We start from the raw sequence: 144179 nt of genomic DNA on the forward strand, positions 1-144179 counted from the left end.
GCCCCCACGTGCCCACACTGTAGGCAAGCCCACTTTTTACGGCAGTGCCCCAATCTCCAGTCCCCCCCTTCCTGCAATACCTGTAACCTCCCTCACCCTACCTACTCCCAGAAGTGTAAGGCCCGACCCCCTCCTACCACTCCCGAACTCACTGTTCCCGTCCGCCCTCTGGACGCCCCCACCCCTCCCAGCAACTCCCTTCGCCCACCCCCTACCGCTGAGGACATCATCAGATTCCTCACCATCGTCCTTCAGAATGTTCATCCTTTTCAGCGCCTGCACACCCTCCAACAGATCTCCCTCGCCGCCCGTTCCGTTTTCCAACTCAAAATGTACGCCACCTACTCCAACAACCAGGCCCATTTCACCTTCTCCCATCTTGACACCCTCGTTTAAATCCCTGTCATGGCGCGACAGCACCGTATCCTTTTCAACAACATCCGCTCCCTTCCCGCAAACAAGAACCTCTTCCTCCACACCCTTGCCACCCACCGCGTGGATGCCTTCCTCCTCAATGAAACCTTCCTCCAACCCCACCACACCGTCCACACTTTGCCCTACCTCCTTCACCACTCCGGTAATCCCCTCCTGATTGCGCATGGTGGAGTTGCCATTGGGCACCACCGCCAGATCCCCATTCAGCTCCAACCTCTCCTACCTGACCCCACCGAACACCTGATCCTTAGTCTCTTCTTCCCCGGCCTTACCGTTACCTGCGCCACCATCTATGTCCGCTCTAACGCCCCTATTCCCTTCGACTTCCTCTCCCACATTGACCGTACCTTCTCCTCCTACGTGATTGCCGCCGACCTCAATATCCATAGTCGTTCCGCCGCCCAGTTATGGCGGTGGCATCGGTTCCTCTCCTCCCTTCAAGGCGACCTCATCCCCATCCCCCAGCACACCTGTCCCGAATCCGACTCCACTCCCGATGTTATCCTTTCCTCCCCCAACCTCCTTGGCCGCATAACGGTGGATGTCCTGGAACCTATTGGTAGCGACCACCTCCCTGTCCTCCTTACTGTTTCAGACGGTCGTCGCCCCCGCCCTGACCCTCGTAATGACCCTCCCCCTAAGTACATCCATGACTATTCCCGTGCCAATTGGAATGCCTACCGGGATACCCTTTCCACCCAGGTCGATAGCCACCCCTTCCCCTACCACCACCCTGACGATGTCACTCAAGTCGCCTCCTTTCTCCAGCAGACCTTGTCTGAGGCCATGGAGGCCCACGTCCCTACTGTCGCCGTCCACCCCCACCGTCCTACCTTACCCCCACAGGCCGTCCTCCTCCTCCGTGAATCCCATCGTCTCTACCGTGCCTTCCTCCGCACGCATGACCCGGACACACTACGACGCCAACGGCAACTCCAGCGTCACATTCGTAATTTGCTCGCGGCTAAGAAACGCCGGGACTGGCGACAGACATGCACCCGTTTAAATGCTACCCTACCTATCACCTCGTCCAAGTTCCGGTCAGCCTTCCATCGCCTTACCGGAACTAAACCCTCCCCCTCCTATCCTCTTCTCCATGATGATCACCCTTTCCCTGACTCCCTTAGTAAGGCCAATCACTTTGCCTCTTACCATTCCCGATGATCCCCAGTTCGATTACTCCCTCTTCCCTGATGTCCGCGACCGAACTGACACCTCTGTCCCTCCCCTCGCTCCTGGTTTCCAGTACTTGGACAACATTGCACACACGGAACCCCATGCCCCTATCACTACACAGGATCTCATTGCAACACTCCGCACAAAACACAACACCGCTCCTCGTCATGATCGTGTCACCTACCATCACCTTCGTGAAGCTCCTGTCTCTTTCCTCTCCACCCTGGCCAGACTCTACAATGTAGTCATGTCCACCAGTTACTACCCTGACCTGTGGAAAACCTCCTGTATCCTGATGTCCTTAAACCTGGCAAACCGCCATCCGCTGTCTCCTCCTACCGTCCCATCAGCCTTACCTCGGTCTTCAGCAAGGTCCTGGAATCTATCCTCACCCGCCGCATCCATCAGCATCTCCGCCAGCACCGCCTCCTTCCCGTTACCCAGTGTGGCTTTCGGCCGTCCTTCTCTTCCGACGATCTTCTCCTTCACCTCACTCATCTCCTTTCTGACCAGCTTAATTCCTGTCGCTCCACAATCTTCCTCTCCCTGGACCTCGAACGCGCTTATGACCGCGTATGGCATTCCGGTCTCCTCTTCAAGCTCCAAACCTTCGCCCTTCCCATTAACTACGTCCGTCTGATCGGCTCCTTTCTCTCCCGCCGACTTCCTATGTCACCATCCATAACACAGATTCCTACACATTTTTCCCCTCCGCCGGTGTGCCCCAAGGCTCTGTCCTCTCCCCCTTCTGTACCTTTTGTACACGGCGGACATGCCGTCGCCGTCACCCCCCGTCCACCTTCTCCAGTTTGACAATGACACCGCCTTCCTTGCCCTTGCCCCCACCCTGCAGCGCTCCCAACACCTTCTCCAATCCCATCTTGACAGGTTCACCACTTGGTGCAACCAGTGGTTGCTCAAGGTCAATCCCTCCAAAACCCAGGCGATCACTGTAGGCAAAACCACCCCTTCCTTCCGCCTCCTTGATTTCTATCTCACCATCTATGGCCGTCCTATCGCCCTCACTCCCACCCTTAAGTACCTTGGCGTCACCCTCGACCGTCGCCCCTCCTGGACTCCCCATCTCCAGACAATCCAAGCCAAGGCACATTCCTGCCTCCATCTCCTCCAGCTCCTTTCTGGTCATACATGGGGTTTGGACCCCTCCACAATCCTCCACACCTATAAATCCCTCATCCGCCCTATCCTTTGTTACGCCCCCCCTACCTTTTATAAATCCCTCCAAATCCTTGAACGCCATGCTCTCTGCCTTGCCTATCGCATCTGTCTCCCCTCCCTCACGCGGATCCTGTATGATCTCATCCCCTTCCCTCACCTCCTCCTTTTCCTTGAAAGGATACGGATCCTGTACACCTTCCGCAAACTCGATCCTCCTCATCCACTTGTCTCACCCATCCTCTCCCACCCCCGCCTGCTGCCGCGCCTGCATTCCCACGTCCCACCTGGTCTCCATCTCTCCACCCTCCTCACCCTCTCCCAAGGTGGCTTCCGCCAGCTCCCCCTCCCTGATGATGTCCTCCTCCCCTCCATCTACCCCTCCTATCAATTTTGATCCTCCCCCCCCACATCCTGTGTCCTTTCCATTAGGCACCCTCCCTCCCTTCTCTTTCCTTTTTCCCCATCCCCTCCCTCCTTCCCTCTTCCCCTGGGCTTCCCCTCCCCCTTCCTCCCTCCCCCCTATCTCCCCTGCCTATGGCATCTGCTCTCCCCTCTCCTTCTCCCACCCCCCCTCCTCCTCTCTTGGCAGGTCCTCGGACTCGTACACGGATAGTGAACATTCGCGCGACAGAGATCGACGCCTCGTGTTCTGTGTGTGCTGTCGTTTTGTGCTTCAGTGATTCAGTGTTATTCGTTTTGTGCCCCTACGTTCACGTGTGACAATTTTCGTCTCTGTCTGTGTCGAAGTGTCTGAACAATTTTATCTTGGACTATATGCCCATGCACGGCACCTTGTATTTTAAACAGTGTTTGTCTCCGTTTATATGTCCACCATGTTTTTTCTTTAAATGTCTTCATTTGTATATTTGTGTTCTCTGCGGCTAAAGAGTGGCGTCGTCTGCTGCTGCATGGCCTGCCTGTAATACAGGTTTCAAAATAACAATAAAGAAAAAAAAAGTCCTGCCTTTTCGAGGGTTGGATTCCCTCACTTCCTCGTCGAGGACTCGCACTGCCTGGGCTACTCTCAGGATGTATCTTCGACGTGGAAGAGCCCCACCCGTGCCTGTTGCGTTGTTGCCCGTCTGCACGCCGTCACTGCTGCCCGCCGTCGCCGTCGCCGCCGTCGTCGTCGTCGTCGTCTGTTCGCCGCCTGGTCGCCGTACGTCGGTGCTCGCCGCTTCTTCTTCTGCCGCCGCCGCCTGGTCGCCGCTTCTTCTGCCGCCGCCGCCGCCGCCGCCGCCGCCGCCGCCGCTGTCGCCGTCTCTTGGTGCTCGCCGCTTCTTCTGCCGCCGCCGCTGCCGCCGTCTCTCGGTGTTCGCTGCCGCCTGCAATCATGGACGCCCCAACTACCACCATCATCTACACCTCTCCTTCACCTGCCCCCACTGTAACGTCATGGAGCGCTTCCTCTGGGATTCACCCGTCTCGTGCACCTCCCCTACTCACAGTCTCCTCCCCATCTATCTCCTCTCCATCGCTGTATCCCCATCTGTACGTCACTCCTGCTCCTACCCCTGCTACTGCCCCTGCTGCTGCTCCCGCTCCTGCCTCTGTCCCTGCTCCCAACCCCCCTCCCGCTCCTGTCGCCCGCCGAGACGACTTTCCCCCTCTCCCCCCTGTGACTACCACTGCTTCCCCTGCCAGAGTCTCCGCCCGCCGCGCCACAATCGCCGCCACAGAGCGCCCTACCCTCTCACCGGGTGCTACTGCCTCACAGGAGGGCCCTGCCTCCCACCACCTCCCAGTCCATCCAGTCCCTCATCCCTCCTCCCAGGCAACACCCGCCAAAAAATCTTCCAAACGGCCCAGTGGCGACCTCTCCTCTACTCCTTCATCCAAAAAGCCACTGCCTGCCCCACCTCCCACTGACCCCGCTATAGATACCACCCCACCTCCCTCCTCTCCAGCCCCCTCCCTGTATACCTTTTTCCTAGCCAACCCTGATCCAAAATTCCTGGATGCCCGCACCCTCACCCTTGAAATCCGGAAGTATATCCCCAGTGCACCCATCACCCAACTTATCCCTCACAGAGACTCTGTTCTCATCAAGTCTCCCTCTCCATCCTTCCATACTGATCTCCTCCGGCGCCTTCCCCGCATCACCTTTGGGCCCCACGCATCCCTCACCCCATTCCTTACATCCTCCTCTCCTCGTCAACCCCAACCACCTCGTCGTCCGCCGACCCTCACTGCCGTCATCACAAAACTCAGCCCTGTGGTTACGGAGGCTGAGGTGTTGGCGGAACTGAATGCCCACCCCTCCCTGGAAGTCCGCTCTGCCTGCCGTATTTACAATTCCTCTGGCCCTTCTTTCCTCATGCATATCTTTACGGAGTCCTCCTCCTCCATCGACCACTTCCTCACGCAGGGAGCCCTAATTTTCATCCGCCACCACCCTGTTGACCCGTCCCGTTCCCCTCCTCAATCCTACCGCTGCCAGTGTTGTCTTCTGTACAATGACCACCTCACCCAAAACTACAAGAACCCACCCACCTGCCCCCATTGTAAAGCCTCCCACTTCCTCAAACAGTGTCCCAACCTCGCCTCGCCCCCATCCTGCAACACCTGCAATGAACCTCACCCCACCTATTCCTCCAAATGCAAAGCCAAGCCCCCTCCCACCAACCCTGAACTCACTGTCCCCGTTCGCCCCATTGACCAACCCATCCACCCTAACAATTCCCTCCGCCCTCCCCCTACAGCAGAAGACATCATCCGGTTCCTCACCGTCATCCTGCAGAACATCCACCCGTTCCAGAGCCCCCACACACTCCAGCAGATTTCCCTCGCTGCCCGCTCTGTTTTCCACTTAAACACCTATGCCACATACTCCCACAACCAGGCCCACTTTACCTTCACCCACCTAGACACCCTCGTTTAAGCCCCTCTCTCCCCTTCCTGCACCCTTCCCACACCCAACCTCATGGCTCATCAACAGTATCGTCTCCTCTACCTCAACATTCGCTCCCTCCCTGCAAACAAATACCTCTTCATGCATACCCTCTCCCAGCACCAGGTTGACTCCTTCATCCTTAATGAAACCTTCCTCCAACCCCACCATGTGGTCCGCATCTCCCCTTATCTCCTTCACCGCACTGACAATCCCCTTCCCCTAGCTCGAGGCGGGGTCGCTATAGGCCACCTCAGGCATCTCCCCGTCTGGCCACAACCCCTCCTTAATGACCCAACCGAACACCTTCTCCTCAGCCTCTTTTTTCCCTCCCTCACCATCACCTGTGCCACTATCTATATTCGCCCCGCAGCTCCTCTCCCCTTTGACTTCATTTCCCATGTTGACCGTACCTTCTCCACCTATGTGATCGCCGCTGACCTCAACATCCACAGCCTTGACCCTGCCACCCTTCGGCGGTGGCATCAGTTCCTTGCCACCCTCCATGGTGACCTTGTTCCTCTCCCACAGCACACCCGTCCTGAAAGTAACTCCACCCCCGATGTTATCCTCACTTCCCCCAACCTCCTTGGTCGCATTGCTGTTGATGTCCTCGATCCCGTCGGTAGTGACCATCTCCCTGTCCTTCTCACCATCTCCTCTACCCGTCCCGCCACTGCAGCCACCCACCCAACTGCCCCTCCAAAGTCTGTCCATGACTACCACCGTGCCAATTGGGATGCCTACCGGGAATCCATTGCCTCACAGGTCGAAAGCCACCCCCTCACTTTCCACCACCCTGATGACATCACCCATGCCTCTTCCTTCCTTCAGAAGACCATCACTGACGCTGTGGAGGCTCATGTCCCTACCAAACTCATCCACCCTCACCGCCCTATGCTTCCTCCACAGGCCGTCCTTCTTCTGCGTGAATCCCGCAGGCTCTACTGCTCCTTCCTCCGCCCTCGTGACCGGGATACTCTCACCTGCCACCGGCAATTACAGCGACATATCCGGAACCTCCTTACAGCAAAGAAACGCCGGGACTGGCGTCAGACATGCACACGCCTCAACTCCACCCTCCCTGTCAACTCCTCCAAGTACTGGTCAGCCTTCCACCGCCTTACTGGTAGCCATCCCACCCCACATTACCCCATCCTCCATGACGATCGACCCTTTCCTGACAACCTCAGTAAGGCTAACCATTTTGCTTCCCACCTATCCGAGGTCTTCTCCATTCCTGACGATCCCCATTTTGATTATTCCCTCTTCCCCACCGTCCTTGACCGCACTGACACCTCTGTCCCCCCGCTCGCCCCTAGCTTCCAGTACTTGGATCGGTTACCCCCCCCCTCTGACATCAACACTCCCATCACCACGCAAGACATCACACTCGTCCTCCGCTCCAAACGCAACATCGCCCCTGGTCATGATGGCGTCACCTACCGTCACCTCAAGGAATCCCCTCCATCCTTCCTGTCTGTCCTTGCTACCCTGTACAATATCCTCCTCTCCACTGGATTTTACCCTGACCTGTGGAAGACTTCCCGTGTCCTGCTGTTCCCTAAGCCTAACAAACCCTCCTCTGCTACCTCTTCCTATCGTCCCATCTGCCTCACCTCCGTGTTCAGTAAGGTCTTTGAGGCCATCCTCTCTCGCCATATCCACCGCCACGTCAACCAGCACCGCCTCCTACCTCTTACCCAATGTGGCTTCCGGCCCTCCTTCTCTGCTGACGACCAGCTCCTTAACCTTACCCATCTTCTTACCCTCCAACTTAACTCCCGTCGCTCTGCTATCTTTGTTTCCCTTGATCTCCAGAACGCCTATGACCGTGTCTGGCATCCCGTGCTCCTTTTCAAACTCCAGACCTATGCTCTCCCCATCAACTTCGTCTGTCTCGTTGCTTCTTTCCTCTCCCATCGTCCCTCCTATGTGACTATCCACAATTCCACCTCCCGTACTTTCTACCCCTCTGCCAGCGTGCCCCAAGGTTCTGTCCTTTCCCCTCTCCTCTATCTCCTGTACACTGCTGATATGCCCAAACCTCCCCCTCCTGTTCATCTTCTCCAGTTCGCTGATGACACCGCCTTCCTAGCCCTTTATCCTACTCTTCAATGGTCCCAACGTACCCTCCAAACCCACCTTGACCAATTCACCGCTTGGTGCAACCAGTGATTCCTCCGTGTTAATCTCTCCAAGACCCAGGCGATCATCATAGGCTGCAGCACCCACTCCTTCCGCCTCCATGATTTCTACCTCACCATTTATGGCCATCCTATCCATCTCACTCCTACCCTCAAATACCTTGGCCTCACACTCGACCGCCACCTCACCTGGACTCCCCATCTCCTTACCATCCAAAACAAAGCTCACAACCGCCTCCGCCTCCTGAAACTCCTGTCCGGCCAGACGTGGGGTCTGCATCCTTCCACCATCCTTCACACCTACAAATCCATGATCCGCCCCATCCTTTGTTATGCGCTTGGATTTCCGCCCCTCCCCGGTTCTATAAAGCCCTCCAAATCCTCGAACGCCATGCACTCCGCCTCGCCTTCCGCATCCGCCTTCCGACCCCACGCGCATCCTCTATGACCTCATCCCCTTCCCCCACCTTCTCCTTTTCCTTGAACACATCCGCACACTATATATTGTCCGCCACCTTGATCCCCTTCACCCCCTGGTGTCTCCCTTCCTCTCCCCTCCCAACCAGTTGCCGCACCTTTACCGTTGTGTCCCTCCCTCTCTCCATCTCCACACCCTCCATCTCCTTTCCCAACACGACTTCCACCGTCTACCCCTCCCAGATGATGAGCTTCGCCCTGACATCTACTCTTCCTACCAACTCTAACCCCCTCTTCCTGCCTCCTCCTCAGGGCTCCCTCTCCCCCCCCCTCCCTCCTTCTGAGCGGATTTCCCCTCCTACTCCCCCTCCATCTCTTGTGCCTTCTTTCAGTGTCTCTGTGCTCTCTCCTGCCCTGTCTTCCCTTTTCCTCTCCCACCCCATGTGTCTCCTGCCTCTTCGTGAACCCACAGTTGCCCCTCCTCTCTTCATCCCGCCGCTTCCCCAGCTGCCCCATGCTCTCCCCTCCTTTTCCATCCTCTCTGACCTTTCCCTCGGCAGGTCCCACCTGGTAGTTTCATTCTTCGTCGTGTGTGCTCCAAGTGGGTTCTAAGTGTGTTGTTTCGGAGTGTTTTTAATACTGTGGGCAACTTTTAACCTGTGCATGCGCATCCAGTGTCTTCTCTGTGTTTTAAGAATCGCCAACTGTGTTTTTAATTTTCTGGTGACTTTTTTAACTGTCCCCAATGAACGTCTACGTGTCAGTGTATTTTTACCTCCATTTTCTCCTCTTACTCTGTTTTATGTTCCCCTTTTTTATCTCCTTATGTATGTATTATTTTATTCTTGTTTCAGTTGTCATGTCACTCTGCTGAAGAGCGGCGGATTGTGCTGCTGACAGCCCTCCCCTGCCCATATGGGGCAGGGGAATGAAATCACAATAAAGAAAAAAAAATCCTGCCTTAGCAGTGTGTTCGTCGCACCTGAAGATGTCGGCCAGTTGCGCTGACGAAATATTGTGGAGTTTTCACTATGACATCCGACGTCTCGCCCGAGAACCATATATACATACAACTTTATTATTTGATCAAACATTACAAAAACCCAAAACAAATTTTTTAAACACACAGCTTTAATCTTTGGGGCTTAGTTACCGGCTGAAAGCCACTTTAATATAAAAACGGCTGAAGGCCAATAACTTAAAATGCAAGCATAATCACACATTTAAAAGGCAAGCCTTATGTTAAAGCAGTTCATTAGTTAGGCTGATGTAAACAAGTTACGTCCAAATTGGGTGAAGCCCGAACACTTAAAACTCCAAAACATTATTTTTTTTAAATACCAGAGTCCTTACGTGACATGCTAACTTTCCATACCAATTCACTGTCTTTCTTAAGGACTGCTATGTGCATTCATCTGATCAGAAAGGTCAATGGCAATTTTTTCACTGGTTATATTCGGTAACATTTTTTGGATTTCGATAAACCTCTCTTTTGGTTGTCACATTTTCCATTTCCCTGGAATGTTTGGTTTTGTCTTCCTCTTTCAGGACCACAGTTCCTTGACTATTCTTTTTTGTAATTACTTCCTCGCTTTTCAATTTCGTCGTTACAATTTATTTGGAAATTTTTGTGTGGTTTAGTCAATTGGTACCAATCAAACGCGTATTCTTTGTTATGTGTTTCCTTGCCAAATATACACAGGTAATTGTTGATACATAATATACGGTGCTTATTCAATACATTTTGACACAAATTTATTTGTCGGTGTGGTATTTTTTAATCAAGTACTTTGCCAGTCTAAATTAGGAAACTGTAGCTGTATTCCACTGTTGCAGCACAATTTAAGCGTTTTGATGCCATACTTGTGTCTCTTTAGCTTCAGATATTGCCTGCATACAGTTCGTCCTCGGAACTGTATTAAGAGTCGTCAATACATTGTATTTCGGAAGGATCATAACTTTTTTTATTTTTGTTCAGTCGTCGATGACAAATTGAACTTTTCAGATACGATGTGAAACGCCGGCTTTTGTATCATCAGTGAAATGCAGCATTCTTAACAGAATTTCGAAACAATATCTAGTCATTGCCTTTCGTGAGAATGTCTGAATAAACACAGATGTATGGATAGAAGTTTCGCCAATCCCATTGTAAATAATTAAATGAATATATATATATATATATATATATATATATATATATATATATATATATATATATATATATATATATACGATTATTTTAACTTTTGTTGAACTGAATTGAGATGGATGGAAATACTTTAAAAATCAGTGAATATATTTAAACCATGATAAGGTGGCATCGGACATATACTTTGAGAATTTCGTCGCCGTAAGAAGGAGGTTCGTGGGCTACGTTATTTCTGAGCTAAAATGAAATAAATACTGAAAATACAGTTTACATATAATGTTGAAATTTTAGGATCATGGATTAAACAAATAATGAAATCACAATAGCGTTAATCATAGCTATAATTACTGAAGTGCACTATGCTACTTACATTGGGAATACAATATTAATCACTAGTGATATGTTGATTATCCGCACGTCGGTATCTCGTCCGTGCGCAGTGGAAATTGCCTTATATAATAACTAGTATGCGCAAGTATGCGCCCTGCAGTACTTAATGACTTTTTTATAAAATTAAAGAGTTTAAATTAGAGCGGCCAGTCTAACGCGCGAGGCTCTCCCTCGACTCCATTCCAGAACAGATAACAGAAGAAGTAATTAACAAAAGACTAGACATCCTTTCTGTGTCTCACCAGCGATCATATGCGACCGCGCACAAGATAACTTGCATGGGCTTTCATGCTTTATTAAACAGGGTTCTCTGATTAAGAAAAATATAGATTTACTTGCTATGGCTAAAAATGTGCCTTTAAACCATCCAGAAAATCAATCCAAACAACCGCTTTCTTTCATCCTTCTTTGTTGGCACCCTCTGATTCGAACGTTTGGAAACCATTGCCGTTTGTTTAGGATAAACATTTGTTTGTTCACTGATGTGTTCAAATATTTCATTTGTGACTATAAATTTCTTCGTCTTTGTTATCCTTCTGCGCATTTTTATCGCTCACTTTGGCTCTATGGTCACTCGTAAAATACAATATGTTCGACTGGTTGCCTCGAGAATCAAAACATGTACTTCAATCAATTATTGAGCCATCAGACGAATTCCCATTTTCAGATGATGGCGATCGTATTACACAGCGACGTTCACCTGGAACAAATAACGCACTCGATCGACCGCTGTCTTCTCCTCGCGACAGTTTTAATATTGGGTGCAACGAAGATTTTTGATAGTAATCACAGTTGAGCCGTAGCGGCTCATTTCATTATTGATAACTTTTAATTGGCGTTTAACCATGGGGCGCGGATTATTCCCCTGTGCGGTTACAGCTGCCTCGCCTAGTCTTCAAAAGTTGCCGCTAGAGCCGCGTCTAGAGAGAGAGAGAGAGAGAGAGACACAAACAGACAGAGAGTGAGAGAGAGAGGTGGAGGGCTCGGGGGGGGGGGGGGCGAAGAGTGCGGAGCCGGCAGTTGACGGTAGTTTTAGCTAGCACAGCGTATGGCCAGGAGGGGCGGTGGATGGGGGGGGGGGGGGGGACAGTGCACAAGGAGCGACACACACGGGTTGTGGATCGGCACGGCGTATTTTCCGGGTCTACGTTCACTCTTCTTTGCCAGGACTGGGCAGAAGGCAAGGTCTGGACCTCTTATGTGGAGCGAAACTAGTTGTTCAGCTCTGTGCACCGATTTCTCGCTCCGCTGACTGTTCGAGCTGATATTCTTGTTTTGTTTCATTGAGTCGTCATGCACGCCTGGTTACTTGGCTCTGTGATTTTGTGAATAGTGTATTACCCTGCCTACTCTGTGCGATTTTGAAGTAACTTGTCTTAATCTGTTGACCAGCGTTCTCTCTCAAAAGAAATTTTTGCCGTGGTTTTAATGTTGTTAAGTTTATGTGCTCAGTAGTCACGCATAGATGTGAGAGGGGCCTACGTCCTGTATAGTATCTTTTTTAAATTGTGTTTTTTTAATAATCCCATTCAAGAGAACCAGTACTAAGTTTTAACATTTGTTTTCACTATGTTTTAGAAGCTGGATGGCTCTCTGGTATTACTATTATCCAGCGCTTTTAAGCATGTTGTGAGCTGTGGCTAACGTAAGACCCTAGCGGGTTGTTTATTATACAGGGTGTATCAAAAAGAATCATCCAATTTGGCATGTCTGGAATTCTGAAACTAATAAACATATACAATGAATTTCGTTTTTTGATGAATGGGAAACTTAAAAAGTTTTTTCATATCTTTTCATAAGTGTTCAGTCTGCCCCCCTTGAGATGCACGGCATATGTCAATGCAGAATTCAAATTGTTCCCACACTGCAGCGAACATGTCTTGAGTTACAGCTATCCACAGTTGTTGTGCGATGTTTCAGTCATTCATTGTTGTTGGTAACGTAGGCACATAAACAGTCTTTTATAAACTCCCACAAGAAATAATCACATACATACGTTACAAGGTTCTGTGACCTTGGAGGCCAGTAGTGAAAGGCTGAATCATTTGGTCCACTGCGACCAATCCATCGATCAGTACCTTTGATTTAAAAATTCCCGCACTTAAAGATCCCAATGTGGTGGTGTCCCATCCTTTTGGTAAATGAAGTCGTTCGAATCAGTCTCCAGCTGTGGGAAAAGAAAGTTCTCAAGCAAATCGAGATATGTGCTTTCTGTAACAGCGTTCTCGGCGAAGAAAAATGGACCATACCCCTTTTCCCGTGAAATTTCACAAAACACACTAAGTTTTGGAGAGTCCCTCCGCGTTGTACAACTTCATGTGGTTGTTCTGTACCCCACATTCTCACATTATGACCGTTCACCTTTCCATTTAAATAAAATGTTGCCTCGTCTCTAAATACTAAGCGTGGAAGAAAACTGTCATCCTCCATCTTGCCAGGAACGAAATTACAGAACTCCGTTCGTTGTCGTTTGTCACCTTTACGAAGAGCTTGCAGTAGCTGAATTTTCTGTGGTTTCACAAGTAAACCTCGATGCAACACACGCCAGACGGTCATCGGAGGCATGCTGAGCTATCGAGTTGCACGGCCAACGGATTTCTGCGGTCTCCTTGTCAAATCATGGCGGATGCATTCGACGTCTGTGTCAGACTCTCGGGGACGGCCCGTTGGTTTGCCTTTACACAAATAACCTGTTTCTCGGAATTGTTCATGAAATCGTCTAATGCTCTGTGCTGTGGGAGGATCCATACCATATCTAGTGCGAAAGTCACGCTCAGTAGTTATTACTGACCCGCACTGTGCAAAACTTATAACACAAAACGCCTTCTGTTGTCCTGACACCATTTTTACTAGAACTGAAGTGAGCGCATACTACTGCTACCTCGCGGGAACCATGTAAATCTCGAGAGTTTCCTCTTTCCAACATTACGTTGTTCACGCTCGTATCTCAAATATTTATGATTTTTTGAAATCAGGTGATTCTTTTTGATACACCCCGTATTTCTTCCTGGAAGAAATTACAGCTCCCTTTCTGTAGTTCTCTGTTAGCGAAAATTATTTCCTACCGCGTATCAACGTATTGGAAATACTCTAACCTAAGGACATCACACACACCCATGCCCGAGGGAGGATTCGAACCTGCGACCGTAGCGGTCGCGCGGTTCCAGACTGAAACGCCTAGAACCGCGCGGTCACCCTTGCCGGCCTCTCAGATGGGGAACCTAAAAGCCATCGGTAAACATTTTAGAAGGGGTGGCAATAATGAGATGCCTTAAAACTATGCCTGAGTTTATCCTTAACGTGCACGTAGACTTACGTCCCCATTCCCTTTTAAAAAATTTATAATGGTGTAATATCTCTTTATATTCGATGAATAGTGAACGCATTATTGTGGCAAAGATAGACACGAAGCCCACACCTACTACAGTAGTACAAGTTTATATGCCAACTAGCTCTGCAGATGATGAAGAAATTGAAGAAATGTATGATGAAATAAAAGATATTATTCAGATAGTGAAGGGAGACGAAAATTTAATAGTCATGGGTGACTGGAATTCGAGAGTAGGGAAAGGGAGAGAAGGAAACATAGTAGGTGAATATGAATTGGGGCTAAGAAATGAAAGAGGAAGCCGTCTGGTAGAATTTTGCACAGAGCATAACTTAATCATAGCTAACACTTGGTTCAACAATCATAAATGGAAGGCTGTACACATGGAAGAATCCTGGAGATACTAGAAGGTATCAGATAGATTATATAATGGTAAGACAGAGATTTAGGAACCAGGTTTTAAATTGTAAGACATTTCCAGGGGTAGATGTGGACTCTGACCACAATCTATTGGTTATGAACTATAGATTAAAACTGAAGAAACTGCAAAAGGTAGGAATTCAAGGAGGTGGGACCTGGATAAACTGACTAAACAAGAGGTTGTACAGAGTTTCAGGGAGAGCATAAGGGAACAATTGTCACAAATGGGGGAAAGAAATACAGTAGAAGAAGAATGGGTAGGTCTGAGGGATTAAGTAGTGAAGGCAGCAGAGGATCAAATAGGTAAGAAGACGAGGGCTAGTAGAAATCCTTGGGTAACAGAAGAAATATTGAATGTAATTGATGAAAGGAGAAAATATAGAAATGCAGTAAACGAAGCAGGCAAAAAGGAATACAAACGTCTCAAAAATGAGATCGACAGGAAGTGCAAAACTGCTAATCAGGGATGGCTAGAGGACAAATGTAAGGATGTAGAGGCTTATCTCTCTAGGGGTAAGATAGATATTGCCTACAGGAAAACTAAAGAGACCTCTGGAGAGAAGAGAACCACTTGTATGAATATCAAGAGCTCAGATGGAAACCCAGTTCTAAGTAAAAAAGGGAAAGCAGAAAAGTGGAAGGAGTATATAGGGGGTCTATTCAAGGGCGATGTACTTGAGGACGATATTCTGGAAATGGAAGAGAATATAGATGAAGACGAAATGGGAGATACAATACTGCTTGAAGAGTTTGACAGAGCACTGAAAGACCTAAGTCGAAACAAGGCCCCGGGAGTAGACAACATTCCATTAGAACTACTGACGACCTTGGGAGAGCCAGTCCTGACAAAAGTCTACAATCTGGTGACCAAGATGTATGAGACAGGCGAAATACCCTCAGACTTCAAGAAGAATATAATAATTCCTATCCCAAAGAAAGCAGGTGTTGACAGATGTGAAAATTACCGAACTATCAAGTTAATAAGTCACAGCTACAAAATACTAACACGAATTTTTTTTATAGACGAATGGAAAAACTAATAGAAGTCGACCTCGGGGAAGATTAGTTTGGATTCCGTAGAAATATTGGAACACGTGAGGCAATACTGACCCTACGACTTATCTTAGAAGCTAGATTAAGAAAAGGCAAACCTACGTTTCTAGCATTTGTAGACTTAGAGAAAGCTTTTGACAATGTTGACTGTAATACTCTCTTTCAAATTCTAAAGGTAGCAGGGGTAAAATACAGGGAGCGAAAGGCAATTTACAATTTGTACAGAAACCGGATGGCATTAACAAGAGTCGAGGGACATGGAAGGGAAGCAGTGGATGGGAAGGGAGTGAGACAGGGTTGTAGCCTATCCCCGATGTTATTCAATCTGTATATTGACCATGCAGTGAAGGAAACAAAAGAAAAGTTCGGAGTAGGTATTAAAATCCATGGAGAAGAAATAAAAACTTTGAGGTTCGCCGATGACATTGTAATTCTGTCAGAGACAGCAAAGGACTTGGAAGAGCAGTTGAACGGAATGGACAGTGTCTTGAAAGGAGGATATAAGATGAACATCAACAAAAGCAAAACAAGGATAATGGAATGTAGTTGAATTAAGTCTGGTGATGCTGAGGAAATTATATTAGGAAATGAGACACTTAAAGTAGTAAAGGAGTTTTGCTATTTGGGGAGCAAAATAACTGATGATGGTCGAAGTAGAGAGGATATAAAATGTAGACTGGCAATGGCAAGGAAAGCGTTTCTGAAGAAGAGAAATTTGTTAACATCGAGTATAGATTTAAGTGTCAGGAAGTCGTTTCTGAAAGTATTTGTATGGAGTGTAGCCATGTATGGAAGTGAAACATGGACGATAAATAGTTTGGACAAGAAGAGAAACGAAGCTTTCGAAATGTGGTGCTACAGAAGAATGCTGAAGATTAGATGGGTAGATCACATAACTAATGAGGAGGTATTGAATAGAATTGGGGAGAAGAGGAGGTTGTGGCATAACTTGACAAGAAGAAGGGACTGGTTGGTAGGACATGTTCTGAGGCATCAGGGGAACACAAATTTAACATTGGAGGGCAGTGTGGAGGGTAAAAATCGTAGAGGGAGACCAAGAGATGAATACACTAAGCAGATTCAGAAGGATGTAGGCTGCAGTAAGTACAGGGAGATGAAGAAGCTTGCACAGGATAGAGTAGCATGGAGAGCTGCATCAAACCAGTCTCAGGACTGAAGACCACAACAACAACAACAACATTCGATGAATTATTCTGATACTATTCTACCCTTGAATAACGTTTATTAATTTTCTATCTTCATACTCGCAGAATCCGTGCGCAAAGTAGTTTCATACAATATCTATGCCATGAGCGCGTAATTAATCTTTGTAGTACTCTCTCTGGTGGTTGTTAGAAAAAAAGCTTCAGAGATTGTCTTCATGCTGATTAGCCTGAGCGTTGCTTGAAGAATTGTAATCTGAATATTGAGATTTATGACAAAAGATAACTGATACGAAATTGTACGATTAAAATATTAAAACGTAACTTGGGCAATCTTGGAAATTACTAGACTAGAGGACCTTGCAGAGTGTACCATGAAATTATTCAAATTCCCATTGGCTTGTAAGATGGGCTTTTAGGGCATGGAAGGTTTCAACTTCTCACAATCAAAAATATGTAAGAACAGAAGTAAGGCCCAAGCTTGTAAGGCCGAAGTTTAACCACGAACAGTGGAGCCAACTGAAGGAAGTAATACTTAAGTTCGAACTAAGACGTGGCTCCGTTTGCAACTCCACATCGAGTAGGCCACCGAAATGTGAACCCAGCATACGCTACCAAAGAGGAACACACAAGCTCAGGCGAAATCCACTGCCTGTAAGCCAAACTTGTAATCTCAAGGGAAGCTCTGTGCTTTGGTTGCCCACTGCCTCATCTCACTGAAACACAGACCACACCCGACAACAGGAGACCCAAAAAAACTTTTCTTAACTTTATCATTCAAGATTGACCAGTAAATTAACATTATAAAATCAAGGCAAAACAACAACTAATTTCGCTCGGAAGTCCTTTCTTTAAATGAAACAGTACCTGATAAACAAACGCTAAGAGTGGGAAATGAGCTGACTCAAAGCTCAACACGGTAACCTTTAGAAATAAAAACTCAGATCGCTCGCAGAGGGCATATTGACATGGATTAACCGATATCGTAAGCAAATTAAACACTTGCTAATAATAGCTGATGAACTAACATTCTGCAAATACATCAATATTATGAGGAAACAGACCACACGCTTAGTAACAGGCCTCAAATTAAATCGAACAAACATAACATCACCCGTCCAGCAACGTCTTACTATACCAAGAGCGAGCACAATCACAGTAAACTAGTGGCGCTGGTCCCGCCACGTCTCAGGGATCATAATTAGAGCCAAGGTTTGGATGAACCTGCTGATCACAACCCACAGGAACACCAATAATAACCATACAAATTAGCCCCATTGTGCTCAAGGGGGCTGTGAGAGGCATAAATTTAGACATTCACATGTTGTACGACAATGATGGCATTGACATTTGTGATGACTTACAAGATATCCACGACAGTTGTCCTTGGTTCAAACCCATAATGAAAGACTCAGCTATCGCGATTCATATTGATGGAATCAATAGCATCTCAGTTATTGATTCTGGGCCTGAAATGACATCAGTCTCAACCTCCCTGTTCAAAAGAAATTCTGAATGCAAAAAGGTGCCAACATTGTCTGTGAACACATACACACTCCTAGGTACTGTAGGTATGTGAAGTAAAGCTGTTTAGCAGCAGACCCATCTTGATAATGATGATGATGATGACGATATTTTATTTGTGAGGCGCTCAGCTGCGTGGTCATCAGTGCCCACACAAAGTCCCAATTTTTTCACAGTCCAGTTTTTACACTGTCCAAATTAGCCATGGTTACGAATGATCATGAAGATAAAATGATGAGGACAACACAAACACCCAGACACCGGGCACAGTAAACTCCACAACCCAACCAAGAGTCTAACCTGGGACCCCATGATCCAGAGGCAGCAATGCTAGCCTGTAGACCATGAGCTGTGGGCTCCCATCTTGAAGTGAAACTTGAGGAACATATAGTGTAACACCTTTCTCATTGTCAACTGTCTGCTGATAATTACGTCCTAGGTGTTGAGTTCCTTGCAGAGAAGAATGCAATGATCGACTTTTCTGCTGGAACATTGATTTTACAATCAGTGCCCCGTACCCACAAGGTCAATTTGTTATGTTGAGCTGAAGGCTGTGTTTGGTTCTGTTCACAGGTATGAGTGCAGATGATGGGCACCAAATGCATACTAACAGCCACTGAAGATAAAGCATCTGAAACAATCATATTGTTGATCAGCAGTGAGCCGATCTGCAAAGTATTCTCACCAAATATAGCGACATTTTTGAGAAAAAGCCTAGAGTGACTTATTTTTGTGAGTGCAAATTGAAAGTTTTACCTCATGAACCATTCAATCTGCCACCATTCTCCAACTCCTGGACAAAAAAGACCTGTACTCTTAAAATAAATAAACCAGTTGTTGCATTAGGGAACTTCTGAACCAACAGACAGCCCTCATGCCAGTCCACAATAGGAACCTCTGTTCCAAAAAGTATGATAATTGTTTAGAGATGCAGAAATTACTGATTTCCAGAACTCTTAAGTTTGGTAAGGCCAAACTTAAATTTTTTTGGCCCATTATAAATCAATAAGCTATTATGCCCAATAGAGAGAAAAGAAAAGCACTCACCAATTTTCCACATTCTCAGATGATGAAACAACTCACATCATTTTTCTGTGTATAGACGTTCTGAACATGATCAGATTCTAAATAGCATGGCGTTGACCAATCTACTAAAGAAAAATTGGCACTGGTATTGGTCATATCGGTATTGGTTACCTGAGTAGCAAGTGGCTTTTCAGAAGATCAAGGCCAGCTTGTCTGAATGATGGGTACTATATCATTCTCACATGAATCTCTACTTTTTTCTACCAGCTGATGCTTCAGAAATAGGAATGGGATGCTGCCTATTCCAACAAAACGAGTAAATGGTGAAACAGTGGTAGAAACAAGCAGTGTAGCGAACTGTGTGTTAAATAATTTTGAACTGGCTTATCTGACAAACAAACTAGAGACATTAGCAGTGGTCTAACCATTATTTAGCAGAAAAACTATTAGAAGAGAATCATGTACAGCTCATGTCCCACAATTTCGCTTAAGTTAATGTCTTGTATTACCAGAAAATTTGAATAGTGAGAAGTAGCATGTGTGCATTCCCCATGAAGTAATCAAAAAACTGTTTTGTTGCATGCATCTTATGTTGGGTCATTTTGGCATATTAAACTTTGCAAACAAAATCATTGTGTATTGGTTATTCTCCAGTATGTGACAATGAATTTAACAGATAGTCAAGGGCTGCTTGATTTCTCAGAAAACAAAAACCTCAAACTTCTGCCACAAGGGAATATTGCATTATATTGTTCCAAATAAGCCAATTTAACTTGCCCTGTAGATATCTAAGGATCTCACACATCAGTGATGACTGCAATCCACTATGTGGTAGCATTGTATGACGAGTTTAGAAAGTATGGATTCAAAATATGATGAGTATGACACATAAAAGCTGGTTATTTTGTGAGAGGGGGCAAGCCTGAAGCGCTACTCTCTCACAATGGTACAACATTTATGAGTGACAGGTTTTTCTCGAACAATGGGATACGGCAACTTCTGATCTCAAAATACCACCTTGAAAAGAATCCTGTTCACAATATTTAGATGAACTGTCTCTGATTATGCAGCCAGATATAGTGCAAGGCTGCACATAGACTAAGTGGTTAGAATACATGAGACCCATAGAGAGAATAGTGAATGATTTGCCAAACACAACAACTGGTTACAGACACCATGTGAATTTCTGTTTGACAATTCAGGAGATAGTGATTGATGTAGATCCAATTCAAAACTAGTGTGAGTTAGAAAGTCTCATATAGATGACATAAGGCAAACATTGCTAAACTTATTCATGAGAGTGAACTAAAGGAAATCCTATTCTGATAAGTCAATCAAATATATGACTATAATATCAGTGACTTAGTCCTGATTCATAATCATAATTCTTCTCTAATCACCAAGAAAATAAGGGTGTGGGAATTTCTATGGATTGGACAATTTGAGATCATACATATCCAATGTCCAGGACTGTATTTACTCAGCTTTCTTAGTTCACAGAAAATAAGGGGTTTGTATCGACATAAGGATGTGAAACTGTATAATAAAAAAAAATTATGTAAGACACCAGTCATATCTTCAATTGTAAATAACTGTTCGGATATGAATTAATATGGTTTGTTGTTTAGAATAATTTTACTTTTCATGACTATGTCTACAAGTAAGGTGCTGTTTTTTACATGAAAGAATAAGAATGTAAGCAGTTATGGAATCCACGTATTGTTTAGTTGGTCAATGTATTGTGTAAGTGACTTGCACTATAGAATTAGAATACAGGTGCGGAAAAAGATAAGTTATATTCCATGTTGCTGATATGCTTGCAGTGCTCATCAACTGCAGTTATCTCCTACTATCCAACAGTTCGCTATCTTGTCGTGATGGGACGTGACTGTGCAGTGTCTTTCTTCTCATAATTTCCAGGATAAACACACTGCACAGTTTGCCAGTGAAGGATAGCTTTACCAGCACAAAAGCCGCGATTGTCTGAGTTGGACATGTAAACATATACCAAAATAGTTAAAGTGAGTCTTTCTATTGACAAATGAATACTGTATATGCCAAGAGGCATGGCTACAGGTTTATAGTTAGTTGTTTTTGTTTTATTCATCATTTAGTTCAATATGATTTACTGTGACAAAATTTAATGAGGTTAATGGGTAATTTATTAAGCTTCTCGTTGTGGATGGATTATTTCTCCTGAAAAAAATGTATGTCTGGTGCTAGAATGTTTACTTTACAAATGTACATTGTGTCTTTCATCATACAGACATGCGTGTGTCAGCTGTACTGCCCGTTTGCAGTGCCTGGAGCATACCTTATTCTGGAGAACTTGATTCACCTTGTGAGGTTTGTGAGTTGATGACTCACTGGAAGTACACGATTGGTGATGAACTTGCAAAACTGCTCAAATGTGATGTAATGAATCACTTGGCAAATAACTTTTATCCTCATTTCCATCAGTCGCAGGGAGTTAAATTTCGACAATGTGTCTAGAAACACTGAGTGTTCTTGCTGTTTTGATGACATGGTCACACTGTGTTTACCCCAGCAGCTGTCAAAGTTAAGCCCAAAGCCTATTATTCTAACTAGGGTGGTATTGCCCATTGTGTTTATTTTTCCATTTTCTATTATTTGATCGAGTTGTGTTACTCATAGTCATGGTTATTTTGCAACTCACAGCATGTACTTCCGTGTGTTAGTGGTGTCTGTTGCTCTTGCAATTGTCAGTGTGTGATTTGTGACCATTGTTTTTGGTGCAATGGCTATCCTCTTCAATCAAATAGGTGGTATCGATTACAGACAGATATTTGTCCATGTTGTGATCAGGAATGCTCTGATATTAATGGGTAGTTTTCCCTTTAACATTTTTAATACATCAGTGGGTGCATCTCCTATTCCTAAAATTTCTTCTTGCTCAAATATTTCTTAAAGTAAGCGTGCACAGTACCTTGCTTCTTTCAATACAAGGCAGTATTAGGCAATTCCTTATGCAAGGTGGGCCACCTACCTTTTTTTTCATGGGTCATGGAATGTTCTACAGCAATTCTTCTACTTTTGGTCCTCTGTGTACAGGATCATGAGAACAGAAAAATTTATTTTCATTAGTAAAACGCTGAAGACATGGAATTATAATCTTTTTTTTTTTTAGATTCTACTTTTATTTTGCTCTGAGCAAAAGAAGTATGCACTCTTCATACACTTCTGTATAAAATAATTCCAAGTCTTTATGCCACATAGTTTAACGTTAATTTGCCAAATGTAATGGTTGATAACAAAAAACGGTAAAGCTTGTTGCAATAGTGTCAGTTTCTTACCACTGCTGGATGTGAACTAACATCCTCTGGTATCGTCTCTATCTTTGTAAAGAGGGGACAAATGAACATGCAGAGATAATGTGAGTATTTTCTCTATATATTGAAGATACCAACATCTCTACAGAATTAGGTTTGAATGTGAATCTTGCTCAGTTACCTTGCTTTGGTGGAAGCACAAAATAAAACTAAGGTATTACAACTGATAGGGAATATTGAATGTATACAAAGAACACATAATTGTCAAAGGTTTGTTTGACCCATGGGGGAATATGACTGATATTCTGAAAAACTTGAACTGGCAAAAGCTTGAAGATAGATGGTTTAACTTAGAGATAGACTATCCTGCAAAAACGAGCTCACAAGAGGCCAATGCACGATGGCCATCACAGCACCATCATGTCATGGTACCATCACATCAGGGTGTATTAAAACTGTCCATCACATCAGTTCACATCAAGTCAATTCAAGCCATGTGATCTCAACTCACATAGCTGTCCTCAACTGTTTTTACATGTGAAGCGCACATACACAATGCATTTATTGCATTTATTGGTCTCAGATGATTCGCAGCATTCAGGGAGAGCTTGTATATTAGAGGGGGAAAACCGAAGTGTCAAACAATGCAAAAAAATAGTGTAGGTCCAAAAAATTATGTCATTGCATGGTGTGTAATAGCAATTTCACACACTCTACAAGAAGCTTGAGGAAGAGGAATCTGCATTTTATAAATATTTTAGAATTCAACACACCAATTTTTCATTTGTTACATAAAAGTGCACCCATAATTACTAAAAGGAACACAGAGCTACAACAATGTTACAACCTGCCATCACATCTCCTGAAAACTGGTTTGTTTAAGGTTTAGTTGCCAGCACAGTCAATAGTATAACAGTCACAGCTCCTTCAGTACCTTTCCATTCAGGAGTTATAAATGTTCTTTACGTGCTGTATTTGGCTTTTAATAGTTCAAGAGCATTATTTGTACTGGGTTAGCTTGTGAAACCACATAAATATTGACCATGATATGAAAAACTGTTTCATACACAATCCTGATAGCTGCTTAACATAAAGAAGCCTGCCCGAAACACATATTTAAGCAAATGATTCCAGTACATTACTTGATATATACTTCACAAAAAAGCATTTTTCCACTGTTACTGAGTCCACAAATTACAAACGCTGGCCAACATATAAACTCTCTCCACTAATCAAACTGATTGTACCCACAATACTTTTTTCACTTCACGTTGCAACTCTATTGCAGTCCATTTCATTGTAAAACATTACGTTTTGACAGCTTTGTGGAGTATGTGAAAATCTGACCTCACAAACAGAAGATAAAAATGTAGAAAGAGATTTTAGGCTTTAGGTTTTTCAACCAACAAAACATCAACATATTTAAAGTAATGTTAAGAAAAGAACTGTGGACAGACACTCTTCAAGCTTGGGGAACACATGAAAAATACAATGCTTTCCAAGAAATGTGAACACATTATTTCAATATAGCATTTCCAAAAACCAAGAGGAAAAGAAAAATTCTCTGAACCAAGCAATGGATAACAAAGGAAATAACAGAACTGAGGGCTGCCTTAGGAGTAACAAAACACAGGGAAACTATTGAACCCACAAACAGAACCAGAAGAAGTACTGACAGTTGATAAGAGAAGAAAAAGCCAAAACAATTAATGAGATTATTTGAAAATCAACAAACAAAATGAAAACACCCTGGGATATAATTAACTGTGAGAGGGGCAACAAAAGAACACACAAAAAACAAATGAAATAGAAAGTGTGTAACAAAATCATCACAGATAAAATATAAATTGTCAACATGCTGAATAATAACTACATTGATACAGCAGAAAACCTGAATCAAGAATGTAATAACCAAGGATGTCACCAGACCACAGTGACAGATAAGCCAAGCCACTCAATGTTCCTGAAACCAGTATCAGAAGAAGTGACATAGATTATGAAAAAAGCTAAAAGAAAAAGGTTTTCTGGATGTTTCTTTATTTCATTATTTCTTTTGTTAAAATTTAAGATAAATGTTGGAAGGTTAATTAAAGCAGTGAGGTAGCAGTCTGAATTGTACAACATGAACATACTAAATTAATTGCCTTCTAATACATTTATAAAGTGGATCTTTATACACACCGGTGCCATATTTAATATTTTACAATGAAATGGTTGCAATTTGAAGTGAAAAAAGTGCTGCATGTAGAAACAGATTGATTAGTAGGTGGAATTTATTTTAATGTTGTCACACATTTGTAGAGTTTCATAAAGAAATTGATTGAAACCTTCAGACACTGAAAATTGTTTGTTTAAACATGTGCTCATGGCAGGCTTATTTATTGTTAAGTAGTTCTCTGGATTGTGTGTGAAACAGTTTTGCAAGCATCATTGGTCAATACTTATGTGGTTTCACTAGCCAGCTCCAGTAGAAATACGGCACTTGAAGATGCAAAGAAAACCTGTAAGTCTTGAATGGAAAGATGTTGAGGGAGATATGACTATTGCACAAGAATTTGCACTGGATTAGCATCTAAGCTTAACTTCAAACAAACCAATTTTTCATGGGATGTGATGGCAGCTCGTAACACTGTTTTATTTTTAGTAATTCTGGATGCAGTTTGACGTAACAAATGGAAAAGCTGCTGGTTAGAATTTTTTAAAATACAAAAGGTAGATTCCTCTTCCTTGAGCTCCTTGTATGATGTGTGAAATTCCCCTTCTGTACCATGTAATGACATTTTTCGGACCCACACTTTCTTTTGTTTTGTTTTGCACTTCTGTCTTCATTCTGTAATACACATCCTATCCCTGCAAGCTGCAAACCATTTGAGTCCAATAAATGTCATTTTCGTAGAAATGTGCACTGCATCATCCACGTATATGTGCTGCCACGTTGTGTAGATGCACTTCGAGCGTAAAAATAGTTGAAAATCATCTAGCGAAGATCGCAATTCCCGCGAGAAAAACAGCTGAGGACAGCCATGCGAGTTGTGGTAACGTAACTTGAATTGACTTGTAGTGCCGTGTCGTGACGGAGAATCACTCTGCTTACATATTGCTCCTGGGTGGTCATGTTGTGGGAATGGCCAGAAGAATATCTGTGAATGCATAGTGTAGCACAGCATTACTCTGTGGCCTAGAGCACCGGACAATCTGACTCCCCCTTTGGTTTTTATTACTATTCTTTATACGGAGTTAGATTTTTGCTCACGGTGTTTGAGCTTAAAAATAAAAAGTTATTGCCTAGCTACTTGGTGTTGAATCTCTTTAGCAGACAGAGATAAGCTGTAGTTGGCTAAAGTTGTGACCCCATACACTGAATTCCTTTGTAGACGAACAGATGCAGCACCGTCGGTTATCGTCTACTGCAGAGGCGGCGCGACCGCGCAACACAGAGAGTACTATGGATCGGCGCGACACTTTGTTGAAGCACCTCGAAGATTTACGACGAGGTTTTGAAAACCAGGGAAATGCTGCGATGAACTTTTGTATTGCATCAAGGAACGGTCGTTCAGCGGATAACAGCAGCAAGATGAAAATATGCCCACCCCAGTTCATTCCTGATAAACCTGAATTATGGCTTACAGTGCTCCATCTGATGTTCTAGCACCACGGCATTGTAAATGAAGATACCAAATTTACGATCGCCGTTAGTGAGCTCGACAATAAAACAGCAACGATCAACGCAGATATAATACTTCGCACGCCACGCAGAAGTATACGCATTTTAAACAGTTACTTCTTGAATGGCTACGTCGGCTGGTATCCAACAAGCACTACATGGTGAAAAGAGAGGAGATAAGTCGCCTTCGGAATTTTGGCGGCACCTGCGAAGCTTAGTCGACGACACCGACTTGCCAGACACGACACTGTAACATGTATGGCGCACACTGTTGCCAGAGGCAGAATAGCTGTGGCGCTTTCCGACGCCATAGAGTAAATATCTCTGGAGTGAGCATCCACATGCGCAGAACAGATTTTGTGTTGTCAACATACATTGCCGGCTAGGTCACGTGTTCTCGGGACGTCGTGTGTTTGTCCGTATAGCGCCCTGTATATTTAGAATGTCACTACACCTCTAGTACAGATGGATTCTTTTCATACGTGTCGTGGATTATTTATATATGTTGCGCAGACATTTTATCAGTATCAATCTGATACCGGGAATAAACCAGCTACGTAATTTTTAAGGGCAAGTGATATTGCATTCTGCTTCTTTGCTATAGCTGTCACAGTTCAGATGGACTCGATTTTTGGTCGTTTTCGGTATGATACGGCACTTTATAGTATTAAAGAGCCTGACGTACCCCTTTTTGCAGTGATAGTCTTGCAAAATGACTTGACAGTACTCTAGTACTTTTGCAAGTGTCCGAAAAACACCGAATTTGCCACACATTAGCGATTATATCCCTGCTAATTCGTCCTTTTTCTCTGCTATTTCTGCGTATTTCTTTTCTCGTTTTTGCGACCTAGAGCACAATTTTTCTTACTGGTGACACTGTGAAGTATTTATTTAACGCATTTTACGTAGTTACTCCCAGTTTATTAAATAAATAGTAGACTGAGTAATCTATGTACATAATCGAAAAGTCACTGATAAATGCATGGAGGATAGTATTTGCTGAAACAACTAACCATTCCCTTTCCTATTCCACTAGCAAATTTACAAGAGGAAGCGATTGTTTGTAAGCTTTTGTACGAGCCGTAATATTTATTATATAGTCATAAAATCGAAGAAAAATAGGTCTACAGAATCAAGCCTTAATTATAATGCGTTCGAAATTTTTAACATGTACAGTGTCTCTTATTAATATGATAACTATAATTAGAGCTACATGGTATGTACCCATGAAAAGTTACTATCCCTCCTTTCATATATTTTTCTTTGCATCCGTAGCAACAACAGCAATTCACCATCGCTATTACACTATCAACAAACGGTGAAACACAACAAAACCTCTTGATATTACAAATTTCATACGCTGCGGAAAGCACACACGCACAGCGAAGTCCCGAAAACACGTGACAATCCTGGTTTAATGTTGACAACACGTGCAGAACGCAATGCTCACTCCAGAGATATTTACTCTATGTCCGACGCACGCGATATTTCATCGTTGTTCCTAGTAGCCAATAAGGTCTATGCCTCGTTAGATGCAGGGCATACGTCGTCTGTGACGTTCTAACGCAGCAGTACAGACCTTCAGGAAGCTGCAGCGATACAACGACGCCAACGACCGGACGTTACTCAACAACTGGCCGAGCTACGAAATCACAGCGACTGATATCGACGTTGCTTGGAGGCAAGGAAGATACATACAAGAAGAGCAAGGAAGAAGGCAATATCTGCTGGTACCAATGTCGCTTCGGTAACAAGGCGAAACGGTGCACTCACTCAAATGGCGACAGCAGCCAGCGATAAGCCGCGTCGGTCACGAGTTCGAGCACCACCGCCTACCACTGCTAGGTGAGAGCGATGACGGGCTACTACTGGTGAGTAACCTTTCTTCTTTACCCTCGCTGTCCCATCGACTTTTTGTCACAGACGTTAAATCCGGCCGCGCTTATCTAATCGACTCAGATTCGGACGTCAGTGCACTGCCTGTTAGAAGTTGTGATATGAAGCTTACCCCATCTCAATTAAAGCTCATAGCGGCAAACCAGACTTCAATAATGACTTATGGGAAACGACATAGATGTAGATATCGGTTTCCAAGAACGTTTACCATGGGCTTTCGTGATTGCTGATGTGTCAGACTCAATATTGGGTGCGGATTTTTCGTTTCATTATGCAGTTGAAGTGCATTAAAGGCACCCTAGGCCAAGGTTCTCTGCCTACGTCCGATAACAGACAGGGGGTGACGCCACACGTAGCAAACCGCGAATCCGTGCCGTATGTGAAGACTGTTAAGCACAACAAGGTCCACCACACTATGACTACACCAGATCAACCAGTGTCTCAGCACCCGCGACAATTAGCTCCTGATCGTTCCGCCAGAGCAAAGGCAGCATTCAAAGCACTATTGCGCTCGGGTGCCGTCTGTAGATCCAACAGCCAATGAACATCCCCATTTCATCCAGTAAAGAAGAGAGACACGATCTGGAGACCAGGTGGAGACTACCGGGCACTCAGTGCCCATACCATTCCCGAGCATTACACGATACCACATATTAGGATCTTGCGCACTCACTGGCAGGCGCGGTCATTTTAGTGTCATTGATTGCCAGAAAGCATATCACCAGATACCAGTTGCACCTGCCAATATACCAAAGACAGCTATTAAGACACTAATTGATCTATTTGAATACCTCCATATATCACCTACTAAACCAGTTCGTTGGAGCAGTTAATTTCTGTAGAAAACATCGGCCTAATGTGGCGACAATCCAGGCACCTTTGATGTCAGCACTAGGTGCCAAGGGCGCAGTAGGCAAACGACCTTTGAAGTGGACACCAGAGATGCTGATGGCATTCGATAAGATCAAGGCATGTCTGTGTCACGCAATCGTGTTGGCAAATTCGGTTCCTCAGGAGTGACTGGCAGGAGTTGTGGGTACCAGCCAGCAAGCCACTGGCGCAGCTCTACACCAGCATGTCAAATGCCACTGGCAGCCCCTGGATTTCCCGTAACGCCATGTCATCAGAAGTTAACTGGAGTACTTACGATATGGAGCTGCTGGCAATTTACGAAGCTATTAGCCACTTCCGGCCATAGTGGAGGCCAAACAATTCACACTTTTCACAGACCACAAGCCTTCTGTAAGAACAAGGATGGCTGCTCACAGCAACAATTTTGACAACTAGAATTCATCATCCAATTTAAGGCAGACCTGCAGCATATAAAAAGAGCTGAGAACATCGTGGCGGATTTCTTGCTTCGGTTGGAGTCGACCTCTCATGCTACTGACTACAAGGAGTTAGCTGCTGCACAAGAGACAAACCAACAACTCGCTGAATTCCATTGCGATAGTACATCTGATGGTGAAAGTTTCCGACTTTTGTTCAACGCATCACAGGGAAAACCGATACCTTTTGTACCTGAGATACTGCAACGGCAATTATTTGACAGCATCCATGGGCTGGCTCACCTGGGAATAAACGCCTGCGTCGAACTGATGATGGACAGATTTGTGTGGCCCAATATAAATAAGGGCTGTCGTAGTTGGGTAAAAAATTGCTTAGACTGTCAGACTACGAAGGTTCGACGACACGTGCACAAAGCGGTACGAGACTTCCCACTTATGACTCAATGTTTCACACATGTGCACCTGAACATCGTGGAGCTTCTGTTTCCATCGGAAGGATACCGTTACCTCCTCACTGCAGTGGACTGCTTCACCAGATGGGCGGAGACGATTCCATTATCGGACATTTCCGGGAAAACGGTGGCATGGGTATTTCTTTCGTCATGGATCGCACGTTTCGTCTGCCATTTACATGTTATCACAGACAAGGGACGTCAATTCGAATCGACATTGTTCTCAGAACTGGCCAACCTCTGTAGTTTCCACCATCATATACCACAGTGTACCACCCGACAAGCACTAGAATGGTGGAATGCTGGCATAGGATGTTAATGCCGCCTTAATGCGCCACACGCAATCTTGAACATCAGCTTTGCCACTGGTTTTGTAGGGCCTTTGAGCATCATTAAAAGCGTATTTTAAAGCATTCACTGCAGAATTGGTTTATGATGAACTCTTATGATTGCTCGCAGAATTCTTTGCTGATCAAACTGGGGCACAACAGACCGAATTGCCGTATGTACTCCAAACGGTAGACGAGCATATGGCCACACTTAGCCCATCCACTGTCTAGAGATGTGGGGTAGTAACCAAGTTCGTGCGCAAAGATCTACAGTCATGTACACATATGATTATATGAAAAGGACAATTCTAGTGTCAGATTCCACCTATCAGCTTTGAGAAATGGCATAATTTCTGATGTTATTTTGTTTAATAGTCAGTGTCAATGAAATTCACCAATAGCTGTGTAACTTAAGATGTTATTTTATTGTATGCCACCTTCAGGCCCATGCATAAAAAAGAGTATATATGTAGTGTACAAAGCAAGCTTACAGAAAATGATGGGTAATCATTGCAGCGTTTAAAGCTTAAAATGAAAGTAATGGTGTTAAACCAAATCTCTGTGTACATCCAGCAGAATAGACTAAAACCTGTGTACAAATTTGTTAGTCATAAAACTATTTAACCCATACAGATTTACAAGAGAACATACAAAAACATTAACAAGATCAGAACGAAACAGTACACAATCAGGAGCTCTGTTGAAAGAGAGAGAGTGAGAGAGAGAGAGAGAGAGATTGTACAATTGTACAACAAATCGAAATAAAAATATATGATTTGGTTTCACTTAACTGGTTGGCATTACCACAGTGAAACAAACCAACAAGGATATCAAATCCTGCTTAACCAAGGGGAGTCCTCCAACTTCTCGGTTGACAATGTCATACGATTTCCATGAGAGGGTAAGGCAATTTCCTAACGAACTATACATACATGACGAACCCATCTACACAATAGGACATAGCAAGTTGTGTAGTAATACAGAACTTGGGTATGGAAGATGATGAAAGGTAAACGAGTGTGGAAAGACCACCATATCATCATAGCTGAAGCCCACAAAGTGAGTAACATCATCAAACTGTATGAACACCAAAACATGTCTCTAGTAAGAACATCATAACATTCTCCCTGAACTGTATGGGGAAGTAAGGACAACGCTGACACTCTGATAAATTATCCAGGTCCAAATCATACTCATAGGATGCATTCAAGACATACTGAATTCCCACAAGTGAACTGGTGAATGTGTCAATTTGACTCTAGAGATGCAACTGGCTGAAAGGTGGTAGCTGACAATGATAACACCAATTCCCACAATAAGGAAGCAGTAAAACACTGCATTGTCCTAAGTATAAAAGTAGTGTATATAAGATAACAAGTAACTGAAAACGTGGTCACTAATGAAAACATTGTGCCTACCAATATAGTAGACTGCTATAAGGCAGCATGCAAAGAGTTCCAGAAAAATCCAAGACTTATAAGCTCACATAAAGGTGACATATCGTATGCCTCATCAAAACAAATCAGTACGTTACAGTAAGGTTGAAAAATAGCATTCATGCTAAGTTTCTTAGACAACAAAATTATAGGTGAAGAAAAATGTATACTGTGGTATGCAGGGCATACGTCGTCTGTGACGTTCGAACGTAGCTGTACAGACCTTCAGGAAGCTGCAGCGATCCAACGACGTCAACGACCGGACGTTACTCAACTACTGGACGAGCTACAAAATCACAGCGACAGGCTTGCGGCGACAGATATCGACGTTGCTCGGAAGCAAGGAAGATACATACAAGAAGAGCAAGGAGGAAGGCAACGTGTCTAAGGAGCATATCCGCTGGTACCAACGTCGCTTCGGTAATAAGGCGGAACAGTGCACATCACCCTCCGCTCTCTCAAATGGCGACAGCAGCCAGCGATAGGCCCCGTCGGTCCCGAGTTCGAGCACCACCGCCTACCATTGCTAGGTGACAGCAATGACAGGCTACTACTGGTGAGTAACCTATCTTCTTTACCCTCGCTGTCCCATCGACTTTTTGTCACAGGTGTTAAATCCGGCCGCGCTTATCAAATCGACTTAGATTCGGACGTCAGGGCATTGCCTGTTAGTAGTTTTGATATAAAGCTTCCCCCATCTCAATTAAAGCTCACGCCACACACAGCAAACTGCGAATCTGTGCCGTATGTGAAGACTGTTAAGCACAACAAGGTCCATCACATTAAGACTACACCAGGCCAACCAGTGTCTCAGCACCCGCGACGGTTAGCTCCTGATCGTTCCCCCACAGCATTCAAAGCACTATTGCGCTCGGGTGTCGTCTGTAGATCCAACAGCCAATGGTCATCCCCATTTCATCCAGTAAAGAAGAGAGACAGGATCTGGAGACCATGTGGAGACTACTAGGCACTCAGTGCCCGAACCATTCCCGATCGTTACATGATACCACATATTAGGGATCTTGCATACTCGCTGGCACGTGCAGTCATTTTAGTGTCATTGATTACCAGAAAGCATATCACCAAATACCAGTCGCACCTGCCAATACACCAAAGACGGCTGTTAAGACACTAATGGGCTTATTCGAATACCTCCATATATCACCAACTACACCAGTTCATTGGAGCAGTTAATTTCTGTAGAAAACATCTGCCTAATGTGGCGACCATCCAGGCACCTTTGATGTCAGCACTAGGTGCAAAGGGCGCAGTTCGCAAACGACCTTTGAGGTGGACACCAGAGATGCTGATGGCATTCGATAAGATCAAGGCATGTCTGTGTCACGCAATCGTGTTGGTAAACTCGGTTCCTCAGGAGCGACTGGTATTTGTTGTGGGTACCAGCCAGCAAGCCACTGGCGCAGCTCTACACCAGCATGTCAGAGGCCACTGGCAGCCCCTGGGATTCTTTTCCCCCAAGGCTATGTCATCACAAGTTAACTGGAGTACTTATGATATGAAATTGCTGGGAATTTATGAAGCTATTAGACACTTCCGGCCATAAGTGGAGGCCAAACCATTCACGCATTTCACAGACCACAAGCTTTCTGCAAGAACAAGGATGGCTGCTCATCGCAACAATTTTGACAACTTGAATTCATCATCCAATTTAAGCAGACCAGCAGCATATAAAAGGAGCTGAGAACATTGTGGTGGATTTCCTGCTTCGGTCGGAGGCGACTTCTCATGCTACTGACTACAAGGAATTAGCTGCTGCACAAGAGACAAACCAACAACTCGCTGAATTCCATTGATAGTACATCTGATGGTGAAAGTTTCCAAGTTTTGTGCAACTCATCACGGGGAAAACCGAGACCTTTTGTACCTGAGATATTGCAACGGCAATTATTTGACAGCATCCATGGGCTGGCTCACCTGGGAATAAACGCCTGCGTCGAATTGATGATGGACAGATTCGTGTGGCCCAATATAAATAAGGGCTGTCGTAGTTGGGTAAAAAATTGCTTAAACTGTCAGAGGGCCAAGGTTCGACGACACGTGCACGAAGCGGTGCGAGACTTCCCACTTACGATGCGATGTTCCACACAAGTGCACCTGAACATCGTGGAGCCTCTGTTTCCATCGGAAGGATACCGTTACCTCCTCTCTGCAGTGGACTGCTTCAGCAGATGGGCGGAGGCGATTCCATTATCGGACACTTCCGGGAAAACGGTGGCATGGGTATTTCTTTCGTCATGGATCGCACGTTTCGGCTGCCCTTTACATGTCACCACAGACCAGGGCCGTCCATTCGAATCGACGTTGTTCTCAGAACTGGCCAACCTCTGTAGTTTCCACCATCATCATACCACAGTGTACCACCCGACAAGCACTAGAATGGTGGATGTCAAAAGCCACCTTAATGTGCCACACGCAAACTTGACCATCAGCATTGTCACTGGTTTGGTTGGGCCTTCATACATAATTAAAAGCGTATTTAGAAGCATCCACTGCAGAATTGGTTTATGGTGAACTCTTATGACTGCTCGCAGAATTCTTTGCTGATCAAACTGGGGCACAACAGACCGAATTGCCGTATGTACTCCAAACGGTAGACGAGCATATGGCCACACTTTGCCCATTCACTGTCTAGAGATGTGGGGTGGTAACTAAGTTTGTGCACAAAGATCTACAGTCATGTACAATGTGATGCTATGAAAAGGTCAATTCTAGTGTCAGATTCCAACCATTAACTTTGAGAAATGGTATAATTTCTGACATTATTTTGTTTAATTGTCAGTGTCAATGAAATTCACCAATATCTGTGTAACTTAAGATGTTTTTTTGTTGTATGCCACCTTCAGGCCCATGTATAAAAAAGAGTATATATGTAGTGTACAAAGCAAGCCTACAGAAAATGATGGATAATCATAGCAGCGTTTAAAGCTTAAAAATGAAAGTAGTGGTGTTAAACAAAATCTCTGTGTACATGCAGTACAAAAGACTAAAACCTGTGTACAAATTTGTTAGTCATAAAACTATTTAACCCCTACAGATTTACAAGAGAACATACAAAAACATTAACAAGATCAGAACTAAACAGTGTACAATCAGGAGCTCTGTTGGCACAATGAATATATATATATATATATATATATATATATATATATATATATATATGGAGAGAGAGATTGTACAGTTGTACAACAAATTGAAATAAAAAGATATGATTTGGTTTTACTTATCAGGTTGGCATTACCACAGTGAAACAAACCAACAAGGATCCAAATCCTGCTTAACCAAGGGGAGTCCTCCAACTTCTCAGCCAACAATCTCATACTATTTCCCTGAGAGTGTAAGGCAACTTCCTAACGACCTATACATAGATGACGAATCCATCTACATAATAAGACATAGCAAGTTGTGTAGTAATACAGAACTTGGGTATGGAAGAAGATGAAAGGTAAGTGAGTGTGGAAAAACCACCATATCATCATAGCTGAAGCCCACAAAGTGAGTAACATCATCAAACTGTATGAACACCAAAACATGTCTCTAGTAAGAACATCATAACATTCTCCCTGAGCTTTATGGGGAAGTAAGGACAACGCTGACACACTGATAAACTATCCAGGTACGAATCATACTCATAATATGAATTCAAGACATACCGAATTCCCACAAGTGAACTGGTGAATGTGTCAATTTGGCTCTAGAAATGCAACTAGCTGAAAGGTGGTAGCTGACAATGATAACACCAATTCCCACCATAAGGAAGCAGTAAAATACTGCACTGTCCTAAGTATAAAAGTAGTGTATATAAGATAACAAGTAACTGAAAACGTGGTCACTAATGAAAACATTGTGCCTTCCAAGAGAGTAGACAGCTATAAAGCAGGATGCAAAGAGTTGCAGAATAAAACAAGATCTACAAGCTCACATAAAGGTGACACATCGTATGGCTCATCAAAACAAATCAGTGCGTTACAGTAAGGTTGAAAAATAACATTCATGCTAAGTTTCTTAGACAACAAAATTATAGGTGAAGAAAAATGTATATTGTCAGAAACATAACGGTCAGACATGTAAAGGCTTAAATTAATGTAGAGGTACATAAATATTGCAGAACAAAACTAACACCTATCATCCACATAAAAAAAAGTAACAAGATGAAATTTACTAAAAAAATACCAGAAATGACTTATGACTAGACACTGATGGGCCAAATTCATCAGCTAAATTAAAAAGACAATATAGTTATGATGAAGAATACCCTACTGGAATACAATGAATCACCAACAAACTACATGTCTCACTCACAGAACCGACTATATCAAAGTGAAACTCCTCTAAAGTGTATTATCGTCAAATATGCATCGTCAAAGAAATGATGGAAGCCTAAACAGTGACAGCAGGCTAAGTATTCACTACCAAAACCATAAAACCATTGACACTACCATAGGTCAAATCGATCTCATATACGACAAGCACTTCTACAAAACAGTGTTCATGGAGTTTGATGTAGTTGCTCACTTTGTGGACTTCATCTTTGATGAAATGGTGGTCCTCACAGACTCATTTACCTTCTATCTTTGTCCGTACCATATCATGACACTGCTTGCTGTGTCTTACGATGTAGATTGGTTCATCATCTATAGATAGGTCGTTAGGGTATTGTCTTACACTCCAAGGGAAATAATATGACATTGTTGGCTGAGAACTTGGAGGACTCCCCTTGGTTAAGTAGGATTTGAGATCCTTGTTGGTTTGTTTCACTGTGCTAATGCCGAGCTGTTAAGTGATACAAAGGAAACCAAATCCTATCTTGTTCTTTCGATTTGATGTATAACCTAGGTCCACAAAATATTTGTGAGTATTCTTAGCATGGCCCTTGCATGCTCTTTTTCTCTTGATATGTCGACTGCCATTGGGTTTTGCATCAGGTTGTTTCTTGATGCTGTGACAACTAATTATATTACCAGTTGTGATAGTACTTAGGCTGTAAATCTACATACTATTGTACATCATAGATTACTGTGTGACATTTAACTTTAAATGAAGATCGGTCCTCATATACACTATGAGTTTCCCCATGTGTAAGAATTTTATAGGATTCTATAAATACATATATATTCAATGGATATCCTGATTGTATGCTCTCTGGTTCTGATCGTTTTAATTTTTTGCATGTTCTCTTGTAAATCTGAGCTGTTAAATAGTTTATGACTAACAAATATATAAACATGTTTCAGTCTATTATGCTGTATGTACACAGAGTTTGATTTAACGCTATTACTTTCATTTTTAAGCTCTAAGCACTATTCTGGTTACCCATTACTTTCTGTAAGCTTGCATTGTACACCCTGATGTACATTATGTATATACTCTTTTTTATGCAGGGGCCTGAAGATGACATAATGAAATGCTGAAACCGGTAGCCTTCAAAATAAAATAAAATTACATCTTAAATTACAGTGCTGTTGGTGAATTTCATTGACACTGATTATTACCTAACAAGCCAATGGACCAACAGATAATTTTTTGATGTCACAAACTGTAGCTGTGAATCTTAATGTTTTCTCTGGATTTATTCGTTATGTGACTATATTAAAAATTTGATGTATAATCTTTTTGTTTTCGTACCGTAATTTGTTTTCGGTATCTTTGGTTGTTGAAACCATTCAATATTTGTAAGATCACAATTTCACACACAATTGCTTCTGCATTATGGATGAGGTGCCTCAGTGAAAACAGGCCAACTGAAGGGTGGGATACAACCCATCAGCTTCAATCAATGATGTCATAGTTTACTCATAGATATTAATTTTCGAGCCATAGATAATAAATCGGTTATCTTCCGTGGCAAAGCGTCATCATTGTAAAACGAAATAAATGAAAGTGCTTATAAAAGACAGGGATAGATATTGTGTACGATTTTTGTCACTTGTATTAAATTATTTGTTCATTTCAATTCATTCAATACTTATTTTCATTCTTAGTGAGTTTGAGATACTTTGGAAGAATTGTTTTTCATTCTTGACAGCTTTTACTTTTTGATTTTTGTTTGTAGGTATGGATTTGTCCATTCCTATGAGTATATTTTTCACTTGATACTAGTACTTTTTGAGGTGTATCCTATTCTTCAGTTGACATATATAGGTCAACTGAAGTTTGGGATACGAATTTTACGTCTGTCGGTATTTTCACCTTCGTTAGTACTAGTATCAGCTGAAGAATAGGATGCTAGTAGTACCAGAGGCCAAAAAATCAAGACCTGTAAAATTTATATCTCATGCTTTAGTTGACTTTTGTAGGTCAACTAAAGAATAGGATAACAGTGCTAGCGAAGGTGAAAAAGTCGACATACATTAAATTTGTATCCTGTACCATGAAAATATGTATCTTGTACTTCAGATGACCTATAAAGATCAGATGAAGTTCAGGACATAACTCATATATATGAACTGAGGCACCTCATGCTAATGTTACATCTGTCCCTTTTGGCTTTCTTTTTTGCGCTAGTATCCCATTCTTCAGTTGAGCTATATAGGTTAACTGAAGAATAGGACACTAGGTCTCAAAGAAGAGATACAATTAACACTGTATTCGAAATATGATTGTACATGATATATGTGATGTAGCTGTAAAAGATCTCGGACTATGAGACCATCTCTGTCAAATAACAACAGTAAAATCAGGCATCAAATCATTCCCTAAACTACAAGCCTACAAACGACATCTATCAGAAATCAAAATAAAAGATTTTTCAAAAGAACTAGAAAAACAAAGCTGGGATGAAGGGTATAAGGAAACCAATGTGAATATGAAATTCCCTAAATTCTCCATATTGTTTAAATTGAATTTTGAAAAGTAGTCTAGGTACAGATTCCAAGGTTTGTCATTTTTGTGATTTTGTATTTCTGTGCAGTGATGTTTTTATAGATTTTCATTTTTGGAAATGTTTTCTTTACTACTTAACAATAATGTCTTTTGAGTTGTATTAGTAGCTTTGTCCTGCACATGTGAATTCTTTCGTTGATTCCAAGATATGCAAATTCTGCATTTTTATAATGTGTGTTCACAGTGGTTTATTTTAATATTTCCATTCATTACATTTCTTCTGTGAAAAAGTTGCTAATATTGGAATTGGTAACTATAACTGATTTCCTATATGGGCAAAAAAATGAGATCTGAGCACTATGGGACTCAACATCTATGGTCATCAGTCCCCTAGAACTTAGAACTACTTAAACCTAACTAACCTAAGGACATCACACAACACCCAGCCATCACGAGGCAGAGAAAATCCCTGACCCCGCCGGGAATCGAACCCGGGAACCCGGGCGTGGGAAGCGAGAACGCTACCGCACGACCACGAGCTGCGGGCTATATGGGCATATAGATCAAAATGGGACGACCCAAGTGGTATTGTTGGAATGGGTCAGACCTGCACATATATTACCAACTGAAGAGGACATACATGGCAACACAAAGTGTCATCTTCTGCACTACTGGACATGGACAACACCAAGATGAAGTGGTACCGTCACTACCAATAACAGAGGCTGAAGAAATTCGAGCAACACCTTTACTACCTATGAGAGCTGGGTATCAGGTGATATATATTCCCGGATGTCTGCTCTTCATTGCGAGGGGTGGGGTGGGGGGCGTTTCTGAGAGTCGCCAGAAGAACATCTGTGAATGCACAGTGAAGCATAGCATTATTCTGTGGCGATGAGGGCACGGACAATCTTCTTCACTCTTTGATTTTTATTACTAATCTTCATATTGACTTAGATTTTCGAGTTCATGGTGTTTGAGCTTGAAAATAAAAAGTTATTGCCTAACAACTTCGTTGAATCTCTTCAGTGAACAGAGATAAGCTGTAGCTGGCTGAAATGTAAATACTTAAGCCCATTATTCTGTGGCGACGAGCGCACGGACAATCTTCTTCACTCTTTGATTTGTATTACAAATCTTCATATTGACTTAGATTTTCGAGTTCATGGTGTTTGAGCTTGAAAATAAAAAGTTATTGCCTAACGACTTCGTTGAATCTCTTCAGTGAACAGAGATAAGCTGTAGTTGGCTGAAATGTAAATACTTAAGCCCATTTTACACAGGACGAGCCACATGAACAACAAAATCGCCATCTGCTGCAGTGCTCCACGCGACAGACGGTTCAACAACAAAATAGCGTTTACACAATACATGCCTGTCTAGTCGTCTGCTCTACGGGTCTACTGTCTTTGTTATCAATTCCCAGCAAGTGAACCAGCGGCTTAAATTTACTCTTCGCAACTATAAAGTATTCTATGTCCTTTTGTAATGATTACTATATTTAACTGTATTTCAGACGGACACTTTGACGCTGTATTTAGTTGTTTTCGTGCAGTTTGTGTGAAAGTAAGTCACTTACATGTGTAAACGACCTCATTATAAAAGCTAGAAATCATGGACAAACCAATAGAAATGTTGCTTTTCTGTTGCCAGTATTAATTTACGAGATTAATTCACGTTTTTCCTTTGATGAGAAGGAACTTTATGGCTCTTATGCGAGTGGACAAGAACATTTTTCTTAAGAGCAGTTTCAGATAGATCCAGACCACTGGTTTACATTCACTTCCTCATATAAGCGTCTTATCGGTTAAAATCCAGTGAACGCTTATAGCAGATGTTCCACCCTTAACTATTTTTAAGATGTACGAACTACAACGTTTCGTTGAGCAGGAGACACAATTCACAAAGAACTTCGCGCTGTTCGTCAGTTGCGCTCTCCACTTGGAGGTCTGCACATCTGCGAAGCACCTACATATGCGTGAGAACAGGATCCATGCTATTCCGCCTTCTAGCGATCGTACGCCTGAATCTCGTGCAGGTGGGTCCGTCTACACGTTAGATGCTGGCGGAAATGGTGCGTCATGGGTAATCTTGCAAGCTCATATGTCTCGTGTGGAAAGGGCTTTAAAGATCGATTCTGGAAATCCGCTTCTGGTTGTCGAATTTTCAATTCCGCATTCTATTGTCGTTCCCATGTAAACGCAACCGGTTTTGAAACGTTCTTGTGCTGTCAGGTATCGTCTTCTTTTTACAAATTTTCGGCTAATATGGGCGGAGTGGCTTTTTGTGCAATGAAGGATGAGTAGAAGTATTAGACTGAAGCTGTTTACACCTAGACTAATTGAAGAGAAACAGTGATTGTACTGATTAAATCATAAACTGCATCAGTTGTTTCCCAGGCGCCATATTTAACTGGGGTAGAAAACCCGCTTCAGACCTTAACATGTAAACACGATAGCCAAAAACGGTTCTCGACATTCGGTTTTCGTGTTTCGAAAGATGTGTCGCATGTAAACGTAGTGAGTGTGAGTACACCTTGACGTGGAGGTCAGTTTGTGACCTGGCCTTTAAGATTTTCCTTTTTGTCGATAGCTTCGTAGATGTAAACTTTGAAATTTAGGTATGTTTTTGGATACGGTGCGCCTTTAGCGAAACGCAATATTGTTTTTTAACCCAAACATGTTTCACTGCAGTTCCAGCACCTTCAGTGGGGTTTTATTTTTCATCTGTTAAAGTACTGACTGAGCTATCCAAAGTTCTAGGTTCAAGTTCATATCTGGCATACATTGTTAATCTGTCAAGAAGTTTCATATCGGTGCATGCTCTGCTGCAGAGTGAAAATTCATTCTGAATCTTAAATATTAGTCACACTTTGTTTCATTTGTATATCTTTAGTAGGAAAATGAGGATGTGCACAGCCTATTTGGGGGAAATTGTCACATGACCAGTATTTGAAAAGAAGCAATGTGAAATTGTTAGCACCATCTGCTTACATTTACGTTACCATTTCCAGAAAGGAAGAATGAAATTACCCCACACTATGAATACCTGGCAAAGGAGCTGAGAGAAGGGACCTTGCTTTATTTATCATTCCTACCTGTGTTTTCTGTTTTGTCAGTATGTGCTGATACTAATTCTGATAACCAGTGCTAACATAACACGTAAAAGAATGAAGGAGGAAGGTGGTTAAAGGAACACATGGAACTTCTTCAAACTAACCTAAAAGGATGACGGAGGAAGGTAGTTGAAGGAATACATGGAATTTCTTCAAACTTTTGTATTCAATCTGATGATTTTTACAAAATTTTCTTGATACAAGATATAAATTTGTCAAAATATGTGTGCTCATGTTTTGTGGTGACATATTTTAAATTAGAGAATGTAAACGTCAGATTGGAAAAGGTGAGGAATGTGCACAAAGCATGGTTGATTATACTTTACTCCATCAGGCCATAACACAATATATGCAGTATTGAAACTTGCATCGTGCTGTTATCACATTTTTTCCCATGCACACTAGGATGTACACTCCTGGAAATGGAAAAAAGAACACATTGACACCGATGTGTCAGACCCACCATACTTGCTCCGGACACTGCGAGAGGGCTGTACAAGCAATGATCACACGCAGGGCACAACGGACACACCAGGAACTGCGGTGTTGGCCGTCGAATGGCGCTAGCTGTGCAGCATTTGTGCACCACCGCCTTCAGTGTCAGCCAGTTTTCCGTGGCATACGGAGCTCCATCGCAGTCTGGTAGCATGCCGCGACAGTGTGGACGTGAACCGTATGTGCAGTTGACGGACTTTGAGCGAGGGCGTATAGTGGGCATGCGGGAGGCCGGGTGGACGTACCGCCGAATTGCTCAACACGTGGGGCGTGAGGTCTCCACAGTACATCGATGTTGTCGCTAGTGGTCGGCGGAAGGTGCACGCGCCCGTCGACCTGGGACCGGACCGCAGCGACGCACGGATGCACGCCAAGACCGTAGGATCCTACGCAGTGCCGTAGGGGACCGCACCGCCACTTCCCAGCAAATTAGGGACACTGTTGCTCCTGGGGTATCGGCGAGGACCATTCGCAACCGTCTCCATGAAGCTGGGCTACGGTCCCGCACACCGTTAGGCCGTCTTCCGCTCACGCCCCAACATCGTGCAACCCGCCTCCAGTGGTGTCGCGACAGGCGTGAATGGAGGGACGAATGGAGACGTGTCGTCTTCAGCGATGAGAGTCGCTTCTGCCTTGGTGCCAATGATGGTCGTATGCGTGTTTGGCGCCGTGCAGGTGAGCGCCACAATCAGGACTGCATACGACCGAGGCACACAGGGCCAACACCCGGCATCATGGTGTGGGGAGCGATCTCCTACACTGGCCGTACACCACTGGTGATCGTCGAGGGGACACTGAATAGTGCACGGTACATCCAAACCGTCATCGAACCCATCGTTCTACCATTCCTAGACCGACATAGGAACTTGCTGTTCCAACAGGACAATGCACGTCCGCTTGTATCCCGTGGCACCCAACGTGCTCTAGAAGGTGTAAGTCAACTACCCTGGCCAGCAAGATCTCCGGATCTGTCCCCCATTGAGCATGTCTGGGACTGGATGAAGCGTCGTCTCACGTGGTCTGCACGTCCAGCACAAACGCTGGTCCAACTGAGGCGCCAGGTGGAAATGGCATGGCAAGTCGTTCCACAGGACAACATCCAGCATCTCTACGATCGTCTCCATGGGAGAATAGCAGCCTGCATTGCTGCGAAAGGTGGATATACACTGTACTAGTGCCGACATTGTGCATGCTCTGTTGCCTGTGTCTATGTGCCTGTGGTTCTGTCAGTGTGATCATGTGATGTATCTGACCCCAGGAATGTGTCAATAAAGTTTCCCCTTCCTGGGACAATGAATTCACGGTGTTCTTATTTCAATTTCCAGGAGTGTATATTATACTAGAACTGACATCTGATTACATTTTCATGCAATTTGGATGCATAGATCCTGAGAAATAAGTACCCAGAACAACCACCTCTGGCTATAATAACAGCCTTGATACGCCTGGGCATTGAGTCAAACAGAGCTTGGATGGCGTGTACAGGTACATCTGCCCATGCAGCTTCAACACGATACCATAGTTCATCAAGAATAGTAACTGGCATATTGTGACGAGCCAGTTGTTCAGCCACCATTGACGAGACGTTTCCAATTGGTGAGAGATATGGAGAATGTGCTGGCCAGGGCAGCAGTCGAACATTTTCTGTATCCAGAAAAGCCTGTACAGGACCTTCAACATGCGGTCGTGCATTATCCTGCTGAAATGTAGGGATTTGCAGGGATAGAATGAAGGGTAGAGCCACGGGTCGTAACACATCTCAAATGTAACGTCCACTGTTCAAAGTGCCCTCAATGCGAACAAGAGGTGACCGAGACATGTAACCAATGGCACCCCATACCATCACGCCAAGTAATACACCAGTATGGCGATAACGAATATACGCTTCCTATGTGCGTTCACCGCAATGTTGCCAAACACGGATGCGACCATCATGCTACTGTAAACAGAAACTGGATTCATCCGAAAAAATGACGTTTTGCCATTCGTGCACCCAGGTTCGTCGCTGAGTACACCATCGCAGGTGCTCCTGTCTGTGATGCAGCATCAAGGGTAACCGCAGCCATAGTCTCCGAGCTGATAGACCATGCTGCTGCAAACGTCGTCGAATTGTTTGTGCAGATGGTTGTTGTCTTGCAAACGTCCCCATCTGTTGACTCAGGGATCGAGACGTGGCTGCACGATCCATTACAGCCACGCGGATAAGATGCCTGTCATCTCGACCGCTAGTAATACGAGGCCGTTGGGATCCAGCACGGTGTTCCATATTACCCTCCTGAACCCACTGATTCCATATCCTGCTAACAGTCATTGGATCTCGACCAACGCGAGCAGCATTGTCGCGACACGATAAACCGCAATCGCGATAGGCTACAATTCGACCTTTATCAAAGACGGAAACGTGATGGTACGCATTTCTCCTCCTTACACGAGGCATCACAGCAACGTTTCACCAGGCAACGCTGGTCAACTGCTGTTTGTGCTTGAGAAATCGGTTGGAAACTTTCCTCATATCAGCACGTTGTAGGTATAACCACCGGCGCCAATTTTGTGTGGATGTTCTGGAGAGCTAATCATTTGCATATCACAGCATCTTCTTCCTGTCAGTTAAATTTCGCGTCTGTAGCACGTCTTCTTTGTGGTGTAGCAATTTTAATGGCCCGTAGTGTATTTTTAATTTCTTTGTGGGGGTGGGGAAATTAGCCGCTTACTATATCCAAAAATTAATCTAATGATTAGAAAGATTTGCCATTCAGAAATTCTTTTAATTTCCTTTTAAATGCTATATGGCTATCTGTCACACTTTTGATGCTATTAGGTAAGCGACCAAAGACTTTTGTGGCAGTATAATTTACCCCCTTCTGAGCCTAAGTTAGATTTAACTTTGAGTGGTGAAGATCATCCTTTCTCCTAGTGTTGTAGCCATGTACATTGCTATTATTTTTGAATTCGTTTGGATTGTTAATAACAAATTTCATAAGTGAATATATATATATATATATATATATATATATATATATATATATATATATATATATATATATATATTGTGAGGCTACAGTGAAGATTTCTAGCTCTTTAAATAAGTGTCTGCTGGATGATCTTGGCTGAGCTCCAGCAATTATTCTGATTACACGCTTTTGTGCAATGAACACTCTTTTGCTCAATGATGAGTTACCCCAGAATATGATGCCATAAGAAAGCAGAGAATGAAAATAGGTGTGGTAAGGTAATTTACTGAGATGTATATCGCCAAAATTTGCGATGACCCTAATAGCATAAGTAGCTGAACTCAAACGTTTCAGCAGATTTTCACTGTGTTTTTTCCAGTTCAACCCTGCATCAATGCATACACCTAGAAATTCTGAACATTCTACGTTAGCTACGGATTTCTGATCTAAGTCTATATTTATTAATGGTGTCATTCCATTTACTGTGTGGAACTGTATATACTGTGTTTTGTCAAAGTTTAATGAGAGCCCATTTGCAGAGAACCACTTAATCATTTTCTGAAAAACATCGTTTACAATTTCAGCAGTTAATTCTTGTCTGTTGGGTGTGATAGCTATACTTGTATCATCAGCAAAACGTTCCAGTTTTGCATCTTCGTGAATATAGAATGGCAAGTCATTAATATATACTAAGAACAGCAGAGGACCCAAGACCGAACCTTGTGGCACCGCATTCCTGTTTGTTCCCCAGTTTGAGAAATCACCAGTTCTTTGCATATTATGTGAACTGCTTATTTCAACTTTCTGCACTCTTCCAGTTAGGTATGATTTAAACCATTTGAGTGCTGTCCCATTCGTACCATAGTACTTGAGCTTATCTAGAAGTACTTCATGATTTACACAATCAAAAGCCTTTGAGAGATCACAAAAAAATGCCAACAGGTGACTTCTGGTTACTCAGAGCATTTAATATTTCATTAGTGAAAGTATATATAGCATTTTCCGTTGAAAAACCCTTCTGGAAACCAAACTGACATTTTGTTAAAACTTTATTTTTACAAAGGTGTGAAGCTACTATACAATACATTACTTTTTCAAGAATTTTGGACTGTCACTGTTTGACAGTGATGAAGATGATTAAAAGGAAAATGTAAGTGAAACATTATGTAAATAGACACACACACACACACACAGAATTAAATAATTTCAGGCATAGAAATAACAAGTTTTCAAATTGTAATTTTGGCTTAAACAATTTACCTACTTTAGGGTATAAGTGGTTGCAGATGACAAACTGTGGAACAAAACGGTCACTGCAGAAACACAACACATCGGAAAACCACACCATGTGGTAAAAAGGTATGAATTCGTAATTTATGTGTTTTCTCAAATATTTGTAATTACGATTTAAAAACTGATAGCTACATGTATACAGAAAGCAAAGAACACTTTATCTTTAACAGATGGAAAATGAAAGCCCACTGAAGATGCTGCAACTCCAGTGTAACATTTTGGGTTAGAAAACAAAACTGTGTTTTGCAAAAGGCGGACCCTATCCAAAAAGATACGTATTGTTAAAGCAAAAACGGAACGAAAGAGCTTCAACCCCAAGATGATTATTTTGACGTTTAGCCACAGTCTAGTTAGTAGTTTAGCTCTCTGGTCGTAACTATTAAGTATATCTTTGGCATAATTCCGCATCATTTGAAATGTACCTTTTGTTGACGTTTATGTTTAGCTGAAATAATGGATGATAATCCACTGAGTTCTTTAAAAGAAGCTTTACAAGCATGCGTATCCAGTGGCAATAGTAAGTAACTCATAGAACGAAAGTACGTCTGTAAATCCTAACTTATATTTGATACACCAAATACCTTACTTTACGATGTAACTTGCTGTGCAGAGAAGTCGCCAGAGAAATTGAAAGAATTGGAACAGCAGCTGTATAGAAAGTATCTGACTGAATGGCGCTCTGAACCGAAAGAAAACCATTCGTCCTACGACGTAATACCGAAGTTCTATCGCAAGGTTAGTCAGTGTTCCATTCATGACTTTTTTTTCCACTTTTCTCCTAAACGTGCAGTCTTACGTTCTCACCACTTCATGAGCATGGTAATTATTGTTTTATACCTGAATTTCGTTAAAAGTATATGTGATGATTTAATAATTGTCCAAAATTTTCAGCTACCAAAGCAAGATGATGTTCTTGCGCAAAAGTTGAGAGAAGAGGCCAGAGCTGTGTTTCTACAACGAAGAGGCCGTCAGTTGTTGAACAGCAATGAACTGAAGGTATGTAACATTTGTTGGTTCTTTGAACTGTTGCTGGTTTTATCTGATGTGATTGCCTGCAATCTGTTAATTTTTAAAATGTCGTAGGCTCTGTGGGTCCTGCTCGAGAATCATCATAGCCCACCCTTATCAGATGATGAACAGTTAATTAACTATGAAGACTTTCTGAAAGTGGCAGAGAAGGGAGGACCAAAGTGCAAGTAAACATCGTTCTTGTTTATTAGGGTACAATCTTGCTGTAGAGATGGATTGTTTACTTGTATTAATGATAATGCCCATCTCCGTGATTGACTGCATGATTTTAATTGTGTTAGCGCAAAGTTTCTTCACACTGTGTGTAAAAATGAGCCTCATAGCTTTAAAGTACTGTTGAACAATAAATCTTTTTTTGTGTGCTGTTTATTGTAGAGGCAACTGAGAACATGGCATCAGTATTTTGCTCTGAGGTAGTGCCTCTGTGCTATAATCAGTCTTTCACCACAAACAGGCTTTTTTTAGTTTCATATTCATTAGTTATCTATATAAAGGGACTGAGACTTGATTACGTATGTTAAGTTGTGTTAGTATTTTTCCCTTTCTGCCTTGCCATAAGAGGTACATACTACATGGAAAACTTCCCTGTATTGTAATAATGTATGGATAAATTTCCAATGTAGATGTGACAGTTCTCTGGATGTAAATCAGTGGGAATCATTTGTGAAAGCAAGTATGCAGCAACATTAACCCACCTATATGGGGAGACTCTGGCTTGTAAAAGATTGCCAATAAATTAATTTCATCAGCAGAAGAGTCAAGATTATCAAGAACTGCCCATTCAGACTACTCAAGAGCAGCAGCATGAACACTTAGGTTTTCTTGTGATTTTACTACTGAATGCTGGCTAGGGTACGTTGCATCCGATGCTTCACAGTATTGCATCTGACAGTGTAATAATGCATGCAATTTCAGAAAATGGACTGTCTGTACCTTCAGTTTTATCACGTGCTCCATGCACAAAAGTACAGAGCAGTGAATCCCATCTGTTGATCATTGCAAGTTTTTGCACTTTCACCATCAACTAAATCAAATTCTTTCTGCGTGGTGTTGTAATATCGTCCTATAGCAAATTTGCAACACCCATTGATTAAGTAGCTGCCTAATAGATACTGAAATTCTCATCCTTTTCTTCTGTCATTCCCATTCATTTTTAGTGGCTGGTGACAATAGGTCACTAGCCTGTCACTTTTTGTATATATAGCCACCAGACCTGTCGACTTCCTTCATACCACAAACAAATAGCAAATGGTAAAACAGCAATGGGACCAAAATACTGCCAAACTGAAGAATGTTGTGCCAGCCAAAAAATCCTGAACTGCACTGCTGAATGAAATGTCGCACAGTACCAAATATTTCTGAAAAGGACCAAGCAAATCCATGACAGACCCAAGCCTCAACTCACACACGTGCAGCACATTATACTAGCATGCAGTTTTACACACCATGGCTGACACTGCTCTGTAGCCTATAGTAAGCAACATAGGCACACTTATGTACCAGGAGCCAAACTTCTAATGGCAGTATTAAGGCCCAAGGTCAGTAAATATAAGTACACATCAGAAACTCAGTCCATGTCAGTCACCACCTGCAAGAACTACCCCTTCGTAACCAGGACGTTCTGATCAGTTTTCATATGCCTCCCGTTTCAGCAGGGTACTGCTGTCTGACTCTCTCCAATTGATCAGGGAGAACCTCTTCCAGTTTGTTCTCACATCTAAATTCCTTATCTGTGAACAAACAGATGGTGTCACCAAGGGTTGCCCACTGTTAACAGTAGAGCTTGAACATATACATGGAAGATTTTGAAGAGGAAGATCTCAAAAATGGTGCACTGAAATTCATGTGTGTCCGTAGCTATTGTGATGACACATTTGGCATGAGGCTACATGGGTGTGAAGGCTTCAGTATTTCCTCCAATGTTTGAACACTGCAACTCAGCATCAGTTCACCATTGAAGTGGAAGATAATGTTGAACTACCTTTTTCAGTTGTCCTGGTCAAGCTCAAAGTAGATGGTACTATGGAGCACAGTGTGTACAGGAAATCCATCCATGCTTCTTTGTACCTGCGCACTTTCAGCTACCATTATTGCCAACAACTTGAGGATGTGCAACGTGCACTGATCCATGGGGTGTATACAATATCTGACAAAGAAAGCATACCAATGGAGCTCACCTGTCGTAAAGATGTAGTCTAAGAGAACAGATAAAATGAGTGACAAATCCGACTTGCATTTGAGCAGAAGGTACACGCCCAACAAATGGAACACTATGAGGAGAATAAGACAGTGGCATACCTGCTGCATGCCAACAAAGTTTCAGAACAACTAGCAGAATCGTGGCTTGGTGTAAATGTGTTTTTCGTCTTCCTCCAAAAACATGAGCACCGTTAGGTACTCTGAAAGGTGAGGTGGGACTTTGTCAGCTGGGTGCCTATCATAATCTGTGTAATACGGTTAGCCATACATCAACCAGAATGTGCAGACAGTCAAAGAAGGATGCCTGGAGCACAAGAGACTTGCCGAACTCAACTAAATCTGTATTTGTGTAACACTACATAGCTGCGGTGCGCTTCATGAAATGTGAACAAATGCAAGTGTTAAGACAAACATCACCATTTCGGGATTGTGTCTTAAAGGAGGCTGTTGAGTGAGCAGTGGCCTGATCAATATGGACAGTGGCTTCACTCTTAGTAAAGCTTGAGACACAATCTTCAGTCACCGAAGTCACAGCATTGACAAAGAGCGGCTTCCACATCCAATGGGAGAAGCAGAAATACTGATAGGCCAGAGTTTGTGTGCACCATGCAGCAAAATACGGTGTATCAGAAATATAAATAGTTGTACCTCCAATATATTGTCGTCATTGATTTCAAAAAGTCATTATATTGATACTTTAGGAAACATTCCGTCTCTATTTTTAGTTATGATAATTCTATTAAAATCACAAGGGTTAATCAAATATAAACCGGAATTTCTTTTTATAAGTGTATTTAAGCTTCAGAAAAATTCATACACACAAATTTGTCTTTTTATGTAGTATCCTGTATGGGAAATACATTTTTCCCATTGGATAGGCAGTTTCTTGGTTATATTTTTGTAAAATGAATGTGGCTGTGACAACAGCTAGTTGCACATGAACACTTCATCAAATGTGTGTCCTCAGATTGCTTCCTTTAGTGGTCCAAACAAATGAAAATTGCAGTGGGATAAGTCTGGACTGTAAGAAGGATGTTGTAGCGTGGTCCAGAACAATTCTTGGACATTTTGTTGAGTTTGGGTAGCAGTGTCGTATCGAGCATTATCATTGCATCCTGGATTGGAAATGTGTGCCTCTTCTGGTGATATGCACATTTTTTGTTTAGTCCAAAAGTTGGCAATAATATGCAGTGTTCACAGTACAACATTAGTGGAGAAAATTTATGTGAAGAACACCTTTAAAATCAAAATAGACTGTTGCAAGAATCTTCCCCACACAGACACTGTTTTTGGCTCTGAGAGGTGCAGATTTGTCAGTTTTGCACTGTTCCAAGGTGCTTTCTTTTTGGTTCGGGGGTATAATATGCACCCACATTTCATCATAGGACACAGTCTGTTACAAAAAATATTTCCTTTCAGTTTCGTAGCATGACAGTAGCCATTTACAAACCTTGAAACAATGAAATTGGTGTTCTGCAGTGAGATGATGAAGCACCCACCTTTGGATGCTTTTCCAAACCTAAAGTTGTTAGTAATGATTGCCTGAGCACTACTGTAGCTTATGCCATCCTCAACAGCAACTTCAGCAACTGGTATTCAACAACTGTCCTTAGTGAGCTGGCTAAAAATGCAGATATTCTCCTCAGTCATCCTGCTCCGGCGACATTAGTGAGCTGCATTCTCAATTGTTTCTCATCCTGTTAAAAACTGTTTGTGTCTTCCGAACATTTGAGGCTTTCTCAGGTTGTTGTCCTCAAACTGTGTTGCCAGTCTTTTCGAAATTTCAGATGGTTTTACGCCCTCTGTGTGAGAAACTTGACTATAATGCATTGCACAACAGATGACGGTACTCTTGCTCTGAGATTGCAATTCAAACTAAAGAAACAGTCCAACATTGTTCTAGCTGTTGAGAATAGTCACTGGAAATGAAACCAACAATGAGCAGTGATTGTCGCGCTCTTCATTTACCAAAAGGTGACTAAAACAAAAATACTGGTTTATATTTCATTCCCCCTTGTACTTTCATTTTTTTCCATAGCATATTGTTGTAATATATAATAAATAATCTTTAAAAATTTCTGTTACTTTTACTTCATTGCAGGCATTATTTCACACCACAGGTATTTGCTAAATTGCAACATGGAGATCCCTATTGTAGAATCAACATAATGGTACTTTTCAACTACATTATGCGTAAAGTATGGTACCACGAGACTCGCATTGGTTTGTCTCTCTACGATTTTGTGGGTCAGGGCTATTTACGTGAGCTGGTAAGGATATACTCTTGCAAATAAATAATATAATTATTAAAAACACTGATACATTGGCTGCATACAACTTTAACATTTCTTGCTCAGACTAATCTATTTCCAAGTTCATTAGTTTCCCATTTGTTTATTTTATTAAATATGATAGCCAGATAGAAGATATATATCTGTCTAATAAATGTATGTTGCTTATCATAAGCAAGAATTAGCATCAGTCTGTAATTATTACCTGTCTAAGAGTTTTACACACACACACACACACACACACACACACACACACACACACACACACCGGAAAGTTCAAAGCTTTCAACTTAAGCTTAAAAACTAAGACAATAATTTAGTGGGTCAGAGAGAGTCCTCATTTGATTGTAGTTTTACTCCCAGGGTAGGCTATTGGTGTTAATGTGTGCTGCGTCATGTTGCACAAGCTACACTCATCTATGCAAATTAAACAGCACATTCCATGTCATTGCTCATATGCACTTGGCACACAGGGGCTGTTGTGTTCCATTGGATATAATGTTTTGAAATAAATACCTTGTAGTACTGTCCATGCACCAAGTTATTTCCAGGTTTGGAAGAGACACTATTGCAAATGTCAAGGTTGTAGGCGTGTCCGAAGAATGATGTGATGTGGCTCTCCACGCTAGTTTGGCATGTGCAGATGACTTCATTTCTGTGTGATTACCACAGCTAACATCCATTCACTCACTCATTCACTCTGTTCCTCATCTTCAGTGAAGTTCCTGACACTAGATTTTACTAAACTGCACAGTTCTTTTATTTAGGGCAACCCACTCCATCAGCTGAAGAGATTCAAGAAATGACTTACACCATTTATGAATATATCCAGTGCAGGTACCACAGAGAACTATCATGATTTCAATCAAATGTCACTAGCCCCTCACTTACCAACACATGTGAGTACTGACTTGCTGCAGATGTCAAAAATCTTCTGGGTTTTCTGGCTTCTAATTTTTCAAACAATATATTATTTTGTCTGCAACTTCAATTATAGTTACATCTTCTTTTTCAATACTCAGAATACTATTGGAGAAAGTATGTAACTGGCGTGGAAGTAACTGAAGGGTGGTGAAGCATTGCAGATTTTTTTTAAAAATTCTTCGTGATGATAGAATACTTGTCAAGGGACAGGAGGTAGTATTTTAATGTTTGGAAAACATCATTACTATTTCAGCAGCTAGTACAAGAGATGCCGATCTAGTTTACTGTGATGTAGAAGTTTCTTGCATTCTTCTTCGCAAACTCACAGAATGATTTTAGTTGTTCAACTTACGTAGCATAAATATGGAAATTTCAGTAGATTTTTACGAGTTATGAGTTGTATATCAATGGGTGATTCATCTGTGCCTGTGTGGGCACCATTGTGAACAATATGTGCAGGACATTTTACACCTATTAAATTATTTTCACTCTCTTCATGCAACATAAAGTAAAGTTAGTTTTTACCTTTCCTTTTCTTTCATCCATAATTGGTATTTGTGTTGTCATTCAAATTTGCTACAACCATTTTCTTAAGAGTGAACTTTGCCAACATATTTAGGACATATGAAGTCGAATGCTTGGGACATCTAATACCAACTCCAACACTCACTATCATGCCTTCATCCAGATGGTGAAGCTTAACCACTGAAGGAGCCAGCTCAAAGTCCATGTGACTGGAAGAATCTACAATCACTGAAATAAATTTTGCTTCTTTCTCTTCCTTCATTATTTGTTCCATAGCAAGCAATACAATCTCATTTGTGATAACGGGTTTGGTTTTTGTCTGCAAACATGATAACTTCTTATTGAATAGTGAGTTAACTATGTCACTGGTTCAGTCCATGAACTTGAAACTACTTTCACGATTAGTACTTATTAATTTTGAACTTAAAGAGTTAACCTGAAATGCAGAATAATGTTTTGTAGGACCTCATATGAGTTGCTATGCCAGTGCATTCTTCATGCCCAATGCTAAATTTCCCCCCCTGCGGGTTCGGGGGTAAGAATAGGCCCGCGGTATTCCTGCCTGTCGTAAGAGGCGACTAGGAGTCTCGACTGTTTCGGCCTTTAATATGATGGTCCCATAAGGGGTTTGACCACTACATTTCAAAATTTTCCGTTAGTGCGTACCATTTATATCATTTATATAAATAAGAAACAGCAGTGGCCCCAGCACCGACCCTTGGGGCGTTCCCCAAGGGTCGGTGCTGGGGCCACTGCTGTTTCTTATTTATATAAATGATATGCCTTCTAGTATTACAGGTGATTCAAAAATATTTCTGTTTGCTGATGACACCAGCTTGATAGTGAAGGATCTTGTGTGTAATATTGAAACAGTAACAAATAATGTAGTTCATGAAATAAGTTCGTGGCTTGTGAAAATAATTTGATGCTAAATCACAGTAAGACTCAGTTTTAACAGTTTCTAACTCACAATTCAACAAGAACCGATATTTTGATCAGACAGAATGGGCATATTATAAGCGAGACGGAACAGTTCAAATTCCTAGGCATTCGGATAGATAATAAGCTGTTGTGGAAAGCCCATGTCCAGGATCTTGTTCAGAAACTAAATGCTGCTTTATTTACCATTAGAACAGTATCTGAAATAAGTGACACTTCAACACGAAAAGTAGTCTACTTCGCAATTTTCATACGCTTATGTCGTATAGTATTATTTTTTGGGGTAATTCTTCTGATTCAAAAAGGGTATTTTTGGCTCAAAAACGGGCTGTTCGAGCTATATGTGGTGTAAGTTCGAGAACCTCTTGTCGACCCCTATTCAAAAATCTGGGAATTCTGACATTGCCCTCACAGTATATATTTCCTTTAATGTCGTTTGTTGTTAGCAATATTAGCCTATTCCCAAGAGTTAGCAGCTTTCACTCAGTTAATACTAGGCAGAAATCAAATCTGCATGTAGAATGCACTTCCTTGACTCTTGTGCAGAAAGGAGTGCAGTATTCTGCTGCATCCATTTTCAATAAGCTACCACAAGAACTCAAAAATCTTAGCAGTAGCCCAAACTCTTTTAAGTCTAAACTGAAGAGTTTCCTCATGGCTCACTCCTTCTATTCTGTCGAGGAGCTCCTGGAAGAGCTAAAAAATTAAGCAAATTCCAGTGTTACATTGTTGATTGCCTTCATTTAAACTTACGACTTGTCACCTGAATATGATTTTTTTTATATTTCATTTTATCTGTTTCTAATGTCGTGTTATAATTTCATGTATTGACTCGTTCCATGACCATGGAGACTTCTCCTTAATTTGGTCCCACGGAACAATAAATAAATAAAAATAAATTTGGGGAAGGACGCCTTATGTGGTGCATCTTACATCCATCTTGCCCTAAGATCTGGCACACCCAGTATTGTCATGGAGTTGGATGTACATCGAGCTTCTGGCCACGTCCGCTGAAGTGTGTTCCGGATAGCATACATTCCCTCCATTGTGCATTTCCATCTTTGCCCTTGTGATGTACATGGATATTTCGACACCCGACATCCAGCACGGTAGCCAGTCCGTTGTGGTGGGGTCGTCATGTACCCTCTTGATGATACCCCCCTGACTACACAGGGATCGCACTGCTGATGCCTGAGCTGCTACCTCCCCACGTATGCCGAGGAGTAGATGCTTATCCCTCTGGGGCATCGGGACTCCTGGCAAAGGCCATCCTGCCAGGTGGTCTTTGCTGTGGCTGGGTGGCGCCCGTGGGGAGAGCCCCTGGTCGGAGTGGGTGGCATCAGGACGGATGACCCGCAATGAAGCGCGGTACATCATCTCTCGCTGGTGGGCCTTCCCCAGCAGTCTCTATGCGATCGAGGTCTAACCTCAACGGCAAGCAATTCAATCCAAGATCATTTCCCTCCCTGGCCACTCTGTGGGAGGAACGCATGGCTAAAGACAGCAGTGGAGATTATTCAAGCCGGTACCTTGTCTGTACGCGGGTCGATGGTGCATCTTTTATGCAAACTAAGCCTCAGTTTTTTGTGGAGCATTTAGAGGACAAGTTCGGGGAGGTGGAGGGCTTGTCCAAAATGCGCTCTGGGTCGGTTCTCACCAAAACAGCATCCTCTGCCCAGTCACAGAGGTTGCTCACTTGTGACAAGTTGGGGGATGTTTCCGTCACCATCACTCCCCATAAAAGTTTAAACATGGTCCAAGGTATTATATTCCACAGGGATCTTCTACTGCAGTCCGACGATGAACTACGCTCCAATCTCGAACGACGGGGTGTTCACTTCGTCCGGCGCGTCCATCTGGGTCCGAGGGATAATCAGGTAGCCACCGGTGCCTTCATCTTGGCCTTCGAAGGTGATGTTTTACCCGAAAAGATCAAGGTGATGGTTTACCGCTGTGATGTGAAGCCATATATCCCTCCTCCGATGCGGTGTTTTAAATGCTGGAAGTTTGGGCACGTCATCCCACTGTACTTCCGGCATCACATGTCGAGATTGTGGACGTCCTTCGCATCCTGATACTCCATGTGCTCCACGTCCCATCTGTGTTAACTGCGGAGAACACCATTCCCCCTGCTCGCCGGACTGTAGGATCTTCCAGAAAGAACGGAAGATAATGGAATATAAAACCCTGGACCGCCTGACCTACTCTGAGGCTAGGCGGAAATATGAGAGGCTCCATCCTGTGCCAATGACGTCAACGTACGCCGCTGCTGCAACGACGGTTCTTCCATCTCCTGTGTCGTCCCGTACAGTTGGTTCTATGATTGGTCAGCATCCAACAGCCCCCTTGATTATGGGGGCACTTCACACTCTGTTGCTCCTGCTTCATCTTCTTCAGGAGCAACACCCTCCCAACCATCAGGGACATCTGCTCCCCCTTCCCAGCCAGAGAAGCGTAAGACTTCTTCGGCTACTCTCGCCAGGAAGGGATCCCTTGGGGACCTCCCTTCACAAGTTCCGACCAGTGGAAAAGCGGACGCCCGCAAGTGGTTCAAACAACCACCAGTCCCTGGTCGTAGGGCCTCACGGTCGTCGTCTGTCCCTGAGACTGACCCAGTGAAGCCCATGAAGCCTGAACCACCGATGGCACAGCGCGACAAGCAGAAAAAGAAGAAAGTCCCCAAGACCAACGATATTGCGGTGGCACCCGTCCCACCACTTCCTACAAGCGCTGCCTCTGAGGACGAGGTGGAGATTCTGGCGTCCACTGCGGACCTCGATCTCGCTGGTCCCTCGGACGCAATGGATAGCACTAGCACAGGTGCTCAATCGGAGGCAGCAGGTGACCCAGCGGCATAATCTGCCTTCCCAGTCACGCCACGCCTTTCTCAGCCATGGACAACACCATCCTCCAATGGAACTACAGCGGTTTCTTCCACCATCTAGCTGAGCTCCGCCAACTTATCAGCCTTCATCCTTTCCTCTGCATTGCTCTGCAGGAAACTTGGTTTCCAGCAATGCGCACCCCCGCCCTCCGTGGCTATCGGGGTTATTATAAGAACCGAGCAGCTTATGAAAGGGTGTCTGGTGGCGTCTGCATCTATGTCCTTAACTCTCTTCACAGCGAGTCTGTCCCTCTACAAACAGCTTTAGAGGCTGTCGCTGTTAGGGTGTGGACGCCACAGGTTATTACCGTCTGCAGTCTTTACCTTCCACCGGATGGTGATGTCGCGCTGCATGTCCTGGCTGCACTGATAGCCCAATTGCCGCCACCTTTCTTGTTGCTGGGCGACTTCAACACCCATAACCCTCTGTGGGGTGGGTCAGTGGCAACAGGTCGAGGCGCCACCATTGAGCATTTATTGGCACAGCTCGATCTTTCACTTCTCAATGATGGTTCCTTCACGCACTTCAGCGTGGCGCATGGCACGTACTCCGCCATCGACCTTTCGATCTGTACCCCTTGCCTCTTACCGTCTGTTTTAATGGAGTGTGCATGACGACTTGTGTGGCAGTGACCACTTTCCAATCCTTCTGTCACTGCCACCATGTCACTCTTCTGGGCGCCCCAGCAAATGGGCTATGAATAAGGCTGACTGGGACTTGTTTTCCTCCACTGCCGCTATTGCGCCTCTCTTTAGTGATGCCATTGATGCGGTGGTTCAATCGGTCACCACCGGCATCGTTACTGCCGCCGAATCTGCCATTCCCCGTTCTTCTGGGTCCCCTCAGCGGAGGGCTGTGCCTTGGTGGTTGCCTGAGATCGCTGAAGCGATTAAAGATCGCCGGCGTGTGCCCCAGCGTCACAAGCGACATCCCTCCATAGACCACCTTATCACCATCAAACGGCTGCGTGCGCGGGCCCGCCTCCTTATCCGCCAGGGCAAGGAGGACTGTTGGGAGTGGTATGTGTCCACCATTGGCCTCCATGTCACTCCATCGCAGGTCTGGGCCAAGATTCGACGCGTCTTCTGCTATCGGACCCCTGCCAGCATCCATGCGCTCTCACTGAATGGAGCAGTTTGTACTGACTCAGACGTCATCGCAAACCGCTTAGCAGAGCATTTTGCTATGAGTTCCGCTTCTGCGAATTACCCCCAGGCCTTCCGCTCCATTAAAGAGCGGATGGAACGTCGGAGCCTTTCTTTTCGCACCCACACTTCTGAATCCTACAATGCTCCATTCAGTGAGTGGGAATTTCACAGTGCCCTTGCCGCTTGCCCTGATATCGCTCCCGGGCCAGATCGCATCCACTGTCAGATGCTGAAACACCTTTCAGTGGACTGCAAGCGACTCCTCCTCGACCTTTACAACCGTCTCTGGGTCGAGGGTGAGTTTCCGTCGCACTGGCGGGAAAGCATTGTCATCCCCGTTTTGAAACCGGGCAAGAGCCCTTTGGAGGTGGACAGCTACTGCCCCATTAGCCTCACCAACGTTCTTTGCAAGCTTCTCGAACGGATGGTGAGCCGGCGCTTGAATTGGGTACTGGAGTCTCAGGGCCTTCTGGCTCCGTCTCAGGGTGGGTTCCGTAAAGGTCGCTCCGCCGCCGACAATCTGGTGAGCCTGGAGTCAGCCATCTGCGGTGCCTTTGCCTGCCGTCAGCACCTGGTCGCTGTCTTTTTCAACATGCGGAAGGCGTACAATACGACATGGCGTCATCACATCCTTTCTACGCTTCATGGATGGGGCCTTCGGAGCCCTCTACCGATCTTTGTCCGCAATTTTCTGTCGTATCGTACCTTCCGCGTGCAAGTTGCAGCCTCCCATAGTTCCTCCCACGTCCAGGAGAACGGGGTACCACAGGGCTCTGTCCTCAGTGTCTGCCTGTTTCTAATTGCAATCAACAGTCTCGCTGCAGTGGTAGGAAATTCTGTCTCCACTTCCCTGTATGCTGACGACTTCTGCCTTTACTATAGCTCTATTAGCATTGCAGCTGCTGAACGTCAGCTACAGGGCGCAATCCGCAAGGCGCAGTCTTGGGCTGTAGCACGTGGTTTTCAGTTTTCGGCTGCCAAGACCCGCGTTACGCATTTCTGCCGGCGCCGCACGGTCCATCCTGAGCCGCGGCTTTATCTTGGCGGCGAACTTCTTGCTGTGGTGGAGACCCACAGGTTTTTGGGTGTACTTTTTGATGCCCGGTTGACTTGGCTGCCTCATATTTGGCAGCTTAAACAGGCGTGTTGGTGGCATCTAAATGCTCTGAGATGCTTGAGCCACACCAGCTGGGGTGCCGACAGGTCTACCCTGTTACGGCTCTACCAAGCATTAATCCAGTCCCGTCTGGATTATGGGAGTCTGGCTTATGGCTCCGCTTCCCCATCTGCGTTGCGGGTGCTGGACCCCATTCTCCACAGCGGAATACGCCTTGCTACTGGTGTTTTCCGCACCAGCCCTGTGGACAGCATACTAGTGGAGGCAGGTGTCCCTCCACTGCGGTTACGACGCCAACAATTACTGGCTGCTTATGCTGCCCATGTTTTTAGCTTGCCCGGGCGTCCAAATTACCGTGTCCTGTTCCCACAGTCAGTCGTCCATCTGCCAGAACGTCGGTCCCGGTCGGGTTGTCCGATCGCCGTCCGCGTAAAGGAGCTTCTCTCCAGGCTTGGGTTTTTCCCTCTTCCACCTCCTTTCCAGGCACCTCTGCGTACACCCCCATGGCGTGTCCCTCGCCCTTGCTTTCGGCTCGACTTGGCACAGGGCCCGAAGGACTCAGTCCCTCCAGAGGCCTTCCGCCGCTGCTTTTCTTCCATCCTGGCCACGTATCAGGGCTCTGGTGTTGTTTACACTGACGGCTCGATGGTTGCTGGTCGAGTCGGTTTTGCGCTAACTCTAGGGGACCATTTTGAACAACGTTCCTTGCCGGCTGGGTGCAGCGTTTACACTGCTAAGCTGGTCGCCATCTTTCGAGCCCTAGAGTACATCCGCTCCTGCTCAGGTGAGTCCTTCGTTATCTGTAGCGATTCCCTGAGCAGTTTACTAGCTCTCGACCAGTGTTTTCCTCGTTCTCGTCTGGCGATTGCTATCCATGAGTCCCTGCATACTCTTGCGCGTTGTGGCCGCTCTGTGGTCTTTGTGTGGACCCCTGGTCATGTCAGTATCCCAGGCAATGAAAATGTTGACCGCCTGGCCAAACAGGCCACCAGTGAACCCACTCTAGACATTGGCCTTCCGGAGACTGATTTGAGGGCAGTCTTCTGCCGCAAAGTTATCTCGCTTTGGGACGCTGAATGGCGCGGTCTGGCCACCCCTGACAAACTCCGTGCCATCAAGGAGACGACGACTGTGTGGCACTCCTCCTTGCGAGTCTCTCGCAAGGAGTCTGTCGTCCTCTGCCGACTGCGTATTGGGCACACGCGGATGACGCACGGCCACTTATTGCGCCGTGAGGTCCCTCCTCTCTGTCACTGCAGCTCGGCATTGACAGTGGTCCACATTTTGTTGCACTGTCCACTTTTATCTGTGATCAGGCAGACGTTTGCGCTGCCTTACATGCTCTCTGCACGTTTACTAGATGACACTGCCATGATGGACTTAGTTTTGTGTTTTATTCGGGCAGGGGCTTTTTATCATTTAATCTGAGTGTTTATGTTTTTTAGTGTTGATTCTGGCTTTTAGCCTCTGATTTTAAACTGAGTTTTTAATGTGTTCTTGGTGGTTGGCTTTTCCTCTTTTTTTCTCTATGGTCGGCCAACTACCGTCACACACTGTGTGTTTTAATTTGGTTTGTCTGATCTCCGTCCGAGTCTTTCTTGTCCCGTGTCATCTGACGTCTTTCCTGCTGTTCGTTTTTTATTCTCTTTGGGCGGTTTTAATTTTTTGGAAAAAGGGACCAATGACCATCGAAGTCTGGTCCCTTTAATCCCACAAACCAACCAACCAACCAACCAATGCTAAATTTCGCAGTACAAACTGTACACTGAGCATACTCCCTGTGTCCTTCAATAAAAGGGAATCCTTGTGGCATCTTATTGCTTAGTTTGCACTCGTGGTTTCCCATGATTAACAGAGTTAATATTAAAATGAAGTTTATCAGTCGCCACCTCAAGGACTGGAAACAATAAACTGTACAACATACTGAAATTAGAACATGTGTTGTTGTTTATGAGATTACAGTACCATTGTGTTGCCAAAAGAATTGATATATTGTATTGAACTTGACAACCGACACAGTTTAGTTCTTTCGTGCGAATTAAGTGTAATAACAACATTCAAAAAAACTCAGGCAAACAAAACATTGTATCAGGATAGGTGAAAAAGAAAAGAAAGTGTAACAATGTAAGATGAAAAACTGAAACATTTTGTTAATACTCTGGAACAGAATCAAACTGGTGCTTTTTATTTATCATTTTGTTAAAAATCAGGAATATCACAGAAAAATCAGGATGAATAACCCTAGCCATAAAGCTCTTTCCTCTCTAATTAAATGTAGTACCTCTTCCTTTATTGTGTGATCTAAATTGTCTAATCGTTAACATTCTTCTGTAACCACATTCCAAAAGTTTCGATTCTCTTCTTGTCTGTACTATTGGTTGTTTATAATTGACTTCCATGTAACACCACACACAAGATAAATTCTTTCAAACAAGGTTGCATAACACCTAAATTTATATTTGATGTTAACATATTTTTCTTTTTCAAAAAAGCTGTTCTTACTATTACCTTTCTGCATTTGTATCCTCTTTTATTTTGTGCTCTCAGTTCTTTTGATGCCCAAATAGCAAACACTGTCTGACACTTTTAAAGCCCCCATTTCCTGACGTACTGTTGCCAGTAGCATTTGACTTAATTTAACTAAATTCCATTACCCATGTTCTGTTAATGTTTATTTAAAGTTTTTAGTTCTTTTCCTTGAACTTCAATTCTCTTTCCATATTTCTCTTTAGCTTCCTTTACGGATTGAATGATACGGGTTATGCCTACAACCCTGTCTCACCCCCTTCTCAATTACCGCCTTTCTTTCATGTTCCGTGAATCTCATTACCTTCAATCTGTCCTCTGCAGAACAATTTGGAGGTAACATGTTGCTGCCTGATAACTGCAGGATTTCAAAGAATATATTCCAGTCAATATTTTCAATAACTGTTTCAAAATCTACAAACGCATATCTTCTAAGATTAATCTTAGGGGCAGCATTGCCTCACCTGTTTCTACTTTTCTCCTAAACATAAACTGATATTCAGAAAGGGAGGCACCATTGCTATACGGATTTTGCAGATGGTAATGGTAGGCAGAGGGCCACCTTTGCAGCCTATATACAGTGTTATCAGTTTTGGATGTGTGTTTACAGTGAACCTTCAATTTTACATTTTCTGCATTTCCATACCATAACTTCATAGCCGCTGTGAAAAACCCACAAGATCAATGCTAAATTCCTTGATTTTACATTTCGTCCTAGTAAGATTAACCTCGATTGTAAATTCTTACTTGATGTCTCGCTTGACTTTATCATGTTTTCTTCCTGTTGACGTTTGATGTGACTGAAAAAGTTTTAAGTGGCTCAAAAGACAGACAGTTCGCATTACAGATGGTGGAAAAATTAAGGGACTATTTTAGGCTGCTATGGAGTGGTGAGATGAGAGAGAGGAAATTCTGATGTAATCCACAATCAGTGTTGCCAACACAACTTGCAGTATTTAGCTTCACCCTGAAATTATAAAACTTCTGCTAGATTGCAGTGGTAATGGAAAACAAGAACGTCGGTGCAAAGTGTACCGGATCCAGCCAATACATGATGGAGTCCAGCCACCATTTTTCCTTGTGCCACTTGTAACTCAGTCTTGTCGTCATGCATATATTTCCAATGTACTGTATTCAGCAACAATATCTATCATCAACCTTTTAAATTCAAACCCTGAGTCTCGAAGAATATGCTTGGTCGTAATTGAGTAAAGGTTGCCCATTTCTGGCTATTGAACGGTTATTGGCTGGCGACTTGTTAAGTTGCCCAATAGCCAGCATAGCCACTAACACATGTAAAATGAGCTCATGGATGTGTAGAGAGGGGGAGTGGCCCTTCAGTGATGGGATTGCAAGAAGGGGTGAAAGCATTTTTTGAAGTGCTGAAAATATACTTTTCGTGCAGATGAAGTGTTCAAATCTGACATGATACAGTTGCAACAACTACATACACTACACATTTATGTACTTTGCAGCACACACTACAGTTTGTAAAGGCTGGCAGCAGTGATAGAGGGCATGAAGCGAAACAGTAGCATCTGAGCTTTCTTTCAGATTTACATTTTACACAGTGTACAGAAATTCAGTGAGCCAACTTCCAATAAGCTTGTAATATGTCAACTAGGGAAGTAAACTCATTTTTTCATGTCTCTGTTTCGCTCATCAAGCCTAAACTAACACTTTAAAGGTGGTGAGCATATGAAATGTGACTCATAAGAAAAGCATTAAACAATAACAGCAGTGGTGACAAAGTACATCATTAAGCAGATGTCCACATGTACATTTATGGTTTAACCACTTAGCTGCTGTGATGTTTTTGGTTTAATTCAATATGTTCATCAATTTTTGCATTTTTCTAGGTGTATACAAAGGATGATCTCTCAAAAATGTGTGTTTCAAATGTATAATTTGCAGTAGTGCATGGTGGAAATCAGCTCGATTACCTTATACCCAGATACCACAGTTTTTTGTTGAGTTTTTACTTGCTGTTACACATCTGTGATTTTTTAAGAACTGGTGAAATTCATTACCACAAATTATTGTATAAACATTGTATTGTATATTTAATTTCCTTCACTTGGGTAGATTTTATACAAAGTATTTGAGAGGATTGCGATTTTTAGTCATATGCGCCAATTACATCTGTTTTTGCTCATAATTTGGGGAGTTACAACATTTTCCTGAATTCTGCAGTTTCCTCAGTTTTTCGTAAAGACTGGACCACACGAAAACGTAAAATAGAGGTTTCACTGTATTTGGAAAAGGTACAAGTATGTCATTGGAACAATGCCTATTGACAGCACCACAATCAAATTAGAGTAAATTAGGAATGTCAGAGGTGTTTGTTACTAGTGTCTAGTGCAAGTAGTTTGAGATATAGTAGTTTGAACAGTGTAAACAAAGACATTTGTTTGTTCCATGTGGTTGCACAAACGAATGTTAGATACGGGTGTGTATATGCAGCTGTACACAGATGTTAATATATCTACGGAAATACCATTTTGTTAAATGGGCCATTATCTAGAACAAACAAAAGACAGACAAAAGTGAATACAAAACCTCGGAGGTGTGACACGTAAAGAACCAAATGATCACCACCAATGTCAATACAAGATTGCAGTCTGCCATGCAATGGTTGCCATACATGTTCCAGCATTCCAGTGGAAATTGCAGCACAGGCAGAAGTAATACACCATTTCATACCGTCTGGTGTCGTTGGTATGTCCTTGTAGACAGCATCTTTCAGCTTCCCTGGCCAAGGTACAGGTCCTCTTCATTCAATCCATCGATTTGGAAACAATACCTGAAGACACGCAGTTTTAATTCGTGAGGTTCCTCCTAGTCTGAAGGGGAATATTGTCTAACATGACTCGGGTCTGTTTGGAGGTTGAGATACCTGAGCAAATTCAGTGTTCTCTATATGAACAGGGAGCTGAGGAGGTGATGGTACACTATTCCACACCACATGGTTAAACTCCATGGACACCGATGTACCACCTGCAGAAGCCAACAGGGATTGTTAACAGAGCAGCAGTGCATGTTTCTGAGACTTACTTGGCCATGGTTCGTAAATGTTGCTTCATCCGTAAACACATCTTAATGGTTATGCACAAAAGTTCACAAGATTTGCAAAATCATTACCATGCAGCATTCGATGAAGAGAGATGTGATAGCGATGGAACTTAATGTCAGTGGAGAATGTGTGCCATTTTCTCATGCAACTGTACGGGAGCTACTTCTATGTGTGAAATATTTGCAATGCAAGTGTTAGGTGATTCATCGAGTATAATCCATATTGTTATGGAGCCATGACTTATTGCAGCGTGCGTGCGTGCGCATTCACACACACACACACACACACACACACACACACACACACACACACACACACCACCTGTCAGTACCTGGCTTTTTTGTTATTGCATTATTATAGTTTTCTTATCAGTATGAGGGTATTTTTCCTTTCCAAATATGCTACTTAACAAGTGGAATAGTTATGTCGTGATTGATGCTCTCAATAATCTTAATTATTCTGAGAGATTGTTACCCACTCAGAGTGCGTTGTTTCAACTTAGGTCTTTCAGTGCCTAATAAAATTCTTCATATTACCCATCTCATGGTCATCCACCTCTTCTTTCCTTTCCATAATATTTGACTCTAGTTTCTTCCCCTTTTACAGCCGTGCTTTGTATGCCCCCACCCCTCCCCTTTGAGCCCCACTTTCGGCCTCATCCTACTTCCTTCATACTGGTTTGCTATTAGAGTTCAAAGTGTTCATACAGCTGCTTCTCTTTTTCTCCAAAGGTTTCTATTATTTTCCTACAAGTGATTTGTATCTTTTGGGCAGTCATGCATGCTTCACCAGCTTTGTAGTTGTCTCCTAGCCATATCTGCTTTGGCACTTTTTACTTTCTGTCAATTTTTTTGAGAACCTGTATTCCCTGTTGCCTACTTCATATGCTGATTTTTTTTCTGTTTTATGCTTTTATCAGTTAAATTTCATGTTTCGTGTATTACAGAACTGTGAAGCTGCTCTATTGAGTAGGTTATACATTGAGCAAACTAAGCGTAAAGTGAGGATTGAAGGTGAGGAATCTGAATGTATTATGTTGGAGCAGCAGAGAGAAAATCAAGTGAATCATAGTAAAAAGTAAAAATGAAGAAGAGGAGGAAGCACTGGAGAAGGAACACACTAGTTAAGAAGACCAGCTCCCTAAAACACTTCGAAAGCATTATTATTTGAATAATACAGGGTGTACCAAAAAGAATCATCTGAATTTAAAAAATAATAACTATTATGTTTTAATAGAAGGAAACATTCCACGAAGGAAAAATATACTTAAAAACAAAGATGATGTGACTTACCAAATGAAAGTGCTGGCAGGTCGACAGACTATTATGTTGTTTGAGATATGTGCATGAACAATGTACTGTTGGAAAGAGTAAACTCTAGAGTTTTACATGGTTCCTGCTAGGTAGCAGCAGTGTGTATCCACTTCAGTTCTACTAAAAATGGTGTCAGGACAACAGGGAGCATTTTGTGTTCTACGTTTTGCGCAGTGCGGCTCAGTAATAACTGTTCAGTGTTACTTTCATACTAGGTATGGTGTGGATCCTCCTACAGCACAGAGCATTAGACAATGGCATGAACAATTCCAAGAAACATGTTGTTTGTGTAAAGGCAAATTGCCGGGCCGTCCTAAGAGTGTCTGACACAGACATTGAATGGACCAACCATAGTTTCACAAGGAGTTCAGAGAAATCCATTTGCTGTGCAGCTCAACAGCTCAACATGCGCAGTTGGAGACTGACTCAAATGACTTCACATACCAACAGGATGAGGTACCACCACACTGGCATCTGGATGTGGGGGAATTTTTAAATCGAAGGATTACTGAACAATCTGCCGTGTGTTGTTGACGTTTACACATGAAACCGTACAAAATTCGGCTACTGCAAGCTCTTCGTGAAGGTGTCAAACAATGTGTGGATTTCTGTAATTTCATTATTGGCAAGATGGAGGACGTGCATTTTCTTCCATGCTTAGTGTTTAGTGACAAGGCAACATTTCATTTAAATGGAAAGGTGAACCATCATAATATGAGAATATGGGGTATGGAACAACCATTTAAAGTTGTACAACATGGGAGGTGTGTTTTGTGCTGTTGCACTGAAAAAGGTGTATGGTCCATATTTCTTTGCCGAGAACACTGTTACAGGAACCCCATATCTGGATATGCTTGAGAACTTTCTTTTTGCGCAGTTGGAGACTGACTCAAATGACTTCACATACCAACAGGATGAGGCACCACCACACTGGCATCTGGATGTGGGGGAATTTTTAAATCGAAGGATTACTGAACAATGGATTGGTCGCACTGGACCAGATAATTCAGCCTTACACTACTGGCTTCCAAGGTCACCGGACCTGACTGTGTGTAATTATTTCTTGTGGGGGTTTACAAAAGATTCTGTTTATGCGTCTCCATTACCAACAACAATAAATGAACTGATACATCGCATAACAGCAGCCGTGGAGGCTGTAACTCAAGACGTGCTTGCTGTGGTGTGGGAACAATTTGAATAGCACATTGTGCATCTCAAAGGGGTCATATTGAACACCTATGAAAAGGTATTTTAAAAAAAAACTGTTTTTCCCATTCGTCAAAAAACAAAATTCATTGTATATGTTTATTAGTTTCATAAATATAAAACATGCCAAACTGGATTATTCTTTTTGATACACCCTGTATCATGGAGGATGCACACTTATCTTCTGTTCTCACCTACACGTATAAACTTCATATCTAATTCCATCTTACATTAAACAACAGGAACGTTAGCAATATGCAGTCCAATGTCTGTATTCCAACCAGACTGTGAACTAATGTGGACGTCACGCAGCTATTTATAGCAACTCCTGATGCCCTCCATGCCCTTTGCTGCTCTTTCATTTTTCTGTGAAATGCACATTCTCTCCACATTTTCCTGTTCTAGTGGATGTGATGGCAGATGAAATCTTAATAAATTGAGTGCCAGATCCCAACATTTGCACAAATTAAAACCTCCATCCCTTCTTATGAGGTTTTCAACATCTTTATTTTGATAGACACCTTAACTTCTCTATACAGAAGCATGATATTTCCATCATAATACTAGTCTCATCATATTTCATTGACAATTACATTTTAGGCAGTGCTCAGTGACAGTTCACTTTCTTGGTTGTTTTAGTAGGATATGTTGCTTTTCTCTCTCGTCTACTGTTCTAATAGTCTGTTCCACATAATACATGCTACCTTCACATACAATGCAGTATGCACCTGGCTTTCCAAGATCTAGATTATCTTCAAAAATTACAGGGATAATTTCTTATCTTTGTTGACAGGAGCAAAATGCACTGTACACCATATTTCCATAGAAATCTACAATCTCTCTGTGTATTTGGCCAGTATAAGTCAGATTAGTGATTCTTGGCCATTCTTTCTCTGTCCCAGTCTCAACTTCTTTCTCAGGCATTCTTGCTTTTGTCTATGATGCCCACTCTGCTTGACAATCTGAGTAACTATTCCTTCAGAACTTCAGCAAGTCTCTCCCTGTCTGAAGTGTTTGAGCTCTGTGGACCAGAACAAACAATACTGCAATTTCTTGAAGGATATCATGTTTATGCCAGTGACTGTTAAACATTTTATTTCCGCTATTGCAATTTCGGCCTTAGGCCATTATCAAGTGCAGATGTTTTGGCTTAAAGCCACGTCTACTTTATACAAGCTGACACATTTATATGTCATTGTCATTTGCTGTTATATACATTGACAACTGTGTTCTAATGAAGTCCATTCAGCCATTTAAATTTCATCAGCTAAATCGCCATTGCTCTGTCTTGATACATGCTACGTAATACATAAGAGCTACGTCATTCGCTGTTTTATACGTTAACAAAGACATATAAATGTGTCAGCTTGTATAAAGTAGACATGGCTTAAAGCCAAAAAATATGCACTTGATAATGGCCTAAGGCCGGAATTGCAATAGTGGAAATAAAAAGTTTAACAGTCACTGGTGTAAACATGATGTCTTTCAAGAAATTTCACATGACTGTAAATCCCAGTTATGAAAAGTTAATACTGCCATTGTTTCATATTATTCTCAGTATTTTTATATGGCATGTTTTTAACCTCTGATGAAAACAGAGGGGTGTTACAAGATAAACATGTGTGTCTGTCTGTGGCTTCACAGCCCCAAAACAAAAGGTCCAATTTTAATACAGTTTTTTTTATTTTTTTTTATTTGGAAGCTGGTGTAATAAGGCTGGTTCATAGCTATGTTCCATGGAAGTCCATTCAGCCATTTAAATTTCATCAGCTAAATTAAATAAAAATGTTTTCCGCCAGTGCTCTGTCTTGATATACACTACGTAATACATAAGAGCTATGTCAAGTTGTGAAGTACCAGGTTGTAGAGCTGAAAAAGATCGAAATAAAAGTCCACTAGAACATATGTTTGCCTTTTATGGTTGACAGACAGTGATGATTTTTGGCTTGAGAAGTCGCCCATTTCAGCACTAACAAAGTAGGAAAAGGGCGATTGTAACTCAACTGTAAAAGATAAACATATACTTTCAAAGACTCTTTTTGAAGACTACAATTCAGTATAAAATCAAATGATCTTACCATAACACTTTAAGCAGCCTATTGGAAGAGAGTGCAATGGCAGCCCACTTTCTTCAGACTTGATTTAGAATTGTCACCATTGCTTATTACTTATGTTATCTAAATTAGTTAACTATATGCTAAAACACAGTCAATAAATATATGTGTGAATTAAAGAAAGAAACATGTAAATTCCGTAAGTGAAAAGATCTCGTGCTGCAGAGTCTTGTTTCATTCCGGAAAGTATTCAGGTGAATGTGGGGATAGCATGTTGATCGTACTGTGCTAATAATATAAAGTTTAAATAACATGAAATGAAACTTAAAGTTAAAATTAAAAAGAAACGTAGAAAATATATAAAAACCTTAAATAAAAAAAAATTAGAAGTTTTTTGTGTTGGGTATTTTTAAATTTTAAGTTTTTAGAGATTTTTGTGTATTGTATTTTTTTATATAGTACAAATATCTATTCAGTGGTTGCTCAGTTATTCATAAGTACCACTTGTTTCTCAAATGTTGCCTCTTTTAAATATGGTTCCTATCTTTTCTGAAAGATCTTGGAGGATACTTTGTTGGCTGTGCTAATTAATGAGATGTCTCTACAATATCTTCATTCATGTTTATCGCCTTTTTTACTGACTGGTAATATGGTCACATCTTTCCCCTCTCCTGTCACTCTTTTTTTTGTTCCAAGTGTTCGTTATGGGTTGGTGCATTTCTCAAGTTCGTCTTCTCTATTTTTAAGTAGTTTTGTTTTTATTGCATCACTCCATGGAATTTTGTTGATTTTTAGTAGTTTGACTCTACGGACTGTATGTTACATTGTTGGCAGTGCTACTAAGACATCAACATTCTGATATTGCTGTTGTTCCTTCTTTTCTGTACTTCCAACTTCAACATTTAAAAGTTAGTCAAAATATTCCTTCCAGATTTCCATACTTTTTGTTCTTTCCAAAATTATATTTCCATTTTTTCATCTTTTATCCCATATATCCATGGTATATATCCTTTACGGAAGAACCTATGTGACTTGTAAAAATCTCTTGCATTCCCTGTAGTTTTATCCTCTTATGCTCTTTTAATTAGACTCTCCACATGTTCTCCCCCTTTTTTTCTTCTGAGAAGATTTAGATTTCCTTATTAGCATTTTCATGTGCTTGTTTACTTTGATTGGAATCTTCGTTTTGGTGTTTTTCGATTGTTATTCTCCTGTCTTTCACTTTTTATTTGCATTCTTCTAAGAACGATAGATTTTACTCCCTCTGTTTTCCACACACGTCTGCTGCTGCATCTTCCACATTTGCTTATATCATTTCCCACTTGCCTTCAAAGCCAGTGTTGTCTTCCATTGTTAGAAACTCAGATCTACCTTGAAGCTTAATGACATATTCCTGCACATTGTCATTATCTTTCAATTTGTTTTTGCCAATATTCTGTTCTTTTATGCTCTTACCTCTGCTATTCATCATCATTTTTCTCTCTCCCCTCTCTCTCTCTCTCTCTCTCTCTCTCTCTCTCTCTCTCTCTTTGTGTGTGTGTGTGTGTGTGTGTGTGTGTGTGTGTGTGTGTGTGTGTGTGTGTTTTTTTTGCGGGGAAACTGTTCAAGCGTGAGGAATGTTGTCAACCATGGCAGCACACCACTGAGATGTGACCGTGCTTGCTCGTCCATGTTAATCTTAAAAGAAAAAAGGCTGATTGTACCCTTTGAAGAGACATTACACCACACTGTGTAAGAGGTGCACAGCAAATTGAAGAAGCCTTCATTGTGCCTAATTTTAGTCAACAGACAGTGCCATTCGGTTTTCATAATCATTTCGTGTAACTGTTGCATGATATTGACCTTGTACAATTGCAACTTTAAATTTGGCTGTGTAGTCATTCTTCTTGACAGAGGCTTCAGAAATAATGATCTTAATCAATTTGCTCTTTCAAGTTGAATGTTGTTCAGTCCTGCCCAAATGAAATTAGGAAGGAAAGTGATCATAGTTTTACTTGCAAGTGATAGTTGATTTATGATATTTTCTGTGTAACTAATATTAATGTATACTGAATTTATGTTAACTAGCAACACACAGTGTGAACATGACACATACACATGAAGCAGTTCAGAAAATGGTCAGTATCTTAGATATCTGAGTGAAGCCTGTGGCCAGTAAATTGTAGAGGTTCATCAACTAAAGTACGCATTTCAATAGGTATTTTGTAATGGTTGTAGTTTACAGTGTTTCAAAAGAAAGCACACTGTTTTTGCAAGGAGCCAAGGTGTTCCATAAACTTAGGTTGTCTTGGAAGAGAGATTATTTTAGAAATTTTTGCATGTGTCTCTAGTTATTGTGAGTGGAAGTTCCCAAAGGTGTATAGAGGACATGTTTACTTCAGTTGCAGTACTTCTGTATTATGTTTACAGAGAGAGTAGATGGCATGTACAAAGATATTATAATTCATAGTTGATAAATGTTGCAGATACAAACCTAAAAATGAAATACTATGCTTAAAGAAACTTCAGAAGTAAGGCTTGTAGAATGAAAATAATTTTCACATATTCATTTGCGTCCTTGTTTGCTGAAATATTTGTGTCTTGGAAGCTGGTGTTTTTTTATTATTGTGATATATCCTGCACAATTGTAAAAAAAATAGGTTAAAGAATACACACATTTATTTGCTTCACCACAAATTTAAGTTACAGTAAAAAATTATTTTTCAGTGCAATGTAAATGATGGTTATCATTAATGTTAAAACCTGAATCTGTCTAAAGCAGATATAAATCAACATATTTGTATAAAACTACATTGGTAGAAGTCAAGGTGGCACTGTTTTGATTTAAAAAGAGCTGTCTCTTTCTGTGAGAACAAATCAACTTCCACTGCTATGTTCGCATATCAGTAGTTTTTTTATGATGAGAGATGGTGAATAAGTAAGCTGACAATTTATAAATGTCTGTGTATATAGTGCGACTTACCAAACGAAAGCGCTGGCACATCGATAGACACACAAACAAACACAAACATACACACAAAATTCTAGCTTTCGCAACCAACGGTTGCCTCGTCAGGAAAGAGGGAAGGAGAGGGAAAGACGAAAGGATTTGGGTTTTAAGGGAGAGGGTAAGGAGTCATTCCAATCCCGGGAGCGGAAAGACTTACCTTAGGGGGAAAAAACGACGGGTATACACTCGCGCGCGCGCGCACACACACACACACACACACACACACACACACACACACACACACACATATGGTATATGGTCCTTTTTTCCCCCTAAGGTAAGTCTTTCCGCTCCCGGGATTGGAATGACTCCTTACCCTCTCCCTTAAAACCCAAATCCTTTCGTCTTTCCCTCTCCTTCCCTCTTTCCTGACGAGGCAACCGTTGGTTGCGAAAGCTAGAATTTTGTGTGTATGTTTGTGTTTGTTTGTGTGTCTATCGACGTGCCAGTGCTTTAGTTTGGTAAGTCACATCATCTTTGTTTTTAGATATATTTTTTTCCCACGTGGAATGTTTGCTTCTACATATTCATATGTATATAGTGCTGTAAGGATGTATCTATAAAATATATATGCAGTGCCAGCGTACAGTAATAGTTTTTAGTGATTGCACTGTCACACAGTTCAGGATGTGAGATTTTTTTTTACCACCAGAGCATCACACAGTAACTGTTTCTTCTTCCCATTCCAATGCATTATAGAGTCTACATTTTTCATCCATCCCCCTAAAATGACTAATTTATATTAACTTAATCATTTAATAGATTTTAATCATATGCAGCTTCTCACTCCCACCCTCCCCCCTCTCCCCGCTCACCCATGTTCCACATGTAAAAGTACGAAGTCTCTGTTTGTCGTACAGCCTTTAAATGTTGCCGTTGTTGTGAGTCTTGAAGCATTATGGAAGCTGTATGAGATGCGTTATGATCAACTGGGCTTGTGAGTCTTCTACTGCCTCCGTAAGTGTCAAGGCTGCCTGACTGCATGGAAGCTCCGGTGGGCCTGAGATTGCTCCAGGGTTAGTTGGATTCGAGTAACTTTTGCAGCTTGAGCTCCCTTAGAACTTAGCGCTAAATCAGACTTAGCGTTTTGAGGCTTATCATAATAGTTTTAAATATGGTCCTAGGGCTTACCATTGGGTTTTATTGTTGTATCTACAAAAAAAAAATCTCCAGCTCTGCCAGGTGGTGTAACAACTCGGTATCATAAACCACATGCACAGTAACATTGGATTTGCACTTTTCACAGAATAATCTACAAAGTACAAACACTATAAGAGTTACCGATGATCGCGCCAATGTTGTCTGCTTCCCACACATGTTTACCATAGTTAAACATGTTAATAATATTAAAAAAAAAACACTTTCTGCTGTAGCCTGTGACTTTCCTCAGGTTTCAAGCTATCTCCATGACAAATTTCATCAGAATCAGTTAAGCAGTAGAGTCGTGAAAATGTAATAGACAGAACTTCTTTTATGTTTAATAATATTGATATTGGTATGGAACTATGGATTAAACACATTGAGAATTGAATCAGCGGTGTATTGATTATGTTGAATCATATTGTGTTGAACATATCAACCAATAAAAGCATTTTGAAATATATGGTAAAGTTCAAAAGTGAAAGAGTAAATAGTTTTTTGCAAAGAATAAATATTTTTGTTTAATGCACGTAATATTCTCCAAATCAGTAAATAACTTGTTCTGTATGTAAACGTAGTCTTCCGCAACCATTGTCACAGTCAATAAAATCCTTCTGGAGCAGCTAGCAATACAGCCTGAGGAAGGCACCTTGCAACAGTCACCGAAACGTTGGAAGTTTACAGATGACAATGCGGCCTCAAACCCAGAAGAATTTTATTGACTGTTATCTTGTACTACAAACTTTATAAAGTAACTTGTGTTCTTCCTCAAGGTTCAAGCTATCTCATACGAATTTCATGAGTATCACTTCAACGGTGTAGTCATGAAAATGTAACAAACAGAATTACTTTCGCATTCATAGTATTAGTATGGGTTAAGATTATATAAACATTGTATTCTAACTGTTACTCATGGCTGTGCTCACATAGCGGTTAAATGAAAAGAAATTAAATTAAATATACATATGGCTTTATCGGCCAGGAGACCCCAGTCATGATGTTTGGGAACTTCGGCTAGTCCTTTTACTCTCCACTGATGCAACTTCTGCATCAGTGATGATAAAATGGTGCTGAGGACCACACACACATCCAGTCGCTTGGGGAAAAAAATACAACCCGGACAAGAATCAAACACGGAACCCCACGGTTGACGGTCAGTAACATTTCCCACATGCCCACGAGCTGCTCACAGATATAGACACACATCTTAGAAGTTGTAACAGACACATTAAGATCAGTGGTTGAACTGCAATGGGGTTATGACTGACATTAGTGTGGAAGTGTGGATCACTGAATAAGCATTGTATTCATTACTTTGTATGTAGAACATATCAAACAATAAAAGCTTTGTCACAAATATGGTAAAATTCAAAAGAAAAAGAGTGAATAGCTTTTTCAAAGAGTAATTATTGTTCCATATTTCGTGTTATATTCTTCAAATCAGTAAACATGTTATACTACTCACTTTCTAAAACATTGAACCCGAAGGAAGAACATAGGCTATCTCCACGCCAAATTTCATCAAAACCGCTTCAGACCCTGTGAAAGCATAACAGATAGTTACTTCTGCAGTTATCATATTAGTGAGGATTGTAGCAAGTACAAGAATGTGACAAACGATACAAATGGAGAATTTATTTGCTTTATTATCTCATGCGATACTGCTGGTCCTTCATTTCTGTTTAGTACTATTGCAGACTACACTTACGTGACATTATTATTCGTGTTGCAGGATCTAGAAAATTACATCATGGAGCTGATACCTACACTCCCTCAGTTAGATGGATTGGAGAAATCATTCCATAGTTTTTATGTGTGTACAGCAGTTCGCAAGTTTCTCTTTTTCTTGGATCCATTGCGTACAGGCCGTGTACGAATCCAAGACATACTTGCATGTAGCTTCCTTGATGACTTGCTTGAGGTGTGTACTGTTGAATTTGTGTTATGCTGTTTGATTTAGAACATATGTGTGTATTTATGGTTGTAATGTTTAGTAGGTGGGATAAATAATAATGGATTCTATAACATAGGCTAAAAATATGTTCAGAACTTATGCAGTTTCAGATTGGTGAAGGCGCTGTACTTATATTCAAAATGGGAGAATTTCTATCTCCTTCCAACAGTCCTGATTTGTGTATTGTGTGGTCTCCTTAAATGACTTCAAGTAAAAGCTGTGTTAGTTCAACAGGCCACAAACTCTGCTGATGGGCATAAAACTCTCAACTTCCTCCTTACCTGTCTTACCAGATTCAAGTGTCAGCTCTATTAATTGGATTGTAGGAAATAATTCTTATATGCTGATCCAAGATCTCTGCAGTATAATGTACACTTTTAAGAACAGATACACTTCAACAAGGCACTGACATTAAAATACTGCAACTCTTATAAATATTTTGGTGGAAAAGTCTGCTAATTTATATATAACTCGTATACAATGACATTTACAGTTGCGTGATGTAGACCTACCAAAGGACCTGCAAGATAGCAACTGGTTTTCAGCTCCATCAGCTTTACGTGTCTATGGTCAGTACCTGAATCTTGACAAGGACCACAATGGTATGCTCAGTTGCAGTGAGCTTTCGGGGTATGGACAAGTTTTATATTCTATAGTAAATGAACAGTAGTATTATATTAAGCTTCTGTTCTACAAGCCTCTGTGTAATGTTTTTTATGTCAACTTTTATATAAAATGAAACCTTTGAAGCTGTTTTACATTCGATGTGGTGAGTTCCTTTCAATTCTAAAATGTCTTCAGTATTCATTACTGTAAGAAATAATTGTCTTTAATTGAAGAAAACATTCACACTTAATTAACAAATATTGGTTCACTTCTTCTGTAGGTAATTAATGCCATTGTTGTGGTTATTGTTTTTGAGAGTCTTGCAGCTCCTGTGATACATGTTAATGTAGTTGAACTTAAGAGTTGATTATGTTTGTCATAACATTTTTAATGTAATTCCTGAATGAGTTAATGAAATATTTTTTTTTAGGTATGGCACTGGTACTCTATCAAAGGTTTTCACGGAACGAGTATTTCAAGAATGTCTCACGTATGATGGTGAAATGGATTACAAGACATACCTTGACTTTGTGCTGGCCATGGAAAATAGACAGGAACCACAATCCCTGCATTACCTCTTTAAAATTCTTGATGTACATGGCAAAGGCTACTTAGATGTATTCACACTCAACTACTTCTTTCGGGTGAGTCAAAAGTCTCTCTCTCTCTCTCTCTCTCTCTCTCTCTCTCTCTCTCTCTCTCTCTCTCTCTCTCTCTCCCCCCCCCCCCCTCTCTCTCTCTCTCTCTCTCTCTCTCCCCCTCTCCCCCCCCTCTCTCTCTCTCTCTCTCTCTCTCTCTCTCTCTCTCTCTCTCTCTCTCTCTCTCCATCCCTCCCCCCCCTCCCCCTGTCCCTCTCTCCCTCCCCACAGCAAAGATGGATCTGTCCCAAGATTTCAATGAAGCTCATGCTGGACTGTAATCCCTGACTAACTCTTCCTAAACTGCAGTACACAAAACACTTTGTGTTGATCCACTGCTGTGTTGTCACATTGACTGAGCAATGCATGGAGTGACATGTAGCAGCAATTGTCTAAAACTCTAGGCCATGCCCATTCAATCATTTCGTGTCCAGCGCAGCTCCTCTTTCTTAATTGTTACAGTCACAAACTAGATCATTAATTTTGATACACCCAGCATATTGTAAGGTCAGATACAGTATAAAACTTAAATTATTCTCTAAAGAAGCAACAGCCAAATAATAAAATAGCAAGTCAGGTGAATTCAAAATGTATTTGTGAGAAACATGGACTGTACAGTTGATTACATTATCAGCATTCTTTAGGTTTAAGAGTATTTGTGTTCTGAATTACACAAAAAAATCCAAATTGGGTGTTTTACAGATAAATGACTAAACATAGTTTTGTTAGATTTTGCTGCATATTTGTAAGCTGCCAATAATGTATCAAAGGGGCTTAAGCTCAGTGTCTAAAGAGCGCCTCACTGGCATGTATTGCATTCATGCCAATATGTGCCTGTGTAACATTAGAATTGTTAAATAAACATTGTATCAAAGTGCTCAGAGGCTGTACGCTTCCGAATCATTATGTTCAACTCTGGCCTGCTCCAAATGTTGCCTTCTCTTCCCCATCTCTGTCCTGGAGGTTTCAGATGTAGAACTACGTCCTCTAGTGTACGAAAGTTGAACCACAGGAAACTGCAGCTTGGATGCATTGTGGTCTGCTTACAGAGCTGTTTAAAAATCTGTAAATACAGCACTGAATTTATGGAGTTGTTAATAACAGGTCAGGAAGAAACCGGTGTTTTCAAATATACATTGCTCATTGAGCATCTTTATGTTATGTTAACTGGGGACCTAGAAATGACGGAGAGGCTCCGTCGCAGTCACAGTGGTCCGCAACCCCACGATAGCTACTACAGTCCACATCACCCCTCTGGTGCCCCACATCGAACTCAGAGTTATTGTGCGGTTCGGGCCCCGGTGAACACCCCCTCCCCTCCCTCCATAAGGAAACGTCTCACACCAGACGAGCGTAACCCCTATGTTTGCATGGTAGAGTATACATGGAGAACTTGTTTGCACAGCAATCGCCAACATAGTGTAGCTGAGGCGGGATAAGGGGAACCAGCCCACATTTGTCGAGGCAGATGGAAAACCGCCTAAAAACCATCCACAGACTGGCTGGCTGGCTCACCGGACCTCGACACAAATCCGCTGGGCGGATTCGTGCCGGGGACTAGGCGCTCCTTCCCGCCCGGAAAGCCGTGAGTTAGACCGCACAGCCAACCGGGCAGGCTGAGCATCTTTTCTTTCAATTTTTTCAGGTGGGCATAAATTTCTAATTCTTCATGTGTGTTCATAAAGTATACCTTCTTCATATAATGAAGGATTACCTGACTACCACCACTTCACATCCCAGCATCTGCCTGTGGTTGAATTTTCTCAAGCTAGAGGACGTAAGTCTACCCTTGACATGGATGCCCCCTCCACTGCAACTATTTTATGTTTTTATTAAATCTGAAAACCTATTTTTAGCCTTTTATTTGTAAAATTATGATTTGGATTTTTCAAATGTGTCAAACCATAAATCCTCTTAAACCCTCTTATTGTGTAATGAATTACACGCCTAGCTTTCGCACGAAATCATTGGGTACTTTAAATCCAACTGACTTTCAGTTGTATGATTTGGATGTTACTCCTTTAGTGCATAATGTAAGTTAGGAATGGCCAAGAAATCAGCACACGTGCAGTGCTCTTGCTCATGTACCATAGCTCTCTCGCATGGATGTGCACTTCCCTCACTGCCACACCATGCTGTCTGAGTGTGAGAAGGGGAACTACTAAAGTTCCGCACCTAAACAGCAATGCAGTCACACTGCATATGGCTTGATTTCATATTTATCAATTACATAGATCACAAACAAAACAAGTTTCCATTAATTAAACAGTGAATATCATATTTCCAGCAGTATGTATTGCCTTTCAGAAAACTTGTCTGAAACATATAACCCTACCCTGAATAAGAATCAGGCTTATTTCAGAAATAGAGTGACCATGAAAGTGTGTCAGGTGACGTCTATACACTGGTACTTAAGTTTTTTAGAGAACACGTACCACTCCATACAGAATTAGATGATGTGGCTTTCCACATGTGTGCAAGTAGAGATTTTACTTTCTGTACTGCTCAGGGTAAAAGGATATCAATTAGAAGATCTGCAGATGTTATCCTCAGTGAAAGCGAAGAAGAATTACAGGATTTGTTAAATGTAATGAACAATTTCGTTGAATGTAACTAACAGTTTCTTAAGCAGAGAATATGTATTGAGAGCGAACTCAAAAAAGACGAAAGTAATGAGGAGTAACAGGATGAAGTTAACGAATTTTGCTACTGTGGAAGCAGAGTAATCCGTGATGGACAAAGCAAGGATGACATAAAAAGCAGACTAGCAAAGGCAAAGAGGGCATTCCTGGCCAAGAGAAGTCTACTGATGTCAAACATAGGCCTTAATTTAAGGAAGAAATTTCTGAAAATGTATATTCAGAGCACGATCACTGTGTGGTAGTGAATCAAAGCATTTGAGAAGTGATGTTACAGAAGAATGTTGAAAATTAGGTGGACTGATACGATGTGGAATGAGGGGGTTCTCCGCAGAAACAACGAAAAAGGAGCTTATGAATTGAACCAACAAGAAGGAGAGACAGCATGATAGGACATGTGTTGCACATCAGGTAATATCTTCCCAGGTACTGCAGGGAGCTGTAGAGGTTAAAGATAGTGAAGAAAGACAGATTTTATACATCCAGCAAATAACTGAGGACGTTGGTTGCTAGTGTTACTCTGAGATGACAAGGTTATCACAGGAGAGGAATTCGTGACAGGCCACATCAGACCAGTCAGAAGACTGATGACAAAAAAAATAATTTCTCTCTCTGGATAGGGAGCTGCCCTATCAAGAGGTAGTTAACTTGAGCCACCAGCTACCCCAGCCTCTCCTCCTGCTGGCCAATTTCTATGCCCATAAGCTGTTGAGGAATGGTGTCAGAACACCTGACTAATGCAATCAATGGAACACACCACTTTTGTCAAATTAATGTGACATATTAAATGTATTTAATATCAGTCTATTGATCTGTAACTTTTGCCTCCTCCCCTCAGTGCAATAGAGCACACAACTGACTTCTGCAGGAGTGATCATTTGCTAATTTTCATATACCTTCCTCACCATCACCCACCTGCGTGCCCACCACAGTGAGGCCTTACTAAAGTTAATTGTCAATGCCACCTTGTCATCCAGTGCATGCCCACTACAGTGGCACCTTAATAAAGTTGACTGGTATGCTTTCAATGTCACCTTATCATTCAGTGCTACTCCACAAGGGAATATCGACAATATGCTACTGGATACAAGTATCACAATACTATTAGGTTGGTGCATAAGTTCGTAGTATTTTTGTTTTGTGTGCTAGTGTTGCAGTTGCTATGGGTGTATTGATCGATTGTCATTTTTATAGTAGTTTACTGTTGCTATTTGAATTTACATATTGTCATTTTGTCAGTTCAAGATAGTGAGTGGAGCTGTGGGTGCTAGAAAATGGAATGCCAGGTGGAGAAATTGGAGCATTTTCAACATATTCCTCTGTTCGAGTTTAGTGGATTCCTCTGTTAGAGTTCAGTTGAGGGGTGACAGCAACAGAGGCAGCCAATATGTATAGGGATAATGCCGTAAATCGGAGCACGGCAAGAAAATGTTTTTCTCATTTTGAGTATGATTGTTTTGACATTAGTGACTCTCCATGTTCAGGAAGACATTTGGGGATTTGATGAAGATCTTTTAAATGCATGAATCCACAAAGATCCATGTCAGTATACTCGAGAACTGTCAAATGTAATGAACCGTGCTTATTCCACCATCGTGCTGTGACGAAGCAAGCTGAGATGATTTTAATTCCCCTCTTATTTTGCCATCTGCCTCCTTTAAATTCGTTTTGTTACTTTTAACTAATTATCATTAACATTCGCGAATATAATCTGCATTTCCATAAAAGAGAAATATTGGCCCTCAGTTTTAAAATAAATAATACTAGATCTAATTTTGTGCTTAGTTTTTGGTATGTAATTGATTTTCTAATTTATTTTGACTATTACTGGTTACTATATTTCATTATAGAGCGAAATCATTAATTGTTTTGTAACTTAAATTCTATTGTTGACATATAAACAAATATAAATTCTGTAATGATTATAAACATTTGGAAGACGAAATGCTAGTAATCTCAAAGTATCTATTTGGCTATAATTGAAAACATGTTAGCAAAACCAGCTAGGAATTAATTCCAAAGTAATTACAGTTTTGTCAAAAGTATTGTTTGTGTAACAATATTTGTTAATTTCATGATTTAAACAAATAATTCGGCCTAAACCTCACAGTAGAAGAAACTGTTAAAAAGATGCAATTTTTCGATGTATTCAGTTAATTGAGTGAATTAAGTTTTAATTATAACGTCTGTAAATTTAACTTTAAACAGTGTGTAGTTTCAGCACCTGCTATTGTGATGATATACAGGGTGTTACAAAAAGGTACGGCCAAACTTTCAGGAAACATTTTTCACACACAAAGAAAGAAAATATGTTATGTGGACATGTGTCCGGAAACGCTTACTTTCCATGTTAGAGCTCATTTTATTACTTCTCTTCAAATCACATTAATCATGGAATGTAAACACACAGCAACAGAACATAACAGCGTGACTTCAAACACTTTGTTACAGGAAATGTTCAAAATGTCCTCCGTTAGCGAGGATACATGCATCCACCCTCCGTCGCATGGAATCCCTGATGCGATGATGCAGCCCTGGAGAATTGCGTGACAGCCGTCCACAATACGAGCACGAAGAGTCTCTACATTTGGTACCGGGGTTGTGTAGACAAGAGCTTTCAAACGCCCCCACAAATGAAAGTCAAGAAGGTTGAGGTCAGGAGAGCGTGAAGGCCATGGAATTGGTCCGCCTCTACCAATCCATCGGTCACCGAGAAGCAAACGAACACTTCGACTGAAATGTGCAGGAGCTCCATCGTGCATGAACCACATGTTGTGTCGTACTTGTAAAGGCACATGTTCTAGCAGCACAGGTAGAGTATCCCGTATGAAATCATGGCGGTGAATCAAAGAAGTACAGTACATACTGACAAAACTAAAATGAGCTCTAACATGGAAATAAAGCGTTTCCAGACACATCTCCACATAACATCTTGTCTTTATTTGTGTGTAAGGAATGTTTCCTGAAAGTTTGGCCGTACCTTTTTGTAACACCCTGTTTTTTTGTCATCAGTCTACTGACTGGTTTGATGTGGCCCGCCACGAATTCCTTTCCTGTGCTAACCTCTTCATCTCAGAGTAGCACTTGCAACCTACGTCCTCAATTATTTGCTTGACGTATTCCAATCTCTGTCTTCATCTACAGTTTCTGCCCTCTACATCTCCCTCTAGTACCATGGAAGTCATTCCCTCATGTCTTAGCAGATGTCCTATCATCCTGTCCCTTCTCCTTATCAGTGTTTTCCACATATTCCTTTCCTCTCCGATTCTGCGTAGAACCTTCTCATTCCTTACCTTATCAGTCCACCTAATTTTCAACATTCGTCTATAGCACCACATCTCAGATGCTTCGATTCTCTTCTGTTCCGGTTTTCCCACAGTCCATGTTTCACTACCATACAATGCTGTACTCCAGACGTACATCCTCAGAAATTTCTTCCTCAAATTAAGGCCGGTATTTGACATTAGTAGACTTCTCTTGGCCCGAATTGCCTTTTTTGCCATAGCGAGTCTGCTTTTGATGTTCTCCTTGCTCCGTCCGTCATTGGTTATTTTACTGCCTAGGTAGCAAAATTCCTTAACTTCATTGACTTCGTGACCATCAATCCTGATGTTAAGTTTCTCGCTGTTCTCATTTCTGCTACTTCTCATTAACTTTGTCTTTCTCAGATTTACTCTCAAACCATACTGTGTACTCATTAGACTGTTCATTCCGTTCAGCAGATCATTTAATTCTTCTTCACTTTCACTCAGGATAGCAATGTCATCAGCGAATCGTATCATTGATATCCTTTCACCTTGTATTTTAATTCCACTCCTGAACCTTTCTTTTATTTCCATCATTGCTTCCTCGATGTACAGATTGAAGAGTAGGGTCGAAAGGCTACAGCCTTGTCTTACACTCTTCTTAATACGAGCACTTCATTCTTGATCATGCGCTCTTCTTATTCCCTCTTGGTTGTTGTACATATTGTATATGACCCATCTCTCCCTATAGCTTACCCCTACTTTTTTCAGAATCTCGAACAGCTTGCACCATTTTATATTGTCGAACGCTTTTTCCAGGTCGACAAATCCTATGAAAGTGTCTTGATTTTTCTTTAGCCTTGCTTCCATTATTAGCCGTAACGTCAGAATTGCCTCTCTCGTCCCTTTACTTTTCCTAAAGCCAAACTGATCGTCACCTAGCGCATTCTCAATTTTCTTTTCCATTCCTCTGTATATTATCCTTGTAAGCAGCTTCGATGCATGAGCTGTTAAGCTGATTGTACAATAATTCTCGCGCCTGTCAGCTCTTGCCGTCTTCGGAATTGTGTGGATGATGCTTTTCCGAAAGTCAGATGATATATCGCCAGACTCATATATTCTACACACCAACGTGAATAGTCGTTTTGTTGCCACTTCCCCCAATGATTTTAGAAATTCTGATGGAATGTTATCTATCCCTTCTGCCTTATTTGACCGTAAGTCCTCCAAAGCTCTTTTAAATTCCGATTCTAATACTGGATCCCCTATCTCTTCTAAATCGACTCCTGTTTCTTCTTCTATCACATCAGACCAATCTTCACCCTCATAGAGGCTTTCAATGTATTCTTTCCACCTATCTGCTCTCTCCTCTGCATTTAAAAGTGGAATTCCCGTTGCACTCTTATAATGTTACCACCATTGCTTTTAATGTCACCAAAGGTTGTTTTGACTTTCCTGTATGCTGAGTCTGTCCTTCCAACAATCATATCTTTTTCGATGTCTTCACATTTTTCCTGCAGCCATTTCGTCTTAGTTTCCCTGCACTTCCTATTTATTTCATTCCTCAGCGACTTGTATTTCTGTATTCCTGATTTTCCGGGAACATGTTTGTGCTTCCTCCTTTCATCAATCAACTGAAGTATTTCTTCTGTTACCCATGGTTTCTTCACAGCTACCTTCTTTGTACCTATGTTTTCCGTCCCAACTTCTGTGATGGCCCTTTTTAGAGATGTCCATTCCTCTTCAACTGTACTGCCTACTGCGCTATTCCTTATTGCTGTATCTATAGCGTTAGAGAACTTCAAACTTATCTCGTCATTCCTTAGTACTTCCGTATCCCACTTCTTTGCGTATTGATTCTTCCTGACTAATGTCTTGAACTTCAGCCTACTCTTCATCACTACTATATTGTGATCTGAGTCTATATCTGCTCCTGGGTACACCTTACAATCCAGTATCTGATTTTGGAATCTCTGTCTGACCATGATGTAATCTAATTGAAATCTTCCCGTATCTCCCGGCCTTTTCCAAGTATACCTCCTCTTGTGATTCTTGAACAGGGTATTCGCTATTACTAGCTGAAACTTGTTACAGAACTCAATTAGTCTTTCTCCTCTTTCATTCCTTGTCCCAAGCCCATATTCTCCTGTAACCTTTTCTTCTACTCCTTCCCCTAAAACTGCATTCCAGTCACCCATGACTATTAGATTTTTGTCCCCCTTTACATACTGCATTATCCTTTCAATATCCTCATACACTTTCTCTATCTGTTCATCTTCAGCTTGCGACGTCGACATGTATACCTGAACTATCGTTGTCGGTGTTGGTCTGCTGTCGATTCTGATTAGAACAACCCAGTCACTGAACTGTTCACAGTAACACACCCTCTGCCCTACCTTCCTATTCATAACGAATCCTACACCTGTTATACCATTTTCTGCTACTGTTGATATTACCCGATACTCATCTGACCAGAAATCCTTGTCTTCCTTCCACCCTGTAAAGGGGCCTAATTTTTGGTCACGAGACAGTCAGTCCACGGCAGAGTTTCAGAGAAGTAACCTGTGCTGGTTAGAACAACAATGCTTCAATTTAACTGTGAAAGAAGTGTTAAACAATTAGGCTGTGTGTAAAAACCAATGACAGTGACAACTCCATAGGTACCTGATTATTCTTTAAGAACTGTGGGCTTTGTGGTTATGTTTTTACTGCTCGTAGATGTTCAACAGTTAACTATTGTAGCAGTAGGTGGAGTTTCGCCTGCAAACTATTAATGAGGCTTATCACAAGTTAAACAATAGTGCACTGGTCATATAACTGTTATTATGGGGGGGGGGGGGGGGGGGGGGGGTTGTGAACAGTGAAATTAAAGTATTATTAAACACAACTGTGCACCTGTTGGCTACATTATTTGCAGTAGTCAGTGTCGAAATCCACAACCCGTTTTTCAGCCAGTGTAGCAAAGCTGTACGTCAACAGAGGACAACAATCATCAATTGATGAATAAATAAAAGCAGGTAGAAACAGCCACAGTGCAACACATGAATGTGATGGGAAAGGTTCAAAAATCAGGTGTATGTGTACTATGTGCTCCTAGCTAAAATCACAAAAATCAGTGGGTTGCCATATGTGCATCTCTGCTTTCTTGTCATCAATTGACTCGTGAATGACACTGACCGTTCCTATCCTTTATGGTTACTGACGACAAGAAATGGTGTCTTTATGCTACCATAAGGAAAAGAAAGGATTGGTTGAGCCCAAACAAAGCAGCAACCCTTCATACAAAAATACTCACATCCAGAAAAGCTTATGTTATGCATCTGGTAGAACAGCAATGGGGTGGTGTACTATGAATTGCTTCCTCAAGGTGTAACCATCACTGCTGAAATTTATTGTCAACAGTTGAGATGTCTTGCAGACACAGTCCCAGAACAATGACCAAGAAGATTACATGAAGTGATGCTACTCCACGTTAATGCCTTGCTGCATTCTGCTTGACTGACAGAAAGTACTATACAGGAGTTGGGTTGGGAATTCATTCCACATCCATGTTCTTTAACTGATCTTGTGCCATCAGATTTTCACCTTTCCCACTCTCTCTTGAACAGCCTTCAAAGAACATGCGTACTGCATGAAAATGCGCTTCAAACGTTGCTCGATGAGTTCTTCACCTCAAAACTGCATGATTTCTTCAGTTGTGGAATCGAAAAGTTATTCTTTTATTGGCATAATGTTTTAAATAGTGACCGAGAATATATTATTGATGGCCAAAGTCTCTTGTTATGTGTATCCGTTGTGTTTATTAAACTCATGGAAAACGCTACGAACTTGTGCACCAACCCAATAAAAGCAGTGCAATTAATGACCCACTTTTCCTTGGGAACTCTGCATTACAAACCAGTCCCATTGTGGCTACAGGAAATTGCCAAGGCCATCAAAGATTGCAGGCAGGTGCTCCAATGACATCTAGTTTCATCCTTCAGAGGAAAACATTATGTGATTGATTGCCACACCATAGGATCTCTGATATCAGTTGAATTAATAAATGAAAAAACACCATCTGGAATACAGTTTCTTCTATTGCCAACTACTAGTTTCAATCAGACTGCAGATCATCTTCAAACCTAAGTTGGAACAGGAAACAAATAAATATGAGTAATATTGCTTGCTACAAGCTACAGCTGTTTTATAACCTAATTCCTTATCCCATTTTCATCTTATAGTAAGAGTCCTCATTAGTTTTATTGTTCTTTATTTTTAAATAAAGGTAAGCTCTTAAAGTTGTTTCAAAAGAGGGAGGACTCAATGCAACAAGATGGGTTTGTGAATTTTGTAGTTTCACAAAATATATATACAAGAAGCCTAAAGTAAAATTTACACTTGATTGTTTCCTACATATGTATTTTATTATTTACTTTACAAATGTCTGCGTGTGTCTGTGTATGTGCGGTTGTATATGGGTGTGTGTGTGAGTGTATACCTGTCCTTTTTTCCCCCCTAAGGTAAGTTTTCCGCTCCCGGGATTGGAATGACTCCTTACCCTCTCCCTTAAAACCCACATCCTTTCATCTTTCCCTCTCCTTCCCTCTTTCCTGACGAAGCAACCGTGGGTTGCGAAAGCTTGAATTTTGTGTGTGTGTTTGTTTGTGTGTCTATCGACCTGCCAGCGCTTTTGTTTGGTAAGAAAAAGACTGTATATAATCACATGGCACATGTACAGTGATTGGCTAGCACTTTGATATAAAAAAAAATTAATAAAATTAAAAATCAACAATTTAAAAAATTAAAAATGTTAGTGTGTATGTATGTGTTACAGAGTAAATAATAAAATATATCTAAAAACAATGATGTATCTTTGTTTTTAGATATATTTTATTATTTACTCTGTAACACATACATATACACTAACATTTTTAATTTTTTAAATTGTTGATTTTTAATTTTATTAATTTTTTTTTTTATATCAAAGTGCTAGCCAATCACTGTACATGTGCCATGTGATTATACAGTCTTTTTCTGCTACTCCATCCTTTGTGTTTCACATTACTTGTAAGTCATTTGAACCACTGTTGATGAATTGCACCATGAGCTGCCAGGTATGTATGAATGACATGATGATTGGATGTTTTTAATTCTATCTTCGATGGTATTGTTTATAATGTTACAGTGTTGCAATTTTTGTTGCCTCTTTTTCCTGTTGCAACTTAAATGTGAAGATGATCCACAGAGCAGATCAAAACTGATAGCATTAAAAGAAACTGTAATCCAGATAGTGTTTTCCATTTGTTAAAACCTTATTGCTCTTAAAAGGCTTTATGTTCAGGCACACTGTCTCATAAAACACCAGAAGAAAGCACAATGGGAAAGGCACATCACTTCCATAGGGACCTTTACCATCTCTTAACAGATGTGGGCCAATTTGCATTGTACATATGGCTGTCAATTAGCAACATTTTCCTATAAGCCTCATAGATATTGATGTTCCCACTGACTGTACAGTTATTGCGTCACACTTTTCTGAAAACTTCACTCAACAAGCTGTGTCTGGCAACTTCCATCTACACAAGAGGCATGTGGAGGAAAACAGCCTGTTCAGTACATAGAATCCACAACAAAGCACTACATTTATCTGTAGATCACAGACACCACATCCTTGCCATTTTTAATCATATCTAGTGTGAAGCTAAATTCCCAACCCAGTTGAGGGAAAGCAGAATTGTCACAACCTTGAAAGAAAGTAAAAACCTGTATAAGTGTTGTCCTAACAGAGGATAGAGGGAAGAGATGGGTTTTGAGGTCAGTCTGCAATCTCTGAGCGGTGGGGAGCAAATGTAGAAAGACAAATTGCCAGTACAGGCAGGTTGACTTGAATCAGCCCCAAACACTGTCACAGGGCACCTACAAAAGGCGTGAATTTTTAGGACTCCACTGCTTGCAGCAGCAGACTCATGGAATTCGGGAATCTGATTAACACTACTTAGTTGTGACCAGACTAACATTCTACACTGAATGTTAATTCTAAACATTAGGGGGAAAAAACGAGTCTGTTGGTTGCACAGCAGAAGCCAGTATCTGAATCCACAGGGGTAAATGATAATAGAAATGGCAAACACCAGCAGCATGTTAGGTACAAACTTGAGAGCAGTTCTCAAAGGGAGAAAAGCAGACATGTTGGAGCTTACCGAGGCTGGCCACAAGCAACACAGTCAGCACCTCAACAATCTGACTGAGAACTTCCTCTGAATACAAAAACATGGGTTTTTAAATAATCATGGTGGTGCACTATTTCTCCTTCTATAATCATCCCACCAATCCACTGTCAGTAATAATCTTTAGCCAATCTGACGAGTCGTTCTGCATCTTCAGGGCGCCTCTGGCCATCACATTTAGATTCCTCCCCTTCTACTCAGTAGGTAGGGATGCTTCTGGACTTTACATAAACAAATCCTAAATTTGGTAGTGACAGCATTCATCTGAAAGCTAAACATCACTGCCACTCCTATTGTGACCAACAACAACAACAGTGTTTTGTGTCACTTGACCTCCTCCTCAATCCTTTTGTGACTGAGAACTGTTGTAGTAGTGCTGTAACCTGCATTAACTCACTGACCTTACAGTTCTCAGGAGCAAGTATCAAGCTTGCTGCCTCTGCTAGACATGCCTTTTCATGTCCATTTTCAACTATGACATCTTACAACAATGTCTAGGCTGTTGATGGAGTTACCAGTTAATTCTCTGAAATGGAACTTCTCCCCTGGTGCAGTTGCCCAGAGCATCTGCAATTTGCAGGACTCTAGTGTTACTGTTATATCCGGTAATCTAAACACTACCACTTTTGCCTGGTCTCTGCATTGTGTCTCTGATGTCCTATCTTGGAGTGCCATTGATGGCTCCCAACGATCTTAAGCATAACAACCTACAAGTCATTACTTTGTCAATATCTGACATAAGATGGGCATCTGGTTGACTCCATCAAGCTCTTGAACCTTCTATGTAAATTACTTGTGCAGATTTTAGGAGAGACAGTCCGCAATTGATCACTTAATTTGCCTGATTTCCATTATAAGGACAGCTCATCACTATCATCTTGGACTGGAGAAACACCTGTGACACTTCGTGGTTTGGCCACATCTTTGCCACCCTTGTGTATGAGTCTTGTTTCAGATGCTCCTTCCCAATATTTGTATGGAATCTTCTCCAGTTGTTTTGCTTTTGAGTCAGTGTGTCCTACAGTACCCTCCATACTCAGGAAAATGCTGTTCCCTAGTGTCTGTGTTGATCTGTCAAAGCCCTTTGACTGTGTAAATTGCAAATCCTTTTAAATAAATTAGAATATTCCTGTGTGACAGGAAATGCTGCAAAATGGTAAAAATCATGTATCTATGACAGGACACAAAGGGTGTCATTACGAAAGAGACACATATTAGGCTATCAGGGATCATTCAACTGGGAACTAATTACATGTAGTGTCTTCCAAGATTCCATCATGTGGGTATCAATGATGATTCATCAGTAATGTTACAAAATGCCAAGTTTGTTATGTATGCAAATTATACAAACATTGCAGTAAACAACAAAACAAGTGGAGTGTTAAAAAAGTTCGGTGTTAGAAAAATTCGGTTGATGAAATTAGTTTACTAGTAATATCAAGTATTGCGAGTATTAATACAATACCCTGCTGCTGCTTAAATTTTTGCAAATAAAAGAAGAAAAAACAGCCATGGTGTCCAAAGTCTTCCAGAATGAGAAGTCACCCTCATTCTGGCAAAAACATTGTGAAAGAGGGCAGAGGAGTGAACAGAGGATCAGGGCACGCTCTTGTCGTTGGGGTGGGAAAATGTCCCTAAAAGACAGAAGAACGGCAATGATCAGTTGCATGAGGATTCAGAAGACGATGGAAACGACTGCAATAAAAATTCGTAATGTGTATCCATAGAAATTGTGGCCAGCAATTGAAAAAGTGTCATGATGATCTCTCCATTGGAAAGAGATTCTGGACTAGTTCCCCTTCAGCCTCCGGGAGGTGACTGCCAGGAGGGATTGAATAACCAACTACAGCATAGTGTTCTAAGAGTCGGGGTGTGGAATGTCAGAAGTTTGATCGTAGGGAAGCTAGGAAATCTGCAAACAGAAATGCTAAGGTTCAATGTAGATACAGTGGGGGTCAGTGAAGTGAAGGAAGGATTTTTCTATCAGATAAATGTAGGGTAATATCAACAGCAGCAGAAAATGGTATAACAGAAGTAGGGTTCATTATGAATAGGAAGGTAGGGCAGAGATTGGTTACTGTGAACAGTACAGTGATAGGGTTGTTCTCATCAAAATCAACAGCAAACCAACACCCAGAAAGATAGTTCGGGTACACATGCTGATGTCATAATCAGAAGATGATGAGATAAAGAAGGTATACGAGGATATTGAACTGGTAATTCAGTACATAAAGGGAGGTCAGAACGTAATAGTCATAGGGGACTGGAATGTGGTTGGGGAAGAATTAGAAGAAAGGGTTACGGGAGAATATAGACTTGGTAGTGAGAATGAGAGAGGAGAGAGACTGGTTGAGTTCTGCAATAAATTTCACATGGTAATAGTGAATACTCTGTTCAAGAATCATGAGAGGAGGTTGTATCCCTGGAAAAGGCTGGGAGATACGGAAAGATACTAGTTAGATTACATCCTGGTCAGGCAGAGATTCTGAAATCGGACATTGGATTGTAAGACACCTAGGAGCAGACATAGACTCAGATCACAATTTGTTAATGATGGAGATTAGGCTGTAGTTTAAGAGACTAGTCAGGAAAAATCAACGCACAAAGAAGTGTAATATGGAGACAGTAAGAAATGAAGAGAGGTGCTTGAAGTTCTCTGAGCCTGTAGGCACTGTGATAATGAATAGCTCTGTCGGCACTGCAGTTGAAGAGAAATGAACATCTCTTAAAAGGGCAATCACAAAAGTTGGAAAGAAGGTACCTGTGAATAAACCATGAATAACAGAAGAAATACTCCATTTGATTGACCAAAGAAGGAAGTACAGAAATGTGTAAGGAAATTCAGGAATACAGATCACTTAAGAATGAAACAAATAGGAAGTGCAGAGAAACTAAGACAAAATGGTTACATGAAAAAGTGAAGAAATCAAAAAGAAATGACTGAACGAGGTCATGCAGTAGTTTGCACAATGGACTCACATTTGGGAGGATGGCGGTTCAAACCTGTGTCCGGGCATTCTGATTTAGGTTTCTGCAATTTCTCTAAATTGCTTCAGACAAATGCTGGGATGGTTCCTTAACCATCCTTCCCTAATCCGATGAGACCAATGACCTCACTGTATGGTCCACTCCTGCAAATCAACCAACCAACCAAAAAGAAATGATTGTTGGAAGGCTTGACTCAGCATGCAGAAAAGTCAAAACAACCTTCAGTGAAATCAAAAGCAAAGGCACTAACATTAAGAGTGCAATGGCAATTCCACTATTAAATCCAGAGGAGAGAGATCATAGGTGGAAACAGTACTTTGAGGGCTTCTATGAGGGTTAGGATTTACATGATCATGTGATAGAAGAAGAAATAGGAGTTGATGGGAGTGGGATTGGGGATTCAGTATTAGAACCAGAATTTGAAAGAGCTTTGGAAAGCTTAATATCAGAAAGGGCAAAAGGGATACATAACATTCCACCGGGAATTCTAAAATCATTGGGAGAAGTGGCAACAAAATGACTTTTCAATCTCAATGTACTACCAGTCAATTGGAAAAATATCATAACATATCGAAAACTGCAAGAGCTTACAAGTGCAAGAATTATTGCACAATAAGCTTATTTGCTCATGAATCCAAGTTGTTGACAAGAAAAATATACGTAAGAATGGAAAGAAAATTGAGGATTTGTTTGGCTTTAGAAAATGTAAAGGCACCTGGGAGTGTTCCAACACTGGTTGATAAGGGAAGCAAGACTGAAGAAAAATCAAGACACTTGGAATGGGTTTGTCAACCTGGAAAAAGCAATCAACAATGTTAAATGGTGCAAGATGTTCAAAATTCTGGAAAAACTAGAAGTAAGGTATAGGGAAAGACAGGTGAAACACAATCTGTACAAGAAGCAGAGGAAACAATAACAGCGGAAGACAAAGAACGAAGTTTTTAGGTTAAAAAGGGTGTAAGGCAGGGATGTAATCTTTTACCCGTACTGTTCAATTCATGCATTGAAGAAGCAATGTTGGAAGTAAAAGAGTGAGATTAAAATTCAATGTGAAAGGATATCAGTGATAAGATTCACTGATGACTTTGCAATCCTCAGTGACAGTGAGCTACTGGATCTGTTGAATGGAACGAATAGTCTAATGAGTACACAATATGGATTGAGAGTATCAAAGAAAGACAAAAGCAATGAGAAGTAGCAGTAATGAGTACAGTGAGAAATCTAACATCATAATGGGTGAGCATGAAGCATATGAAGTTTGGGGTTCTGCTACCTAGGCAGCAAAATAACCTTTAATGGAAATAGCAAGGACGACATAAAAAGCAGAGTAGCATTGGCAAAAAGGGTGTTCCTGGCAAAGAGAAGTCTACTTGTCTTAAACATAGACCTTAATGTGAGGAAGAAATTTCTGAGAACATATGTTTGGTAGTGAATCATGGATAGTGGGAAAGCCAGAACAGAAGAGAATCGAAGCATTTGAAAAGAATGTTGAAAATAAGATAGACAGAGAAGGTAAGGAATGAGGAGAATCTCCACAGAATGAGCAAGGAGAGGAATATCTGGAAAACACTAACGTGAAGAAGTAACAGGATGACGGGTCATCTGTTAAGACATCACAGAATAACTTCCATGGTACTAGAGGGATCTGAGCAGGGTAAAAACGTAGAGGAAGACAGTGATTGGGGTAAATCCAGCAAATAATTGAGTACGTTGGTTGCAAATATTACTCAAAGATAAAAGGGAGGGCACAGGAGAGGACTTTGTGGTGGGGTGCATCAAACCAGTCTGAAGACTGATAACTCAGAAAAAAGTTTGGAGCAGCAACATGGTCATTGTAAATAAGAGTTGCAAAATGATTTTTCTATATGGTAATTACTACCTTTTAAATGAAAATATGTTTAAAATTTTTGTGACTCATTCCAGATCAGTGACAATTATTTCACTTAGGATCTGTGGAAGGTACATTAGCATATTTGTTTTTCATTGTTAATGTTTATTGTGTATTCTTGTTTTTATAACATGTTATACATCCTGGAGGATCTTCTCATTATGAATCAGTTGGAACAAAAAGTACATCTGATCTATGGGCTTTTTTCTAATGACAATCAGTGGGCTCACAGAAGATATGGTTACACCGTCCCTATGTGCTGCCAATATTTTCATTTACTGCAGTTCAACTGTGAATGTTGATTAACACCAGCTGCAAGTCACCATGAGGAAAGTGCAGCCCTGGGGCTTCATCATGGCTTAAAATTTTCTTCTTTTAAAACATGTTACGCTCTTTTGCCACCTTGGAACTTTTCAACATCTAGACTTCACTTTCATAATGAAATGCTCAATGTGATAGGCTCATCTCACTTTTAGAAGTTTCTGTTTGATGTTCAGTTGGTGTGACCACTACGTACTCACCAACTTATAAAAAGTAGTGAGTTGAAACTGAACATTGTCTTCTTCCTCTGTAACACCACCTATAGTGTGGAATACAGCCCTCGTTCTATCTCAACTGGATTATGGGTGTCTGGCTTATGTTCAGTGTCCCCACTGTCATTATGCATACTGGCCCCGTTTTGCACTATTGCAGAATCCAACTTGCGACTGGTGACCCCCCCCCCCCCCCCCCCCCCCTTCCTTACTTTTCCCCAAGGTGTGTACCTCACCCTAAGTTCAGCCTGGACATTTTCTTCTGATAGATATAAATAGTAAATGCCTCTGCTAGTTAGTGTTTCTTCTGCTTAAGAAGTGATCTCTATTGACAAAAGTAGAGTATCAGATGGCACTAACTTCACACTTTCAAGGGCTCACATGCAACATTCCCTACCATACAGGTGCACAATTTTTTCAGCTGAATTACCCAATCTGTGTTCTCCATTACACTTGCACTGAATTGTGAGAATTTTCTAATATGCATTGCCCCCTGAACAGTCTTACAGGCCCTATAACAATGCTATCATTGGAACCGATTGATTTGAACCATACATGATTGATGATTGTTTTTCCCTTGCTCTATTTGCAAGTGGAACAGGAAAGGAAATGACTAGTAGTGGTAAGGGTACCTTCCATCATGCATCATACGGTGGCTTGCAGCGTATGTATGTAGATGTGGATGAAGATATAGATGGCCATTGTGAACAAGCTGTCAAGCAACATAAGATCTCACAACTGCACACTGGCCTTTCCTTCACAATTTCCTAAGAGGATAGACTACCTTTTCCTGGCTCCGTGTTGGTCACACACAGCTTACTTATGGCTACATCCTCAGGCAATAGAACCCATCCTATTGTCATTGTGGCACCCCCTCCATCAGTGGCCTACATCCTTATCAGGCTGCCCCAGGTTTACTACTTTGCAAAAACTTGAGAGCTCATTACCTCTGCTGTTAGCTGATGAAATGCAAGCAGTGAATTTTTGGTTCTACATTTTACTGCAGAAAGTGGTTTATTTACTCTCATTTGAAGTTTGTCACATGTTCTCATAACCTCTCTTTACCATTCTGTGACACAAGCACTTTGCCAGGTTTCTACAGTGGGCTGCTGGTCAGAAGTGGAAGCTGACAACCCACTGCAAAATAAGTCTTTTGGGATTTTTTTTGGACAGTGCACCTCCACCACTTCACTGTATTTTATTATTTTTTATGTCACTTTTGCTTTTTCTCTTTCTCGTTCTCATTTCATACCTCAGGGGGAATCTCTAAAGATTGAATTCGCTGACTAGGTGCCTTTAAATAGTTCAATGGCCTGACATATGACATAGTCTTCATGCTTTTATATTTGTAGTCCTCCTCCTCTTCCTCCCCCCTTTCCATGTGATGGGAGCATTCTGCCTTTATTAGTGACGGGGGACCTCCGGTCAGGGGTCTGCCACAAGACTATCCCCCGGGAGCCTCCACCTGCTTTGGCTGCCATACCTACACCACTTCACTGCATTTCATTACTTTTCTACTGCTGTTATACTTTTGCTGTGCCTCTTTCCTGGTTCTGTGCCTTGGGTGAAACTGCTAAAGACTGAAATGGTTGTCTAACTTCTGTAAACAACATACCAGCTGACTCGTGGCCTCTTCCATTTTTTATGCTTTTATATTTATCCCTGTTTTCATAAATGTGTGTTGTTTCACTTTTCTTAAGTGTGCATTATATTAACGTTTTACTGGTGGTTGCAGTGTACAGCCTATAAAGTGGCATGGACTTTCAATGAAGTTGCTGAAGGAAATTTCTGAGTGTCATCAACATAGTTCCATATGAGGATCATCTCTCAATCTGCTGTACCTATTTACCCATTTATAAGACTACCTTGAATATAAGATAACCTCCCCCCTTAAACAAAGAGCTCCTTGAGAAATTATTATGCTCGACATATTCTGTCTAATTAAAATTACAAACAGTGTTATTGATATAAAATATCTCCCTAAAAAGTTAACATATATCTATTTTAAACTTACATCATTTATTATATTTTGGTATTGGAGACACTGGAAGAATGAGATTTAGGAACCAGGTTTTAAATTGTAAGACATTTCCAGGGGCAAATGTGGGCTCTGACCACAATCTATTGGTTATGAACTGTAGATTAAAACAAAAAACTGCAAAAAGGTAAGAATTTAAGGAGATGGCACGTGGATAACTGAAAGAACCAGAGGTTGTAGAGAGTTTCAGAGAGAGCATCAGAGAATGATTGACAGGAACAGGGGAAAGAAATACAGTAGAAGAAGAATGGGTAGCTCTGAGGGTTGAAGTAGTGAAGGCAGCAGACGATCAAGGAGGTAAAAAGACGAGGGCTAGTTGAAATCCTTGGGTAACAGAAGAAATATTGAATTTAATTGATGAAAGGAGAAAATACAAAAATGCAGTAAATGAAGCAGGCAAAAAGGAATACAAACATCTCAAAAATGAGATCGACAGGAAGTGCAAAACTGCTAATCATGGATGGCTAGAGGACAAATGTAAGGATGTAGAGGCTTATCTCACTAGGGGTAGGATAGATACTGCCTACAGGAAAATTAGAGACCTTTGGAGAAAAGAGAACCACTTGCATGAATATCAAGAGCTCAGATGGAAACCCAGTTCTAAGCAAAGAAGGGAAAACAGAAAGGTGGAAAGAGTATATAGAGGGTCTATACAAGGGCGATGTACTTGAGGACAATATTATGGAAATGGAATAGGATGTAGATGAAGATGAAATGGGAGATATAATGCTGCGTGAAGAGTTTGACAGAGCACTGAAAGACCTGAGTCAAAACAAGGCCCCGGGAGTAGACAACATTCCATTAGAACTACTGCCTTGGGAGAGCCAGTGCTGACAAAACTCTACCATCTGGTGAGCAAGATGTATGAGACAGGCGAAATACCCTCAGACTTCAAAAAGAATATAATAATTCCAATCCCAAGGAAGCAGGTGTTGACAGATGTGAAAATTACCACACTATCAGTTTAATAAGTCACAGCTGCAAAATACTAACGCAAATTCTTTACAGGCGAATGGAAAAACTGGTAGAAGCCGACCTCGGGTAAGATCAGTTTGGATTCCGTAGAAATGTTGGAACACGTGAGGCAATACTGACCCTATGATTTATCTTAGAAAGTAGATTAAGGAAAGGTAAACCTATGTTTCTAGCATTTGTAGACTTAGAGAGAGCTTTTGACAATGTTGACTGGAATACTCTTTCAAATTCTGAAGGTGGCAGGGGTCAAATACAGGGAGCAAAAGGCTACTTACAATTTGTACAGAAACCAGATGGCAGTTACAAGAGTCAAGGGACACGAAAGGGAAGCAGTGGTTGGGAATGAAGTGAGACAGGGCTGTAGCCTATCCCCGATGTTATACAATCTGTATATTCAGCAAGCAGTAAAGAAAACAAAAGAAAAATTTGGACTAGGAATTATAATCCGTGGAGAAGAAATAAAAACTTTGTGGTTTGCTGATGATATTGTAATTCTGTCAGAGACAGCAAAGGACCTGGAAAAGCAGTTGAATGGAATGGACAGTGTCTTGAAAGGAGGATATAAGATGAACATCAACAAAAGCAAAACGAGGATAATGGAATGTACTCAAATTAAATCAGATAATGCTGAGAGAATTAGATTAGAAAATGAGACACTTAAAGTAGTAGATGAGTTTTGCTATTTGGGAAGCCAAATAACTGATGATGGTTGAAGTAGAGAGGATATAAAATGTAGACGGGCAATGGTAAGGAAAGCATTTCTGAAGAAGAGAAATTTGTTTGTTATAGATTTTAGTGTCAGGAAGTCTTTTCTAAAAGTATTTGTATGGAGTGTAGCTATGTATGGATGTGAAACATGGACGATAAGTGGTTTAGACAAGAAGAGAATAGAAGCTTTCGAAATGTGGTGCTACAGAAGAATGCTGACGATCAGATGGGTAGATCATGTAACTAATGAGGAGGTACTGAATAGAATTGGGGAGAAAAGGAATTTGTGGCACAACTTGACCAGAAGAAGGGATTGATTGGTAGGACATGTTCGGATGCATCAAGCTATCACCAATTTAGTATTGGAGGGCAGTGTGGAGGGTAAAAATGGCAGAGGGAGACCAAGAGATGAATACACTAAGCAGATTCAGAAGGATGCAGTGTGCAGTAGGAGATGAAGAAGCTTGCACAGGATAGAATAGCATGGAGAGCTGCATCAAACCAGTCTCTGAACTGAAGACAACAACAATACAAGATGAAACAAAATGAAGAAAAAGAAATGATTTACATTAATTTTCATCTTCACTTCCTTCTTTACTTTGTCTTAGCAAGTACTCTGTGGTAATACTATTTTTAATCAGTGTCTTCATTTGTAAATTTACTTCCATTTCTTCATTTCTGGCACTTCTCCCATATTGTCAATCTTTTGAACCATCCTTGGTATTAGATACACAACACCTTTTTAATCCTTTCATAATAGATCCAGTTGATATTCTGCTCCAGGCAGTAAGAATCTGTTGACACAGCATAGGTATTAAGGGTTTCTTTAACTTCCCACCTGCAGTGAGGGCAGGGCCTCCTTTAATAAACCACTCACTGTAAATCTATCATGGGTGAGCCTGATAGGGCTGTTCACAGTAGCATATGTTACTTGAAACTAAGGTCATTCTGTGAGGAATTATTACCAAGTCTGTGTTGTTCTTCAATATCAGCTCCTTGACTTTGTGGGTGAGATGTATCCTGAAATAATCCAGCACCCACATTTTTCTTCTATTAAGCAGAGAACCTATTACTCTGCCCCAACCAACCTTCAACTAATCTGGCATTGGATCATTTGTTATCTGTCCCTTTTCTTGGCATTTAAAGGTAAATATGGAGAGGGGAGCTTGCTTCCATCTGCTAGTGCCCCCAGCTTTGCTGTTATTATGGGCTTTTCATTGACAGAACTTCTTATATGAACACTTTTAACTCCCTTCACATCAACAGTAACATTTTTGGAATATCAAAATAAATATGTGTATGATTAACATTTCCCATATGGCCAAGATGTAATTGTGACATTTTCTTGGATTTATTGTATGACACTGATACACAATTAGTTTTTCATCAAATATCATGGGCAGTTGCTGAGATACATTGTTCTGCATCATAACATAAGCCTTGTCCCCAAATCATCTTCGCACACCAGCCAGAACTTCCTTTGAATTCCACAGTGCATGCAGTTGGAAAATTATCTGCATTTGGATAATTTCTCGAGTAATCAGGGAGCCTCCATTACATTTCTCTCACACATACTGACCAACCTGCTGGCCCAGTTCATGAAAAATATCCTGCTTCGTTCTCCTGAAAATTTAGTGTGTTCTACTGATGTTCTTCAATTTATTCTTCATCTGACACCACCTATGAGCATTCACTTCAGTGACAGCAAATTTTCTTCCTGCTGCACAGATGTTCATAGCCTCTGCTTCATGAATCACCAAGAACTAAAAATTAGTTGTATTGCATGTGTTGAGCAATTTTGCACTGTGAATTCATAGATCCGCATTTCTTAAGAGTCACAGCTGTATTTTGCATCCACTATTGATTGCTACAATTAACAATTCTTACAGTGCTGACACTATTAGCAAACTGTACGACAACAATATGTTGTCTTCTCTGTCTCCTTGCAGCAGAATTGGCAGAAGTCATACCACTTCGGGTTCACTGTGTTGCAAAGTGAAGCTCCACATTCTAGCCCTGATCGGCCAGCCAGGATCCACCAACCATCATGTCATCCTCTGCCAATGGCATCGTTGGGTGTGGTATGAAGAGGTGTGGGCTCAGCATACCACTCTCCAGATCTCTGTCAGCTTTATTGCCCTTGGAGCCTTGCTTCTCATTTAAGTAGCTCCTCAGTTAGCCTCATGAGGCTGGGTGCACCTCTTATCAGGCCTCCCACCAAGGAAAATCCCTGACAGTACCGGAATTCAAACAAGGGTCCTCTGCATAGCAACCGGACACACTGATCAGTGAGCTTCGGAAACGGACTTAACTGTTTTGCCAAATTTGAAAATCAGTAGTTCTGTAGAGCAGTGACCACCATAGCTCCATCTTTGAAGATCGTGTTTCATTTGTCATTGCGCATTTCAAGTGTTCTGTGCAAACATTTTTGTTAGTATTAATTTGTCTCCTATAGAAACGTATACTATTGTTATATATGTGCCTGATTTTAAAGTCTCTTCAGTTCCAGCTATTGTCGGATTCAGGCAGACTACAGTTCTAAGTGTGGTAGATGGTCATAAAAAGCCAAGATACACAGTACACATTCCCATGGTTGGTAGCACAACAAAATTTGCTGCTCGCTCACTACTCTCCTCCACACATCCATCCTAGTGCTCGGCCAAGCTGATGCCACTGTTCTCCCTCCTATCCTTCTGAACTCTTCAAATTAAATCTGCATGTGACCTCCATTTCCAAAGCTTCACCTGTAAATGTAAGATGATCTCTATTTAAAGTGTTACGCAACACAAAAGCTTTGACCTCAGAACCAATAGATTAATATGTAAATACAAGGTTATCCTGTATTTCGGGGAAAAAACCTCATCTTGAAGTCGGGCGAATGTGGTATTTCACATAAAATCCGAAACATTCCTCTGAAATGTTTGGTGTTTTGTCACACTTGCTTTATTTGTAAATTGAATCTAAGTAACCTTCTTTTTTCAGTCAATACAAGAACAGATGGTAGTACATGGACAAGAGCCTGTCTCATTTGAAGATGTTAGTGATGAAATATTTGACATGGTCAAGCCCACCAATCCAGCTAAAATCACTCTTCAAGATCTAATAAACTGGTAAGTTAATGCTCTGTCAGAGAGAGTTATTAGAGCTGGAATTGAAGCCCGGTATTTATTAAGCATGGAGAAGAAAATTGTCCATGATTTATTTAAAGGAACAATCCTGCCATTTTCCTTAATTGATTTAGCAAAACCACAGAAAACCTCAAGCTGTATGGAGGTTTGAAGCCTGCTCCTTCAAATTTCAGGAAAGTAATTTTAATAATCCTTCCCGCCCTTCGACTGACAGAAATACCTATTAAAATTTACTTTTTACAGTTGACTGAAAACCAATTAGAAAGTCAGCACACACTTTAACAAAAATCATAAATGATGAAAAGTAGACTATGTATCTCAGAAGGTGAAGTTACTAGTCTTCCATAGACTCAATTCATGTTGTAGCAATTACTACACAGTTGATGCTGAATTGGTCTTTACAGCTGTCTTCTCAACAATTAATGACATTCTTGTAATCGGCCCTAAGAAAGTCTCTTGTGGAATTATGGCTCTTCTTTCTGGAAATCTACAGTGAAAGCAAAGTGATGAATCTGTGTGGCTTGTTTAGTTCTAGAAGGAATTTTGTGTTCTGAGACAACCCACAATTATTCAACTAAGTTGAATCCCAGCCTCTGAGGATATAGTCAATTGCACTGTCATATCATTCATGTAACACTCATGCGAGGCTGCTTTCAAAAGCTAAGAAACAACAAGGGTAAGAACATCCTTCCATCATCTTGTTTCAGTGAGATCTAAACACACAATTGTGTTTCTGTCCACAAAACAAAAAAAAGCTCTGAGACTACCAAGTGAAAAACGCAAGCACTCTGTAAAGTACCAGTTGCCCTATATGCACAGTAATGATCACTATATTTGATGAGCATTTTTCCAAGCCCTTTTCCTTCCATTGGCATGTCCCATGGTGCATACATCAAAATGTCTTGAGATTTTTTCCGTAGCTCATCCACTGCTTGATAAAGGCCACCTCTAGTCATGCCCGTATATTGCAGTCTTCAGCTACACACATTCATACTGCTCCTGAATGTTTTGTAATGTTATTTAGGCATGTTTCATTAGATCGTAGGGTTGGTCGTTTCTAATCTCTCTTAATTGAGCAAAAAGATTATATTGCTCACCTACCATCTGTTTGCGTGGATACATGTTCTGCCAACCTCCTTTATCACTTACATTGCAGTTATAGGAATATCTTCCACTCTAGTCTTTTTCCTGATCTATTTGTTAATTTTCTATCTGTTCCCTGATCCATTTCTTTCCTTATGTTGCGTAGAAATTCCCAACATGCATCTCTACAGTGCTCAGTGACCAACCCTCAGTTTCTTAATGGTTTTCACGTCAAAAGATCTTATCTCACTGGCTTTATTTAATAATGGAAACTGTCTGAGCCATTTTGACATTTTTATTTATTTCTGTTCTTGTCCATCTAGTTGTTGTCTGCGACTGCCATAACTTTTTCTATGACTTCATTGTTTTCACAATCTTTTTTTCCATTGTGTTGGTTATTCATTATTTTAGTTTTATTGCAACTGATTTTAGGCGTACTTTCAGACTTGCTGTATTAATTTCTTACAGTTTATGTGCAATATAGACAGTAAGTACAATGTCATGAGAAAAATGCAGATTCCATCAACAAGCATTACTTTTTCATTTTCCAAGTTTGTGAACCTGATATATAAGGAGCAGTCATGTGAAAATGAGGCAGAGGGAAAAAAAGCTGGTAAACTGTTTATTATTTCAAAAGTAATTTCCATAACTGTTAATACATTTATCCCTCTGTGAAACAAGATGGTCAGTGCCTTAATGGAAAAATGTTTGTGGTCGCCTATGGAACCACAATTGTACCCAGACATGCTCCTCTTCTTCCAAAGCAAATCGACAGCCGCAAATGCGTTTATTCAGGGCTCCAAAAATATAGGAAAAACATGGGGAGAGATCAGGAATTTATAGAGGATGTGTAAGGACTTCCCAGTGAAACTTCTATAGCATACTCAAAACAACCTTGGCAGCATGTGGGTGGGTGATTACTTTTGAAATAACAGTTTACTTACTTTTTTCCATCTGTCTCATTTTCATTTGACTGTCCCTTAAAAAAATCTCTTCATATTTTTCCTCTTGCAGTCTGAATTTTTGACCTTGCTGATGAAGGCTAAGGAAGGCTGTAGCATTGTTTTGCTTCAGATGTTTTCCTCTGAATTAGATCAGTTACAGCATTGTTCCAGTATTCAGGAATCGTCTTCTTCAACAGCTTTTGTAGTACTTGGCTCCAGCTTAATCCAGTTTTAATCAAGCATTATTACTTTCAGGTGCCCTTCTTTCCTTCATACCTTGACTGATTTCTTGTGCTACTTCTGAAATCAGTATTTTAGTTGTTAACCATCTGTGTTTTTAATTCATCATGTGAACTAAATGAACATTTAAAGAAATCTCAAAACACTTGTATACAGTGATCTGTGTATTAGTAATTACTTGTCCAATAAAATAATAGTGTATACACAAGAAGTGTCTCTGTTGTTTTCTTCTTCATTCTCATTGTTTTCAGATGTTCATTTTGCCAAATTTTTGTTGTTTTTTTTCTCATCCTTTCAGAGATATTTTTGTATTTTTTGTTTAATTTAGTACATACTACAATATTCTTATTGTCATTTGCGTAAAACTTTTTTTGCATTCCCAATAATTTCCTTGAGTTTTATATAGACTAGGCACACGGCCTTAAAAGAAATGTGGTGATGATCTTGTAAGCTTTTTAACAATTACATATTTCAGCCTCAGGTAACTCAAATGGTATCATTACTGGTTTCAACTTTTTGCCAAATCGTATGATGATTAGAATAGATTGCATAGTAACATGTCAGTTGAACAGGCCTGGAGAGGCACCTCCCTGGGCCTGTTCAGTTGTCGAGTTATTCAAATCTTCTGATGATGACTTGGTAATAAGTTCGTTACAGTAACCTGAGGCTCAGATATAAAATTTAAAATCTCTCACCTTCTCATTAATAGTTGCCTTATTCTATTTGAGATTTTATTTTTGTGTTAAATAATTGTTCCTTCTGCCTGTATCCATATAACATTGCTAATTTGTACTCTGCATCTTTATTACGACTGTGTGACCTCATGAAATTATAAAACAGCTTTGCATGTTTACGTCTTATATATTTCCTTTGTTGTGTGATAAAATGTAGTCAATTTCATTTTTAATTCCATTTGCTCTTTGCAAAGTCCATTTTTAATTTGCTTCCTTCTGAACAATGCATTAAGAATGAACATGTTTTCTTTTTGACAAATTTCACTGCTGTTTGACCTGAATTGTTTTTGTTTTATGCTAAATTTCTCATTGGGAAATCAATCTTTAATTTTGTAGTACTTTAGTATTATATATTAAACCTCCTCACTAATGTCTTATAGTGATGTTTGATGTCATTTATTAGCTTGAGTAACTGTTTACAGAAATCTTCTACCTCGTCATCAGAACATGAGCATGTTCATGTATAGACTAAAGTGATTTTCATAGTCCACCTCTGTAGATAAGTGGTCAATGTGCCTAACTGCTGTGCAGGGGACCTGTTTGACTCTGAGCCAAGTCAGAAATTTTATCCACTTGAGGGCTGGGTGTTGTGTTATTCTTATCAGTATGTAATAATTGAAGGGGTGAGAAAGATATAATCCAAAGCCACAAAATGTAAATTTTTCAGAAGAGCATTTTAAAACTAAATCCATGAATCATATTTCAACTTTTCTGGGTATCCTACAAAAGTAGTTTATTTCTCCAATGTGTTAATATACAGAGTGATTATAATTAAAGTTAAACTTTCAAACCGCTATAGAAATAACACCACTGGTCAGAATGAGATCAAATTTCAAAAGAATATTATCACAGAAGGGGGGAAAACGAATGACGGAAGAAAAATTAATAGTCACAAAATGTAACAATAGATGGCACTGTAAGCAACATAATTTAATAGTGGTCAATTACAAATGACAAATGTATCGTACAACAATGCCTAAGGTGTACATTTGACATTAAACAAACTGTACTCCTCAGTGTGCATGGGTGTACAGGTGTGATGCTGTTAGTAACATAAACCCATCCACCACGGCAAGGTCATATCACATCGGATGGGAAAAGTCGGTTGTCAATTGTCCTGAGGTGAAAACCACATAAAAAGCATCAATCAAAATCAAATCAGATTATTAATTTCTGTGCGACTGGTGCAAAACATGTTCAATATGCTGTCCACTGTTTTTTGCAATGGGTTGAAACAGAGAAACAGCACGTTCCACAACTGATCGAAGTGTTTTCAGGGTCATGTTCCACAATGTGTGCCTTCAATGCAGCTAAGTTTGCTGAACACATCATCTCTCATATAGCCCCACAGCCAGAAGTCACACGGTTTAAGATCTTGTGATAAGGACAGCCAGGCTGTAGGGGAATTGCAGCTGATAATTCTAGCATTTTCGAAATGGTGCTTCAGCAGCTGCTTAACTGGATTTGCAATCTGTGGATATGTGCCATCTTGCATAAAAATGATCACATCCATGCTGTTGGAGAGCTGGAATGACTTGGTTGTGCTAAAGACACTCATAGTGCTGACCAATGATGGTTCAGTTAACAGGACCGGAAGCACCTGTCTCTTCAAAAAAACACAGGCATATGATAATGATGCTGTAAGCCTGCACCACGCAGTGACCTTTTCAGGATGAAATGGTGCTGGGTGATTTGCATGTGGATTTTCCATTGCCCATATTCAACAATTCTGTGCATTGACATATCTTTACTGATGGAAGTGGGCTTCGTCTGACCACAAAATCTTCCACGGCCAATCATTGTCCACTTCCTTGAGAGTAAGAAATTCTAAAGCAAAGGTCTCTCTTGCTGGCAGGTCAACAGGAAGCAACTCTTGCACATGGGGAATTTTGAATGGATAGCGAAGAAGGATGTTTCGTAGGATTTTAATCACCGTGCTGACGGGTATGTCCAATGTTCGGGCAATTCTCCGTGCACTACACATTTGCACACCACCACTCATCTCCTACTGCATTGCTGTGGCCACTGCTTCCACTGACGTCGAATTAATTTGTTTCCTCCCTCTACTAGGTTGCACACCAAAAGAACCCATCTTTCCGAATTTCCAAATCATTTTCTCCAGACCCACAGCAGTCATCGGATAAATGCCTTTTTTCAAACACTTCAGTGTCCAGAACTTCTGCAGATTGACGTGTGCACAGTCATCATTCTTGTAATACAGCTTTACAAGGAGAGCGCGATCCTGCACTGAGACAATCACGGCTAACATTGCAGAGAGGAAAAGCTGTGTATCCACTTGTTTATACCAACTTCAATGGGTTGTAAGCATGACAAGTGTTTTCATTTACATGTTCTGATACATACGGCACCATTGACACTTTTTTTCCGCTTGTGCCATACATTTTCTCCCTTCTCCAATAACATTCCATTGTAATTTGATGTCATTCTGACCAATGGTGTTATTTGTACAGTGTGCAGCATTATATCGTGAACAAACTTAAACATTATTAACAAAAAAATATTTTATCCCTTGGGTGAAATACCATTGGGCTTTGGCCTGTCTCATACTAAATGAATACAAGGTTTACAAAAATTTGAACATCAACATACTACAGAACGTATAATGATAGCGACTACAATATTTCAAACAATATAGCCAATATCTATCAACCTCTGTGTCATTTTCATCATTTTCTTCCTTTGTTTCACTCAGACTCTTGAAGTATCCATTCGAAACATCTGGTGTAAATGGCATCAATGACATAACATCTTTGAGTTCTTTGTCGCAAATTGGAATGGGTTTTAAGTATTTCCTAGATAGCTCGAACAGATTAAGCTCCTGTAGTGTTCATCCTTTTCTAGTGATATTTACAGTTCTGAATTCTTCAATATCAGTGTACTGATACTTCACTTTTAAATGTGAGGCATTCCTTCATCAAAACAAAAAGCTGTCACTTAAGAAAATCAGAACTGAGATCCATAATCATGTTTGTCCTTCTTTGCAATATTTATCTGCAAAGATATCAGATCTATAAAGTCTGTTTGCTTCATTTTAACAGCTGAAAATGGCTTATTCTTGCACGATTCTCTAATGACTGTAATCCAATCATCAGGGGTGTACACAGTGGAGTGTCTGTTCTTAATGTGCTTCTCAATTCAATTGAAATCTCTATCACAGGGCAATTGTGTGTGTCCAATTTGTTGAAACCAGTGTTCAACGACATAAATTTTCCTGAACGCACTAGTGATCTGTCTAGTGCAACAGTTGTCCAGTTTTTGCCTTGGCCTCTGCAGTTATCGCTTATAATGTGAAGAATGTTTGCTTGAGACTTTTTTATTTCTAGGAATTTTACTGGACAGCTTCCTGTCTCATCAGATCCACACTTTGCTTCGTCTTCACTGCACACAAACATATGTCCCCTTTCAGAACCACAATCATGAATAGCAAAATTATACGTCCACAACTTCCTCTTATAGAATGCAGGTGCGGACGTCAGCCTGGGTGTTGGAAAAAATTGTTGTGGATCAAAGGTTATTGCAAGATGTTCCTCAGGATTTTCCCTAGCTAACTTGGAAAACTGTGTAACAATATTTTGTCCAGCACATCCTTTGGCATGACATAGCTCCCTTTCAATTTTTAATCTTCTAATCACATCTTAAGAGTTGGTCAATTGCGCATTTTTTATTTGAATTTGAAATTCATCACATGCATGACACATGTCTGAACATGGCAATTTAAAACCAATATTAAATTTGTAGTTAAAAATATCTCAAAATTTCGAAACTTTTACTTGTGGTGCACTATTTTCTTCGCAATATTTCAAACAATGTTCTTGAGATGATGAAGAAATCAACATATTATGGTCGAAGTACACTTTATTAGTTTTCTGTGTGTGGCTGTAATGACTGGCTTACTTAGGTATATTATTTATGAATTTTTGATCCGTCTGAACTGCTTCTGGTGAAATTTTCCTTGATGGATTCCCTATTTTTCCTGGAAACAAAATTAATAATAGTAATTTTAAAGGGAAATGCCCAGATAAGAGAAATTTAGTGAATTTATGTTTGAAAATTATACTTAAAGAAAAATGCTGGATAAATAAGCAGAACAGAGCAAAATTGTGGTTTTTCTGGGAAGCAACATTAAATTAATCTTTAAATACCACTTCTGTCTTTTAGAGAAGTAGAGTATCCATCAGACAATTGTTTTTGTAAGTTCTTAAGGCGTCCTTGATTGTTCTGAAGCCCATGCACACTTAAAAATGCTTCTCTGCATACCAAAATATTACAGCCATTAACCTTAACCTGGTACAAAAAAAGTAACTATTCACCGCGAAACTGCGCTATTCCTTTTCTTTTGAGTACCTAAAAAGGTAAAATATATTAATCAAAATAATAATATTTTATGTATAAAAAATACATGATATAAAAAATTAATTTCAGATTTTCATTAATCATAGTTACCTCCTTTGCACTTGTTTCATCTTAATATTGCTCAGAAGATAATTATTTTGGCAATTGAAATCACCCAATTCCAGGACTATACATTTTAGCACCAGCAGTTTGTCCTGTTTTATCAGATATGTACTCTCTGGCAGAATTTCTCTGACATTTACATTTTTCCCTTTCCCAATTGCACATATTTCTTCTTTTTTTCTGCGTTCAGGTTCTTTAGCAGGAAATACTCCGGGAGACCTTTTACGTCCGTCAGCATCCTAAGCCAAATAAAGTATTCAGAATGAGAAAGACCAAAGCCACTTTAACACATATAACATACCTTAATATATTATACAAATAGCTTTATAATATTAAAATTATTACTAATTATGTGTAATTAATAGGAGAAGTGTAAATTGTTCGTGATTAACACATACATATTTTAATTAGCAAGTATATAATAGTTATAATTACTCAATAATATTTTATGGTGATACAGTCCTAAGCCTCAATTTTTAAATGTTTAAAAAAGTAAGTATTTTCAACTTTCCATGTCATTTTTGGATGAATATTCATCAGAGGGACACTAACCGCTTCCACTGGATGAGTAATCCATCAGAACTGGCCATTTCTGTCTCAGAATCTTCTTTTTTGGTTATGCATGGAAATAACCTCTTCTTTGCCAGTGCCATTTTACTGTGGCTTTGAATTGTGACACACACACACACACACACTCGAAAAGACTACTTCCTCACTGTATGAGAACACCAAGTGTGAACTGCTCTGCTATCTAGTGAGTGAAAGCTAGAATATTTTCGCAGTAGCTTCCTCTGGTGAGTAGTTCAACTAACACAAGAAACGTATTTTAAGATGAGTTTGGCTTTGGACTATATCATTCTCACCCCTTTAATTGTCAATGCTCAAGTCGCCGAAGTGGCATCGTATAAAAGGACTTAGCGGTAGGCAACAGACCAACCCCAGATTTGGTATCCCAACCAAAAATGCCCTATGATCACTTTCCCTACAACATGGTTTTCTGCTGTACCTGAGTTTCCTCTGTACAGGAAAGCCTACACCTAAATTTCTTCTGTCATAGAATACATTATCTGATTTTAATTATGTCCTGGCTTTATGTATTTGTGCATTCTTATTATAATGAGACACACGTACAGAAATAACTGGACATGTCTCTTGGCATGATACTGCTGTTTGGGAAAACATTTAAGTAGCATATAGCACTTTTTGTTTTAGTATATGTTAGTCAGACAGCTGTATGATCATTAAACCAAATTCCCAAACTTCACTTGATCAGCCATATCAGTACAAGTATCCAAAAATTATGGGTCACACTTCATTAGGTATTTCTGTACTACCTTCCCACACCATGGACAGTTGTGTCCATTGCTGAACATTTCCCTCAACCTCTGTCACATCCTTTCTAATCACTTTAAACAAGATTTATGCCCAGAATTAAATTTCCCCTTCGAAGGACATACATTCACATAGTCATGGCTCAATCTTTTTACAGAGTACTTCATCGATTGTGAAGGTGAGCTTTTTGAAGCACCTGAATTCCTTTACACATGTAATATATTGTGTATTCCATTTCTCTAATGGCTAACCACATAAGCAGTAGAATGATATCTTGCAGGAATAGGAATAATTGTAGAAAAGTTAAACAATATACAGAGGAAGAGTACAAGAGAACAGGGTAATCTGGTATAGTTAAAACATTGGCACTCTCATTCAGAAGGTGGAGTTCGCAAATCCCCATATTACTATCTGTATTTAGGGTTTCTTTGGGTTCCTTAAATTTCTTAAGGAAAATTCTGATATGGTTCCTGTGAATAGGACAGGATGGAATTGCCCCTCATCCTTGTGCAGTGAGTTATATCCTCTCTAAAAACTTCTTCACCAATGGTGACTTTAATCCTGGTCTTCCTTTCTTTCTTTTACCAAGAAATAATAGCTGCAGCAAAACAGCTGAAGAGCTGATTCTGCTCCAGAATTTTAAGAACGTTTCCGTGTTTTGAAAGATGTTTCCAAATGGTATCTACATCGTGTAGCCGGAAACATGTTTTGAAAACTTGTCTCAAGCTGCATGTTTTGGCGTGTAATTTGTGGTTGTAGCATGCTGGAAAAATAGCTCGATTACCTTGTACCCAGATACCAATTTCAATTTTTTGGCAAGTTTTTACTTGTTGTTACATGTCTGTGACTTTTTTTAGGATCTGATGAAATTCATTACCACAAATTATTGTATAGACATTGTGTTGTACATTTAAATTCCTTCACTTATACAGATTTTATACACTATTGGTGAGGATTATGATTTTTAATCGTATATGCCAATTACATATGTATTTGCTTATTTTTGGCGGGTTTAATGTTTTTCTCGATTCTTCATTTTCCTCAGTTTATTAGTTTCTGAGTATGGACCCTACAAAAATGTAAAATAGATGTTTCACTCTACTTACAAAAGTCCTGAAACTACATAAACACCAAACTCATTGTACAGACTATACATTACATTAAAAATGAATGCCTTGTATCTTATGAATTACCTCCTAACTGTTGCAGCCTTTTATCTTGTATGTTCAAGTCAAAAATGCAAAATGTACTAATGTAACATAAAATGTGTCAACTCACCAAGTTTTGTTTGTGAAAATTACATTTACTTCCCTCCAGTAGTGTAGTAGAGCATCTTTTGAATCTAAGTTTACCACTTCATTTTGTAAACCAAGCACCTTTTCTATAACAAGGATTCAGATTTCATAGAGTGTATGAACCTTGTAACTCTGTTACTCATCCTATAAATAATGATTTCTGCAAACCATTTAATTCAGTTGATTGCCTGATTTGATCTCTCTCTAAAGCAATGACATGTATCATAAGAGTGCTGATTATTTTCAAAGACCATACTACTGAAGCTTACAAATTACTGTATTTCTCCTCTTGATCATATACTTATTGCATTGAGTTCACTCATTTACCACTCATTATCTACATGAAATATAAACAAACTTTGCTAATCTTTTATTGCTGATAATATTCTAAAGTAGTAAATGATATTTTTCTTCTTCCTTTATGCAGTGGTCAAGGTGATACAGTAGTAAGCATCCTGATAGATTTGAATGATTTCTGGACATATGAGAACAGGGAAGCCATATCTACTGATACTAATGAGGCATCTGCAGAAGTGTAATTTGCTGTGAGATAACATTATAATTATTTTATAAATTATTTTATTACTTTTTATTATTAAAAAATACATGCCTTATTGTGAGATTTTGATATGGAAATGAAAAAAACACACAAACAAATGAAGCTCAAAGTAATGAGTCCTATGTTGTTTAATATCACTGTATTTAAAATTCTAAAAATACTCATGTACAAAAACAAGTGAAAATTGTGTTAAAATTTCATATTTTTAAAGCTCTTGCATAGGTTGGTTATGATGTCACAGAGCCAAAAATCTAAGAACGCTTTTAAGTGAATTACATGCATACAAGCAAACACCAACACAGATTACTGTGTCACAATCTTTATAGTAGTCTCTTGACTCCCTTCTTGCCTGTTTTCCATCTGTGTTACACATCTTACTGTACAGTAGGCATTTGAAAAATAAAGTGAATATTTGTTTTTGGAAAGAATATTTTTTATTTGACTATATCAATGTTATCCCTACACAATAGTCCCCATTAGATATTGTAAGTTATGACATTGCTTTTTCCAGTCCCCAAAACACTTTCAGAACTTGTTCTTTGGAATAGCTTTCTCACTCTGCAATGAGGTTTTAAACTGACCTGTGCCTGTAAAATGACAGTCCTGTAATGGTTTCTTTTCAGCAACAAAAGAGTTACTTGGTGCCACATCTGTCAAATATGAAGGCTGTGGTATCATTTGAGCATTGCTTATGGTCAAAAAATCATGAACAAACTAGTGGCCTTCCAGAACTCTGATATGCTGATCCCAAGCCCAGGGCTGCCTTATGAAAGTGAGGAGGAGGGGGAGGAGCAACCACCTCTTAAAAACAGGGCTCACCTGGCCCATGTGATAATACCCTTTAAGTGATCCAAGACAGGATAACAATGAGTACTTCAATGGTAGTGAGGTCAGAAAGAATGGATCTTGGAACAGCAGAACTAGTGGAAGAAGCAACTCAAAGAAAAAAATCTAGTGTGTGTGACTTGCAACAAGCAACAACATCTGTTCACCAGAGGTATGGCTGTAAACATTGTCCTCTGAGCTAACAATCACTAGAATTGTCTTCAGGGAACTAGCAGTCAACAGTGGATATGCACTTTGTATCAGATTTTACCCTTGTAAGTAACCAGTCTTCCATTTCCAAGGAAATGAAAACTAGGCATTTGGATTCTTGGGACCTGCAAAAGACTGCAAAGGATAAGTCAGAGCATTCTGAAACCCAAAAAATCAACCACAGCAAAATAAATTACCTACCCACTTTAATATAAATTCGCTCTTAAAAACAGAGAAACTTTAAACTTTAATAAACGTTCTTAAAGCAAAAAATGCACTGTAAGAAACAAGATTTACTGATGGTTATCCCTTTGATTCAGGAGGATTTGGGATATTTAAGGGAAAACCAAAGAAAATAACTATGAACACTGTACCTCATTTTGGAACATGTTTCATTGCAAACAACACATTAAACTAAATAATAGAGTTTAAATCAGTTAATGAAAGATTTCTGTGCTAACATGCAAATTATCGAAGTAAGTTTGCACTATTTTAAATATACATGCACCAACAAAAGAGAAAAATAGAACTCAGAATGAGCAGACAGAAAATTTTTGACAAAATTTGTCAAACCTTCTAGGTCTCATTACATAGGAAAACACAGTAATACTGCTAGAAGACTTTAACGTACAAACTGACAAAGAACGTCAACACACAGCCATAGTAGGAAAATTTTCTGCACATAAAAGAACCAACACAAATAGAGAAAGACTCATAAGTCTGTGCAAACAGATGGTGCTAAAATGTATATTCTTCAAAAAAACTTTTCTAGAAAACAAACTAAAAGGGTATCATGAAATACGATTTGTGCTGAAAAACAACTCTGTCATATTGCTATAAGTAAACACTCTTAACTGGAGGCTGAAATTAGCCTGTAACAATGCCATAGCACACTTCTAAAGTTCTTTGGTTCATCAAAACTTGGTGAAAAAGACACTCGTTCTAAATTTGATCAAATGATTTGTAGAATAAAGGTAAATTCACACTTGTTTTTGATGAGACAGCACATCAGCGCCATCTGATTTGTAGATGAATAGATCCACAGGGTCATCACAAGTCAGTAAAGACACTATGTCTGAATATTTATTCTTTATTTATTTTCAGTTAAACTGGCACATGTAACGAAAGATAACAATCGATTTTACGCCAAGAAAGCTCATTTGCACACAATTTTTCATAACAAGACATACACTATGTGATCAAATGTAGGCAGACAACTGGCTGAAAATTACTCACAAGTTTGTGGCACCCTCCATTGGTTATGCTGAAATTCAGTATGGTGTTGGCCTACCCTTAGCCTTGACGACAGCTTCCACTATCACAGGCATACATTCAGTCAGGTGCTGGAAGGTTTCTTGGGGAATAGCAGCCCATTCGTCATGGAATGTTGCACTGAGGAGAGGTATCAATGACTGTCAATGAGGCCAGGCATGAAGTCGGTGTTCCAAAATCTCCCAAAGGTGTTCTATAGGATTCAGGTCAGGAATCTGTGCAGGCGAGTCCATTACAGGGATGTTACTGTCATATAACCACTCCGCCACAGGCCGTGCATTATGAACAAGTGCTCGATCGTGTTGAAAGATGCAGTCACCATCCCCAAATTGCTCTTCAACAGTGGGAAGCAAGAAGGTGCTTAAAACATCAATGTAGGCCTATGCTGTGATAGTGCCATGCAAAACAACAAGGTGTGCAAGCCCTCTTTATGAAAAACACGACCACACCCTAACACCACCGCCTCCGAATTTTACTGCTGGCACTACACATGTTGGCAGATGACGTTCACTGGGCATTCGCCATACCACCACCCTCCCATCACATCGCCACATTGTGTACTGTGATTCGTCACTCCACACAATGTTTTTCCACTGTTCAATCGTCCAATGTTTACGCTCCTTACACGAAGCTTGGCATCGTTTGGCATTTACCGGCATGATGTGTGGTTTACGAGCAGCCGCTTGACCATGAAATCCGTGTTTTCTCACCTCCCGCCTAACTGTCATAGTATTTGCAGTGGATCCTGATGTTGTTGTTGTTGTTGTTGTTGTTGTTGTTGTGGTCTTCAGTCCTGAGACTGGTTTGATGCAGCTCTCCATGCTACTCTATCCTGTGCAAGCTTCTTCATCTCCCAGTACCTACTGCAACTTACATCCTTCTGAATCTGCTAGTGTATTCATCTCTTGGTCTCCCTCTGCCATTTTTACCCTCCACGCTGCCCTCCAATACTAAACTGGTGATCGCTTGATGCCTCAGAACATGTCCTACCAACCGATCCCTTCTTCTAGTCAAGTTGTGCCACAAACTTCTCTTATTCCCAATCCTATTCAATACTTCCTCATTAGTTATGTGATCTACCCATCTAATCTTCAGCATTCTTCTGTAGCACCACATTTCCAAAGCTTCTATTCTCTTCTTGTCTAAACTATTTATTGTCCAAGTTTCATTTCCATACATGGCTACACTACATACAAATACTTTCACAAACAACTTCCTGACATTTAAATCTATACTCGATGTTAATAAATTTTTCTTCTTCAGAAACGCTTTCCTTGTCATTGCCAGTCAACATTTTATATCCTCTCTACTTCGACCATCATCAGTTATTTTGTTCCCCAAATAGCAAAACTCCTTTACTACTTTAAGTGTCTCATTTCCTAATCTAATTCCCTCAGCATCACCTGACTTAATTCGCCTACATTCCATTATCCTTGTTTTGCTTTTGTTGATGTTCATCTTATACCCTCCTTTCAAGACACTATCCATTCCGTTCAACTGCTCTTCCAAGTCCTTTGCTGTCTCTGACAGAATTACAATGTCATCGGCAAACCTTAAAGTTTTTATTTCTTCTCCATGGATTTTAATACCTACTCTGAATTTTTCTTTTGTTTCCTTTACTGCTTGCTCAATACACAGATTGACCAACATCGGGGAGAGGCTACAACCCTGTCTCATTCCCTTCCCAACCACTGCTTCCCTTTGATGTCCCTCGACTCTTATAACTGCCATCTGGTTTCTGTACAAATTGTAAATAGCTTTTCGCTCCCTACATTTTACCCCTGCCACCTTCAGAATTTGAAAGAGAGTATTCCAGTCAACATTGTCAAAAGCTTTCTCTAAGTCTACAAGTACTAGGAACGTAGGTTTGCCTTTCCTTAATCCAGCTTCCAAGATAAGTCGTAGGGTCAGTACTGCCTCACGTGTTCCAATATTTCTACGGAATCCAAACTGATCTTCCCCGAGGTCAGCTTCTACTAGTTTTTCCATTCGTCTGTAAAGAATTTGTGTTAGTATTTTGCAGCCATGATTTATTAAACTGGTAGTTCGGTAATTTTCACTTCTGTCAACACCTGCTTTCTTTGGGATTGGAATTATTATGTTCTTCTTGAAGTCTGACGGTATTTTGCCTGTCTCATACATCTTGCTCACCAGATGGTAGTTTTGTCAGCACTGGCTCTCCGAAGGCCGTCAGTAATTCTAATGGAATGTTGTCTACACCCGGGGCCTTGTTTCGACTCAGGTCTTTCAGTGCTCTGTCAAACTCTTCTCCCATTTCATCTTCATCTACATCCTCTTCCATTTCCATAATATTGTCCTCAACTACATCACCCTTGAATAGACCCTCTATATACTCCTTCCACCTTTCTGCTTTCCCTTCTTTGCTTAGAAATGGGTTTCCATCTGAGCTCTTGATATTCATACAAGTGGCTCTCTTTTCTCCAAATGTCTCTTTAATTTTCCTCTAGGCAGTATCTATCTTACCCCTAGTGAGATAAGCCTCTACATCCTTACATTTGTCCTGTAGCCATCCCTGCTTAGCCATTTTGTACTTCCTGTCGATCTCATTTTTGAGACGTTTGTATTCCTTTTTGCCTGGTTCATTTACTGCATTTTTATATTTTCTCCTTTTATCAATTAAATTCAATATTTCTTCTGTTACCCATGGATTTCTACTAGCCCTCGTCTTTTTACCTACTTGATCCTCTGCTGCCTTCACCACTTCATCCCTCAAAGCTACCCATTCTTCTTCTACTGTATTTCTTTCCCCTATTCTTGTCAATTGTTCCCTTATGCTCTCCCTGAAACTCTGTACAACCTCTGGTTTAGTCAGTTTCTCTAGGTCCCATCTCCTTAAATTCCCACCTTTTTGCAGTTTCTTCAGTTTTAATCTACAGTTCATAACCAATAGATTGTGGTCAGAGTCCTCATCTGCCCCTGGAACTGTCTTACAATTTAAAACCTGGTTCCTAAATCTCTGTCTTACCATTATATAATCTATCTGATACCTTCTAGTATCTCCAGGATTCTTCCATGTATACAACCTTCTTTTATGATTCTTGAACCAAGTGTTAGCTATGATTAGGTTGTGCTCTGTGCAAAATTCTACCAGGCAGCTTCCTCTTTCGTTTCTTACCCCCAATCCATATTCACCTACTACGTTTCCTTCTCTCCCTTTTCCTACTGACAAATTCCAGTCACCCATGACTATTAAATTTTCATCTCCCTTCACTATCTGAATAATTTCTTTTATTTCATCACACATTTCTTCATTTTCTTCGTCATCTGCGGAGCTTGTTGGCATATAAACTTGTACTACTGTGGTAGGCATGGGCTTCCTGATGTAGTTTGGAATTCCTGTGTGATAATCTGGATATATGTCTGCCTATTACACATTATGACCTCCTTCAACTATCGGTGGTCTGTGTCAGTCAACAGACAAGGTCCGCCTGTAGACTTTTGTGCTGTACATGTCCCTTCACATTTGCACTACACTATCACATCAGAAGCCGTGGCCCTAGGGATGTTTAGGTGGGTGGAAATCTCACATACAGACGTATGACACAAGTGACACCCAATCTCCTGATCACGTTCGAAGTCAGTGAGTTCCACAGAGTGCCCCATTCTGCTCTCTCACAATGTCTAATGATTACTGAGGTTGCTGATATGGAGTACCTGGCGGTAGGTGGCAGCACAATGCACCTAATATGAAAAACATATGTTTTTGGGGGTGTCCAGATACTTTTGATAACATGGCGTACTGTGCATGATGCGCCATCTACAGACACTGGACAATAACTTGGACAGCTATCATCTTCAGACTGGCTACTCATTCCACTGTCTGATGAGCGTACATTCAGTTCTCTATATAACATAGCATTGTTTTCCAGTGTTATAGAAGTTCCTTTGTCCAAATAATTACAATGTTATTCATTTACAAAAGATATTTTATGTAGGCCTGCAATAAAATTCAGAAATTTCGAAATATGCCATGTCCCCAGGTTTGATCACATATTGTAGTATTAAAATCTTGCATTGAGAGATATTGTTTCTGGTGAAGTTAATTTTTTTTTTTTAATACACTTGATTATTTGTCTGATGAGTAATTAAGATTTTCCATGGCTCGTATGAAATTTAGACTTTTGGCGAATACGTGTGCCATTTGTATAAATGAAATGAAAACTAATTATAACTTTAAGACGTTGATTGCTGCATATACAGGGTATTACAAAAAGGTACGGCCGAACTTTCAGGAAACGTTCCTCACACACAAATAAAGAAAAGATGTTATGTGGACATGTGTCCGGAAACACGTAATTTCCATGTCAGAGCTCATTTTAGTTTCGTCAGTATGTACTGTACTTCCTCGATTCACCGCCAGTTGACCCAATTGAAGGAAGGTAATGTTGACTTCGGTGCCTGTGTTGACATGGGACTCATTGCTCTACAGTACTAGCATCAAGCACATCAGTACGTAGCATCAACAGGTTAGTGTTCATCACGAACGTAGTTTTGCAGTCAGTGCAATGTTTACAAATGCGGAGTTGGCAGATGTCCATTTGATGTATTAGCACGGGGCAATAGCCGTGGCGTGGTACGTTTGTATCGAGACATTTCCAGAACGAAGGTGTCCTGACAGGAAGACGTTCGAAGCAATTGATCGGCGTCTTAGGGAGCACGGAACATTCCAGCCTCTGACTCGTGACTGGGGAAGACCTAGAACGACGAGGACACCTGCAATGGACGAGGCAATTCTTCATGCAGTTGACGATAACCCTAATGTCAGCGTCAGAGAAGTTGCTGCTGTACAAGGTATTGGGGACGGCTGTGATACAATATGCCACTCTCCAGGGCTGCATCAGGGATTCCATGCGATGGAGGGTGGATGCATGTATCCTCGCTAACAGAGGACATTTTGAACAATTCCTGTAACAAAGTGTTTGAAGTCACGCTGGTACGTTCTGTTGCTGTGTGTTTCCATTCCATGATTAATGCAATTTGAAGAGAAGTAATAAAACGAGCTCTAACATGGAAAGTAAGCGTTTCTGGACACATGTCCACATAACATATTTTCTTTCTTTGTGTGTGAGGAATGTTTCCTGAAAGTTTGGCCGTACCTTTTTGTAACACCCTGTATAGCGATGGATATTTCACACCACCAGGCCAGGCTTTGATGTGGCCACTGACAAGCACATGGTCAGGCTTAAGGCTCTGCTGTGGCACCAGTGGCTTTATAGCTGTCAACATGTTAAGGGTGCCAATTCTTTTTAAATACAGTGAAGCACCAATTTTCATACTATCATGTTTTTACATAACAACTTGGGAAAAGTTTTATTATACTGTAGACAAATTTGGGAAGAATACAATTTTGTAAATACCTCAGAGCATTGTGTAATTATGTAAAAGTCATAACATCCATACTTTATGATCAGAATTGCTATAAATGTTACCCAAATGGAGGTGGAATCATCTCTTTCAGTTGACCAAGGGTGATACTGTAAGATCTAGCTGATTTAGAAATCCCATAATTTTTTTTTTTTAATATAATGTACGCAATGTAAAAGTTGCTGAGTGCTGGTTAGTTTCAGACCACTACCTATGTATCATTAACTATTTAGAAAAAAGAACCAATACCAACCCAAAAAGTTTAGCATACAGATGCTACATAGAGAAAATGATAAATTCTTTTTTGTTGGGAACAACTTCAAAAAAATATTACTAAGGTGGAAAAGAAACTGTTCCTCTTAAAAAGAAATGGAAACTGCCTGGTGGAATGATGATTGGTGTGAGTTAATTATAAAGAGACAAGAAACGTGGGATATCTAGAACATAAATAAAAATGATAAGGGTGGGGAAAATTTTATAGAAGCCAGGAAACTTACATCAAAAGATCTCACAAATATCAGAGTTAAAGAAAGTTAAAGAATAACTAACATCAGTTGAGTCATAACAGCACACAAGCACAAAGACTTTTATAGTTTAGAGAAGTAGGCACCACCCTGTTTAGAGTTTACAGGTCCAAAAAGCACAGAAGTCTGCATATATCATTGAGAACTGAAGAACACTTTTAGGTACTTCAAAGAACTACACAACTGTGATCCACCAAAAGACGATTTCATTGTGATAACATAATCCAAGTACAACGACACTCAAAGCCATAAAACTATAGAGCAAATCAGAGAAATTATAAAACAACTTAAGGAAACACACTAGTGAGAACATTATTCTGTGTCCAAGATATTTGGACAACAAACTGCGTACCCAGGGTGCATACACCCTGGGATAACTGGGAAAAACCCGGGAATTTTTTCATCCAGGAAAAATGTGGGGAGTTTTTCATTGTTTTAGTTTACAGTTAAATTTTTTATTCACCATATAGATGAGATGCTGAGTCGCAGATAGGCACAACAAAAAGACTCTCACAATTATAGCTTTCAGCCATTAAGGCCTTCGTCAACAATAGACAGACATACAAGCCCATGAGCGCTCTCTCTCTCTCTCTCTCTCTCTCTCTCTCTCTCTCTCTCTCTCTCTCTCTCTATCTCTCTCACGCGCACGCAAGCACACACTGACCCACGCGAATGCAGTCTCAGGCAACTGAAACCACAGTGCGAGCAGCAGTGCCAGCGCATGATGGGACTGGCGACTGGGTGGGGGTAAGGATGAAGTTGGAGTGAGGAGGGGGAGGGATAGTATGGGGGAGGGGGGGGGGGGGTGGACAGCGAAGTGCTGCAGGTTAGACTGAGGGCAGGGGAGAGATGGGGAGTGGGGGTGGGTCAAGTAGCAGAAAAGGAAAGAAATAAAAAGACAGGGTGTGGTGGTGGAATGACGGCTGTGTAGTGCTAGAATGGGAACAGGGAAGGGGCTGGATGGGTGAGGACAGTGACTAACAAAGGTCTTTCACATTCCATTCTGGGTTTTCCATTGTTTGATCAGTTAAATTTTTGTCGTTTTGACCAGTAAGAACTGATTACTTTAACCAGCTACTGCAGAATAATATTGCAGCAATAAAACATAGACGAGAGAATAACACCAAAATGAAACTTCAGTTGCAAAGAAATGCACCAGTTACAACAAAACTCAGTGCACACACAAGCATCTGGCAACAGCAAAATCTGTCAAAGACTATGCAATACTTCTTAACAACAAACTGCTTTCATTGTTTCTTTCTCGTGGGCCTCGTTTCGATGAGCATGATGTCACAGGTGTTTAATTTCTAACAGGTTGTTAAAACATATTGCGAATGGTGGTTTGGAAAGGGTTACTTTCTAAGTAGATGTACTTTTACACAAGGTGAATTATGTTACATGTGGTAATATGCAATTACTTTCTTAAATCAAGGAGCTTTAGACTTATTTAAAACTGAACACTGAGGACCAGAAACTTAGAAAAATTTTGTGCCCAAAAGACCATTACTTAAAATTTCACTGGAACATTTGTGTCTGATATATCTTAGAGGGTAACACACATTACAAAGACAAAGTTTCGTGGTTAATTTGTCTTACTTATTTTAGTTCTTTAATAGATTACAAATTATGCAACAACAGCAGCAAAAAGTAGTAACTATCCTTCAGAAAAAATGTTAAGTGAGTCATTGAGCAATTTCTAACATAATTGGCTTTTCCGTGTAAAAGTAAATGCTTGACGGAACACATATTTTGCCAGATAACCTAAATGTTTGCTGCACAGCAGTGAAATTTATAATTGTGCTCATCATAAATATTCAGCTGCTGCAGTTTAAGCTGTGCTCTTAGGATCCTGTCTAATCACACCACCCTCAGGGAGGAAGAAAACTTGTTGATGATCTGTGTTATATGTGAAAGCCGAGGCTTTCTTTTTTTTTTTTTAAGCAGTATACATGCATATTAATTTAAACCGTTAACTTTTCTTACTTGTGTGTGCATTCTACTTTACACCGGTGCTGCTATTGGAGGTCCTGTAACGTGAACTATAATTGATTGACAAATGTGCATCACAATCTAGATTTCAATGCTTCGGAAGCTACTGTGCTATATTTGGTGGAATTTGTGTTTATACTTTCATAATACAAAAATATACAATGTAAATGTTGCCATGCATCAAAGATTTTACAAAGCTGGGTTGAGTTTCCTAAAGCACTGGGGAGTTCTATGCCAGTGTATAAAACTTTCACCATTCAAATGATTGATAAGTTCTACAGCTCCGAGGGAAAGTATATTTCCACATCTATATATATACTCCACTATCCATCAAGCGGTGTGTGGCGGAGGCCACTATTCACACCAAAGTCATATTCCCCCCCCCCCCTCCCCCCCCCCCCTCTGTTCCACTCGCGGATCGCATGACGGAAAAACCACTGTCTGAACGCCACAGTATGAGCTCTAATTTCCCTTATCTTTGAATGGTGATCATTGCGTGATTTTAAAGTTGGTGGTAACAATATACGCTCTACATCCTCGGCGAAGATCAGATTTTGGAATTTAGTGAGCAGCCCCTTCCGTTTAGTGGAACTTCCTGCTATTCCAATGATCTCTGATAGAGGATGGATAAGAATGGTGCTATATTTGTAGCATAGTCAACATAAAATCTTATGGGGATACTGTCTGAGCCAGATGCCTTCCTGGCATCTAAGGATCTTAACTGTTTTACAATCCCAGATACACTAAACACTATGTCAGCCATCCTTGCGTTTGTTCGTCAATTGAAAGGGGGAATGGTGCTGCAGTCCTCTACGTAAACGAGTTTTTGAAAGCTAGGTTTAGAATTTTGGCCTTCTGTTTATCATCATCCGTTACATTACCTGTATTGTCACTTAACGTGGAAAAATATACTTTCAACTAAGAAAAAGTGAATTTTTGCAATGGAAAAATTATATTCTCACACAAGAAAAAGTGTATTTTTAGCAAAGGATTTAACTTTTACAAGCTTTCAGAGCCAGTGACTCCTTGTGGCAGAAGAGTTGAAGGGGAAGAAAGAGGGGTGAAGGAAAAGGACTGTAGAGGTTTAGGGAAAGGGATACAGTTCAGGGTGAACTGTCCAAACCTTTGAAATAAAGTCAGGAGTATGAAAGGAGATGGTTTGTCACCCCTGCTTTTCAACTGCACATTAGAGAAGGTAGTGACAAAATTGAGAAAATCCATCAATACTGAGGGTGTTCAACTAGCAAGAAACTCAAATAAAATCATCCAGAGATTGTCTTAACTTCTGCAGATGATGAGGCATTAATTACTAGCGCACTAAATAGCACCATCACAGAAATGCAGACAAAATACAAGGGGCATTCAGGAAGTATGCAACATACTTCTTTTTCTGAAAGCAGGTTGGTTTTGCTCACGAGTGCAATACACCATATTATTCTCCACTCTTTTGGCTACAAAACCCTATTTTTCAACATAATCTCCGTTCAGTGCGACAGCCTTCTGCCACCTTACTAGAAAGGCATGTATGCCCCCTTGGTACCACTCTACTGGTTGATGTCAGAGCCAATGTCTTCCTGCATCAATAACCTCCCCATCATTCACTACTGCTTCCTGTGGAGTGCATCCTTTATTGGAACAAACAGATGGAAATCAGAAGGTGCAAGATCCCAGATATTGGGTGGATGAAGAAGAACATTCTGATGAAGCTTTGTGAGCTCTTCTCGGGTGTGCAGCCTTGTGTGAGGCCTTGCATTGGCACGGCAAAGCAGAAGATTGTTTGAATTTTTGTGGCAACAAACGCAATGAAGTAGTTTCTCAAATTTCCTGAGGACAGCACAATACACTTCAGAGTAGATCATTGCACCATGAGGGAGGACATCAAACAGAATAACTTGTTTAGAGTCCCAGAAGACTGTCACCATGACTTCATCACCTGAAGATGCAGCTTTGGAGTTTTACTACAGGGGAGATTGGCGTGGCACTACTCCATGGACTACCATTTTGTTTCCGGTTCGAAGTGATGAACCCTTGTTCCGTCACATGTGATGATGTTTGACAAAAAATTGTCACGATCAGCCTTGTAATATGCAAGCAGTTATGCACAGATGGCCCTTCATTGCTCTTTATGGTCTTCTGTTAGCCGGTGAGGAACTCAGCAGGCAGAAACTTTTGAGTACCCCAACTGGTGGACGAGTGTGTCCATACTAACAACAGAGACATCCAGTTGAGCAGCGAGATTGTAATCTGTCAATCACCTCAAATTGAGTATGTCTGCACATTCCAACGTTGCAGGAATCACAGCTTTTTGCGGCCAGCCAGCATGTGGGAGATCAGACCGTTTTATGTGATCTACCATGCTTTTGTTTACTGCCATGTTTTTGTAAACATTCTGCAAGTGCCTGTGAATATCTACAATGGTCTGGTTTTCTGTCAAAAGTAACACAGTGACACCTCTGCTTGGAATGCACCTCCGTTACAGATGCTATCAGAATGTCATGGAACTGTGGGAGCTGAAGTGGAATATCCACAATGTACCACAACAAATTCTACATTTTTCACCCAAAATAGGCTGAGAAACAAAATGTGTTGAATTACCTACTGAACACCCCTTGTAGAACAAAGAAACACAGTCAATAACAAATATCAGTGATGTTCTCCAATACCTTAAAATTCATGACAATACAATACATAAAACAAACTGTTTTAAATACCCAAAGGAAGAGCAATACAAAAGAAAAATAGCAGTTTAAAATGGAATACATAAAATGGAAAGAGCATATCATATGACAAAAACCATATGTAACAAAAAAATCTTTGTCATGTAGCACAAAATGAAGACACTGTCAAACAGTGGTAAGTACTGTATCTAGCACAAATACTTAAACAAACAAGATTTTGTGATCTTGAGAAACCAGAAAAAATTGAAAGAAGCATTTTGAGGAAAATACTGGACCAAAAGTAATAGTAATGCTGAATACAAATTAAAATCAAACAAAAAGCCCTATTTGAAAATGGAGAAGTTAAATGATGTAATAAAGAAAAGAAGACTAGCTCACTGGATATGGGCACATATATCGAATGGATAACAACAGAATAACCAAGCAGACCTTTAACTTACCAGACAGCTACAAACCCAGACCTACATGTTTTACTGAAACTGACAAAGATATTAAAAAACACTTGAATTAGAGTTATAAAATAGATAACAGAGTATTTTTTTTTTTTTTAGAGAAGCAACACAAAATGCAGGTGTCGTGTTCCAAGCAAGGATGTGTACAACAAATACTGCAAGATCCCACCAGCACGCAAGCATAACCATTTGCCTGGCGCCTCTCAACCCCATGCAGCAGCCTCTGGGTGGCACACACTAACGTGGATGTTTCCCTGCTTGTGAGCCACTTCCTCCATCATTCTTGTATGTCCACTGATAGAGGTGACAGCAGCCAATAGGGAATGCTGCCAACTGTGGACTATTTTGCTTCTGCCTTGTATGGGCGAACATGGGTTCCAGCCAATAGGGTATGCTGCCAGCTGTGGACTGTTTCGCTTCTGCCTTGTATGGGTGGACGTGGGATTCTTCCACAAGCAGGCTCAAAACACGACATGCAGTGGTCACTCAGTCAGTTCCACATAAGCAACGCAAAGTTCGGCACCAACAAATAGACAATATACTTCAGTGCCTGCAGTTAGTGCAGCACAGTACTCTGAAGCCTGCCTTCCACCATAGCAGTCACTATTCATGGAGTACTTGGACTGTCAAGTGTCTGCTCAATTATAATCAGTTACAGTGACTGCCAAGTCCGACCCACTCTTAGCTCTGTTCACTTCAATAATTAAAGTACTAAAGAAATAAGCAAACTTTGCGACCTTCTAACTATGCATTCATTTGCATGATAAATACAAGTTAGTATGAGCAAGTGAATGTAGAACAGTTAAAGTTTATTATTTCTATTTAACTTTGTGCTCACTGATGTTGAAATTCTTGTCTGACTGTTCATCTAGATAGTTGATTGTGCTTGTCACAAGACATTTGAGTTGTTGCTTGGAAATGTGTAAATTAAAATAATATAATGAAGCAGGTTACTTTCTTCGCATAAGTTTTTAATGAATGTCAAATCCTCCACTGCACAACAATCAGAGCACTTGTTCACAAGTTAATAAAATCATTTACAATATGAATTTACAGTCCAGCACCTTATGCTCATTCCCATCTTGCTACTCCATAACAAACAAACTGACTCCAGTTAATTGATTATTCACATACAAACATATGCATATACTATTGTAATACTATGTTTCATAACCAGAGAGATACAGTCAATTAATATTTCAATAAATTAAAGCATTTTTATCAATTTTATCGTATTGAATGATTGTGGAAAACAAGAGGTACAATTATAATACTAAATTGTAACATTCATAACTTTAACTTATTGTGTATTGTGTTGTTCTATATTTTGTGCAGAAAAAAAGAGGTATGTTGAGCAGTACCACTACACAAGAGACAGCATAGTTAATTAGTATCATTGTATTAGTTAGGAGAAGTGTCACACACCAAAGTGTACCAAAGGTAAGTACAATTTTTTAACATGCTCATAAAAAATGTTATTTGTTACTTCTTATTGTGTTACCACATCTCTGTTATAGTGCTGCCCTATCAGATAAGCATTAAATAATCATAGCAAGCAATGGCTTCTCATCTTCATTAATGATCTCCCACTTTGCTCTGATGCAAAGAGTAAATTTACTCTTTTTGCAGATGACACTACAATTCTAATTGATGATTTTACAGACAACAATCTTGAACAAACTACAAACAAAGTTTTCAATGATATAGTAAATTGGTTTTCTTCAAATGGTCTCTCATTCAATACAGATAAAACCCTTTACACGAGATTCCATACTCCGCAAAGAAATCTGGAAGAAATTAACATTAAGTGTAGAGATCAAGCAATACAAAAAGTTGAGGTTACAAAATGCGTGGGTGCTTATATAGACAGCAAATGTAATTGGTTGACACACATTCTTTATCTTTACAAAACACTTAGCTCAGCAATATTTGCACTGCGGGTTATTGCTTCAGTGGCTGACATAGATACCATTAAGGCTTCTTACTTCAGCTATTTTCATTCATTAATGTCATATGCTATTATACTCTGGGGGAGCCAACCTCTTCTCTCGCAAAGAAAATTTTCACTGCACAGAAAAAAGCCATCAGAATAATGAGTGGTGTCCATCACAGACACTCTTGTAGATGCTTGTTTCGAAAGATGGGGATCCTTACCACCGCCTCACAGTATATCTTTTATTTGTTGACCTTTGTCTATATAACCCTTCTATCTATAAAGATAACAGCCAATTTCATGACTATAACACAAGGACCAAAAACAGTCTGCACATTGAATTGAAAAGTCTCACTATGGTTCAAAAAGGAGCTTACTACTCCAGTATTAAGCTGTTTAATGCTCTCGCACCACACATCAAATGCCTTAACAATAGATTGCCAGCATTCAAACAAACTCTCAAGGAGTACCTGATAGAGAAATCTTTTTATACAATTGATGAATATGTGAAAGAAAATGTATATAATCACTAAACTTGCAAGTATTGTATAAATAGTGTAATTAATTTTGTTTTGAATAGGCATATGAAAATTGTTTATTGGTATTTCTGTATTTTCCTTGGAATAGTGAACTTATCTTGATTCCTGTATATGTTACTCATCCTTAACATGTGAAACAAAAACTTTCTGTTAGTTGCATGTGCTGTTGTTTAGTTGGTACCGTATTTACATTGTATCTTTTTGTTGCATTTTTTTGTAAGATATATTTCAGGTGTGTACAATCAGACACATGCCATATGATATATATATTACTTATCCTTAATATGTGAAAAACAATTTTCTGTTTGTTGATTGTGCTGTTGTCTATTGATTTTATTTACATTGTGTCTTTATTTTATGTATTTATACAAGTTATGCTTGAACTATGTACAATTTGACACTTTCCATATCCTTGCAATTCATTCGCTTCCAGAATCTACGGAACATGAAATAAATAAATAAATAAAATAAGTAACTATAGCAGTGAAATGTTTTTTCTGCTACCATGAAAGTTTGGGCTGAATTAAGAGTAGCCTTCAGTTACTGCATTCACAACAGGAGGATTTCAGGAAAGAAATAAGGCTGAAAATGGAAGGGAAAGGACACAAGACACAGTATCCAAAGCAGTAATAAATACGCCTGAACTGATGCCCAGTCCGAAAGAAAGAACACAGAATTGATATCTACATCTACATGGTTACTCTGCAATTCACATTTAAGTGCCTGGCAGAGGGTTCATCAAACCATTTTCATAATACTTCTCTACCATTCCACTCTCGAATGGTGCGTGTGAAAAAGGAACACCCACCCCCTGATATGAAAGCAGTATATTTTCTGAAATCAGGAGTGATTGCGACTTGCAAAACGAATTTGTCAAGTTGATCATGAATTGTTCCTCTAAATTTTCTGGTTTGGTGCGTACAGATGGTATAATTTCATTTACAGCACATGCGTCCAACACCACTCTAATATTTCCGTTAGGTTTCTTGACTACAAGCAATGGACTACAGTAGGGAGATGTGGTAGGTTCGATGATCTTCCACTCTAACATCTGTTTAAGTTCTTGCCACACCACAGGTCGTTGACATAGTGGTACATTATAGGTTTTGTGATAGAAATTTGGTGAGGCTTGACTTCAATATTATAAACGTATGTCTTAATGCCACCTGGTCATTTAGTAAAGACCTGTATATACTTGGATAGTACTTGATAAAGCTTATTGCGTTCATCACCAGTAACAGCATTGGTTTAACTTAACATATGGGTAATCAGTGTTTTCAAGCCATCATATTCTGTATCAGGTGCGAGTGTATGTATGTTTGTTTCGTCGCTCTCTTGCAAAAATTGTACCCTGTACAATACTTGTCATGTTTGACAGTCCTGGTATCCAAGTCAATCGTGATTTCACGGCCCTTATGTCTAAGGAAACATTTACGTTTCGAGAAGTCAATAATACTAGCCTCCTTATATAACACATCTACACCTATAATACTATTAGTAACTAGACTCTGGACCACGCGGAATGGGCCATTGTACTGTTCCATTATCTATCTTAATGGTCACAAAAACCTGTTCTGTAACTCTACTACACTTATTATCTACGGCAGTTAAAATCTTACACTTTTGAACAGGGAACTGGTACAAATTCAAATATTTTCTTATAGAAATTATACGACAAAACTCTAACAGTCGCTCTTGTGTCCAAAAAAAAAAATAATGGTTGGAATACCTCCTACTATACCATTTTTTGTAGCTAAAACTATGTCATTGCTAGATGAACAGTATTGTGTATTTTACTGCAATAGTTCATCAGATAAGCGCTCATAATGACTGTAGCATATAAATAACAGTGGTTGCAGCCTAAAACTATTTGCTACATAATCATTGTGTTGTTCATCAGTGGGTGTATCAAACAATGATTTGATATTGAAGTTGCTCCCCAAACCTTCTTCAGTCACGACCTGGGTCCCCTTGACTGTATTTGCTACGGACCTGTGTTGATGTTGTACTGAGGAGGTGGACCAGTATTTTGTTACGCATTACCATAGTTACTTTTCAAGTTTTGCTGTTGATTTTGTACAGGCTGATAATTGTTTCTGTTTTTATTCCAGTTTTTGTTGTTTCGATTTCTGTTATTTCCATTACTATTGTTGCGGGCGCCTCTTGTGTGGTTTGTCGCTTGTTGTGCATGATAGGTTATGATTAGGGCCCGGATTTTAATTACCTAAAAACACTGAAAGCAGGCCGGAGTGGCCGTGCGGTTCTGGGCGCTACAGTCGGGAGCCGAGCAACCGCTACGGTCGCAGGTTCGAATCCTGCCTCGGGCATGGATGTGTGTGATGCCATTAGGTTAGTTAGGTTTAATTAGTTCTAAGTTCTAAGCGACTGATGACCTCAGAAGTTAAGTCGCATAGTTCTCAGAGCCAAACACTGAAATATGCAAACATTTATGACCTAAAACTTACATAAATATGACCTTTAAAATAAAATATGACTTAATAGAAGTTCATTTAAAGCATTCTTGTTTATTTATTTAATTTTTTATTCACCATAAAGTAATATAAAATTCACTTCTCAAAATATTGTAAGTATAGTTATTTCTCCAGAATGAGATTTTCACTCTGCAGCGGAGTGTGCGCTGATATGAAACTTCCTGGCAGATTAAAACTGTGTGCCCGACCGAGACTCGAACTCGGGACCTTCTGATATGAAACTTCATGGCAGATTAAAACTGTGTGCCTGACCGAGACTCGAACTCGGGACCTTCTGATATGAAACTTCCTGGCAGATTAAAACTGTGTGCCCGAACGAGACTCGAACTTGGGACCTTCTGATATGAAACTTCCTGGCAGATTAAAACTGTGTGTCCGACCGAGACTCGAACTCGGGACCTTCTGATATGAAACTTCCTGGCAGATTAAAACTGTGTGCCCGACCGAGAGTCGAACTCCGCTGCAGAGTGAAAATCTCATTCTGGAAACATCCCCCAGGCTGTGGCTAAGCCATGTCTCCGCAATATCCTTTCTTTCAGGAGTGCTAGTTCTGCAAGTTTCGCAGGAGAGCTTCTGAAAAGTTTGGAAGGTAGGAGACGAGGTACTGGCAGAAGTAAAGCTGTGAGTACTGGGCGTGAGTCGTGCTTCGGTAGCTCAGTTGGTAGAGCACTTGCCCGCGAAAGTCAAAGGTCCCGAGTTCGAGTCTCGGTCGGGCACACAGTTTTAATCTGCCAGGAAGTTTCATAGTTATTTCTGTCTGTAGGGTTTGTGGCTAATTTGCACCTATTTTTTGAATGTATGAATATTTTATTTTCTAAATACAGTGAAAAGATCATCTATAGAAACAGTAAAACAATGTTTTTAGTGCTGCAGAGTATTCAAAGCTTTTCACATTATTTAATACCGTATGTCAATCTTCAGTATCTGCAAAGTTGCACTGAATCACAAGGTGGATTTTCAGGTTTTCCATTGTCAAAGATCTATGGTTGTCGCTGAGGATAGTTTTGTACCTGAAAAAGCTCCTCTCCACTTCAGAAGACGTCACTGGAGCGTATTTGAAGGCTGATAGGTCACTGGAGTTTAGCTTTGTTTCAGTAACTTCAAAGGTTGCGGCATTCCCTGAAAGACTGTCATTAATTCTGCACAGTGTACAATATCCAGGATTCCATTGGAGAACACTTTGCAATTTGGTTTTCAGTTTGTCAGTCACATGACCACGAGCTCGACCCAACTCACTCTGCACATGTTGCATAATACTCAGCGCCTCACATAGCTGAGTGCTAATAGCTTCCAGTCGTTTGTTGGCTTTTGATATCACTGAAAAATTGGCGTTGATGTATGCCATGTTTCGAGACAATGTATCTGTAAAAACTTCTTTCACAATTTTGATAGCACTTGATTCATCGCTATCAAGCTCACAGAAGATTGTCTTTATTTGGGTGTAGTTGATGCAGTAATACTCAGAAGCATTCAGCCAAGAACAACATCGTGTAAGAACAGGTTTAGGTGGGAGGGGCGTTGAAGGTGCTTGTTCCTTGAATTTCTGCACCTGTAGCGTAGCCTTCTCATAGATTTTCTTGCCACAGACATTAATTTGCCCACGTCAGGGTAATTTGATCGCACCTCTTCGGCAACTCTGTGCAACGCATGTGCAAGGTATGTGGCGCACACCATACTGGGGACGGAATCTGAAGCTCTTTGGCTGCTTTAGCCATATATGAAGCACTATCTGTTACAAGCAGCAAAACGTTGTATCTTTTCACACCATCTGGCCAGAGTAGCTTCAGAGAGTTGTCAAACAAAATAGCAATCGTCGAACTGTTTACTCTATCAAGAGCTTCACACGTTAGTAATAAATGGCGCCTGAACCGCACGGCCACTCCGGCCGGCACACGTTAGTAGGAACATATCTCCAGGTCCATCAACTTTTAGTACACCAACAACAACATTTGCAATATATCGCCCACTAATATCCGTAGTTTCATCTACCAACAGCCAGATCTTTTGCTCAGCAAAAGTAATTCGTATTTTGTTGAGCACATCATTGTAGCATATGGATAAATAGTTCTTTCACAGTGTAGATGCATCTGGAACTGGATGTGTTGTGTACTTCTCCAAGAACCATCTGAAGTGTGGATTCTTCAGCTTTTCCAATGGGATGTTGCAGGAAACCATCATCCCACACAAATCCTTGCAGAATGATTGCACGGTTGACGATTGACCTGTCTGTTCAAGTAACAGCGTTTGCCTCCCGTTATTTTCAGCACTTAGTTTCACACAGCTGCTGTGTTTAGCGGGATTACAGTGTTGTTGCACATTAAAGCGCTTTTCTGCACTAGCTTTAACTTCACACAGTGTACAGAATAATATTTTCCAATCAACACCTGTGCGACTGCGATGATTATTACGGCAGAGGCCACCTTTGTTGGCTCTAAGAGCGTATTGTCGACTCTGCACAACAATGTTTTATGTTCGCGAAACGACTGTTGTGGTAAACCGATTTTCTGCTACAGTCCTGAGAAATAATAGCTCGTTAAATACTGTCTCATGAGCAACATATTCATTTTCTTATTTGTGTGTCCTGTAAGATACGAGAAAAACGGTATATGCATTTTTGGCAAAAGTTGGCGGAAATATGACCTATTATATTAAAAGTTAGCCGCCATATGACCTATTACTAAAATTTGTTGAAATATGACTTTATATGCACAATCAAAATAATTTTTCGACACTAATGTGCCTAGATTTGTGTATAAAATGGCTCTGATCACTATGGGACTTAACATCTGAGGTCATCAGTCCCCAAGAACTTAGAACTACTTAAACCTAATCAACCTAAGGACATCACACACATCCATGCCTGAGGCAGGATTCGAACCTGCGACAGTAGCGGTCGCGCGGTTCCATATTGAAGCTCCTAGAACCGCTCGCTCGGCCACTCCAACCGGCAGATTTGTGTATAAATTGTTCTAAAATTCACCCTATAGTTCAGAAAAAAATATGACTTTTCATTAAAATCCGGGCCCTAATTATGATTACAGTTCATAATGGGGTGTGTCTGCTGATGTTTGAATTTGTTTTGGTTTGCAGAAGGAAGCTGTTGATTCTGCTGCGCTACATAACCGACAGTAGCCGACGCGCTAGGATTAAGTTGGCTACCCTGTGCGTTTTGCCTACCTCTGACGTACACATTGTGCCAGACTGGCAGCTGTTTTGCCGTGCGGAACGTTGATCCTCATATAACATATCAACAGAATCAAGCACAGACAGAAAATATTCTGCATCGTTGTCTGGAATATGCAATACCTTCTCTTTAAACCGAGCGAGGTGGCGCAGTGGTTAGACACTGGACTCGCATTCGGGAGGACGACGGTTCAATCCCGCGTCCGGCCATCCTGATTTAGGTTTTCCGTGATTTCCCTAAATCACTCCAGGCAAATGCCGGGATGGTTCCTCTGAAAGGGCATGGCCGACTTCCTTCCCAATCCTTCCCTAATCCGATGAGACCGATGACCACAGTGTCCGGTCTCCTTCCCCAAAACCAACCAACAAACCTTCTCTTTAATGTTAAAAGTCAATGTGGCTTTCAGTGCACGGAGTATATTGCGCGTGACTACAGGTTTATCAAGAAAGTGGCCCATATTAAAATATTTCTCAAAATACCAGCGCAGATTGCCATGTTTAGCACTGAAAGGTTCTGGTTGCACTATCTGTTTTCTTAGACGTTATTGTACCGACTGCGACCAAAATAGGTCAAGAAAGCTCTTACAAATTGCTCATATATCACGCCTCTGTCGGCTTCATTATATTCCCAGACAGCTGCGTCGCCTTGGATGTAACCTACAACGTAAGAAATTCTCATTCGATCACTCCATGCTCTTGGGAATGGATTTCTAAATGCTTTCAGAAAAATTACAGGATTTAAAGTACGTTTTTCTGGGATGAAAGGTTGAAACTGACGATGTTCAATCAGACTTTTTCTTTGGCACTGTAATGTCGATTGCTTTCACTGTAAATATTGTAATGATCGGCTGGTGAATGGAAAGGATTGTACTGCCCATAAATTTCGCGATTGTAATTAGGTGTCATGTGTACGTGTGTGTGTACAGTAGTTGCTTTGAGGTTTGTGTTGTGTACGGAGGACATGTGTCATACGTATATCTTTTTTCATCACCAAAGCGAGCACTTTGTTTATTAGCATTACTACACTCTGGTCGTATGTCATCGTTTAGTTGTTTCTGTTGTGTTGCGTTGGATTGAGCTGCCTCATCTAAGACATGTTCACTATTTTTAACAAATTTGGCTACAGTGTCGTGCACAACCGTCAGTAATTTTTCCTGTATACATTTGTCGAAATATTTATTTTTCTGATCAACCCAGTCATGAAATTCTTCATTTATATTGGCAAAATGATTGTCAGTGTGTAACCAGTTTGTCTGTATGTTGTTTATCCATAGTGTTAACTTTGCCTTCAATTACAGTAATGCATGTTTTTATTGAGTCATGAATGATGGATAAGTTTTCACTTGAGTGGCAACAGCTTCGCATGCAGTGTTTAAATGTTTGACTTCAGTTTGAATATCTTTCACATCTTTTGTGGTTTTTTTTTCCTGCTGTAAATTCAATTCAGGAAACTTTTAAGTCAAGTTCGGGCACTTGGCCGATCAATCTCGTGTTAATCTCGTCTACCCTTTCACACAAAGAATCATTACAAGTTTTTAGTGCTCTTAATTCAGCCTTAATCTCCGTTATGTCACGTTTTTTAAACTCCTTTTTTGTTTTGAGTAATCTGATTTTTGTTTGCAGTGATTTTATTTTGTATTGATGTCATGTGATTTTTGTTATCAGTCATTTGCTTGATAATAGTGTCAAACATGCTGGCAATATTCGTCAACTGAAACTTCTCTGCCCCTGCCACGTCGTTTGACATGACATCATGGACAAGAATGGGCTCTGAGATGGATTTAGCTGTTTTACAAATTTCCATCACTACGCATGTTAACTGCTGTTTGACTGTTACCACTGTACTCAACTCTGGAGTCACTGTCATTGTTTCGTCCAGTGCCCAAGTTGGATTCGGTTTGCGTCTGTTGTCTGTGATGTTCCATTTTTGATAATTTTTTCCGCTTTCCCATCATGCTACACGTAATGTATAGAGTCTATTGCAAGACAAATCTTTAAACACGTATCAGAATGAATTCATGAAATTAATTTCGTATGGCAACAATGTTGGCTTCACTGTGCTAGAATTGCAATCAATTGTGAAATAATTAACATTAATGGCTGCTTGCCATTTTGCGTTGAACATGACACAATTCGGCTATTTTCTGGAATGGTATGACTGTATTGTTGAAAGAAATTGTATCATAAAAATAATTTGGAATACGCGATCTTGTGTAAAAATGAGTGCTACGGTTATGGAAAATTTTCACAAAGTTGGGAAGCAAGCTACAATTACTGGAAGCGCTTGGACTAGCATGCTAATGTAAAAATGCAGTGTCTTACCTTGGATCCAAGTATGCAGTGTAGATTCCAGGTTTCATCAACAATTTCAGTGGTTCGTCTTTTTGTTTGGTCTTTACAAATATTCAGTTCGCAATGGCTCGTCAGGTATGATCCCATTATCCATGCAGCTATAAAAAACAATGTAGCAAAGACAATAAAAGGTCCAGATACGAAATCGCCAGTTGGATTTTATCGTGGCTTTTCGTGTATGGTTCGAGTATATCGAAGGACAAGCAAATAATAATAATTAATAATAATAGTACGGTATGTGATCAGTTTATACAAAACTTGCGCACTTGACAATGGCTTTTTGCGTAAGGTTCGTCCATTCTAAATTGAACCGTGAGTGATTTTTCTTTATCCGACTTCGTTGTTTGAATAATTCCAAAGCTTTGGTTCGTACTGGACCTTTGATATAAATTGTAATACGGAACCTTTAGCCCTGCCAAGATGCAATTTAAATGGAACAATAGCTTGCAACATAAATGAAACACAAGATTCAATAATATCACTGCATTCATAAAACATCATACTAAATTAAATAACATAGACATTTACATTAATTCTGTTGCTTTGTGCAACTATGAGTACTCCTAGTGAGATTTCAATACATATAATAATGGCGGTGTGCCAAAAAGGTGCCGTCTTCTCGGCAAGACAACTGAACTGCGTAAAGTTTCAGTGGTTGCACGCCTCAATCAATACAAACGCTTATACTAATTAATATCGTATGTAATTCTTTATTTATATTCTGAACTTAATCTACGTTTTTGCTATATATCCGCGCCCATCCTGCAAATGTGCCTTTAAACTAGGTTTGGGCAAAGAGGCTGACTCATACTACCATATGTTGGCCTGTCCGGTGCCACGCTGTGCTCACTGTCAGACACAATAGATCCATTTCTCTCTATTCATGCAATCCTTCATGTGATCTCCGCTCTCCACTGCAGAATCTCCGTGTCTTAGATATGACAAATGTCTCTTAATTCTATTCTTAATTCAGTAGCAGGTTCCCCCACTACTGAGCGCTGTTTCCATTATCACCCTCTGAACAACCATTTGAATTTCAGTGGTTACATGTTCCTTTATTCCTTTGTCCTCCTTTTCTAGCCATTTAACCACTTCACCTTCTATTTTCTCTGTCTGAGTTTTCATGTGCTCCTCCAGTTGCTCTGTCTGTCTCAGAGTACATTGGTTTATCTTAGTAGTTACCATCTGAACCTTTGTGCTCAGATCACCCTGTAATGTCTGACACTTCTGTAAATCAACTGTCAACTTCTTCACAAATTCTGTTATCTGTCGATAAACATCTGAGTTCTTTCATTTAGAGTTGACTATAGCTTTGTCTCCTCTTATTAAAACTTCATTTATTTGATGGGTGAGATTTTTATCCAACAGCTATTCCCTTTGTTCTAACCTCTCTTCATGGACCTTACCATGAGCCTCCTGTTGCTTACTTAGTTTCGACAACAGTGCTTGTCACGTTCGTTTTCTTTAAACGCTAACTGATCCTCACATTCTGTTCCTTTAAGAGCCAATCGATCCTCACGTTCCTTTTCTTTAGCTGCAAATCTGCTGAGGAATTCCACAAATAAAAATAAACAAACTTTACTGGGCAGGTGTTGTTGGTATCGTATTAGCTGTACTGGCATCTACTCTTGTCTCTGAGAAAGTGGATGTCAAGTTTTGCAGACTACTCACTTCCAGCATTACATTTCCTAATTTACTTTCCCTAGACTGAACTAGTTCAGTTTCTAAATTAATGTTCTGGAGATAAGGTTATGCTACCTGCCTTCTACTTTGTGAATTTTTTTTTTATCCTGCATCAGACAAATTGTCTGCTTTGCTTGTCACTTATTGATGTGCCCTAACACAATTCATTCTGGTGGGATGTAATATTGTTCTTTTATATTGATTATCCTGATGGAAAATGTAGCAAATTACCTAACAAATTTTAATAGGACTGTGAGCGATACTATACACTACTCCTGGTCGAACTTCAGTCTAACGTCACACATTACTCACAGGTCATGAAATACTGCTGTCCTTGGGTATGAAAGATTCTAAGTTCTCTAACACAGGAAATGTATCATGTGCTACCCTAGCACAAATTTCTTAACTTTTTGACGCCAACAAATCGAGAAATATACACTAGTGCCATTACCTGGATCCATAGTCAACATTAATTAAATTTCAGTGTTCTTCCTCTTTCTGCAGTTTTATATTTACTCAGAACTATGGGTAATCTGTGTTTTTAGATTAACATTAAGTTTTTCTTTCTCTTTCATTCTTACACTTTGTTCACGGGACACAATATTGAGAGAATTTTTCCATGTGTCAGTACCAACTTCATCAAAACCACAAGGAAAGACTGTAAAATAATAAACGTTGTTATTGATATACATTGTCTTAATCTAATAAAATTAACATTTATTACATTTTATTATACAGCGTGTGGCAGAACCGACTTTTAAGGAGCAATAAAAAGTAAATCTGGATGTATAGAGAAAAAATGTTTTTATTTTGTAAATTAATACAATATACCATTTGACATTCATTTAGTTTTGAAAATAATGTCCTCATGATGGCGGCCATTAGCATCAAAACATTGTTGTAGACGATCTCTGAAGTTTCGAGCAGCTCTTCACACATATCGCGGGATATGACATTCACTTCGTCAGTAATCCGCTCTCGTAACTCTGGTAGGGCGTGAGGGTGGCTTTTTCTTTCAGCAATCGCCAAAGAAAGTAGTCACAAATGCTGAGGTCTGATAATCGCGCAGGCCACCTGGCATCACCCCTCAAAGAGACAAGGCGTCCGAGAAACATTTCTCTTAAAACATCAAGTGGAATTCGAGCTGTGTGAGCAGTAGCTCCAACCTGTTGGAACCACAAGTCCCCCACTCCATGTTCTTCAACAATATCGTCCATTCTGGATTGCAGAAAATTTTGCAACACTGAAACATAACATGTGGAATTCACTGTCACGGACACTCCTTCCTCCTCAAAAAAGTAAGGATCTACCACGCCAAACTGCACACCATACTGTCACTTTAGGAGAATGTTGCGGTCATTCATGAATATTTCTGGGGTTATTTTCGGTCCTGTACCGAACGTTTTGCTTATTCATGCACCCACTAAGATGAAAATGTGCATCGTCACTGCCGAAGAAAGCTGCATTCGGAGGGATCTGAGCAATTGGTTAGAAAACCAACTCAACATGGGAACTTATTAGATATCTTGGCTACAAACAGGCCTGATCTTTTTGAGGAAGTTAATCTAGAAGAAGGTATTAGCGACCATAATGTCGTTGTGGCTTCTATGTCAGTGGAAGTTGCAAAAAAACAAAAGAAACAGCGTAGAGTTTTCTTGTTTGTAAAAGCAAACAAAAGTGTCATTAATGAATATCTTCATAGTCAGCTCCAAGCATTCACCACGGGACACAAAGATATTGAGCATCTTTGGTCGGAATTTAAAGGTATTGTCCACTATGTGCTAGAGAAGTATGTGCCTAGCAAAAATATAGGAGAGGGAAAGGATCCACCTTGGTACAACATAACATATTAGGAAGTTGCTGAGAAAGCAGAAACTTTCGACAGTCGTTTTAAATGTAGTCACTGCCTCATAGACAAACAGAAATTATGCGAAATGAAAGCAGTTGTCAGAAGGACAGTGAGAGATTCTTTTAACGAATTTGAAAGCAATATTTTATCTGCATATTCTAAAAATAGCCACAAAAATTTTGGCCGTACGTAAAATCTATGAACACTACAAATAATTCAATACCTTCTCTTGCCGACAGTATGGGTAATGTAACTGATGATGATAAACAGAAGGCCGAAATTCTAAATCTAGCTTTCAAAAACTCGTTTACAGTAGAGCACTGCAGCACCATTCCCATTTCAATTATCGAACAAACGCAAGGATGGCTGACATAGTGTTTAGTGTATCTGGGATTGTAAAACAGTTAAGATCCTTAGACGTCAGGAAGGCATCTGGCCCAGGCGGTATCCCTGTAAGATTACATGTTGACTAGGCTACAAATATAGCACCATTTTATACATCATCTATCAGAGATCATTGGAACAGCACAAAGATACACGGGACTGGAAGAAGGCCCAGGTCATAGCAATCTATAAAAAGGGTAGAAAATGGGATGCACATAATTACTGGCCAATTTCACTGACATCGATTTGTTGTAGAATCATGGAACATATTTTGCATTCAGACATAATGACCTTTCTAGAATCTGAGAAGCTCATCTGCAGAAACCAGCACGGTTTTAGGAAACAGTGGTCATGCGAGACACAGCTGGCCCTCTTTGCGCATGATATACAGCAGGCTCTAGATACCAGCTTCCAGGTAGATGCCATATTTCTTGACTTTCGAAAGGCGTTCGACTCAGTTCCGCACTGTTGCTTGCTCCAAAAAGTGCTTACGATCTATCCGATGACATATACGGTTGGATAGAAAGTTTTCTAACAGACAGGGAGCAGTATGTCATCCTGAACGTGGTGACTTCAACAAAAACAAGCGTAATTTCAGGTGTGCCCCAGGGCAGCGTAATAGGTCTGCTGTTTTTTACGATTTACACAAACAATCTGGTTGATGTTATTGACAGCGGTATTAGACTGTTTGCCAATGATGCTGTAGTTTACAGGAAAGTAATATCACACGAATGTTGTAAACAAATCAATGAGGATTTGCAGAAAATAAATGCGTGGTGTAGACCTAATGACTGGCAGTTATCTCTCAGTATTAGTAAGTGTAACCTACTGCGCATAACAACGCAAAAATCCCCATTAATGTACGAGTAAAAAATTAATGCCCAGTCTTTGGAAGCGGTAACATCCATCAAGTATCTGGATGTGACTATTCGAAATGATCTCAAATGGAATGATCAGATTACACAAGTAACAGGTAAGGCAAACTCTAGATTGCGGTTTATTGGTACAATCCTGAAGCGATGCAGTCCTTCAACAAACGAAATTGCTTAAATACGTTAGTTCGTCCAGTCTTAAGAGTATTGTTCGTCTATATGGGACCCTTACCAGTTGGGTCTGATTCAAGAGATTGAGAAGGTCCAAAGAAGAGCGACAAGATTCGTGACGTACATTTAGCCATCGCGAGAGCGTTACAAATCTCACAGAAAGTTACACTCTTGCAGATAGACGGCGCGCTTTACGGAAGGGGCTGCTCACTAAATTCCAAAATCCAATGATCACCATTCAAAGATAAGGGAAATTAGAGTTCGTACTGAGGCGTTCAGACGGTCGTTTTTCCCTCGCGCGATCGAGTGGAACAGAGGGGGGGAAATATGACTTTGGCACGAATTGTGCCCTCCGCCACACACCGCTTAGTGGCTAGCGGAGTATATATGTAGATGTAGGATGGCACAGAACGATGTAAATACAAGAAATACTAAGTTGGAGCAAAAGCCAATAAGTATTTTCCACTAAAATTTGTCGTATGTTTTTTGATGTAAAAATAAGATGCAGAGGATTTGGTAAAATTATCTTTAGTACTTTTTTAGATTTGTATTGAAATGTGAATTTTGAACTAACAGACATAATAACTTTGTAGATTATCCTACAGTAAGATACAAGCCAAAGTAAAGATCATCCTTTCTTCTACTGTTGTAGCTACGCATTTCACTATTATTTTTGAATTGGGATGGGTTATTAATAACAAATTTCATAAGTGAAAATACGTACTGCGAAGCCATCAGCCATCAGCCATCGGTGTAAACCACTTGATGGCCCCGGTACATCTCGAGAATCGAGAGGAAGTGATAGCGGAGAACAGTAGCGTTAACAGAGTCATTAGGCCCACGTGACAGATCCTGAAGAAACTGCGGTCTAGGTGTACACCATGGAGGTGTACATGAACGGACCTTGAGGAGAGGTGGTAACGGGAAAGACTCTAGTTCAGACAGAAGGTACTGCGAAGGTACTGTAAATATCCCAAGTTCCTTAAACAAACGTCTGCAAGCTGATCTTAGGTGGGCTCCAGCTATTATTCTGATTACACACTTTTCTGCAATGAATACTTTTTCTCTTAATGATGAATTACCCCCAAATATGATGCCATATTCTTTTTTATATTATGGTTTTAGGGCGCAAAACAGCTATGGTCATAAGCGCCCATCCTGTGCCTTAGTGAAGGGTAAAAATAGGAATTTAAATTAGCAGCTACGGGAGCGAAACTCAAGAAGGAGGGAAACTAAAAACGGAAGGAAATCTTAGAACAGTGCTACTGAAGAGGGGTTGTTTTCCCCGAAAATAGCTTCAAACGATCGATGTCATCTCACTAACACTTATAAACTCAAGAATGCGATCGGCTGAGCGTGCGCGATCTTCTAAAAGGGAAGATATATCAGGCGACAGCTGTAAACGGGCGCGTAGCAGATGATAATAGGGACACTGAAGTGAAAGGTGTCTCACTGTCCACGATTGAGAGCAGTGGGGACAATGCGAGGGAGGATCACCATGTAAAAGATGTTGATGGCTAAAAAGAATGCACAATCTGTAGTCTAGCTAAAATTACCTCGTCTCGACACTGTAGCTGGGAGGAAGAGGTCCAAGCACAGGGAAGAGGTTTTATGTCCCATAATTTAGTATCCTGAAGTGCAGATTAGTGTGTGTGCGCCATAAAAGAGCAACTCGACAGCATAAAATGCTCTGTAGATCGGCAAAGGGAACCATGCAAATAGCAAGTGAAGGAAGAGAGACAGCAGCCTGACACGTCTCCGTGAATACCAACATGTCGTGGGATCCAGGAGAATGCCACAGAGACGCCCCCCAAGTGGAATATGTGGACGCAATCCAGAATCTGGTGGACCAGAGGGTGGATGGGATAAAGAGCTTGGAGGTTGAGAAGAGAGCTGTGCGAATCCAAGCATGTAATACAGGGTGTACATAAAGTCCGGTAACAATTTCAATTATTTATTGCACCAGAACTAAACATTGTAAGACGTCATCCATATTGCATTTTAAAAGGAAACTCTGAAAGTTTTTTTTACAAACATTCGATATGCGAGCCATGAGTGACACGGCAGACATCAATACGGTAATCGAATTCCCAGCATGGCATCGTCGACTGTAGCAGTGGCTTCCCGTATTCTCTTCCACAGCTCTACTACACCACGTGGTAGAGGCAGTACATAGACCAGATCTTTAATGTGTCCCCAAACAAAAAAGTCACACGGAGTGAGATCTGGTGATCGGGGAGGCCATTTCTTGAAACAGCTGTCCCCTTCTGCAGCACAGCCGATCTATCGATGTGGCAGCTCCATATTCAGGTATCCATGAGCTTCAGGATGAAAATGAGGTGGAGCCCCACCCTGCTGAAAGATGAATGGAGAGTCCGATTGCATTTGAGGCATCAGCCATTGCTGCAACATGTTCAAGTAGGAATATCCTGTGACAGTGCTCTCGGTGAAGAAGAATGGCCCGTACAATTTACGCCGTGACAAGGCACAAAAAACATTTACCTCTGGGGAATCACGCTCAAATTCAATGGGTGGTTTGTTGGTTTAAAAGAAGGGGCGGGGGAGGGACAAACTGCTAGGTTATTGGTCCCTCGTGCAGATTAAAATAATTCCACAAGGGTGTGAGTAAAATAATCAAGGCATACAAAACACAGCTCGAAGAAAGGAGAATACCACAAGAATGACAGAAGAGCAGCAAACTCTAAACTGGAAATAAAAAATCAGACAAGAAAACTATAGAGACACGCAAGAAACATGTAGAAGAGATCAAAAAAGAGAGCAGATTATCATGGCTGGCTGACCATGAGCATAAAAAGAAGAAGCCAGCCACTCTGCAGCACCTTAAAACCTAAAAGCACTGTGGCGGAGGTCACAGAGGGACAAAGGACATTCGCTAAAACTTAGATCAAATGATAAAATCCACCCTCACAAATAAAACGTAAAACTAAAGCTGCTGTTGAAGAATTGTCAACCAACACCGAAAGTAGGGTGCAGGGGAAGTTAAAAGTCCGCTGCAGAGTGGCTAAAAGTAAGTCAGTCCTGCAAGAGGCGGATAACCATCATGTGTGAGATACAACACCGAGGTCGGTCCTCACGACAGAGGAGGTAACCATGCGTTAGCCACATATGGCCAATGCGGAGCCGGCAGAGGACAACTGATTCCCTGCGAGAGGACCGCATGGAAGACTTCCACACATTCTTAGTCTCTTTAATGACATGCAGTTTCTTGCACGTACTATTATGCCATTCCGTCTCCCAATGCTGTAAAAACCTGTGGCGTAAGACAGAAAGCAGGTCAGTATCGGAAATGACCTTCTCCAGAAGCGGTTTCCGCATAGCCTGTTTGGTACGCCTGTCAGCAAGTTGGTTGACTGGGATTCTGACGTGTCCTGGGATCCACACAAACACCACTGAACGATGGAACCGTTCCAGGGCATAGATGGACTCCTGAATGGACGCTACCAAAGTA

The 144179-nt window shown here is 40.8% G+C and overlaps 1 protein-coding gene across 1 annotated transcript; it reads left to right on the forward strand.

Moving 5' to 3' along the window:
• Positions 1 to 46706: 46706 nt before the first annotated feature.
• LOC126092401 (serine/threonine-protein phosphatase 2A regulatory subunit B'' subunit gamma-like) lies at positions 46707 to 111937 on the forward strand. Its single transcript, XM_049907974.1, has 10 exons — positions 46707 to 46864; positions 46958 to 47082; positions 47239 to 47343; positions 47431 to 47543; positions 51677 to 51845; positions 75438 to 75626; positions 76153 to 76289; positions 76696 to 76909; positions 101109 to 101236; positions 111786 to 111937. Exons 1-10 carry the CDS (start codon positions 46801 to 46803, stop codon positions 111895 to 111897), a joined length of 1356 nt encoding a protein of 451 aa, XP_049763931.1. The 5' UTR covers positions 46707 to 46800; the 3' UTR covers positions 111898 to 111937.
• Positions 111938 to 144179: the final 32242 nt, after the last annotated feature.

This window comes from Schistocerca cancellata, chromosome 7, assembly GCF_023864275.1.
Source record: "Schistocerca cancellata isolate TAMUIC-IGC-003103 chromosome 7, iqSchCanc2.1, whole genome shotgun sequence".
Classification (NCBI taxonomy): Eukaryota; Metazoa; Arthropoda; class Insecta; order Orthoptera; family Acrididae; genus Schistocerca; species Schistocerca cancellata.

What these genes read in the sequence shown, in the direction of transcription:
- LOC126092401 (XM_049907974.1), top strand. Translation starts at nt 46,801, where the DNA reads ATGGATGATAATCCACTGAGTTCTTTAAAAGAAGCTTTACAAGCATGC. An exon ending in AAGGGAGGACCAAAGTGCAA is followed by an intron (nt 47,544 to 51,676) that starts GTAAACATCGTT and finishes ACTTCATTGCAG; the next exon opens with GCATTATTTCACACCACAGG. An exon ending in AGTTGCAGTGAGCTTTCGGG is followed by an intron (nt 76,290 to 76,695) that starts GTATGGACAAGT and finishes ATTTTTTTTTAG; the next exon opens with GTATGGCACTGGTACTCTAT.